This window comes from Leptodactylus fuscus, chromosome 2 (genome assembly GCF_031893055.1).
Source record: "Leptodactylus fuscus isolate aLepFus1 chromosome 2, aLepFus1.hap2, whole genome shotgun sequence".
Classification (NCBI taxonomy): Eukaryota; Metazoa; Chordata; class Amphibia; order Anura; family Leptodactylidae; genus Leptodactylus; species Leptodactylus fuscus.
In genome coordinates this window covers 87,871,644-88,015,822 of record NC_134266.1, presented here as the reverse complement: position 1 = coordinate 88,015,822, position 144,179 = coordinate 87,871,644, and the positions used below count along the sequence as shown (strand labels likewise).

Here is a 144,179-nt window from a genome sequence, read left to right as displayed (position 1 = left end):
ACACTTCGATTAGAAGATTGCACTCCTCTCCTGAGTTTAAATAACTAAAAACATGTTTATAATTATAGAAACATTTCCCATTAAAATGCTTCATTATGTATAAAAAATGGTTTCACCACACTGTGCTCAGTTAAACAACATAAAATAATATAAAAACAAACAGAAATGCTAATATTGCAGTTTTTTTGGTCACCTCATCCCCCTGAATGATTGAATGATGTGATCAAAAAGTTTCATATATCACAGAATGGTACCAATAAGTTACGGATACTCCAAAATCATGCCACTGAAAAATAAAACTTATCTTGCAAGCACCCAAACAGCTGCATCAACAGAAAATAAAGAAGTTATGGTTTTTAGATGGTAACAATGAAAAAATGGAAAACATCACAATTTCCTGAGCACCACTAGTCGTGTCCTTATGGGGTTAAATACGCAATAGTTGATGGAAATGCAATCGGTATAAAGAGTGGAGAGGTTGGATTTCAGTATGGTACAAGTAAACGTAGGTTCACACTGCCATTATTAATGTCCATTGCTCTCATCTATTAAAGGGATAATAAGTGCAACGGATATTAATTGTAGAATCCAGTTCGAGCTGCCTCCATCTGGTGTTCATCTACATTCACTCTCATGTAAACAGCTTGACGGAAGCTTTCTTTCGACCATGTTTTGCACTTTTTTAAGGAAGAAAGAAATCCTCTTTGCAGGACTTTCCTTTCAGTACAAAAATAAACAAAATGAGAGGAAAAAAAGCGTCCATCATGTTATTTACATTAAAGTCCACGAGAACAGACATAGAAGGAGGAGGCTACATATGTATCACTTTATTGCTAGAAAACTCAGCTGCTCTAATACTATGGCAGAAGATAACAATGGATGAGAGTAATGGACATTCATAATGAAGAAGATGCTATCAACATTAAAATAGAAGAGTTACACAGTTGGAAAAGATAATAGTAGAAGGAGTATTGTACATTAAGAAAGAGTACCCAGTAAGAAACAGTACACAGTAAGAAGCAGCACACAGTAAGAAACAGTACACAGTAAGAAGCAGCACACAGTAAGAAGCAGTACACAGTACAAGATAGTACACAGTAAGAAGCAGTACACAGTACGAAACAGTACACAGTAAGAAGCAGCACACAGTACGAAACAGTACATAGTAAGAAGCAGCACACAGTAAGAAGCAGTACACAGTACAAGATAGTACACAGTACGAAACAGTACACAGTAAGAAGCAGCACACAGTACGAAACAGTACACAGTAAGAAGCAGTACACATTAAGAAGCAGTACACAGTACGAAACAGTACACAGTAAGAAGCAGCACACAGTACGAAACAGTACATAGTAAGAAGCAGCACACAGTACGAAACAGTACATAGTAAGAAGCAGCACACAGTACGAAACAGTACATAGTAAGAAGCAGTACACAGTACGAAACAGTACATAGTAAGAAGCAGTACACAGTACGAAACAGTACATAGTAAGAAGCAGCACACAGTAAGAAGCAGTACACAGTACAAGATAGTACACAGTACGAAACAGTACACAGTAAGAAGCAGCACACAGTACGAAACAGTACACAGTAAGAAGCAGTACACAGTAAGAAGCAGTACACAGTACGAAACAGTACACAGTAAGAAGCAGCACACAGTACGAAACAGTACATAGTAAGAAGCAGTACACAGTACGAAACAGTACACAGTAAGAAGCAGCACACAGTACGAAACAGTACATAGTAAAAAGCAGTACACAGTACGAAACAGTACATAGTAAGAAGCAGCACACAGTACGAAACAGTACATAGTAAGAAGCAGTACACAGTACGAAACAGTACATAGTAAGAAGCAGCACAGTACGAAACAGTACATAGTAAGAAGCAGTACACAGTACGAAACAGTACACAGTAAGAAGCAGTACACATTAAGAAGCAGTACACAGTATGAAACAGTACACAGTAAGAAGCAGTACACAGTAAGAAGCAGTACACAGTACGAAACAGTACACAGTAAGAAGCAGTACACAGTAAGAAGCAGTACACAGTACAAAACAGTACACAGTAAGAAGCAATATACAGTACAAAACAGTACACAGTAAGAAACAGTACACAGTAAGAAGCAATATACAGTACAAAACAGTACACAGTAAGAAGCAGTACACAGTACAAAACAGTACACAGTAAGAAGCAATACATAGTACAACAAAGTACACAGTAAGAAGCAGTACACAGTGCAAAACAGTACACAGTAAGAAGCAGTACACAGTACGAAACAGTACACAGTAAGAAGCAGTACACATTAAGAAGCAGTACACAGTACGAAACAGTACACAGTAAGAAGCAGCACACAGTACGAAACAGTACATAGTAAGAAGCAGTACACAGTACGAAACAGTACACAGTAAGAAGCAGCACACAGTACGAAACAGTACACAGTAAGAAGCAGTACACAGTAAGAAGCAGTACACAGTATGAAACAGTACACAGTAAGAAGCAGTACACAGTAAGAAGCAGTACACAATACGAAACAGTACACAGTAAGAAGCAGTACACAGTAGGAAGCAGTACACAGTACAAAACAGTACACAGTAAGAAGCAGCACACAGTACGAAACAGTACATAGTAAGAAGCAGTACACAGTACGAAACAGTACACAGTAAGAAGCAGCACACAGTACGAAACAGTACATAGTAAGAAGCAGTACACAGTACGAAACAGTACACAGTAAGAAGCAGCACACAGTACGAAACAGTACATAGTAAGAAGCAGTACACAGTACGAAACAGTACATAGTAAGAAGCAGCACACAGTACGAAACAGTACATAGTAAGAAGCAGTACACAGTACGAAACAGTACATAGTAAGAAGCAGCACACAGTACGAAACAGTACATAGTAAGAAGCAGTACACAGTACGAAACAGTACATAGTAAGAAGCAGCACACAGTACGAAACAGTACATAGTAAGAAGCAGTACACAGTACGAAACAGTACACAGTAAGAAGCAGTACACATTAAGAAGCAGTACACAGTATGAAACAGTACACAGTAAGAAGCAGTACACAGTAAGAAGCAGTACACAGTACGAAACAGTACACAGTAAGAAGCAGTACACAGTAAGAAGCAGTACACAGTACAAAACAGTACACAGTAAGAAGCAGCACACAGTACGAAACAGTACATAGTAAGAAGCAGTACACAGTACGAAACAGTACACAGTAAGAAGCAGCACACAGTACGAAACAGTACACAGTAAGAAGCAGTACACAGTAAGAAGCAGTACACAGTATGAAACAGTACACAGTAAGAAGCAGTACACAGTAAGAAGCAGTACACAGTACGAAACAGTACACAGTAAGAAGCAGTACACAGTAAGAAGCAGTACACAGTACAAAACAGTGCACAGTAAGAAGCAATATACAGTACAAAACAATACACAGTAAGAAACAGTACACAGTAAGAAGCAATATACAGTACAAAACAGTACACAGTAAGAAGCAGTACACAGTACAAAACAGTACACAGTAAGAAGCAATACATAGTACAACAAAGTACACAGTAAGAAGCAGTACACAGTGCAAAACAGTACACAGTAAGAAGCAGTACACAGTACGAAACAGTACATAGTAAGAAGCAGTACACAGTAAGAAGCAGCACACAGTACGAAACAGTACACAGTAAGAAGCAGTACACAGTAAGAAGCAGTACACAGTATGAAACAGTACACAGTAAGAAGCAGTACACAGTAAGAAGCAGTACACAGTACGAAACAGTACACAGTAAGAAGCAGTACACAGTAAGAAGCAGTACACAGTACAAAACAGTACACAGTAAGAAGCAATATACAGTACAAAACAATACACAGTAAGAAACAGTACACAGTAAGAAGCAATATACAGTACAAAACAGTACACAGTAAGAAGCAGTACACAGTACAAAACAGTACACAGTAAGAAGCAATACATAGTACAACAAAGTACACAGTAAGAAGCAGTACACAGTGCAAAACAGTACACAGTAAGAAGCAGTACACAGTACGAAACAGTACACAGTAAGAAGCAGTACACATTAAGAAGCAGTACACAGTACGAAACAGTACACAGTAAGAAGCAGCACACAGTACGAAACAGTACATAGTAAGAAGCAGTACACAGTACGAAACAGTACACAGTAAGAAGCAGCACACAGTACGAAACAGTACACAGTAAGAAGCAGTACACAGTAAGAAGCAGTACACAGTACGAAACAGTACACAGTAAGAAGCAGCACACAGTACGAAACAGTACATAGTAAGAAGCAGTACACAGTACGAAACAGTACACAGTAAGAAGCAGCACACAGTACGAAACAGTACATAGTAAGAAGCAGTACACAGTACGAAACAGTACATAGTAAGAAGCAGCACACAGTACGAAACAGTACATAGTAAGAAGCAGTACACAGTACGAAACAGTACATAGTAAGAAGCAGCACACAGTACGAAACAGTACATAGTAAGAAGCAGTACACAGTACGAAACAGTACATAGTAAGAAGCAGCACACAGTACGAAACAGTACATAGTAAGAAGCAGTACACAGTACGAAACAGTACACAGTAAGAAGCAGTACACATTAAGAAGCAGTACACAGTATGAAACAGTACACAGTAAGAAGCAGTACACAGTAAGAAGCAGTACACAGTACGAAACAGTACACAGTAAGAAGCAGTACACAGTAAGAAGCAGTACACAGTACAAAACAGTACACAGTAAGAAGCAGTACACAGTACGAAACAGTACACAGTAAGAAGCAGCACACAGTACGAAACAGTACACAGTAAGAAGCAGTACACAGTAAGAAGCAGTACACAGTACGAAACAGTACACAGTAAGAAGCAGTACACAGTACGAAACAGTACATAGTAAGAAGCAGTACACAGTACGAAACAGTACACAGTAAGAAGCAGCACACAGTACGAAACAGTACACAGTAAGAAGCAGTACACAGTAAGAAGCAGTACACAGTACGAAACAGTACACAGTAAGAAGCAGTACACAGTACAAAACAGTACACAGTAAGAAGCAATATACAGTATAAAACAGTACACAGTAAGAAGCAATATACAGTACAAAACAGTACACAGTAAGAAACAGTACACAGTAAGAAGCAATATACAGTACAAAACAGTACACAGTAAGAAGCAGTACACAGTACAAAACAGTACACAGTAAGAAGCAATACATAGTACAACAAAGTACACAGTAAGAAGCAGTACACAGTGCAAAACAGTACACAGTAAGAAGCAGTACACAGTACGAAACAGTACACAGTAAGAAGCAGTACACAGTACGAAACAGTACACAGTAAGAAGCAGCACACAGTACGAAACAGTACATAGTAAGAAGCAGTACACAGTACGAAACAGTACACAGTAAGAAGCAGCACACAGTACGAAACAGTACACAGTAAGAAGCAGTACACAGTAAGAAGCAGTACACAGTACGAAACAGTACACAGTAAGAAGCAGCACACAGTACGAAACAGTACATAGTAAGAAGCAGTACACAGTACGAAACAGTACACAGTAAGAAGCAGCACACAGTACGAAACAGTACACAGTAAGAAGCAGTACACAGTAAGAAGCAGTACACAGTACGAAACAGTACACAGTAAGAAGCAGTACACAGTAAGAAGCAGTACACAGTACGAAACAGTACACAGTAAGAAGCAGCACACAGTACGAAACAGTACATAGTAAGAAGCAGCACACAGTACGAAACAGTACATAGTAAGAAGCAGTACACAGTACGAAACAGTACATAGTAAGAAGCAGCACACAGTACGAAACAGTACATAGTAAGAAGCAGTACACAGTACGAAACAGTACATAGTAAGAAGCAGCACACAGTACGAAACAGTACATAGTAAGAAGCAGTACACAGTACGAAACAGTACATAGTAAGAAGCAGCACACAGTAGGATACAGTACATAGTAAGAAGCAGTACACAGTACGAAACAGTACACAGTAAGAAGAAGTACACATTAAGAAGCAGTACACAGTATGAAACAGTACACAGTAAGAAGCAGTACACAGTAAGAAGCAGTACACAGTACGAAACAGTACACAGTAAGAAGCAGTACACAGTAAGAAGCAGTACACAGTACAAAACAGTACACAGTAAGAAGCAGCACACAGTACGAAACAGTACATAGTAAGAAGCAGTACACAGTACGAAACAGTACACAGTAAGAAGCAGCACACAGTACGAAACAGTACACAGTAAGAAGCAGTACACAGTAAGAAGCAGTACACAGTACGAAACAGTACACAGTAAGAAGCAGCACACAGTACGAAACAGTACATAGTAAGAAGCAGTACACAGTACGAAACAGTACACAGTAAGAAGCAGCACACAGTACGAAACAGTACATAGTAAGAAGCAGTACACAGTACGAAACAGTACATAGTAAGAAGCAGCACACAGTACGAAACAGTACATAGTAAGAAGCAGTACACAGTACGAAACAGTACATAGTAAGAAGCAGTACACAGTAAGAAGCAGTACACAGTACGAAACAGTACACAGTAAGAAGCAGTACACAGTAAGAAGCAGTACACAGTACAAAACAGTACACAGTAAGAAGCAGCACACAGTACGAAACAGTACATAGTAAGAAGCAGTACACAGTACGAAACAGTACACAGTAAGAAGCAGCACACAGTACGAAACAGTACATAGTAAGAAGCAGTACACAGTAAGAAGCAGTACACAGTACGAAACAGTACACAGTAAGAAGCAGTACACAGTAAGAAGCAGTACACAGTACAAAACAGTACACAGTAAGAAGCAGTACACAGTACGAAACAGTACACAGTAAGAAGCAGTACACAGTACGAAACAGTACACAGTAAGAAGCAGCACACAGTACGAAACAGTACATAGTAAGAAGCAGTACACAGTACGAAACAGTACACAGTAAGAAGCAGCACACAGTACGAAACAGTACATAGTAAGAAGCAGTACACAGTACGAAACAGTACATAGTAAGAAGCAGCACACAGTACGAAACAGTACATAGTAAGAAGCAGTACACAGTACGAAACAGTACATAGTAAGAAGCAGTACACAGTAAGAAGCAGTACACAGTACAAAACAGTACACAGTAAGAAGCAGCACACAGTACGAAACAGTACATAGTAAGAAGCAGTACACAGTATGAAACAGTACACAGTAAGAAGCAGCACACAGTACGAAACAGTACACAGTAAGAAGCAGTACACAGTAAGAAGCAGTACACAGTACGAAACAGTACACAGTAAGAAGCAGTACACAGTACAAAACAGTACACAGTAAGAAGCAATATACAGTACAAAACAGTACACAGTAAGAAGCAATATACAGTACAAAACAGTACACAGTACGAAACAGTACACAGTAAGAAGCAGCACACAGTACGAAACAGTACATAGTAAGAAGCAGTACACAGTACGAAACAGTACATAGTAAGAAGCAGCACACAGTACGAAACAGTACATAGTAAGAAGCAGTACACAGTACGAAACAGTACATAGTAAGAAGCAGTACACAGTAAGAAGCAGTACACAGTACGAAACAGTACACAGTAAGAAGCAGTACACAGTAAGAAGCAGTACACAGTACAAAACAGTACACAGTAAGAAGCAGCACACAGTACGAAACAGTACATAGTAAGAAGCAGTACACAGTACGAAACAGTACATAGTAAGAAGCAGCACACAGTACGAAACAGTACACAGTAAGAAGCAGTACACAGTAAGAAGCAGTACATAGTACGAAACAGTACACAGTAAGAAGCAGTACACAGTACAAAACAGTACACAGTAAGAAGCAATATACAGTACAAAACAGTACACAGTAAGAAGCAATATACAGTACAAAACAGTACACAGTAAGAAACAGTACACAGTAAGAAGCAATATACAGTACAAAACAGTACACAGTAAGAAGCAGTACACAGTACAAAACAGTACACAGTAAGAAGCAATACATAGTACAACAAAGTACACAGTAAGAAGCAGTACACAGTGCAAAACAGTACACAGTAAGAAGCAGTACACAGTACGAAACAGTACACAGTAAGAAGCAGTACACATTAAGAAGCAGTACACAGTACGAAACAGTACACAGTAAGAAGCAGCACACAGTACGAAACAGTACATAGTAAGAAGCAGTACACAGTACGAAACAGTACACAGTAAGAAGCAGCACACAGTACGAAACAGTACACAGTAAGAAGCAGTACACAGTAAGAAGCAGTACACAGTACGAAACAGTACACAGTAAGAAGCAGCACACAGTACGAAACAGTACATAGTAAGAAGCAGTACACAGTACGAAACAGTACACAGTAAGAAGCAGCACACAGTACGAAACAGTACATAGTAAGAAGCAGTACACAGTACGAAACAGTACATAGTAAGAAGCAGCACACAGTACGAAACAGTACATAGTAAGAAGCAGTACACAGTACGAAACAGTACATAGTAAGAAGCAGCACACAGTACGAAACAGTACATAGTAAGAAGCAGTACACAGTACGAAACAGTACATAGTAAGAAGCAGCACACAGTAGGATACAGTACATAGTAAGAAGCAGTACACAGTACGAAACAGTACACAGTAAGAAGCAGTACACATTAAGAAGCAGTACACAGTATGAAACAGTACACAGTAAGAAGCAGTACACAGTAAGAAGCAGTTCACAGTACGAAACAGTACACAGTAAGAAGCAGTACACAGTAAGAAGCAGTACACAGTACAAAACAGTACACAGTAAGAAGCAGCACACAGTACGAAACAGTACATAGTAAGAAGCAGTACACAGTACGAAACAGTACACAGTAAGAAGCAGCACACAGTACGAAACAGTACACAGTAAGAAGCAGTACACAGTAAGAAGCAGTACACAGTACGAAACAGTACACAGTAAGAAGCAGCACACAGTACGAAACAGTACATAGTAAGAAGCAGTACACAGTACGAAACAGTACACAGTAAGAAGCAGCACACAGTACGAAACAGTACATAGTAAGAAGCAGTACACAGTACGAAACAGTACATAGTAAGAAGCAGCACACAGTACGAAACAGTACATAGTAAGAAGCAGTACACAGTACGAAACAGTACATAGTAATAAGCAGCACACAGTACGAAACAGTACATAGTAAGAAGCAGTACACAGTACGAAACAGTACATAGTAAGAAGCAGCACACAGTACGAAACAGTACATAGTAAGAAGCAGTACACAGTACGAAACAGTACATAGTAAGAAGCAGTACACAGTAAGAAGCAGTACACAGTACGAAACAGTACACAGTAAGAAGCAGCACACAGTACGAAACAGTACACAGTAAGAAGCAGTACACAGTAAGAAGCAGTACACAGTATGAAACAGTACACAGTAAGAAGAAGTACACAGTACGAAACAGTACACAGTAAGAAGCAGCACACAGTACGAAACAGTACACAGTAAGAAGCAGTACACAGTAAGAAGCAGTACACAGTACGAAACAGTACACAGTAAGAAGCAGTACACAGTACAAAACAGTACACAGTAAGAAGCAATATACAGTACAAAACAGTACACAGTAAGAAGCAATATACAGTACAAAACAGTACACAGTAAGAAACAGTACACAGTAAGAAGCAATATACAGTACAAAACAGTACACAGTAAGAAGCAGTACACAGTACAAAACAGTACACAGTAAGAAGCAATATATAGTACAACAAAGTACACAGTAAGAAGCAGTACACAGTGCAAAACAGTACACAGTAAGAAGCAGTACACAGTACGAAACAGTACACAGTAAGAAGCAGTACACATTAAGAAGCAGTACACAGTACGAAACAGTACACAGTAAGAAGCAGCACACAGTACGAAACAGTACATAGTAAGAAGCAGTACACAGTAAGAAGCAGTAAACAGTACGAAACAGTACACAGTAAGAAGCAGCACACAGTACGAAACAGTACATAGTAAGAAGCAGTACACAGTACGAAACAGTACATAGTAAGAAGCAGCACACAGTACGAAACAGTACATAGTAAGAAGCAGTACACAGTACGAAACAGTACATAGTAAGAAGCAGCACACAGTACGAAACAGTACATAGTAAGAAGCAGTACACAGTACGAAACAGTACATAGTAAGAAGCAGCACACAGTAGGATACAGTACATAGTAAGAAGCAGTACGCAGTACGAAACAGTACACAGTAAGAAGCAGTACACATTAAGAAGCAGTACACAGTATGAAACAGTACACAGTAAGAAGCAGTACACAGTAAGAAGCAGTACACAGTACGAAACAGTACACAGTAAGAAGCAGTACACAGTAAGAAGCAGTACACAGTACAAAACAGTACACAGTAAGAAGCAGCACACAGTACGAAACAGTACATAGTAAGAAGCAGTACACAGTACGAAACAGTACACAGTAAGAAGCAGTACACATTAAGAAGCAGTACACAGTATGAAACAGTACACAGTAAGAAGCAGTACACAGTAAGAAGCAGTACACAGTACGAAACAGTACACAGTAAGAAGCAGCACACAGTACGAAACAGTACATAGTAAGAAGCAGTACACAGTACGAAACAGTACGTAGTAAGAAGCAGCACACAGTACGAAACAGTACATAGTAAGAAGCAGTACACAGTACGAAACAGTACATAGTAAGAAGCAGCACACAGTACGAAACAGTACATAGTAAGAAGCAGTACACAGTACGAAACAGTACATAGTAAGAAGCAGCACACAGTAGGATACAGTACATAGTAAGAAGCAGTACACAGTACGAAACAGTACACAGTAAGAAGCAGTACACATTAAGAAGCAGTACACAGTATGAAACAGTACACAGTAAGAAGCAGTACACAGTAAGAAGCAGTACACAGTACGAAACAGTACACAGTAAGAAGCAGTACACAGTAAGAAGCAGTACACAGTACAAAACAGTACACAGTAAGAAGCAGCACACAGTACGAAACAGTACATAGTAAGAAGCAGTACACAGTACGAAACAGTACACAGTAAGAAGCAGCACACAGTACGAAACAGTACACAGTAAGAAGCAGTACACAGTAAGAAGCAGTACACAGTACGAAACAGTACACAGTAAGAAGCAGCACACAGTACGAAACAGTACATAGTAAGAAGCAGTACACAGTACGAAACAGTACACAGTAAGAAGCAGCACACAGTACGAAACAGTACATAGTAAGAAGCAGTACACAGTACGAAACAGTACATAGTAAGAAGCAGCACACAGTACGAAACAGTACATAGTAAGAAGCAGTACACAGTATGAAACATTACATAGTAAGAAGCAGCACACAGTACGAAACAGTACATAGTAAGAAGCAGTACACAGTACGAAACAGTACATAGTAAGAAGCAGCACACAGTACGAAACAGTACATAGTAAGAAGCAGTACACAGTACGAAACAGTACACAGTAAGAAGCAGTACACATTAAGAAGCAGTACACAGTATGAAACAGTACACAGTAAGAAGCAGTACACAGTAAGAAGCAGTACACAGTACGAAACAGTACACAGTAAGAAGCAGTACACAGTAAGAAGCAGTACACAGTACAAAACAGTACACAGTAAGAAGCAATATACAGTACAAAACAGTACACAGTAAGAAGCAATGTACAGTACAAAACAGTACACAGTAAGAAGCAATATACAGTACAAAACAGTACACAGTAAGAAGCAGTACACAGTACAAAACAGTACACAGTAAGAAGCAATACATAGTACAACAAAGTACACAGTAAGAAGCAGTACACAGTGCAAAACAGTACACAGTAAGAAGCAGTACACAGTACGAAACAGTACACAGTAAGAAGCAGTACACATTAAGAAGCAGTACACAGTACGAAACAGTACACAGTAAGAAGCAGCACACAGTACGAAACAGTACATAGTAAGAAGCAGTACACAGTACGAAACAGTACATAGTAAGAAGCAGCACACAGTACGAAACAGTACATAGTAAGAAGCAGTACACAGTACAAAACAGTACATAGTAAGAAGCAGCACACAGTACGAAACAGTACATAGTAAGAAGCAGTACACAGTACAGAACAGTACATAGTAAGAAGCAGCACACAGTACGAAACAGTACATAGTAAGAAGCAGTACACAGTACGAAACAGTACACAGTAAGAAGCAGTACACATTAAGAAGCAGTACACAGTACGAAACAGTACACAGTAAGAAGCAGTACACAGTAAGAAGCAGTACACAGTACGAAACAGTACACAGTAAGAAGCAATATACAGTACAAAACAGTACACAGTAAGAAACAGTACACAGTAAGAAGCAATATACAGTACAAAACAGTACACAGTAAGAAGCAGTACACAGTACAAAACAGTACACAGTAAGAAGCAATACATAGTACAACAAAGTACACAGTAAGAAGCAGTACACAGTGCAAAACAGTACACAGTAAGAAGCAGTACACAGTACGAAACAGTACACAGTAAGAAGCCGTACACAGTAAGAAGCAGTACACAGTAAGAAGCACTCCGGCCAGTGGCTGTGTAGGCACAATGTGATGACGTCACATTGCACCTACAACTATGTTAGCGAGACTGCGGAGAGAGCGGCGGGGGAGCAAGGAAAAGGTGAGTATAACTGGTTGCTGTGTGTAGACATATAGGTGGAACATGAAACTGGGGGCAGATGAAGGAGGGGACGGCATGACACTGCGGGCAGAGATGGGGGGACATGAATCTGGGTGCAGAGATGTGGAGACATGAATCTGGGGCAGAGATTGGAGACATGAACCTGGGGGCAGAGATGGGGGACATGAATCTGGGGGCAGAGATGGGGGGACATGAATCTGGGGGCAGAGATGTGGGGACATGAATCTGGGGTCAGAGATGGGGGACATGAATCTGGGGGCAGAGATGGGGGAAATTAATCTGGGGGCAGAGATGGGGGACATGAATCTGGGGTAGAGATGATGGGACATGAATCTGGGGGAGAGATGGGGACATGAATCTGGGGGCAGAGATGGAGGGGACATGCATCTGGGGGCAGAGATGGAGGGGACATGAATCTGGGGCAGAGATGGAGGGACATGAATCTGAGGGCAGAGATGGGGGGACATGAATCTGGGGGCAGAGATGGGGGACATGAATCTGGGGGAAGAGATGGGGGAACATGAATCTGGGGGCAGAGATGGGGGACATGAATCTGGGGGCAGAGATGGGGGACATGAATCTGGGGGAAGAGATCGGGGAACATGAAACTGGGGGTAGAGATGGAGGACATGAATCTGGGGGAGAGATGGAGGGACAATGAAACTGGGGCAGAGATGGAGGGGGGACATGAAACTGGCGGAGAGATAGAGGGGGGGCATATAATTTATGGGTGACTGTAGGAGGATTATACTGTGTGGGGGCACATGAAAAATGAATGAGAATGGTCGGAGTCAACATAAAAGTGGGTGGAGCTAAATTTGCCACGGTGCGCTACGCGCACCACACATTTTATCCCTCTTTTGGTTCTTCAAAAGTTGGGAGGTATGCAAAACAGTACACAGTAAGAACCAATACACAGTACAAAACAGTACACAGTAAGAAGCAGTACACAGTATGAAACATTTCGCAGTAAGAAGCAGTACATAGAATTTCTGTCATCCCCTTCTAGGCCCTTAAATATCATGTAACTAAACTATTTTATGAAGTAGAATTATAACTTTTTCTCATTGAGGAATGCGTTGAGCTATTGATCCAGCTCTGCAGACTTTTGAGCCATGTTGTGGAAGAATCCAGACATATTTACAATGTTTCACTGAGATTCCAAATGGGATGTAAAGTAATTTGGATCCCTCTTTTTGGTACTCAATAGTAAAAAAAGTTGTTTCCTTTCATTGCTTTCCAGGTCTTATGAAAAATACATAATTCCTAAAAGTATCCTGTTTCTCTTCCAATTTGGAGTATATTGATGATTCTGTCATTTCGTTGAGTTAGTTTGATATTAAAGATGACAGATATGATGTTTTGTTCTCTGTGTGGATTATGTCTAGTTGTTTTAGCTTTCCTGACCTGATCTAACCTCAATGTTTGGCACGCATTCTGCGGTTTTATGATTCTTGCCTGTGGGTCTAATCAGTGGGCTCTTTATTGAAGGGTCATCATAATCAAGTCTAATAGGTAAATAAATTGTACGTTCCTGTGATTGAGAATGTGGTTCTGTTTTATCATCGTAAACTAGGCCAGTCCTGGATTCTGCATGTTTTCCTCAGTAGTAAAATCTTTCCAAAGCATAAGATCCAGCAGTATCCATGTAATAAGTCTTGTTGAATACAGTAATATTAAGCTACACATCCAATAAGTCAAAATGAATTTAACTAATTCTATTTAAATTATCGTCATACCCAGATAAGAGCCCAACATTTGGAAACTATTCACCCCCGGCTCGTGCTCTGTCAGTCATGATAAACTATTAGCTTTCAGTGGTTGATAGTAGAGCCAGTTGGGCAAACAGAGCTACTGCTTTACCCAATTTCACTTACCAGAATTGGCTCCCAACTCTACAGTCTCTGGACACCGCCTTATAATGGTTCTGGCCGAAAGGGCTACATTAATAGGTTTAGTTTTTCCTTAGCTAATTTATCCTTAAAGAAATGTTTTTTGTTTAAAGAACAAAATCCAAGTAGAAGCCATTGAAATTCTTTTAGAGTAAACCGCAGCACACACAAAAGATTGCTTGCAAGCACAAATTTAGTTTATGTTGCTGTCATGACCTGATTGTTTATATTGATGTGTGTTTTTGATCCGGTGGTCTGGGGTCTTGTGGTGTTTTTCTTGCGATTAGGCTATCTGCTTGGGCATTTGGTATCAGCCTTTTGAGTATACCTGAGGATCTATGGATCGAACCTCAGGTGTGGGCCATTATCATTATCCTATTGGACTATCCTGGGGCCTTTATTAGGAGGGCTGACTTTTCCAGTTGCCGGTTTTCGTGGTTGCCACCTAGAACTTGTGGCTCAGAGAGGAATATTGTTTGATAGGTTTACAACTGACTAGGAAGTGGTGTGAGTGTTGCCTTGTGTGTGTGTCTGGTTTGTCCCTGAACACTTCTACTCTACCCTGTCCTTCAGTTCTGTTTGCCTGGCACTATCTGGTTGTTTGTGAGGATTGGGTTCCAGTTTGTTTTGCCCCAGTCCTGTGTTAACCCTTTCCTCACCTCTCCACTTTCTCTCTCCTCATTCTCTTGTTGTGTATTGTGTTGTGCTGCGTGTCTGTTGTCCAGCACTTCCCATCCTGTTTTGTATGCAGCTGCACTTTGGTTTTGGTAGGGGTGACCACCTTAGAATCTCCAGTCCCTAGCTCTCTTGTAGCTCTTGCCCTATCTGTCGGCTAGGCCTTCGTGTTAGAGAGCCAGGAGTTGTCGGGGCCAAGGCTAGCTTGGGAACAGCTGACCAACACCCGCAGGCAGGACCTAGCTAGCCGCCATAGTGTCAGGGATAGTCTCCTTCCCCTGTTTCCTATAGTGTTGCAGTCTGCAGTCCAGATTCTTTGTCTGGGCGTAGACATGAACATAACAGTTACTCCACCCTGCCAGATTCATCTCCCCATACACAGATCTGCTGCGATCAAAACATTGCAAATTTGATCTGAAAACAATTATTTATGTCTAAAGTGTAATTTGTGGCCAACTTTGTATCTGCTTACTTAGCTCTGTTGAACAAATAAACTATTGTATTTTTCGGACTATAAGACACACTTTTTTCCCCCAAATTTGGGAGGAAAATGGGGGTACGCCTTACAGTTAGAATGTGGGTTTTTGGGCAGGGGGACTGGAGGAGCAGGGTTGTAGCATCGCCCTACTCCTGCTGCCGCTGGGTTCCTGCAGTGTGGGTTCCTGCATTGTGGCTTCCTGCAGCGAGAGGAGTGGGGCAATGCTGTGGGTCCTGGACTGAGAGGGTGTCCCAGTGGTGTGAGCCTCCCAGAATCCACCATGCTATTACAGAGGATGCTGGGTCTGTAAAGATAATGGCTGCTGCTCTGCTGCAGAGTGGTTCCCATAGCTACCGAATCTTCGCTGTAATGTACAGGGGAGACCTGGAGGTAATGCCCACGGTCAGTGTCCACTCTGATCTCGGGCATTGCTATGTCAAAGCTTCTCTAAAGTGCAAAAGAAGCCCCCTGGGACCAGCCCCCACAGGCTCTGTACCTTTCAAGTTGCCGGCTGGTTCCTGCGTAGCGAGATTGCATGAGCCGATGTGTTCCTGTGACAGTCGGGAGCCTAACAAAGACTCACAGGCCTGTCATAGTAATGTACACTTATATTGCAGTCTATGGGACTTGTAATCAAATGAATTCAGGTTCAAGCTCCCTAGGGGTGGCTAAGAAAATAGTAAAAAAAAAAAATATAAAAGTTGTAAATCATGCTCTTTCCCTAGAATACACATACAAGTAGAAAATTACTGTGAAACACATACACATTAGGTATCCCTGTCTCTGAAAATGTCTACAAACTGAAAAATATTTTTTCCGCAGGGTGAAAGTCGTAATGGGAAAAAAAACAAGTGCTGAACTACATTTTTTTTTTCTGTTTTGCCTCTGATTTGAGTAAAAAGTGATCAAAGCAAAAAGTACAACTGGCCCCATAAAAAAGACGCCCTATGTATCCCCATACAGCTGCAGCGTCACCTGTCAACATGGCATTGTGGCGATAGCAAAGCTACAACTCCCAGATACTAAATATTTTACCACATTTTTTTGCTTCAAATTTTTTCCCCCTATTTTCCTCCTCTAAAACCTAGGTGCGCCATATATTATGAAAAATATGGTACTTTTTAGCATGCAATCAATCACTGTGTGTGTCGTGGTTTTCTCTACATGTACAGTGAGCTGAAGAACCATACCACACAGCACTGCCAATGAATGAATGTGTGCGGCGCCATTTTCTTTTTATTGTGAATAGAGATGGGCAAATCCTTCATCATCCTTCACCCTTCAAAGAGGGCTCAACACGAATATTCCAAATAATTTGGTTTTTAACAAATCAAAACAATAGAGATGGGTGAATAAGATTGTAATGGCGTTCTAAAGGGGCTTTGAAAGACCTCGGTATGAAAAACATATCACCACATTCTCGAAACTGCACCCCTTTAAGTCAAAACAGCATACAGGAAGTTTGTTAACCCCTTAAACATTTAACAGAAATTAAAACAAATGGAAGTGAACATTGGAGGTGCATTAGTGAATTTTTTTTCACTGATATATTCATTAAGCCTTAGAATTTACTCATTCACAAGGGGTTAAAGGAAAAAAAGCATTAGACAATTTGTTATGAATTTCCTGACTACCAAAATACCCCACGTGTAGATGTAAACTGATGTATGGGCACTCAACAGTAAATGGAAGTGAATGAGCGCCATTGGGATATTGGACAGCAGATCATTTTCAGGGGCCATGTTGCACTTGCAGAGACATTGAAGTACCAGAATGGCAGAAACCACAAAAATACACCCCATTTTGTAAATTACACCTTCAAGGGGTATAGTGAGTAGCACTGTGGCCTTACAGTGCTGGAGTCCTAGGTACAAGGACAACATCTGCAAGGAGTTTGCATGTTCATCCAGTGTTTGTTTTGAAGTATGGGAGGAAACCCAAGACATACTGAAAGGGAATTTATATTGTCAGCCCTATATATGACAGTGACTGACAATGTAAAGTGTTTACATTTTTCATCATCTCAAGGGATTAAAGTAGAAAAAGCTCCCGCCAGTCACTTATAAAATATCCTCTCAACATGGCAATACAGGGCTTGGAACACGCACATAGTGGAGCTTGGAATAGAAATAGCTCCATTTGGCTTTTAAATGGCACATGCCACATTTGTAGAGCCAATGAGGTGCCAGAACAGTGGATATCCTCCCAAAGTAACCCTATTTTGAAAATAATACCATGCAATGAATTTATGTAGGGTTTTAGTGTAGATTTTGACATTAAGGGTATGTCAAAGAATTGTCTAGGAAAATAGAAAATTACATTCTTACCTACAAAATGTTTTCATTTCTAAAAGTGGTTAAAGTACAAAGTGTACTAACAATTTGTTAAGCAATTTCTCTGGACTATGTAAATGCCCTACATATGAATGTAAATTTCTGTATCACCACACAACAAGGCACAGCAGACACAAGCATTATTGAGTTTTTTGGGGGGACAAATTTTGCTTGAATTGGTTTCAGGCACCATCTCACATTTACAAAGACCCTGAGCTACCAGCACGTGAAAACCCCCAACACATGAGCAGACTCTGGAATCTACAACCTTTAAAAAGGACCTTTCGTGTCTTCAGGCACATACGGTTTTATATACCGCAGACTGTTGACTTTCCCGTTATGTGCCCCAGGGCAAGAGCTATTGGTGCCGTTACTGATCTCTGCCCACTGCCAGAAGGGTGTTCCTGACAGTCTAGTACTCATCCATAGACTTGTACTGGGGGGCATTCCTCACAGCTCAGTGTCATGGCTGGGTGGTAAGGAACGCTCTCTCTGACAGTACAGAGCTACGGACAGTACTGTCAGGAGGGGCGTTCCTCATAGCCCAGCTAGACAGTCAGGAACACTCTTCTGACAGTGTAATGGCACCGGTAGCTGTTGCACCAGGACACATAATGGGAAAGCTTTCTAGCGGTATATAAAACCGCATGTGCCCGAGGACATGAAAGGTCCTCTTTAAGGAATTTATCAATTGCTTGTGTTGTGTGATAGTTTAGTGCCTTCCTTATACAGTATGTGTTTCTCTCTTTTCAGGCGCACTCCACTGTGGACTTGGTACACCTCTCCAGAGATTGTGGAATCTAGTTGAGACCTTTGAGCAATGCAGGCCTATGCTGGGAGACCGTTGCAGCCCCTGAGGGCAGTGTTGGACACTTTTCAGAACCATTTCCCATGCAACATCCCTACAGCCCTAAGACAGAAGAATTGCTGTCAGCCTCTTGAAGGGAGAGAAGAGTGTCAATGGGAGGGGGGCTGGTGGAGTTGGCTGAATGTCCTTGACCTACTGTTAACAACAGAGCTAATATTACTCCCATCCTCTGGTTCCCTCCTGGTAGTTGGATGCAGCACCTGCACCTTGTACGAACTCTTCTTTTCAATTGTCCACCTATTTTTTATCTGTTCATAGAATGTTTTAACAAAGTAACTATGTCCAGAACTATAGGGAAACCATTGTTGAACAAATATAAGAGTTTTACTCGAATTTACTAGAATACTAGAAGTTGAAGACACTTTATTATCAACCAGGAATCCCAGTTCATTATCAAGTAGACATATACAGAATAATACTAACAAAAGCTGCGGAAACCTATATAACCATATGGGTATTTCCAGTTGTAACATATGCCGCTACTGGCTTGACAGTACTGTACGCCAGTTTGTGTTTGCTCATACTTTGACAATACAAATCAAAGCTGAAGTTATGTTATGCTTATTTTTCACAGTTTTCTGAGCTGAAGGCTTAAATTGTTCTGAACTGTCGCTCAAAAGAAGTTTAAAGTTTATGTAAAGCAGAGTCGAGTTGAACTTTTACACACAACATTTTCCATATTTAATGCTAAGAGACTAAACATTCAAGTAGATGATTTGTTTTCCTGGATGTTTTTCTTAATATTTTCTTCTCTATACATTTTAATTTCTAAAAGGGGTTAAAGTAGAAAGTGTACTAACAATTTGTTAAGAAATTTCTCTTGACTATATAAATACCCTACATATGGAAGTGAATTTCTGTATCAGTGCACAACAAGGCACATTAGGGAAGGAGCATCTTTGAATTTCTCGGGGACATATTTTGCTCAAATTGGTTTCGGGCACCATGTTTGACTTCACCAATAAGTGAACCCAACACCGAAGACCACTGCTGATCAGCAGTTTGAAGGAACTGTGGTGCTTGTGTGAGTGCCATGATCCTTTCAATATTTACATCTCACACCATCTGTTTTATAGTGACCATGGATTGTAATTGTATCCTATTCACTTCCATAGGATGTGGCTATCAATTACATCACTTGGCTTCTATAAGATTGTGAAGAGGTCATGGCCTTCAAACAGATGATCGACAAGGGTCCCAGATATTGGATCCCCACTGTTCTCTTGTTGAGCTCAGTTTTTCTCTCATCTGACTAATCTGGATGATTCTGCGAGAGATTTGGAGAAGTTGCTGTTGTCAGATGAGACAAAAATTGAGCACTTTGGCATTAACTCAATTCCCTGTGTTTGGAGAAAGATAAATGCTGCCTATGACTCAAAGAACACCATCCCCACTGTCAAGCGTGGAGGTGGAAACATTATGTTTTGGGGGCGTTTCTATGCTAAGGACACAGGACTACTTCACCGCATCAATGGGAGAATGGATGGAGCCATGTACCGTAAAATTCTGAGTGACAACCTCCTTCCCTCCACCAGGACATTAAAAATGGGTCGTGGCTGAGTCTTCCTGCAGGACAATGACCCAAAACATACAGCCAAGGCAACAAAGGAGTGGCCCCATAAAGAAGCACCTTAAGGTTATGGAGTGGCCTAGCCAGCCTCAAGACCTTAATTACATATAAAACCTATGGAGGGAGTTGAAGCTCCAAGTTGCCAAGCGAGTTGCAAACTTCATCAACTACAAAAATCACCTAACTGCTGTGCTTGCCAACAAGGGTTTTGCCACCAAGTATTAAGTCTTGTTTGGCAGAGGGATCAAATACTTATTTCACTATACAAAATGCAAATAAATTTATAAAACTTATACAATGTGATTTTCTGTATTTTATTTTTGATATTCTATCTCTCACTGTTAAAACTAACCTAGCCATAACATTATAGACTGTTCATGTCTGTGTCAGTGGGCAACTTACAAAATCAGCAAGGGATCAAATAATTATTTCCTTCACTGTATAGTGTACATATTATTGGCACTGTAGGGTATCCACCTACTGCTGTTTTTTGGCTGAGAGGCTGTCAGCTGATGTCAGGCAGTGCTAGAATGTTACAGTCTGAGTCACAGACACGTCTCTTCCATATTTTCAAACATGTGGCACTGACTATTTTATTCAAGATGAATTGGCGTTAGTTCAGTTTTGCCAAAAAGCAAGCAATTTTGAATATTTAGGTTGAACCCAGATATGCTAGGTTCACACATGTGTTTGGGTTTCCTTTCTTCAGGTCCGATTTGGGACCCACTCCACTTATATAGTGGTTACCTGAGGAAACCCGTGGACCCCATAGACTATCTGCAGGACTTTTCACTCCACGTTTTGTAAGCAGGTTTGGGGATGGAAACCCTGAATGAACATTAGGTGCAGGTGTGAACCTAGCCTTAGTGAAGTATCAGTTCACATATCTCTAGTTCTCATTTTTCTCATGTTATTTTTACTCTATAAATTGTATGGTAGGCAGGATATAAAACACTGTTATGCTTTTTGTAAAACAGTTAACATAACATGCATTATAAACACCTTGAAATTCTACAGTTGATAGCTAAATTGTATTTAATAGATGCTCATAGCAGTGCACCTTTCATGGCCAGGTGGAAAAGCATATTTGTTAAGGCAATTAAACTGACTCCACTTAACTGGCAGGGAGAGGCCATGCTGTTGTAGACATAACACTTATGTACAATTGTAAGCTTGTGCTGCCTCCAGACCAATCCGACAGGGACACCCCCTACAGCACAATACCATGTATAAGATCTGTCACAAATAGTGCAAAACATAAACACTTTTATGCTACACTGATAGGACACTATTGTATGTTGGAAACCCTACAGACTTCACTATATGTCAGTGGGGTGTGTTGATATCTATCATGGAAGGGATCCAGCATTGCAATAAATTCTCTTGCTGTTGCTATGACAGAGCAGAATAATGGAAACGACACACAGAGATGTGAACAGAATATGAATATACCAATTACATATGCATACATACCATACAAGCATATACAACATGCACACATATAAAATATGCACATACAGAAACAGTATAAATGCATTTACAGATTATGCACATGCAAGAAAATAGCTGCTTACTTACTGTGTAAGCGGCCATTTTTCTTGTGGCTGCGGGCATGCGCAGTCTGCTCTGCCTGAGGCCTAGAAGTTTGACCACCACTCTGCGCTGGAAGAAGACGCACAGAGAGGCCATTCCTGACGAAGATGGAGGTGGTGCTGGAGAGTTCTCTTGCAGCATTGGGGACCGCCCCCAGTGCTGTGAGAGAACTCATTTGCATGCCGACGAAAACTGAGATTTCTATGGAACGGCGCACGGAGAAGACATCTAAAGATAGGAGAAGAATGGCCTTTTTTAAGGCTATTCCTATGTGGTAGGCAGAAAAAATTGGCCTGGTCCACTTTCCTCATTGTCTGCCTCCGATCTATCCAGTGTCAGATTTCCTTTAATCCGTGCAAAAAAGATTAGTTCATATCAGAGAACTTTTTGTTTTGGTGCCTGTTATATATATATGCAGACATACTGAATGGTCAGATGATCCAATAGATCACACTCATTGTGAGTTCTCAAATGATTTGTGACATGAAATCGTGCTAATTAGCGTGGGACACGGAACACGTTTTTCTTCTCACATAAAAAAAAGAGTATAAGTCTCATAGTCTGGCATTAAATTCGTTCTTAAAATGCTGATTTATTGCTTGTTTTTGATGTGTAACAATTTCACTATGCTACACAAAATTAGTTCAAGACATCCAATAAGAATAAACCTCATGATCTTCAGATTTACCGACACAATCTGCAGGGGACCAGAGCTCTGTAGTCATCATTTTTAGGAATTTTAATCATTTCCTTCGTTTTGTTGAGGTGAGTAGAAAATGGTAATACGCTTTTTGAAGATGTGAAAAGGAGAGATGCTACCTCAAAGTGTACAAAACAAAAACACTGTATGATTCTATACCATTAACCCCTTCCTGATATCCATAATAAATATATAGTACCTTAGATTTTGGGACTCTAAATATGGCACCCACTAACGAGTTGGTCTTAGCTTTTTTAGGCCATGTGGCCATAAGACGCAGTTAAAAACATGGTGTTTTACAGTCACAATCCCATCCAAATATTGCAGAAAACCTGCACAGTGGAAACACTGTGATTTCCAAAACCATTGGAAATGGTTTGCATGTTAGTGGCCGGCACCGCCGTTCAGTGCTTAACTACTTGGTGTGCGGCTGCTACAATGCATTCCTATGGGAGCGGAGGTATTCGAAACTATTAGAATCTAGTATCAATCAACTCTATTCATGTCCAGATGTCTTGGTTAATATCCACCAAGGCAACAGAAGAACAACAACACATGGGTGTCAACTTATTGACTACGCAGTATGTAGGAATTAGCATTGCAGTCTATGGTATGGGTGATCAGAAGTCCTAAATCTCAAGTTCCCTTGGGGGTCTAAAAATAATATATATATATATATATATATATATATATATATATATATATATATATATATATATATAACTTTTTTACAAAATTTAACAAAGGTAAAAATACACAATTCCAAATCACCGCGTTTTCATTGGAAATTAAAATAAACAAAATAAACATACACATTAGGCATCTCCACATCCAAAAATTACATTTTAAATATTTAGCACCTACTGTGAACTTTTTCATCACTTAATCTCCCACTAAAAATAAAAAGAGACCAAAACGTTACAAATTCTCCAAAATGATGTCGATAAAAACTAAATCTTTCCCCACAAAAACAATGCCTTACACAACTCTGTACATGGAAATATAAAAAAGTTACCGATGTCAGAGTATGGTAACTCAAAGAAACTTTTTGTTTTTTCAACTTTTTGATTATTGTAAAGATAATAAATTGGATCTCGGTGATCCTATTGACCCTCAGAGGACGGTGAACACTGCAAAAAACAAAATAAGTAAGAAGATAAAAAAATTGAGCAAATACAGTTTTTTCTAATTGTACGTCATTTTTATTTTTTTCCCAGCCTCCCACTACATCGTAGATATAATAGATAATAGTTTCCATATATTTTGTATTGAACTGGTAAAAGTTCACAATTTTTTCCTCCTTTATATAAACCTTTGTGTTATTATATCGTTCAGATTCGCTCACTGTATTTGGAGACTCAGTTATTTTGAGACCTAAAAAAAAAAAGGCTCCACATCTCAGTTGTAACTGTTCTCGCAGCAGGGTGAAAACATGATATTACTGCATTTGTCGAGACTTTTTCAAGACTTCAAAGGTTGCAGAAATGTTGTGAGTGAGTGCTACAGGATACTCAACAGGTTGTGAGATTTTTTACTAGAGTAGCATGAAAATGATTTCTTGATGTTGTTATACATGGCTTTGTAACCTCAGGAGTCCATTATACACAAAGTATTATAATTTAAGCAATACAGTGGTTTGCTTTGATATTCAGGAATGACATTGAGACATATTACCTGTACAGTGATGTGTAGGTGATGATGAAGGAATTCCATAAGGACACTTAGGAATATGCAATATCGGTATTATAAGAGAAAGGTTCTGCTATAAACCTAGCACCAAAAATGTAATTATAAATTGTAATATTACATATAGGAAATCATTAGGAAGTTGAAAGATAGATATTTTTCTTTACAATATGTTCTTGCAAAGCTTATGTTGTCTTCTTTGTTTCAGATTCTTCAAATGACAAAACTTGATGGACTCCATTATCTTTATAATGACGTTTGTTAGATTTCCTTATGGTGTCCATGAAGCTTATAGCACTGCATTGTCATTTTTTCAGTCAAATGTGAAGGAATCTCAGAAAGGATCCTCCAATATAATTGTTATGCCTGAAACTACAGCCTAACCATTATACAGGAATCAGTAGTGCCATGTAGGACCACTCATCTCTTCCCGTGCAAGCTGTCTGTCACAGATCTTTCTCCTCGGCTCACCCCTGTTTAACAGACATGTAGTGTTCTGCTCACTTAAACCACTCAGATTATAATTTATTTCATTCATTCTTTATTTATTTACAAATAGATAAATAGATAGAAATATTGGATTGCTACAAAACTTGTTATGTAGATATGTAAATGGTTTGTCTCAATAGACACTGGGACAAATGTATTAAGACTGGCATGAAGTTACTTCCTGAGAAGAAGAAAGCAGCCATGTTTTCTACTGCATAACCCCTTTAAGCCTGGAAAATCCCTTTAAAGCAAAAGTGTCTGACTTCCTGTATGATGGAGTGTTCCAATCAGGCTGTCCACAGGGGGAGACTGAAACTTCAGTTACTAACCAGTGATGAGGGGTATCGTCACTCCTTAGGGAGGGACCACCATGTAGGTGTGTGGAGTCTTATTAAGCCATAGACGATCCACTGTGAGGGATCATGGGAAGAATATGCAAATCTGTCTTCCATGATGTAAATAGGGCTGCATGACTGAGGCACTGTCTTCCTATTTACATCATGGAAGACAGATTTGCATATTCTTCCCATGACCAGTGATGAACACACAATTCCCGTCACACAGCTATAATGAAGGAAATCACAGCTCAGCCTCCATAAATCTATACATTCTTATATACGCTTAAATTATTTAGAGAGGAGGGTGGTTGTAGTGACCACTCACATCTGAGCACAGTCTCTAGTCTCTACGGACTGCAGGGATCTGACACCAACATGCATGTAGGATGAAGTGTAACAGACATTCCAATGAAGTGTGCATGGATATAGAGAAGTGTCTTTGTTAGAGTGTTTCTATAATAAAATGATTTGGTACTAAAAGACAAAATTGCCTACTTTTTGTATGAGTTATAGGTTACTGATTGATATATAAATTGTCATCTCTTACCCCAAATGTGATAGATTAATTGATCGCTTACTATGGCTGGCCACCAGGTCTTCCATCAGGAATTTCGGTGCGCCCATGTAGTAAAATTTTTTTGACCCCAGGCACACACTATAATTTCCCTTTGTACATCATATTGCATACACAATTAAATATAAGTATCAATTATACAGCTTGTCAGACACCGTAAAAATGCAACCTATGAGAAGATGTAGAAATTTCTTCCCAATTCCACTCCAGATTTTTTTTTACAGCTTCCCAGTGCATGCCATGAGTATTAAATGGTGCCATCATTAAGTACATTTTTTTCCACATATAATAAACCTTCATGCGGCTCAATGAAAATGGAAAAATAAATCAAACTTATGTTTTTGTAAGGCAAAAAACAAAAAGGCAAAAACAGAAAATGGGCTGGTCCAGAAGGGATTAAAGGAATTTTACACCAGGGCTACTTGATAAGAGAGGTTCTGAGACTGTGGAGGGCAGGTGAACTACCTGACTGTGGGAAAGGGCATCACGTCCAAGCCATGGCATACAAAAGGCGACATCACTGCCAGCTTAGTTATTCCTGACATCACCAGGGTTGTCAAATTGTTCACTGAAATAAAACTAGACAAGGTGAAAATAATTTGTGATTAGAATTATCATTATTCTTTATAAAGAAAAGGCTGCTCAGGGATGACTATAGTTGTTCTGTCAAATCAGGTGAAACCTTAAAGGGGTTTAACAAGATTTTTCCAGAAAATTCACTAAAAAGCAAGGCAGATTTTTTTTTATTTTTTTTTTGTTATAAAGTGATGTGACTCTGTCTCTGCTACAGTAACTTCTGGACTGGTGGGTGATGATAATTCTGACATTATGACGCAGTATAAACTTATCACACTGGACTCTGTGAGAGGGTCCCCGAGGGCAGCCTTGCCAGTCACACATACATCACCAGTGTGAATGGACAAACCAGTACATCCTATGGCATTGATTGAAAGGGGTTTAGCTTTACAACTGCCCATTTTTCATTGAAAATGTTATAAACTAGGTCATTGTAACCCAATGGACCGTGTGTTGTACCATAATGAACAAGAAAAATAAATAAAAGTAAATATAAAATTTTTCCACAGTGAAATATGACTGGCATCCTGACATTGGACTTTTCTAGACTGTCAACATCTTCATGTTTTTGCCCTCATCTGGATTCATTTAGCAAAACTGTGAACTTGTTTGACTTTTTTTTTAACCATTTCCAACAAAACCTAGCTGTGTGACTTTGTAACCTGAACTTATGGTCTTTTTGATAGAAGTTAGAAAAGTGTTGTATGCACATTTACCGATCATGTTGATGGATGCTATTAACATCTGTTCGTCAGGTGCTTTGAATTCACAATACACATCAAAACGCGTCGGCTTCTTAAATGCATTATGCTATAATAAAGTCACACTTTTAATACTTTTCAGTACTTATATAAGATTTGCTGGCACTTAGTTTGCAATGTTTTCATCTAAGAGAAATTTTACAACTTATGGAATAAGGTACCTTAAAACTGACAGCATATGACTTTGATTGGTGCCCCATGGCTAAATATACAGAGGCTCCTTTAAAAGCTTAAATGTGAAACTGAACTTTTAATGTTTTATTTTATAATGTTCTTAAAAAGTAAAATTCCTTACTCAATGCGTTGTAGTTTTACTTTTTAAAAAAAACAAAAACAACTTTTTGAGGTTGTGTGCAGAGTATTGCACCTTTAGATCTATTCAGTAAATGTATAACCTTTGAAGGTGTCCATGCTTTAATTTGAATCCAGTTTTACAGAAATACATCTAAGGGCTCGCTCACATCTGTGCCCGGTCTCTGTTCATACAGGTTTCCGTTTCCTGCACAAAACAGGGCACAGACGGAAACCTGCAGGTCTCTTTCAAACCCATTCATCTCAACTTATGATCACATTGGGCGCTCGTGTAAGAGGCCACAGGAAAATGGGCAACGGACACACGCAATCTTTTGAATGAAGATGCGGCCGGTGACGTGGCGAAGAGGTGGCTGGCAGAAGAAGATAGAGGCGTCTCCAGAGAGTTTTTGGACAGCAAAGGGGATACCCCCCCTGTGCTGTCTGAAATCTCACTTACATATGAAAGAAAGAAGATATTTCTCAGGAACAGCGGTGTGGATCAGAAAAGGAATGGTAAGAGAAGAATAGCCTTTCTTAAGACTATTCCGTCGTGTAGCTAGTAGAGATGAGCGAACAGTAAAATGTCCGAGGTTCGATATTCATTTCAAGTAACCCCTCAATATTCGACAACTCGAATCGAATATCGATCCCTATTATAGTCTATGGGGGGAAAATGCTCATTTCAGGGGTAGGCAACGTTCGATCAAATTATACTTACCAAGTCCACGAGTGAGGGTCGGGCTGGATCCTCCGTGCAGTCTTCTCCTTGCAGCGTCCCCGCGGCATCTTCCGGCTCTTCATTCACTCTGCCAGGCATCGGGCCTGGGCAGAACCGACTGCGCATGCTCACACTACAAGCAGACATGCGCAGTCGTCTCTGCCCAGGCCCGATGCCTGGTAGAGTGAATGTAGAGCCGGAAGACGCCACAGGGAAGCTGCATGCAGAAGACTTCTAAAGCTAGGAGAAGAATCAGCATTGATCGGCCGACTGTATAGCATTCGGACAATCAATGCTGGTTCTGCATCGAACTTTTACATTCGAACAGCGAGTGGTACTCGATCGAGTGCGAGTATTTCAAATACCGTAGTATTCGATCGAATACCTACTCGATCGAGTGCTACTCGCTCATCTCTAGTAGCTAGCTAAAAAAGGGATTCTAATGATAGAATCCCTTTAACAAAGGCGTTGAAACCCACACATTTTAATTTAAAGACTGTTACAGCAGGTGTTATATGAGTGGAATCCTGACATAAGTAGTCTATGCTAGCTTTATTTACTCCACTTTACATTGGAAAGGGGATGAACTACATCTTTCAGCAATCTTAAAGCTTAAAGCTTATGGCTGGTGAGTAAAAAGAGGGGCTAAATATAGTAATGTCAGACATTCTCAGTTTTGTTAGATGTAATAGGAATTTGTAATACAGTCACTCAGTTTGTCATCCCGAAGAGGGAGGAACTCCATACACACAGTCAAGAAAGAAAAAATTCTCTGTAGCAATTGTAGCATTTTGGATATTTGGATATTTCTATTCAATGGAATATTTAGTGTATATGTATTTACAGATGACTGATGAAGGTCTCTTGTAGACCGAAACGTTTCCTGTCTGGATATAATAAATATTTGGAGTGTAATCCATAAAGATAGTTGAGAGTTTTCTTTCTTCAGTTTGTTAGGAGTAACGTGACAGGAAAGAAAGACTCAATTACAGGCAGATCAGTAGAGATGAGCGAACAGTGTTCTATCGAACACATGTTCGATCGGATATCAGGGTGTTCGCCATGTTCGAATCGAATCGAACACCGCGTGGTAAAGTGCGCCAAAATTCGATTCCCCTCCCACCTTCCCTGGCGCCTTTTTTGCACCAATAACAGCGCAGGGGAGGTGGGACAGGAACTACGACACTGGGGGCATTGAAAAAAATTGGAAAAAGTCATTGGCTGCCGAAATCAGGTGACCTCCATTTTAGACGAATAGTGGATTTCAAATCCGGGTCATATGAGAATGTGAACTTTGTGACTATGAGACAGGGATAGCTGTACAGGCAGGGATAGCTAGGGATAACCTTTATTTAGGGGGGAATGTTATTAAAAATAACTTTTTGGGGCTCTATCGGGTGTGTAATTGTGATTTTTGTGAGATAAACTTTTTCCCATAGGGATGCATTGGCCAGCGCTGATTGGCCGAATTCCGTACTCTGGCCAATCAGTGCTGGCCAATGCATTCTATTAGCTTGATGAAGCAGAGTGTGCACAAGGGTTCAAGCGCACCCTCGGCTCTGATGTAGCAGAGCCGAGTCTGCACAAGGGTTCAAGCGCACCCTCGGCTCTGCTACATCAGAGCCGAGGGTGCGCTTGAACCCTTGTGCACACTCTGCTTCATCAAGCTAATAGAATGCATTGGCCAGCGCTGATTGGCCAATGCATTCTATTAGCCCGATGAAGTAGAGCTGAATGTGTGTGCTAAGCACACACATTCAGCACTGCTTCATCACGCCAATACAATGCATTAGCCAGTGCTGATTGGCCAGAGTACGGAATTCGGCCAATCAGCGCTGGCTCTGCTGGAGGAGGCGGAGTCTAAGGTCGGACCTGAATGGAGACTGGTGTGGAGCGATCTTAGACTCCGCCTCCTCCAGCAGAGCCAGCGCTGATTGGCCGAATTCCATACTCTGGCCAATCAGCACTGGCTAATGCATTGTATTGGCGTGATGAAGCAGTGCTGAATGTGTGTGCTTAGCACACACATTCAGCTCTACTTCATCGGGCTAATAGAATGCATTGGCCAATCAGCGCTGGCCAATGCATTCTATTAGCGTGAACTGAGTTTGCACAGGGGTTCTAGTGCACCCTCGGCTCTGCTACATCAGATTGCTACATCTGATGTAGCAGTGCCGAGTGTGCATCAGATGTGTAGTTGAGCAAAACTGACTCAGCACTGCTAAGTCTCTGCATTCGCATAGGAATGCATTGGCCAGCCTTCGGCCAATCAGCGCTGGCTCTGCCGGAGGAGGCGGAGTCTAAGGTCGGACCTGAATGGAGACTGGTGTGGAGCGATCTTAGACTCCGCCTCCTCCAGCAGAGCCAGCGCTGATTGGTCGAGTTCCGTACTCTGGCCAATCAGCACTGGCCAATGCATTTCTATGGGGAAAAGTTAGCTTGCGAAAATCGCAAACTGACAGGGATTTCCATTAAATAAAGTGACTTTTATGCCCCCAGACATGCTTCCCCTGCTGTCCCAGTGTCATTCCAGGGTGTTGGCATCATTTCCTGGGGTGTCATAGTGGACTTGGTGACCCTCCAGACACGAATTTGGGTTTCCCCCTTAACGAGTTTATGTTCCCCATAGACTATAATGGGGTTCGAAACCCATTCGAACACACGAACAGTGAGCGGCTGTTCGAATCGAATTTCGAACCTCGAACATTTTAGTGTTCGCTCATCTCTACAGATCAGGCTTCATGTCACCCAAGATATCCCTGAGAACCAAAATGTATTTTATGTGAGAGAGAGACTTAAGGTATGTTGACATGGCGGAAACCTTTTCCACCATATGAATTCTCTGCGCGGCTAGACGCGTCGGAATCCCGATGAAGTGCATCAGCATCCCGTCGCGGTATCCTGGCTCCTAATTAGGCCCGAATGAATGGGCCTAATTGGGAGCGAGTCTCAAGCCGTGGAGGCCACGGCTGACTCAGCCGCAGAATGTGAGGCAAGATAGGGCATGTCACTTCTTTTTCCCGCTAGCTGAAAAAAATCGCTAGCGGGAAAAAAAGTGATCGGCTCCCACTGACATGAATGGGAGCCTCTTTGTAGGCAGATTTTGAGGCAGATTCTGCGTCAAAATCCACCTACAAAAAACTCCATGTGAGCTAGCCTTTAGAGATCCTTTCATTTTTTTTAATATACATTTAGGTACACAAAGAGTGGGCATACACCACCATTTGTGTGTGGTCTTAGCCATAGTCTGTTCCAGGTTAACCTTATTAGACACCACCCCACTTTTTAAATCTGACACGTGTCACTTTCTGTGGTAATAACTCTGTAAAATGTTAACATACCCAAATGATTTTGAGATTTTTTTTTTCATGATACATTATTATACATTATATATTATTACATATTGCATTGTACTTTGATAGGGATAAATCTTGATGAATATGCTTTGTGTTTTTTGTAAATCTACAAAAATTTGGAAATATTAGCAATTTTCAAAAAGTCTGCTTTCAGACAGTTATTTAGAATATATCTGCTTTTTGTTGAGATTGCTTTATCCACCCTTTATTTTTTTGTAGGACATTGAAAGATTTACAAGTCTAAAAGCAACTTTTCTAAATTTCAAGAATATTTTACAAAAAAAAAAAAAATTTTTTTTGGGGGGGGCAAATTCAGTTCTGAAGGAGCTTTTAACCATTTTTCAAAAACAGCCATACTATTATGGAAGATGTCAAGACATTTAATATGATGCCCATGCAGAATCAGAATCTGCATATCCGAAAAATGTCCAAATTGGACAAAATAACATGACCATAAATAAAATCTTAATTTTAATACTTTGAGGACAATCCTTATCAGACCTTTACCGCAGCCATCTTCAGTTGTTGCTTGTTTGTGGGTCTTTCTGCCTTAATTTTTGTCTTAAGCAAGTGAAAGACATGCTCAAATGGGTTGAAATTTGATGACTGACTTGTAGAATAGTCCACTTCTTTGCCTTAAAAACTCCTGAGTTGCTTTCACAGTATATTTTGTACATCTATAATGTCAAGTGTCATCCAATCAACCTTTCTGCATTTCGTTGCATCTGAGCAGAAAGTCTATCCCTGCACACTTCAGAATTCATCCAGCTACTTCTGTCTTCTATGAAATCATCATTAACCACTAGTGACCTAGTGCCAATGCCTATGACATTACACTGCCTCCACAATCTTTTATAGAGGATGTGGTGTGTTTTAGAACATGATCATTCCAAGTCTTCTCCATACGTTCCTCTTCCCATCATTCTGGTACAGGTTGTTCTTCATTTCATCTGTCCAAAACATGCTGTTCCCGGACTAAACTGGCTTCTTTAGATGTTGTTTGGCTAAAGTCTAGCCTGGCCTTTCTATTTTTGAGCCTGATGAATGGTTTCCACCTTGTGGTGAACCCTCTGTATTTACTCTCATGAAGTCTTTGCTTTAGGGTAGACTTAGATACTGGAAAAGATTCTGCAATCCTCCACCACTCCTTCATTGACTTCCAGATCTTTTTTTAGTTCACACATTCTATTTTTGAATGTGCCGATGTACCAGAATGTACCAAAAAGTTATTTTGGCCACTCCTAACGTTTCCACTATGTCTCTTATGGAATTCTTCTGTTTTCCTTCAGCCAAATGATGATCTTGTTCACTGCCAATGACAGCTTATTTCACTGCACGTTGTGGGTTCACAGCAACAGCTCCCAAATGTAAATGCAACACCTGGAATCCACTCCAGACCTTTTACCTTCCTAATTGATGATGGATTAATGAGGGAATAGCCTAATAAATAGCTAATGAGATAATTGTCCAATTACTTTGGGTCCCTTAATAAAAGGCAGCTACATATTACAGAGCTGTAATTCCTAAACCCTTCCTCCAATTGGAATGTGAATACCCTCAAATTAAAGCTGAGAGTATTCACTTTAATACTATATTGAATATATAATTGTATCTTGAACATACTTTGGTAAAATGCCAAAACTTACATCGCTGTCCAAATATTTCTGGACCTAACATTATGTAACTTATAATTTTGGCAGCCCAGTGAAGGCAATACAGTGAAAACCTATAAGAATATGGTACAAATTCATTTTTTTCTAAATTTTACCCTTTCTAAATTTTAAGAGTTATGGTTTTAGGAAGGCGAGGAGTAAAAAAACAAAACGTGAAAACAAAAATCAAAAATGAAAAATGGCTGTGGCAGGAAAGAATTGAAGGACAATATATTAGAAATCCCCATAAATCATCCCGTGTATAAAAGTGTATCTCTTAAGCCATTCAAATTTTTTTTTTTGAGAGAAGTCTTCAGTAGTTGATACCTTTATTAATGGCTAACTTAAAAAATGATGACATATTGCAAGCTTTCGGGACATTAAAGCTTCATCAGGCTGGTATTCAAAAATGTATTTAGGTAGTGTGTTTAACTCTTTCAGTGTTTCACAGAAATTAAAGCAAAATGGATGTAGATGTTTATTTTTTTTTTCAATAATTTGTTCATTTAGCTCTAAAATTTACACATTCACAAAGTATAAAAGGCGAAAATGCAAACCAAAATTTGTTGTGCAATTTCTCATGGGTATGGAAATACCTCACATCTGGTGTAAACCTCCATTTGGGCATGCAGAGGGCGCAGAAGGCAGGGAGGGGCACTACGCTTCTGAGGGGCAGATTTTGCTAACATTATTTTTGGGAACCACAACATGACAGAACCCGTAAGCAGGACAGCACCAAGTCTTTCTACTGCTTGGGGTGAAAAGTGAAATAGTGCTCCCCACATAATATTTCCCCTTCAGACTGAATAAGAGCAGTTTCTGAGAATTACACCCTGACTGCCAGGGAGGGAGAAAAGAGTGGCCCACTGACAATTGTCAAAATTGCTTTATGGCCAGTCCGGCCCTAGTGAACACGGAAAAAGAACAGGCCAAGAAAAATACTCATCACAAATGTATAGATAAAATATCAAGAAATTTTATTATGCAATAATAAAAAAATAAATATATATGCATAAAACAAAGGTACAGCAGGGCCGATGGAATAAGCCAATCAGACAACAGATAACACGAAAAACAGAAAGTCCGGAGAGCTGGGTGTGACTAATAAATAACAGGTAACATTCAATATAGTCTATATGTCTCATAATAATAACAAATAGTTGCAGATGCAAATGCAAAGTATAAACTGCAACAAATAAAATACCTATTTAAATGTCAGAGATGATTATATGGGAGCAGAACAAGGCTCCCTAGTACTACTAGCCCACACAGTATATCTGTAGTAAGTACTAAAGACCCTAGACACAATATATCCACCCACTAGTATGTATAGTACAGGGTGTACTACAAATACAAAGAGACCCAGTGTATAATATAGTATAGCAGAAGATAGATTATGGTACACACGACTGTGTTAATAAATAGGATAAAATTGTTCTAGGTAGAATATGGGCAGTATATATCCAGCCTCAGATAATGCTGCGCAGGACAAAAAGAGGTAGAGACAAGTGAGACATGTATATATGAGACATGTACATATTACCTGAAGTCATGTTTACCAAACCGGACATGCAGAATGACATGTAGGGACCACATAGTCCAGCCATAGTGGTCATTTCCTGTAGGAACCCGGGGGACCTGGGCAGCTTCAGAACAAGAGTGGTGGGGTTTGCTTGGGTTTGCTTATTATTTTTTTTTAAAATAATTCTGAGCCTTTCTAAGCAATTTGTACCTGCCACTCAGCACTTCTAATATCATTAATGGGAAATGCAAGGACTTTTGCTGTATTTAGTGGAATTTTCCTCAAATGCATAATGATAGTAAAAAAGATCATATGCATGTCAGTAAATATCAGAGTATGTTATTTGGTTGCTTCCACTCAGTTTATCATGTTGTATTGGTCTTCAGGGAATAGGTGCGGTCAGATTCAAGCAACACTTCAGCTATAGACTGCTAAGACTGCCAAATGGTGTCGGAGCTTTACACACAATTACACTTGTATCTTCAGTAATGCAGGAACCAGATACTAAATGCTAGTTATAATCCAGGATTATTCTCCTATTTTATGGACATAGCCATGCTTAGTTCCACCTCAGCTATATTGTAGTGTAAGCAGAAAATAATACACACACGCTGCATATTACTGTCTATATGTGTTTCCGAGAATCCAGTGCATATAAAGCAGGGCTTAGTTCTTTAAAGTGACTGGGAAACACCCACATTGTATCAATTTCCCAACAATTTGACTTTAATTGTTTAATCAGAATGTACGTAATAAACCTGAAAATTTTACTGCTTGGAAACACATATTTTCCAGACTGTTTACAACTACAGTGTTATGTTTCACATCTTGGTGACGTTCACATAAACTCCAATGATCGGATGAAGGCTTTAGCTGAAGTGCTGTATTTTCTGTACAGAGACATGCCCCGCCGTGTTCTCAAGACAAATAGTTTAGGGCAATTATCATTAAGGGATTATTGGGTTTCCTAAAGCAACTTTGACATCAATGAAAGGAAGGTGCACATCCACCCAGGTGTAAATATTTACGCTGAGATGGCATACGGAATGTTTCTCTATGTATGTATACAGTATATAAGCTTAAAAAGGGGTTGTCTGGTATAGAAAACTCATATTTAAATACCCTATTACTGAAACTCAGGTAAGAGTTCAGGATACTCACCCATTACTCGGAGCAGAGACCACATCACTTACCTGTAATTTAATGGGGGTTTCTGTGATGGAACTATGGATAGACCCCAATCTGATCAATAGGGGTCTAACTTCCATCAGCTGTTTGAATAATGTAGCATTTGGGTGTTGCTGTAGCCTCTTCACAGAATCCCAAACATAGCACCTTATAGTGGTGAAACTGCAATTTGACCAATTTGATATGGTGTCATTGCCACAGAAACTGGAGTTATGGTTTCTTCAGCTGATCTGTGGAAGTCCTGGATGGACCTTCACGGAGCAGATATTTTTGACTTAACTAAGGATAGGTCATCAGTCCCAGAAATCCTCTATAAGGCTGGGGGCACCATGTTGTGAAAGCTCAGCTGTTTATTACATTACCTGCAAAGTGAACAGGACTTCTGGCTAATCCCATCCACACTGCAGAAAAAAAATCAGAAATTCTTCAATTTATAATAAAACGCTTGGGTTTTTGTAACTTGCGGCATGTCAATTGTACATACAGGAACACTGATGTTTTCTGTATAGATATAATAGAGACAGTCTTTCTATGACGCAAATTGATTTTTGGTTGTGGGTCACTATGTGGGGGCTTAAGGTAATGGTTACTAAGTTTCTTCACAAATGACATCTGATCACTGGCAGGTCACATCACTGGTTGTCATCACAGGGTACAGAGGATGGAATGGACATCCCTTTTATTGTTAAAGTAACGTGTGTCTCTTAGCTGTGCTATCTGTAGAAAAACCAAATCTCATCTGTTCCATGAAAGTTGTATAAAAAGAAATTCATATCTTTTATTCATATCTAGTAAAACAAAAGCATATGTTGACTCCAGTTTCATATAGCCTTAAACTGTATATAAAAATAGTAAGATTTGCAAATTTCTGAGCATTCCTTGCTGTTTTCACAGATCTTCCTCTGGTAAGTTTCATCCTTAGATATTTGATATTTATACCAGGCGATGTGCATCAAGTTGACAAAAACAATTGTTCCATTGTATTATTGGAGCGCTCTGGCTGGCTGATGATCACTTCAAGATAATGGATATGGAAGGTATTTTAAAGGAATTGTCCGGCAGATTTTTATTTGAAGGGGCTCTATCATTGGGAAAAGTCATTTTTAACTAAACATATACTTGCATAGCCTTTAGAAAGGCTATTCCACACCTACCTTTTGTATGTAAATTGTCTCAGTAGTTTTTGAATGATACTGTATATATTCATAGGCTAATTAGTCTCCAGCGAGCACCCGGAAGTCTCAGCGAGCACGGTCTGCTGTGTGTGTGTGTGTGTGAGAGCACGGAGATAAGTCATCAGCAGCAGCAGCCTGTGCTGTACAAATAGCAAACAGTGATATGTGTACAGCACTTCCGGGTGCTCGCTGGAGGCTATTTAGCATATGAATATATACGATATCATTCAAAAACTACTGAGGCAAATTACATACAAAAGGTAGGTGTGGAATAGCCTTTTGAAAGGCTATGCAAGTATGTGCTTTGTTAAAAATGCCTTTTCCCAATGATAGATCCCCTTTAAATAATAGGGCAAAACAAATAAAAAAAAGGGATACTGACCTTCATCCACCCCTCCTATTTCAACGTGAGTGTTCCCAAAAATTTGCACATTTTTCCATGGATGACAGTCAGGACTAAGTTACTGCATGTTCCCAATAATTTCTTTAGAATATATATATATATATATATATATATATATATATATATATATATATATATATATATATATATATATATAACAAAATTACATAAAGACCAAAGCTAGAAGTTGTATAACCTGTTATATTACATGGATAAGAACTGCTAGGGGCTTAATAATATAGGCGGCATCACAGGGTCTGTTTCAGTTTTTCCTCTGAAGTAGTTAATAGGAATCTAAACTGTAACCGGATATTATTCTGTTCTCATAGGTGGTATTTCCCCCCAGAGTATTAATGTGTGTTCCTATTTGTAAGTTCTCCATATTGTGCCTTGTAAAAGGTGTTCTCGATTTTTATTTTTTTTTACTTTAAAGCCTGGAATTAAATTAGATTTTAGTTTAGATTTGATGGAATGAGTCTGACATTTCTTTAAAGCTTGAATATTATGAATGCGAAAAAATATCCTAAACTTTGAACATTCCCTAAAGAACTACAAATCTGACAAGAGAAGACCACCCACCAAAACTCACAGACCGAGCATGGAGAGCATTAATTCAAGATTTAACAAAGACACCAATGATGTCATTGAAGCAGCTCCAAAGATACAGAACAGAGATGGAAGTATGTGTTCATAGAGCTATTGTAAAGCTGAACAAGGTGTCTTTTCTCCACTTTGGTAGACAAATGGATGATTATCTGATGGATGAATGCCGCAAAAAACCAGGTATCCTGGAGATTTTCAGTCAGCTGTCTACCAAGATTACCAGCAACTAGCTGGTTAAATGGCCATCATGACAGCTGTATGTATGGCTGGCTTTAGTCACAGAGTAGGGTTTTATGAATGTGTGGCCACATAAAAAATATCTTTAGTTGTTTAACATAAAAAATTGGAATATGCCAAACAGCAAGTATTAGACTTCCCAAATATATGAAAGATTGGCTCTCTTTTGAAGGAAAGAAGGTTGGCATTAAAACATAACTCTCAATAAACAGAGCCGTTCCGAACCGCAAGCTCCCATAGAAATGAATGGAAGCACCTGGCAAGTACACTTTGCCGGCGGCCGGTCGCCGAGCCGGGTGCTTCCATTCATTTCTATGGGAGCGTGCTGTTCAGAACGGCTGATCCGAACAACCCCCATCTGATTGGTGGGGGGCCAACAGGCGCCCGCTGGCAGATCAGCTGTTCGCAGATGCATATGGTGTGTGTAATATACAGGGCACTGAGCTGGAAGCAGTTGGCTCTTTGCCCTGCATAATGGTTGCGTTCCGGCATTGCAGCTCAGTCCCCACCTATCATATATTTATGGTCTACCGTAACAAAAGAGAAAAACAATAGTTTCATAAGGCACTGCATGTAAGGGACTGGAAAAGCAGCCTTATGTGGTTTTGTTATTTCTCACTGCATCCAATAAGCTAGATTTATTATGTGGGTGAGGCTGGCCATTCCTGCTGATATGCGGTATGTGGGTGAGACTGGTCGTTCCTCCATGAATCATAACAGGAGTAGTTAGAATGGTAAAGGCTTTGCTCTAAAACCAGGCAGCTCAGTGCTTGAAACTGCCCCAGGAGTTGTCAGCAGGGCAAATAAGCTTATAGTGTGAGTGTGGATGAGTGTGAGCAACCAGAGCACCATATTATTGTATTGTTGGGATTGGAACCAAGTAAATTGTACAACTCTATGAAAAGAACCACAGTAAAGCTTAAAGTGAACTTTTGTGTAATGTAATGTTATTGAATAACTTACTGAGCACTTCATAGTGAAGTTATGTGCTCCCCTCCAGAACAATGGCCTCCTCTCTGTCTTTCTGATGTACACAGTGTTTTTTGTATAAAGAGGAAGTTAGACACAAGCAAGTTTATAAGATGATCTATCTCCTATAAATCAGCACTGATAAGCCTGGTTCACCTCTGCGTTCGGTATTGCGTTCGGGGAGTCCGCTTGGGAACTCCCTGAATGGAATACTGATTGCATTGACGAGCGGTGAGTAATGAAAGCACACAGACTCCATAGACTATAATGGGGTCTGTGTGTTTTCCGTGCAGTCTCTACATGAGTCATGTGGAGAAGAAAGTAGTTCTTGCAGCACTTTTCTCTCAGCATGACACTGCACAGAAAACACAAAGACCACATTATAGTCTAATGGGTCCGTGTGCTTTCATAAGCTCACCACTAGTCAGTACATTCGGTTTTCCGCTCGGGGGATCCTCAAGCAGACTCCCCGAATGGAATACCGAACGCAGATGTGAACCAGGCCGTAGATGACCTCCTGTCTATACTGGAGGAAATAAACTAAACTTTATCTAACAGAATTCTGTCTCTACGCCACATAAACTACTGTGTGACTCAAACTGCAAAATAGACTTCTGCTTATTAAGGCTGCACAACACAATGGTAAATCTGGTGTACTGTGTGAAATAGATGAATAGAGGAGATGAGAGCACAATACCTCATAATAAAGTGGTCAGTAATTCATTGAATAACATTAACTTTTTTTTTTTTTTACTGGAGTGCTTCCTTAACTTTGTTTCATTGCAAACTCAGACACAACAAAATTCAAATATTACATAATATATTGAAAAACAAAGAAACATGTTTGCTTTATGTATTTGCTTTGTATCCTCTCTAGAGATATTAGTTACTTGCTGGGAGTGTGATTGCTCATTTATAATGTATTATTACTTATGTTTATGGCTTGTAATATGATTTTATTAGCAAATGTATATGATTTTATCAAATGCATTTATCAACAATTGGACATGACCTTTAAGAGGATGCATTCTGTAGTATGATCTCCTCAAGTCAGGGGTGGTGTCATGGGTGTAACCATAGTCATACCAATCCTATTATCTGTTATGGGTCCTAGAGATTCAGTAGGCTCACTCACATCAATCCCATTTCAACTTTCAATGTGAGAAGATGTCCAAGGCACAGTACACATCCACCAAATAGAGATGAGCGAACAGTGTTCTATCGAACTCATGTTCGATCGGATATTAGGCTGTTCGGCATGTTCGAATCGAATCGAACACCGCGTGGTAAAGTGCGCCATTACTCGATTCCCCTCCCACCTTCCCTGGCGCCTTTTTTGCTCCAATAACAGCGCAGGGTAGGTGGGACAGGAACTACGACACCGGTGACGTTGAAAAAAGTAGGCAAAACCCATTGGCTGCCGAAAACATGTGACCTCTAATTTAAAAGAACAGCGCCGCCCAGCTTCGCGTCATTCTGAGCTTGCAATTCACCGAGGACGGAGGTTTCCGTCCAGTTAGCTAGGGGTTAGATTCTGGGTAGGCAGGGACAGGCTAGGATAGGAAGGAGAAGACAACCAACAGCTCTTATAAGAGCTAAATTCCAGGGAGAAGCTTGTCAGTGTAACGTGGCACTGACGGGCTCAATCGCCGCAACCCAGCTTTCCCAGGATCCTGAATGGAATACACTGTCAGTGTATTCCCGTATACCCGATATATACCCCCGATACCCGTTCCAACGGTGTGCCCCCCCACCTTCACCCCAGAAATACCCTGCAAGTCCCCTAGCAATAGAATTGGGGCTATATACACCCACTATTTTTGCTACTGCCATATAGTGCCATTGTCTCACTGGGAATTCAAAGAATATATTGGGCTTACATATAACTTCAATTCCAGGGAGAAGCTTGTCAGTGTAACGTGGCACTGACGGGCTCAATCGCCGCAACCCAGCTTTCCCAGGATCCTGAATGGAACACACTGACAGTGTATTCCCGTATACCCCATATATACACCCCAAATCCCCGTTCCAACGGTGTGCCCCCCCACCTTCACCTCAGAAATACCCTGCAAGTCCCCTAGCAATAGAATTGGGGCTATATACACCCACAATTTTTGCTACTGGTATACAGTGCCATTGTCTCACTGGGAATTCAAAGAATATATGGGGGTTATGTGCACCCACAATTTTTAATACTGCTATACAGTGCCATTGTCTGACTGGGAATTCAAAGAATATATGGGGGTTATGTGCACCCACAATTTTTAATACTGGTATATAGTGCCATTGTCTGACTGGGAATTCAAAGAATATATGGGGGTTACGTGCACCCACAATTTTTAATACTGGTATACAGTGCCATTGTCTGACTGGGAATTCAAAGAATATATGGGGGTTATGTGCACCCACAATTTTTAATACTGGTATACAGTGCCATTGTCTGACTGGGAATTCAAAGAATATATTGGGGTGACGTGCACCCACAATTTTTGCTACTGCTATACAGTTCCATTGTCTCACTGGGAATTCAAAGAATATATGGGGGTTATGTGCACCCACAATTTTTAATACTGGTATACAGTGCCATTGTCTGACTGGGAATTCAAAGAATATATGGGGGTTATGTGCACCCACAATTTTTAATACTGGTATATAGTGCCATTGTCTGACTGGGAATTCAAAGAATATATGGGGGTTATGTGCACCCACAATTTTTAATACTGGTATATAGTGCCATTGTCTGACTGGGAATTCAAAGAATATATGGGGGTTACGTGCACCCACAATTTTTAATACTGGTATACAGTGCCATTGTCTGACTGGGAATTCAAAGAATATATGGGGGTTACGTGCACCCACAATTTTTAATACTGGTATACAGTGCCATTGTCTGACTGGGAATTCAAAGAATATATGGGGGTTATGTGCACCCACAATTTTTAATACTGGTATACAGTGCCATTGTTTGACTGGGAATTCAAAGAATATATGGGGGTTACGTGCACCCACAATTTTTAATACTGCTATACAGTTCCTTTGTCTCACTGGGAATTCAAAGAATATATGGGGGTTATGTGCACCCACAATTTTTACTACTGGTATACAGTGCCATTGTCTAACTGGGAATTCAAAGAATATATTGGGGTGACGTGCACCCACAATTTTTGCTACTGCTATACAGTTCCATTGTCTCACTGGGAATTCAAAGAATATATGGGGGTTATGTGCACCCACAATTTTTAATACTGGTATACAGTGCCATTGTCTGACTGGGAATTCAAAGAATATATGGGGGTTATGTGCACCCACAATTTTTAATACTGGTATACAGTGCCATTGTTTGACTGGGAATTCAAAGAATATATGGGGGTTACGTGCACCCACAATTTTTAATACTGCTATACAGTTCCTTTGTCTCACTGGGAATTCAAAGAATATATGGGGGTTATGTGCACCCACAATTTTTAATACTGGTATACAGTGCCATTGTTTGACTGGGAATTCAAAGAATATATGGGGGTTACGTGCACCCACAATTTTTAATACTGCTATACAGTTCCTTTGTCTCACTGGGAATTCAAAGAATATATGGGGGTTATGTGCACCCACAATTTTTAATACTGGTATACAGTGCCATTGTCTGACTGGGAATTCAAAGAATATATGGGGGTTATGTGCACCCACAATTTTTAATACTGGTATACAGTGCCATTGTCTGACTGGGAATTCAAAGAATATATGGGGGTTACGTGCACCCACAATTTTTAATACTGCTATACAGTTCCTTTGTCTCACTGGGAATTCAAAGAATATATGGGGGTTATGTGCACCCACAATTTTTAATACTGGTATACAGTGCCATTGTCTGACTGGGAATTCAAAGAATATATGGGGGTTATGTGCACCCACAATTTTTAATACTGGTATACAGTGCCACTGTCTGACTGGGAATTCAAAGAATATATGGGGGTTATGTGCACCCACAATTTTTACTACTGGTATACAGTGCCATTGTCTAACTGGGAATTCAAAGAATATATTGGGGTGACGTGCACCCACAATTTTTGCTACTGCTATACAGTTCCATTGTCTCACTGGGAATTCAAAGAATATATGGGGGTTATGTGCACCCACAATTTTTAATACTGGTATACAGTGCCATTGTCTGACTGGGAATTCAAAGAATATATGGGGGTTATGTGCACCCACAATTTTTAATACTGGTATACAGTGCCATTGTCTGACTGGGAATTCAAAGAATATATGGGGGTTACGTGCACCCACAATTTTTAATACTGCTATACAGTTCCTTTGTCTCACTGGGAATTCAAAGAATATATGGGGGTTACGTGCACCCACAATTTTTAATACTGGTATACAGTGCCATTGTCTGACTGGGAATTCAAAGAATATATGGGGGTTATGTGCACCCACAATTTTTAATACTGGTATACAGTGCCATTGTCTGACTGGGAATTCAAAGAATATATGGGGGTTATGTGCACCCACAATTTTTACTACTGGTATACAGTGCCATTGTCTAACTGGGAATTCAAAGAATATATTGGGGTGACGTGCACCCACAATTTTTGCTACTGCTATACAGTTCCATTGTCTCACTGGGAATTCAAAGAATATATGGGGGTTATGTGCACCCACAATTTTTAATACTGGTATACAGTGCCATTGTCTGACTGGGAATTCAAAGAATATATGGGGGTTATGTGCACCCACAATTTTTACTACTGGTATATAGTGCCATTGTCTAACTGGGAATTCAAAGAATATATTGGGGTGACGTGCACCCACAATTTTTGCTACTGCTATACAGTTCCATTGTCTCACTGGGAATTCAAAGAATATATGGGGGTTATGTGCACCCACAATTTTTAATACTGGTATACAGTGCCATTGTCTGACTGGGAATTCAAAGAATATATGGGGGTTATGTGCACCCACAATTTTTAATACTGGTATACAGTGCCATTGTCTGACTGGGAATTCAAAGAATATATGGGGGTTACGTGCACCCACAATTTTTAATACTGGTATACAGTGCCATTGTTTGACTGGGAATTCAAAGAATATATGGGGGTTACGTGCACCCACAATTTTTAATACTGCTATACAGTTCCTTTGTCTCACTGGGAATTCAAAGAATATATGGGGGTTATGTGCACCCACAATTTTTAATACTGGTATACAGTGCCATTGTCTGACTGGGAATTCAAAGAATATATGGGGGTTATGTGCACCCACAATTTTTAATACTGGTATACAGTGCCATTGTCTGACTGGGAATTCAAAGAATATATGGGGGTTACGTGCACCCACAATTTTTAATACTGCTATACAGTTCCTTTGTCTCACTGGGAATTCAAAGAATATATGGGGGTTATGTGCACCCACAATTTTTAATACTGGTATACAGTGCCATTGTCTGACTGGGAATTCAAAGAATATATGGGGGTTATGTGCACCCACAATTTTTAATACTGGTATACAGTGCCATTGTCTGACTGGGAATTCAAAGAATATATGGGGGTTACGTGCACCCACAATTTTTAATACTGGTATACAGTGCCATTGTCTGACTGGGAATTCAAAGAATATATGGGGGTTATGTGCACCCACAATTTTTAATACTGGTATACAGTGCCATTGTTTGACTGGGAATTCAAAGAATATATGGGGGTTACGTGCACCCACAATTTTTAATACTGCTATACAGTGCCATTGTCTGACTGGGAATTCAAAGAATATATGGGGGTTATGTGCACCCACAATTTTTAATACTGGTATACAGTGCCATTGTTTGACTGGGAATTCAAAGAATATATGGGGGTTACGTGCACCCACAATTTTTAATACTGCTATACAGTGCCATTGTCTGACTGGGAATTCAAAGAATATATGGGGGTTATGTGCACCCACAATTTTTAATACTGGTATACAGTGCCATTGTTTGACTGGGAATTCAAAGAATATATGGGGGTTACGTGCACCCACAATTTTTAATACTGCTATACAGTTCCTTTGTCTCACTGGGAATTCAAAGAATATATGGGGGTTATGTGCACCCACAATTTTTAATACTGGTATACAGTGCCATTGTTTGACTGGGAATTCAAAGAATATATGGGGGTTACGTGCACCCACAATTTTTAATACTGCTATACAGTTCCTTTGTCTCACTGGGAATTCAAAGAATATATGGGGGTTATGTGCACCCACAATTTTTAATACTGGTATACAGTGCCATTGTTTGACTGGGAATTCAAAGAATATATGGGGGTTACGTGCACCCACAATTTTTAATACTGCTATACAGTTCCTTTGTCTCACTGGGAATTCAAAGAATATATGGGGGTTATGTGCACCCACAATTTTTAATACTGGTATACAGTGCCATTGTCTGACTGGGAATTCAAAGAATATATGGGGGTTATGTGCACCCACAATTTTTAATACTGGTATACAGTGCCATTGTCTCACTGGGAATTCCACAAATAATTTGGGGATTCATTCACCCTACATCTCAGGCTCTTGCCATATTCACCCAGGTTGTCAGTGCTGCACCAGCTCGTTCCCAGACAGCTCGGCCCGAGAAACGCGTTACCTATATAGAGGATTTGGACAATGAAGACAACATGTTCTAAATCTAATGTCTGCACCTTCTCCAGAATTAAAATAAAGGCAGCGTTTAACTTTCAAATAGCACTGCACAAAGGAAGAGCTTATCAGCTTGTCTCATGACATGCTACTGAAAAGTTTCATTTGTGTATCTTAATGTAAATATAGTTGTATAAGCTTTTTGGGTTTTAGGCACTGCCAAGTTATTTATTACCACCCACTCCCTTATAATGATGATGACGCCAAAGTCACTGTGGGTGTTCAGAGCTCACAGCTTTGGGTGACATTTGTCTTGCTCTCTGTCGGTACCAGCTGTCTTTTTGGATACCGTAAAGTTATGTTGACTTTATTAACAGCTATAGAAGCTTTAGCCAGGTTGTGACGGTGTGTAACCCTAACAACACTAAGTGGGATACACATTAATAGTCAGTCTATGTACGCTAAACGTATCACTGAAGTAATTTTTTTTCCCTCTCCCCTAATATAAGAAAGGAACAGACATTAGACCTAGACCGGGGTTCGAGGCTTGAAAAAATCCAGTATTATTTGTTCTTCATGATGTGAAATATGTGTTGAAAAGCAACCCAAGATGAAGTCAGCCATGTGTGCCAGTGTGTTACTTGGCATGCCTTTGCTGGCCCCAACTGTAAGGGTCACTCTCCATTTCCTCCATTTTCCACTCCCCTTCACACCATTTGTGGTGAAGCAATGGGATGCACTGAAGTGCACCCTCTAGCCTCGTGTGGGATAGGGACATCAGATGCCACTCCAACCCCCTCGTCTTCCTCCGCCAGCCAACGGTGCGAAGATGAGAGGAGTGTGCTCTGAATGTTTTCTGCCTAGCAGAGGCTAGTTCTCACTTACGAAAATGGCCCCACTTTGACCTGTATATCAGGCACAATGGTGTAGGTTTCAAAGAAACATGGCACCAACAAGTTGGAAAACGTGGGCCATGCGTGGACCGTGTTTGAGTCTGGCAAGCTCCAGATCTGCTACCAGCTTCCAGCCATTATCACAGGCGCAAAAATGCCAGGCCCCAGGTGTAGCAGGGAAAAAAAAATGCCATCTCAGCCAGGATGGCATCCCTGACCTCGGAGGCACTGTGCTGTCTGTCCCCCAAGCTGATCAGTTTCAGCACGGCCTACTGACATCTCCCCATGCCAGTGTTACAGTGTTTTCCGCTAGTAGCTGGGGTGGAGGTTGCAGCTTCGTAGGGTTTCAGTCTACTCCTGCCATGAATTTTGGCCTGGGAGAGGAGATAGGCCACCCCAGTTTGCACCCGGGGAACAGACTCCACCACATTCACCCTGCCTGTCATTAAAGATAAGCACTGCAGCATCCCTGACCACAGGCGCTTGTCCATGTGTCGGTGGTCAAGTGGACCTTGCAGCAAAGCGCAGAGCTCTGGGCCCGACTGATGTTATGGGACACATGCAGGCGCAAGGCAGAGACAGCACACCAAGAGAAGTAGTAACGGCTAGGCCCAGCATAGGGAGGTGCCCCAGCTGCCATCTGCTGACGGAAGGCCTGGGTCTCCAGAAGCATAAACAAACACCAACATCTCCAGGGCCAGCAGTTTATCGATGAGGCTGTTACAGGCTTGGGCATGGGGGTGGGTTGTATTGTACTTCTGCCTGCAATGAAAAGCTTGGGAAATGTGGAGTGGCTGGGAAGAGGCGCATGATGGTGCAGGCCAAAAGGGCGCATGAGGGTGAACTCCCCAATGTGTCAGAGATAGGTGTGTAGGTGTCCTTGCATCATATACTTGCACCATATTTGGCTTTGGAAGTTAATTTTGTGCCAAAAAGTGGTTAAGACAGCGATCCCTCAGCTACTCCCGTTACACTGTCTATTGAAGTTACCATCTGTGGAAGTGGACCACCATTTCTAAGATCCCAAAGGAAGCAGGCAAGAGATGTGCAGTTCAGAAAAAAAGATGAGAAAATAAGTTTAGGCTGTAGAGCACAGAGGGATCGGAGAGGACAGAGCTGGTGTCGGCCAGGTATTCCCACAACATGCGCCTATACTTGTCCCTCCTGGTGACACTAGGCCCCTGAGTGGCAGTAATTTGTCCAGGGGGGCCATTAACGTGTTCCAGACCTAGGAATAAGTCTTCCAACAGGGTAGAGTTTTGCATGCCTTTGCTTCTACCCACTGTTTTTGCTGCTTAGCTTCCCTCCACATCTACTCTGCTTTCACCCCTAAACATCACCCCAGTTTATGCCTTTGCTTCTACCCAGGTTTTTTGTTGATTTAGCTTCCCTCTACATCTACACTGCTTTAGCCCCTAGACATCACCCCTGTCCATGTGGGGTCGGTGGCCTCGTCATCCACCAACTCCTCTTCCAATTGCGCACTGCCCCCTTACTGCAAACCGCACATGACCACAGCTTGCCTTGATGGCAACTGTGTCTCATGATCCCCACTTAGGTCCAGACAAGTCGGTGGCGGGTCCAAAACCCCAAAATTGGAAGGAAATGGCAGATGCTGCAGTATTTCTAACACCTGTTCCTGGTGCTCGGGCCTGGTCTGTGTTGTACCCTGCACCCTGCTTAACGCATCTGCCATATCCGAAGTTGTGCTGAGCGCATGCTAATGTTTCGTGTCCAGTGCAATGGATGGGATGGGATTTCACATAAGTCTGCCACCCATGGCCACTCATGGTTGAGCAACTGAGGGAGTTGACTTTGACGAACCCGAGGGTTTTGGAGTTGGAACTACATCAAAGGTCTGTGCTGCTCACACACTCTGCTCAACACATGATATGTTTAGTGCCAGCAGTGTGGAGACGTCGCACAACAGCCGTTGTTCCAGCAGGTACAGGCGTTGTAGGAGTGCATAGAGGCTAGCAGCGGCAACTATACACTTTAAAAACTATCCGCACAAGCGCCACACTTTCACCAGTAGCTCAGGAACATTGGGGTACCTTTTTCAAAAGATTAGCAGCAATGAGTTAAAAACGTGGCCCAGGCATGGAATATGTTGCAGGCTGCCAAGCTACAGAGCCAATCCCAGGTTACGGCCATTATCACACATGACAACATGCCTGGGCCCAGGTGCAGTGGCAAAAACCACATTGCCGTCTCATCGAGGATGGCATGACTCACTTTGTAGGCAGTGTGCTGTCTGGCCCCCAAGCAGATGAGCTTCAGCACGGCCCGCTGACGTCTCCCCACACCAGTGTTGCAGCGTTTCCAGCTCGTAGCTGGGGTCAATTTAACAGCGGAGGAGGGTGGTGTTTCAGCCCTCCTCCCAGGAATGTTGTGTGGGGAGACAAGTCAGGCCACCACATTTTGCGACCCGGTCCACGCCTCAACTACATTCAACCACTGTGCCCAAATTGAAAGGTAGCGTCCCTGTCCGCATGCACTTGTCCATTCGTAACTGGTCACATGGAACTTTAGGGCTAAGCGCTGAATTTAGGGACCGCCTCATGTTTGGGGGAAAGTGCTGGTGTGGACGGCACAGTGCGGTGGCGCAGTAGACACTCTGCCCAAAAAGGGCAGAGTGTCCCCCAGCCGGGATTCCAACATCTCCTGGGCCAGATTTCTTGAGATGAGGCCGTTGAAGCCTTGGGCATGTGGGTGGGTTGCGCTGTACTTTAGCATGAAATGAAAGGCTTGGGAGATGGGGAGTTGCTGGGAAGAGGCGCATGATGGCGCGGGCAAAAGGAGAAATGGCAGGAAAAGGTGAGGATAAGGGTGAACTCCCCAAAGTGTCAGAGGCAGATGTGGAGGTGTCCTGGCTCCTGGTCTGGACTGCAGCGCCAGCCCTGTCAACAGTGGAAGAGGCAGTGGCCGCCAGGCCAAACGACGATTATCCTGCGCTTGCTCTCACCCACTGAGCCCAGGGCTTGCCTTCCAAATGATGGCACCCGCAAGAGGTGGTGAGATTCCTCTCCGCAGATCTCCAAACCATCTTGGACTTGCAAATTGCACTAAATTTGTCATGTAACTGACATGTATATGATGAGTCTATCCATTGTCTGTTCATTTTGGTGAAAGTCAGCCTGTCAGCTGACAGACAGCTGTGCTTGTCAGTGATGATGTCACCGGCTGCTTGTACCCCCAGTTTTTGCTGCTTAGCTTGCCTCCACATCCACACTGCTTTTGCCCCTACACATCACCCCTATCCATGCCTGTGCCTCTAGCCATAAGTCTGCCACCCATGGAAACTCATGGTGCAGAAAGTGAGGGAGCTGACTCTGAGGAACCCTTGGGTTTTGTAGCTGGTACTCCATCAAAGGTCTCTGCTGCTCACACACCCTGCTGAACATACGGTATCTAGGGTTAGAGCGTGTGGTGACCTCGCACAACAGTAGGTGCTTCAGGCAGATGTAGGCCTTGCTGGAGTGTATTGCGGCTAGCTCCAGGTACTGTAGACTTGGGAAAGTGGGTGTCCAAGTGCCGCACTTTCACCCTTAGCTCAGCTAATTTGGGGTATGTTTTTAAAAATCATTGCACCACTACATTGAACATGTGGGCCAGGCATGGAACGTGTTGGAGGCTGGCAAGCTCCAGAGCCCTCCAACAAGCTAAAAAACCTGGCCCCAGGGGCAGCGGGGATAAACAAATTGCCATCTCATCCAGGATGGCATCCCTGACCTCAGAGGCAGTGTGCTGTCCGTCTCCCAAGCTGATGAGCTTCAGCCCAGCCTGCTGACGTCTCCCCACACCAGTGTTGCAGCGTTTTCAGCTCGTAGCTGGGGTAAATCTAACAGCGGAGGAGGAGGAGGGTGGTGTTTCAGCCCTCCTCCCAGGAATGTTTTGTGGGGAAACAAGTCAGGAAAATTCTTGAAACGGGAGAGTTTTGCATCTTTGCCCTTGCTGCCTATGGACATCCCTTTGCCTCTAGCCACCATTTTCCCTGCTTTGCTTGCCTCCAAATCCACACTGCTTTTGCCCCTAGACATCACCCCAGTCCATGCCTTAGCTTGTACCCCCAGTTTTTCCTGCTTAGCTTGCCTCCACATCCACACTGCTTTTGCCCCTAGACATCACCCCAGTCCATGCCTTAGCTTGTACCCCCAGTTTTTCCTGCTTAGCTTGCCTCCACATCCACACTGCTTTTGCCCCTAGACATCACCCCAGTCCATGCCTTAGCTTGTACCCCCAGTTTTTCCTGCTTAGCTTGCCTCCACATCCACACTGCTTTTGCCCCTAGACATCACCCCAGTCCATGCCTTAGCTTGTATCCCCAGTTTTTCCTGCTTAGCTTGCCTCCACATCCACACTGCTTTTGCCCCTAGACATCACCCCAGTCCATGCCTTAGCTTGTACCCCCAGTTTTTCCTGCTTAGCTTGCTTCCACATCCACACTGCTTTTGCCCCTAGACATCATCCCTATCCATGCCTCTTCCCCTAGCCATAACTCTGCCACCCCTGGAAACTCATGGTGCAGAAACTTTGGTTGCTGACTTTGAGGAACCCTTGGGTTTTGTAGATGGAACTCCATCAAAGGTCTGTGCAGCTCACACACCCTGCTCAAGATATGGTATTGTAGGGTTTCAGCGTGTGTGAATGACGGACAACAGCCTGTGTTTGGACAGATGTAGGCCTTGCTAGAGTGTTTTTAGGCTAGCAGCGACTCCTGTGCACTTGCAAAAGTGGGCGCACAAGCGCCGCATTTTCAACAGTAGCTTCGGTACATTTGGGTATGTTTTTAAAAAACTTTGCACCACTAGGTTAGACGTGGGCCAAACATGGAACGTGTTGGAGGCTGGCAAGCTCCAGAGCCGCTACCAGGTTCCAGCCATTATCACAGGCGTAAAAATGCCAGGCCCCAGGTGTAGCAGGGAAAAAAAAATGCCATCTCAGCCAGGATGGCATCCCTGACCTCGGAGGCACTGTGCTGTCTGTCCCCCAAGCTGATGAGCTTCAGCACCGCCTGCTGACGTCTCCCCACACCAGTGTTTTAGCGTTTGCCGCTAGTAGCTGTGGTGGAGGTTGCAGCGTCGTAGGGTTTCAGTCTACTCCTGCCATGAATTTTGGCCTGGGAGAGGAGATAGGCCACCCCAGTTTGCACCCGGGGAACAGACTCCACCACATTCACCCTGCCTGTCATTAAAGATAAGCACTGCAGCATCCCTGACCACAGGCGCTTGTCCAAGTGTCGGTGGTCAAGTGGACCTTGCAGCAAAGCGCGGAACTAAGGGCCCACCTGATGTTGAGTGACACGTGCTGGTGCAAGGCGGGGACGCCACACCGGGAGAAGTTGAGACGGCTAGGGACGGCATAGTGAGGTGCCACAGTTGCCATCAGGTCCGGGAAGGCGGGAGTTTCAACAAGCCGGAACGCCAACCTCTCCTGGGCCAGCAGTTTAGCGATGTTGGCGTTCTAGGCTTGCGTGGGTGGGTGGTTAGCGGTGTATTTCTGCCGGCGCTCCAATGTCTGAGAGATGGTGGGTTGTTGTAAAGAAGCGCCTGATGGTGCCTTTGATGGTGCAGGAGAAGGAGATAAGACAGAAACAGGGGAGGATGAGGGAGAAGTCAACAAAGTGGCGGAGGCAGATGAAGTGATGTCCTGGCTCGTCCTCTGGAGTGCATCGCCAGCACTGTGAGCAGAGGCAGTGGCATGAACGGCGGGCGACGTTTGTCCTGCCGTTGCTGCCTGCCACTGATTCCATTGCTTGGATTCCAAATGACGGTGCATTGAAGTGGTGGACAGGTTGCTCTTCTCAGGGCCCCTACTCGATTTCGAGAGGCAAATTGTGTAGACGACACTATATCTGTCCTCGGCGCATTCCTTGAAAAAACTCTACACCTTCAAGAAACGTGCCCTCGATGGGGGAGTTTTTCTGGGCTGGGTACAAAAGGGAACATCTTCGGACATTCCGGGTCTGACCTGGCTTCGGCAAAGCAGCTGACCTCTGCCTCTGGACATGTCTCTGCCTCTAGCTACCCTTTTTGGTGCTGCACCTGCCTCAACATCCACACTACTTTCCCAGCTTGACATCTGCCTTGTCCAGGTGGGGTCGGTGTCCTCGTCGTCCACCACCTCCTCTTCCAACTCCTGTCTCGCCTCCTCCTCCTGCACAATGCGCATGTCAACTGGCTGCCCTGACAGCAACTGCGTCTCATCGTCGTCGATGAGGGTGGGTTGCTGGTCATCCGCCACCAAATCGACCGGAGATGGAATGGAGGAGACTCTAGTGTTTGAGCATCTGGACACAGATACTCGTCTGTTAGGTCCGTGGAATCGCGAAATGGAGGGGCAGGTTGCGGTACAGTCAAAGGAAGGGAGAACAGCTCTGGGGAGCAGGGACAGTTGGGGTTATTGTTCTGAGAAGATTGGGAATTTTGGGTGGAAGGAGGACAAGACTGTTGGGTAAGAGGAGGTAGAGGCTGACTGGCTGGTGGACAATGTGCTTTAAGCGTTATCCGACAGCCATTGCAAGACCTGTTCCTGGTTCTCGGGCCTACTAATCTTTGTACCATTCAGCCTAGTTAATGTGGAACTTTTGTGCAAAGCGCAGAACTTAGGGCCCGCCTGATGTTAAGGGACACACGCTGGTACAAGGCTCAACTCACCCTAAGTGCCAAAAACACTGCTGGTGCAAGGCTCTACTCATGCCAAGGGCCTCAATCTCTGCTGGTAGCTCAGCTTAAGGTCATGTAACTTTGTTTGGAAGGGCTCATGTTAAGGGCTAGAAAAGTGAATTTTGGAAGGTCTTACCACATCTCACACACACACACACACACACACACACACACACACACACACACACACACTCACTCACTCAAAATGACAGTTAAGGGTGAGGGCTTTTGGAATTCCCATTGCCTATTCCATTTGTGGTTGTCATGGGGAACGTGATTTAAAGGGGTGGTTGTTACTGTTTGTTGAGCTTAAATTGGGGTTTGTGTCCATCCATTTGGGGAGTAAAGAAGGTTTCCAGGTATTTTCCCACTTTGATAGAGGTTTTTTTGAATGTGGAAAGTGTGTAGTTGTTAGGCAGTGATGTTGGGGTAATAGAGGGTCTTTGGTGTGTTAGATGCCCCCAGGCATGCTTCCCCTGCTGTCCCAGTGTCATTCCAGAGGTGTTGGCATCATTTCCTGGGGTGTCATAGTGGACTTGGTGACCCTCCAGACACGGATTTGGGTTTCCCCCTTAACGAGTATCTGTTCCCCATAGACTATAATGGGGTTCGAAACCCGTTCGAACACACGAACATTGAGCGGCTGTTCGAATCGAATTTCGAACCTCGAACATTTTAGTGTTCGCTCATCTCTACCACCAAACACAAGTCCAAAGTCACCTACACCAATGCTGACAGATCTTTATCTCACGCAGACTGCACACACACTGAATGCCAATTTGTTTCCTGCTAGTATTGAATTTTCTTGGACTTTCTTAAACTTAAATATACATTAGGTTTGAATGCACAAAAGTCCTTTAGCCTTGACTCATATACTCACATATCATTAAAGATGGCAATACACATTTGGTGTCAAGCAAACCTACCAAGTCTACTTGGCCATCTGATGTCTTTTTGGGGGTCCTGACTCTTCTCTCATGGAAGATTCTGGGGCAAAAGAAGGGCCTGTGTTCACCTACTTGAACTCACAGGAACCCTTGTATGCCGTGGCTGTCAGGAACAGTTTTCTCATATATCCAAGGTCATATGCCCACTCTACATGTACGCAAATATCATTGAAATAGTTGTTATTGCTGAATAACAGTGTATGTTAACATAAAATCTTGAAAAAAAGCTTGTGTAAGCAGTGCATTTACCTAAAACTGAGAGACTGCAGGTAAGCTATGGTACACAAATGGATGGGGGTTTGGATTTTATTCTTTTTTAGCTTGATATAGCTTATTTCAATGTGATAGGGATGGAGACAAACTTTCATTTCGAGATATTGCCAAACTTATGGTTCTCTATATGTTGTATTGTAATGGTCAATAATGGTCTAATAATTGGCGGTGTTGCTTAGCTAGGGAGACGGAGGAGGGGCTAGTAATGGGCGGGATAGCTAGGCTAAGAAGACTGGGAGGGAGAATGGAACGGAGTGAGAGAGAAGGGAGAGCTGAGTGAGAGGGAATTAGAGTGGAAGGTGAACAGGAAGCTGCGCAGTAGGAAGCTACAGCTTGTAAACAAATGCAGAGGATGTAGCAACAACCAGAGACACCCTGAAATCACTCCAAACACTGCTAAAGGTATATGGGTGTACATATTAACTCATTTTCTGCCTGGAAGACCTCTTTAATTATATTGAAATTACATGTAAGGCTTTACTTTCCAGAATCATAGATTTCTATCTCCCGCAGGCTAAACTAGTTCATTATTTCGACAGTTATGTTATACACAACATAAAAGCTAAAATATATTCCATAATACCACAAACATCTAAAATTTAACATGTTAACCTAGCCTAAAAGTATTTCCTTTTACAGGAATAACATGATGGTATTTATACGTTGCTACCTACCCAATGGTGGTAAACAGCAATAGCAAAAATTATCTCTAACAACTGGATTATAAAAAAGAAATGGTTATTTTACATTTGTAATTTAGAAGGCAAACCTAGAAATGATATCAAAATGGTAAAAAAAGAACAAGCAAGACCATTTTGAAAAGTTTTTAATAAATAGTCTCTTTTTTACAGTAAAAATTTTAAATATATCATGCAGTCCATATAATTTAAAATAATTTACAGGCTGAGGTAGGGGTGGGGAGAAGATGGAACAGCAAGAAGTGTCTACTTATGATCGGCCCTTCCTGCTGAGCACACAGACGCAAGCTGTATCTATCCGTATGAACCTCCAAGCTGCTTGCTTCCCTTCCATTGTCAAAGCTTTGACGAATGTATGTGTAGTGGTGCAATAGGAGTTCCAATGCTTTGAATCAATCCCACGGCATCCACCTGAAACTGGCTTTGGATCTCTACACCTGGTCTCAAAAAAGTACTGTTTAAAAACATTATTATTTATATTGACTTCCCCCAACACAGTTACTTCCTTGCCCTTGATGTCAGTGGCTGTGGTTTTTTCGCCAACCCACATACTGACGCTGTCACATACAGAGTACTCTCCACGATGAAGCACTGGGTGCACCGTTCTTTTAGCTCTGATAGTTTTATTGAGGGATTCCTCATCATCTAAATATTCCAAGTTCCGTAGGTCCTCTGACAGTGGTGGGGGTTGGGTGCTAAACAGAACTCTTGGAGAGCGAAATTTCCTTTTCCTGAAAAGTTTAGGGTCAACTGTAATGTTGTGAAAAGATGCAGGTTCATTTGTCTCTATTCTGCCATGATGTCGATGAACAGACTTAGTTCGATGTGTGTGATGATGCTGAATGCGATGCTTTGTTGAGGAGCCGGCTGGGGCATGGTCCTTGGTCTTTGGTGCAGCCTGTATGCCGATCAGAAATGCTATAATCAGAGTGTAGTACAACATGGACATTACTCTTTCCGCCTAGAAAACAGGAAATTAAACATTAGCAGCAATAGGTTTTTTTGGCAAATTTGAGTAAATGTACAATATGCTAAATATTATCTGTAAGTAAAACTTAGGCGAACTGTTCTGTATTCAAACCATTAGTACAGAACTCCGCAAATAATGTTACTGTACAAACGTTTTAGGCAGGTGTCAAAAATGTGGTAAAAAAGTACAAAAGTGTCAACTAACAAAAAAAGTGAATGGACAAAAGAAATATCCAAATCAAATCAATATAAGGTTTGATCGCCCTTTGGAGGAGAAGTCCTGTAATTGATGATAAGGCAGCCACAGAGTCCTGATGTCAACCTCACCTACAGAAGGGATCTGTTTAGTTCTCCAAGACTTTTGGAAAAATTGAGAAGAATTTTTGGTTTTTTTGAACATAAAAAGTAGTTACATGAAAGATTGATTTGATTTTATACACTTGGACAAAATTGTTGGTACCCTCATTTAATAAAAGAAAAACCCACAATGGTCACAGAAATAACTTGAATCTGACAAAAGTAATAATAAACAAACTACATGTTGACAAGCCGCAAAAGCTTCAGGGAGAATGTCCTATGGACAGATGAGCAAAAATCAAACTTTTTGGCAAGGCACATCAGCTAGATGGAAAAATGAAGCATATCCTGAAAAGAACACTGTCCCTCCTGTGAAACATGGAGGAGGAGCTGTTATGTTCTGGGGCTGCTTAATTGCATCGGGCACAGGGTGTCTTGAATCTGTGCAGGGTACAATGAAATCTCAAAGACTATCAAGGAATTCTAGAAAGAAATGTGCTGCCCAGTGTCAAAAAGCTTGGTCCCAGTCACAGGCCAGGGGTCTTGGAACAGGATAATTAATGACCCAAAACACACAGCTAAAAACACCCAAGAATGGCTAAGAGGAAAACATTGGACTATTCTGAAGTGGCCTTCTATGAGCCCTGACCTAAATCCTTTTGAGCATCTTTGGAAGGAGCTGAAACATGCCGTCTGGAAAAGGCAGCCTTCAACGCCGAGACAACTGGAGCAGTTTGCTCATGAGAAGTGGGCCAAAATGTGTGTGTATATTTAAAAATCTAAAACTTTTGAGGAGTACTGTATATTTCCTAATATAGAATATCAAGGAAATTTTTTTAAAAAAGTATAAAATTAAGTCAATTTCTTCTGTTCCAGAGAGTTTTATAGTCTCCTTGCCCTTACTGTACTGATTATAAAAAATTTCCTATAGTGGATATACATTACTGTATACTGTATCAATTTACGTCCTGTGTCAAACCTTCATGTGTATGGCTGAAATGAGTCTTGCACCCAACAACTACGGTATATAAAGTGTAGTGTATGGCCATCTTTGCATTACTCCTGCTTAAATGAGTGGCCAAAAGCGACTGGATCCTCCAGACCGGGCATTACTTGTCTTCATTCTAGTTAAAGGGGAGGGTCTGGATAGATGTAATTCTTTCTATAGATCCATGTGCTTTAATAAGACCTATGGAAAAAGTTCCTTTTAACCCCTATAGCTCCAGATTACTATATGGCTCTGTTTTTTTTAATACACTAAAATAATAACAAGTACAAAAAGTGTAATTGTGTTCTTAAAGTCATGAGTAAAAGTAATATAAGAATATCGGAAAAATGCCATGTAATAAAGCAGACTATGGAAAGAATATGCAAATCTCATCTTCCATGATGTAATTAGGAAGTCAGGTGCCTCAGTGTTGCAAACCAATAGAGGGCACTCACTGGAATGTGCAAGCCTGTCTTCCCTGATGTAATTAAGAAGACAGAATCTCAGTGAAATAGCCCAATAAAGGCTGCTCCCTTTAACATCATGCTCTACCTTCCAAGAGGCCTTTGTTTTGCAGTGATGCTGGGATTATTACCAGGCATAGTCTCTCAACCGAGGACGGCCGTTTCGATGTTATTGCATCTCGACAGCCCGGGGTAGAGAAGACTAACTTGGTAGAGGCGAGAGGCTTAGACAGAGTAAGGGGAGTATCATCACTCCTTGGGGAGAGACCACCATATAGGTGTGTGGAGACTTATTAAGCCATTAGCACTCCACTTTGCAAGGGACTATGGGAAGAATATGCAAATCTGTCTTCCATGATGTAATTAGGAAGTCAGGTGCCTCAGTGTTGCAAACCAATAGAGGGCGCTCACTGGAATGTGCAAGCCTGTCTTCCCTGATGTAATTAAGAAGACAGAATCTCACTTTGTATTAATGACAGGAATTGGAAAAGGATGTCTTCAATAACCCGGACTCACTGGTGTAAGTGATACAAAGAACATTATCTGAAAATGTGATACAAATTCACCAAACAGTGACAATGATACTGAGAAAAAGACAAAGAATCAAAAACTTGTCAATCAATCCTTGCGTCATTTCTTTTCTCTAATTCTTTAATCCTATAAATCCCATAATCCACCTGATGAAAAACAATCAGTATGTATAGAAAGTCATTTATAGAGGCTTGTCTTGCCCCAAATCATTATGTCTACTACCACCTACATACATTGCTTAATATCCTTATGGCCGATGTAATATAGATCAGATGGCTTAATATGTGTGTTTGAATTTTATCCTTGTTAAAGTTAACAAGTGACCTATTTGTCATGAGGAAGCTATTATAGAGGCCAGCATATCAAAGCGTGGCCAGTTTTATATAACACATCAAACACTTTCTACATTTTTTCCTTCTTGGAAATACCTGGAATATTCCAGTGTGTAATCCAGAACAGCTCTCACAGCCAGAGTTATTCCAGCGAGGGGAAACTGTATATATGTACGCTGCCTCATGGGTTGAGTTAATGTAGAAACATACAGTATAGACCTATTAGCTTAAACATAGAAGCATAAAACACAAAGGAAAAAAGCAAACACTAAATATAAAAGGGAGGAAATAGAGTTCTTCGTGTCACTCTTAAAGGGTATTTCCATCCACAGGATATGCCATAAATGTTTTATAGCTGCAGATCTCACATCTGGGACCCGCGTTTATCTTGAGAACTGGGTCTGTGACTTTAGTCTTTCTGACACTGCAAGTGTGCGGTTTACCATTCAATTCTATGGGAGTTCAAAGAATAGTTGGAAAGGCAACAGGTCAGAATACCTCTTGAAAAAGGGCAACATGGTGGCTCAGTGGTTAGCACTGCAGCATTGCAGTGCTGAAGTCCTGGGCTCAAATCCTACCAGGAACAACATCTGCAAGGAGTTTGCATGCTCTCCCCGTGTTTGCATAGATTTCCTCCATTAGAAAATAAAAAAACCTTTAAAAACATAGAAAATACCAGCACTTCCTTCCTTAATGGATAACCCCTTTGCTTCCAAAATTCATTTCTAGGTTTAGTGTTCCTTCACTTATTGTATATTATTTCAGCCTAATGTATAGAATGGGCGCTTTATACCTATAAAAAAATAACTAGACGTTAGGGGTGTGTCTGTGACAACCTTGTTATCTGTTTCCCATAGAAACTAACGTAACTAAGAACAGTGATTAAATACAATATGTCATATGTCGTACCTTTGGATGTACAGTGTACAAAGCTGCTCTGTCCCAGAGGCTTTTATTCCATCCAAACACTGGGCTGAGTTGAGGCCCAGCATACCATCTGTACAAGGAGGAGGCTTGGAGGTGCTTTGCTGCTGATGGAAAACAACAAAATGACATTAAAAAAATAATAAAAAAATAAATAATAAAAAAGCATATTATATCATATTATAAACCCACTCCATCCAGGAAGCCGAAGGAAACAAAATAGGAAGAGACGCACCCAACTACTGTACCCCTACTTAGTATATTGTACACTGTCCTATGGTAGATCATCGGACCTGCTTACAGCTTGTTCATCTAATGCAAAAAGTTTTCTAATGCTTTCTGGCACGAGAAAGTGTCTATGTGGAATCACATTATTGAGTAATGAAAGATCATCAACCTCATACACTACAAATACAATTTCCAAGAATGCTTTCCTTACTGATGGAGATTTAAATTTGCGCTCCAGATAGTTCTTGCTCTGGAGCCAGAGGAAATGATCTGATATCATGCTCCTGTTTTTATTGGAGCTGTAAACTGCCAGCGTGCTCCAATGTCTCGTTCTCATGCCAGATCTCAACATTCGAAACCATAGAGAATCTTGATGAAACTTGTTAGCATTTCCACACATTGTGTAACCGACACCAACCAGTTATTCATTTCTACTGTACTGATAAATCCACCTGATAAAAGATTTATACTATAGGTGACATATTTCATCCAGTTACACCTACAATTAGCTTTTTGTTTCCCCAAAGCATCTAAAAGTAAAGTCTTGATATAAAACAATCCTGACACTATGGGTCTACAGGGCTAGGTGTTTCCTTGGGATCACGATAATCTAATGTGTATAAGGGAGGCATGGGGGACAGTGGAAAGATATAATTATCCACCTTTGTAAAACTGAAGGCCTACCCTTATGATATGCCTCAATTAATATTATTATTATTATTTCATATTTAATAATTGATCTGACAGTCGAGATCTCCACAGATCATCTGTTCCAGGACATCTGTTTACATGCCAAAAGCTGCTCAATTGTTGTACAGCTTTAGATACTGTAGTTCTGCCGCAATGAAGTCTATAGGACAGTAATAAATAATTAAAGCCACCATTTTTGTTGTTGTTGCAAGTCAGCTATGCGGCTTCTGGTATATAAAAATTTCTAGAAACCACAAGTACAAGTACATGGGACCTTAAAGGGAGTCTATCATTGGTGTCAATGGCTTTGAGATAAAGACATGCCTGAATAGCATTTAAAAAGGCTTTTCTACTACTACCTTTTCTTTTTAGATTCTCCCCGCCATTCTGTTGTAATCTTGGTTAATAACTTTATGTAAATGAACTCACGGAACACCCTGGACACTCCCCAGGACCTCCAAGCACCACCCTGTGTCATACCTTTCATTCTGCCCCCTCCAGTACTTGTGCTCCATCTGCCCTCCTCCTTCCCGCATACTGTGTCGCCCTCTTTTCTCCAATCTCACTCTGGCAGTTCCAATCTTGGGTATACCGAGCAGTATGCTCAGTTCTCCAGTAATCTACACCAAAATGGCTGTCGATGTAGTTCGCTGGAGAACTGAGCATAGTGTTCAGTGTGCCCAAGATTTCAATTGCCAGAGTGAGATTGGAGAAAAGAAGGGGACACAGTATGTGGGGAGGAGAAGGGCAGACGGAGCACACGCACTGAAGGGGACAGAATGAAAGGTATGGCGCAGGTGGATGTTCGGAGGCCCTGGGGAGCGTCCAGGGTGCTTCGTGAACTCCTTTACATAAGGATATTAACCATGATTACAATGGAATGGCGGGGAGAATCTAAAAAGAGAAGGTAGTAGTAGAATAGTCTTTTTAAAGGCTAGTCAGGCATGTCTTTACCTCAAACCCACTGACACCAACGATAGCCTCCCTTTAAGGCCCCATGTACTTGACCACAACAAACAAGCGCTGTGGGAAAACCATGGCGACAACTCATTACAGTTTTTCCTGCTGCACTTTTCACAAAAAGTCCATAGTGGTTTCCTTTGTAGACTTTCTGCTTCCATTATACTTATAGGGAAACTGCCAACATTTCCATAGGTATAATTGACATGCTGCAATTTCCAAAACCATGGCGGTTTTGGAAATCACAGCATGTCTGCTGCACACGTTTTTCTGCAATGTGTGGATGTAAAATGACTGTATAATGTTATGACACATGGGGCCCCGGCCTTAAAGGGATTGTTCCCTCTCGTATCTAACTTCTAATTTACTTCAATTAAAAAAATATAAACCTATAAGTACCCATATCCCTGGAGAGGTCAGGGAAAGTCAGGTCAGGTCAGTATTGCCAGAGCAACTGTCCACACACACATACTCAATGTAGTACATAGAGATGATGCACTTACCAAAGGAAGGATTAAAAGTACTAGCTATAAAATAATTAGAGATATCACTAGTTAAAAACACAGTCAGAGTGTGATTTTGTATACAGCATGACCTGCTGCACAGTAGCACTTCTATATTGGCATTACATGAATGTTGAGAATCTCAGCTTTCTTAGGATACCAGAACCATTTTCTAAGTGGTAAAAAACTGAAGATACAGCCATTTGAAGTGACCAATCCCCACTTTGGTAAATGCTTCAGCCATGCATATTTACAATACAACTATGTACGGACATTCCCTAGTAACAGCTAAGGAGAATGTTACAGCCTGTTTTATAATAAAAAGGAATTTAGATAGGGTAATAAAGTATATTACAAAGAGAGTCACCAAACACCCCTGACACTATAGGGAAAAAATAAAAAGAGAGTTAGGGTCCATTGACACTGAGTTGTTGGCGCTGATTTTGATGCTGAATCCGCGTCAGAATCCATGTGCAAAAAAACACTTCCCCATAGAGTTCTATGGGTTCCACTTGCTTTATTTTTTCACTCGCAGAATTTTTCCGCTAGCGGAAAAAAAGCTTACGTCAGGCGGATTCCGCCTGCAAAAACCAATGCATCCAATGGGTGGTGGAAAATCCATGTCACGGATTTGGGCGCAGAATTGGCAAAAAAAACTGCTAGCAGTTTTTTAAAGGTCCATACACTGTGCTGGAGGAAAAAAAACACAAAATCTAAAAAAAAGTCTCAAAAAACGCTCCAAAAACCGCTTCAAAAAACCATTTCCTAATTTATGAAGCAGATTTTTTCCACGACAAAAAACTCTGTGTGAATGGACCCTTAGGGTAAGTTCACAGGTGAGTTTCTTGGACCCGAATTTGACACGGAGGCTGCCTCAGTGCACTGGCATCCAGATTGCTCCAGATTAGGCCCAAATGAATGGGACTAGTCGGGAAGGAGGTGTCACGAGGCGGACGTCTGTGGCTGATTCAGCCGTGGAATCTGCCTGAAAAAAGGGCAGGTTGTTTCTTTTTTCCGTAAGCAGGAACAAACCGCTTGTGGAAGAAGGAAATGACCGGCTCCCATTGATTTTAAACCCCATCCGAACCTGGCCTTACAGTTTAAGAGCTATTAGAGCAATAACAGAGCACTGTTTTTATGTTTATACATATAAGAGAATACAATAATGATATTAAGTTTCATTTACATACATAAATTCCCTCATTATGTATTCACCAAAATTCTTGAATAGGAAGCATAAACACATCTATGCATTATGCTTGACATCGGTGCGGTAATAATAGTAATGTTTCTCAGTTAACCTAATTTCCAAAACATTAAATATAATTAGTTCCAAAAATGATTTCCAATATTTAGCATAAGTATTTTTCCATTGCTTAATACATTTTATTTAAATTTCATTACCTAAAGAAAGAAGGAAAACGTAGAAGATGTTCCAGTTTTTCATCAAAATTATGGAACATGATTGAGACCCGTCTCCAGCAGTATTAATGCCTTTATAAGGGTGAATTCACACTGAGTAAACGCTAGCTTATTCTGAACGTAAAACACGTTCAGAATAAGCGGCGTCTAAAGCAGCTCCATTCATTTCTATGGGAGCGGGGATACGAGCGCTTCCCATAGAAATGAATGGGCTGCTTCTTTCACTCCGTGCAGTCCCATTGAAGTGAATGGGGAGTGCCGGCGTATACGGCAAGCTCTGCTCATGCTGGAGCGTACACGCCAGCACATCCCATTCACTTCAATGGGACTGCACGGAGTGAAAGAAGCAGCCCATTCATTTCTATGGGGAGCGCTCGTATCCCCGCTCCCATAGAAATGAATGGAGCTGCTTTAGACGCCGCTTATTCTGAACGTGTTTTACGTTCAGAATAAGCTAGCGTTTACTCAGTGTGAATTCACCCTAATTCAGATATAACAGTAAATTTGCTCATTATTTTAGACATTTTATCCTTGCTAGACAAAATATTTTTTGGCACAGGAAAAAAAAAAAAAAAAATAAAAAAAGAGGTCCCGGACTCTGTTAAGTCTAGGAATATATGGATGTTATCTTGTGGTTTACAATAGGATTGTTCACCCGTTACTGAGTGAAGGAATGAGATTCTAATCACTGAGCTAACATTAGAAAATGCTATTGGACCAAATATAATTGGAAACATATTTGTGTTCTTCACATGCACTCAATGAGGCCGTCTGGTTTACAGTGGTTAAGAGCCTCTTAAAGTGTCTGGTGGCACAGGAACAAACAGGTGGGGAAAACGTACCGGGTTAGACATTTATCATGGTCTCAATGAAACTTCACACTTTCTTTGAAGTATCCAGGCTTTATATTGCAGAATTTAAACAAAAATGCATTTCCAGCTATTTTAGGCCTGTTCATACAAATGCAATGCAAATAATTCCTAAAAACAGATTATGACAACTGTAAATAGGGCACTAATAATGTTGTGTCTAATAGAAACCAATGATGTCAGGTTATAAACGGTGATAGGAAGTAAGAACAGGTTTCCTTTATTTCATGTAATATAAACATAAGAACGGTTAGTTAAATATCACTGAGCTATGGCGAGCACTGACAGATGTCAATGATCCAGAGAGGAAAGGAGAATAAGGGAGGTCAAATGGGTCCCTTTCTCTGATACTTTAACCTCTTATGTGGACCTTTCATGTCCTCAGGCACGTGGTTTTACCACTAGAAAGCCGACAGTGTGCTGAATTCTGTTGGCTTTCCCATTATGTGCCCTGGGAGCAGAGATATCAGTGCATTTACCAATAGCTCTTCACTGTCAGAAGGGCGTTCCTGACAATCTAACTGGGAACGCCCCTCCTGACAGTACTGTCCATAGTGCTATACTGTCAGAGGGGGTGTTCCTTAGAGCTTAGCATCATGGCTGGGCGGTAAGGAATGCCCTCTCACAGTATAGCGCTATGGACAGTACTGTCAGGAAGGGCATTCCCTGCTAGACTGTCCGGAACGCCCTTCTGACAGTGAAGAACTATTGGTAAATGCACCGATATCTCTTCCCCTGGGGCACATAACGGGAAAGCCGACAGTGAATTTAGTCAGTTTTCTTGTGGTATATAAAACCGCATTTGCCCGAGGACATGAAAGGTCCTCTTTAACAACCAGAGCATTCTGGTCACTCACTAACAGTTTTATTGATTATACACATGGCTTTACTGTGCCCCCTACCCACCAATTTTATTTGTTGGACTGCATCATTTATAATTGGATTTATTTTTTTATGACACATCTGGATGTTTTACAGATCTTTCCGTAAATTTTTCTGTTTAAATTTTATAACTGGTAAATAATATACAAAATGCAAAAAATTTACATGGCGACAGTAGGAGTTGGAGGGGTGTTAAGTTTCTTAAGTTGTAGTTTACTTTGTCTTAGCTTTCTATTTATATTTTTGGTTATATTATATGTTCCTAAAGGGTCCTAAAGAGTGTTTGAGTGACGTTTACAATGTATCTTTTATTTTACAGTTACTTTATGTAATAGGACATCCAGTTAAAGGGGTTGATTCACAAAGAATCTATTAGATCTTAGATCTGTGTGTGCAAGAATATAAAAAAATGCATTACAATGAAAAATGGTCATTCAGAATCACTTCCAATAGGGGTGTAAGGAGTAGCGCATAGTATAATACTTTACTTATATTGCAATACTTCTGGGAAATTCCTTTTAGAGATTTACACGGTGCATTTAAAGCACAACAGAAAATGTCAAACAACACATTCAGCACTGCGGAATCTCTATGAAGACTATTTAAGAAATCATTCACATAAATGAGGTTTAACATAGACTACAGGAAAAAAAATCACGAGAACTGAATGAATCCTGGATGTAGTACCTTTCCATAAACATGGCCCAGGCTTCATGCCTTCTGCTGACACAGATTTTTAATTGACAGCCTTACAAATGAATCTGCATAGTCCGGCCACGTGTCTATCACAGTTATGTTTGCTGAATTCTGGAGAGGCCTGTGAATATTTGTGGTTTTGTCTTACAATGAAGAGCCAGTTTAGCAGCTTTTACTGAAGGCTGGCGGCAAGCAATGAGTCTTATAATGCTTTCTACTTAAATCATTTTAAGACGATGAGGAATGGCCTGGACACAGAACAGCATGTGAATGATTTACTCCGAGAATGGTTATTAAATAGCCATAGCCCCAATATGAAAATAATCTAATAAATCAGATTCAGTCAGTTATGAGCCCTGCAGGAGAACAAAGAAGTGCTCAACATTTCAGCTACACAAAGTCATTGCAGAGTCATTTGTATACTTCAATTCCATAAAAGCATAAAGTATAATATATATATATATATATATGTGTGTGTGTGTGTGTGTGTGTGTGTGTGTGTGTGTGTGTGTGTGTGTGTGTGTGTGTGTATATATATATATATATATATATATATATATTTTTTTTTTAAAAAATTTACAGTTTTTGTTGTTTTCAAGGAGTTATGGGAGTTGGAAATGGCAAGTGGCCATGATCACATTACTGCCTTGTTATTGCAAATTTGTGAAATCTCACATACAGATTTACCCATTTTTTTACAGGGCCTAGGAAATGATGTAGCTAAAAGTATTCATTCACAAATTCCTCTAGTTGAGACCTTATTTTAAATGCTTTATTTAAAGAGGACCTTTCATCAGATTGGGCACATGCAGTTCTATATACTGCTGGAAAGTCAACAGTGCGCTGAATTCAACGGCTTTCCCGATCTGTGCCCTGGGTAAAGAGCTATCGGTCCCGGTACTGTAGCACTTTACAGTCAGAAGAGCGTTTCTGACAGTCAGTCAGGAACGTCCTTCTCCACAGCAGTGCCTATCGCGCTGCGCTGTGTGAGCGGGGAGGAACTCCCCCTCCCCTCCTGATAATACTCGTCTATGGACGAGCACTGTGAGCAGAGGGAGGAGGTGTTCCTCCCCGCTCACACTGTACAGCGTGATAGGCACTGCTGTGCAGAAGGACGTACCTGACTGACTGTCAGAAACGCCCTTCTGACTGTATAGTGCTACGGTAGCGGGACCGATAGCGCTTTACCCAGGGAACAGATCGGGAAGCCGAAAGCTTTCCAGCAGTATATAAAACTGCCTGTGCCCAATCTGATGAAAGGTCCTCTTTAAAGAGATTCATTCTATTTTCTACCATAACTGGGCAGGAGATTCACCATTGATGTTAGGATTAGACCCTGGAGGAAACATTCTGTGTCTCTTTGAATCTAGTTTCAGCTAAAAATGTTCCAACTTGTTAGAAGTGGGCGTGGCTTAAATGTACCAATTTGTGTCAAAATATGGGCATAAAGTCCTGGATGAAAGTAAATCCACTAATCGGGGCTATAAACTTAGCGTTAGACATTTTAGTTTAAGATGCAACAGACTTATCACTCAGCATCAGACACTGTGATGAATCTGGTGCTTTTTCAGTTTCTTAAGTTTACACTGTTTAATTATTAATACATCTGGGTCAATGATGGGCCAGATGTAGAAAATTCTATCTATCTATCTATCTATCTATCTATCTATCTATCTATCTATCTATCTATCTATAACACCCCATTTACACACATTTGAATGTCCCACAGTGGTCTCCACACTGGGCAATATTCCCCCCCACAATAAAATGTCCCATAGCAACCCCTCAACACAGTATAATATCCCATAGCAGCCCCTCCACACAATATATTGTTCTATAGCAGCCTTCATATAGTATAATGTCTCACAGTGACCCAGTGTTGGTTACAAAATTAACCCCAAACTTTTGGGGTTCACCACTGCGGGTGTAATGATCAGAAGCTCAATAACTACTATTATTATACTTAGGGATCTCTTCAGACCCAAGAACATACTGTTCTGAGGCCCAGGGGAGGTAATCAAACATAAAAACCAGTGTTACTCACCTCTCCTGCGCTCCGTTGCAACTCCCTGCTGTCTTTGGTCCTCTTCAATGACATCACAGACATAGTTTACGCTGGCAACATTATGCATCCTGACCATGTCTGACCATGTGGCATATTTGTTGTCACAAAATAAGCCAGAATACTGCAGAACCGGAACCCTGGAGAGGTTTGTAACACTGGTTTTTAAGCTTGTTTACCTCCCCCGGGCCTCCAACCATTATACTCTGAGATCTGAAGAGGCCCATGAGTATAATAATAGAAGTTCCAGTTCGGATGCAGTCCTAATGAACCAACAAATACTCTTGCTGCACGCTCATGAGCCCAACATACTGATCCCTACTTCGGCTCACGTCTGCCTTTGCTTCCCCTTCTGCCTTCCAAGGAAACCGTGGTCAGTGAGTAAATAGAGGCTACTCCAATAGGTAATGGCCTATTGAAAAATAAAGTGCAAGGGGCGCCCTAAGGTTGTAGGCCCCATAGAAACTGCTATGGTGGTAGTTACGCCACTATGTTCTAGGCTTGTCTTGTAAGAAAAATGTAATTAACTTAACAGATGTTATCAGATTCAAGTTAAAGTTTGCTACATTTGTATACAGAAAAATCTTTAAGTGCAATAATACCAGATGCGGGATCTTTCATTAGAGTAACACCATACATAATGCTTTGCCAAAATCAACAGTGGTGCATATAGGCTATGAGGGGATAGTATATCAGCAGAACAGTATGATTTCCATGATGTTCTGATAATGTGGTTTCCAAAGAGGTGCACAGTCCATGAGCATGACAAATTAACATGTAAAAGGTTATTTCCACTTAAGGACAGTTTGATAATTGCAACAACATGTCGGGTGGTTTATAGAAGAGATCTTTACTGGTGTAATTAGAGTAGAAAGCCCTTGGACCTGTGCCCTGAGCTCCCAACCAAACAAAGGGAATCAATTACCCAATTATAGCCTATGGAGATCAAAATCTGAAAAGAAAATCCCAACCAGAAGTTTTGAAAGCTTGGAGGCAAAAATACGGACCATATTGTTAAAGGGAAAGAGAATCTAAAAATTAAAACTAAAACTCCAATCACGATTTCTTTGACTGAAACTATACCGATATTAAGCAGGAGAGGTCTGGTCTCCCATAGCTGCAAATCCATTATAATTTATGAAGAACGAAAAACCCATGTCCAACCTAAACGATATCTGTACTTGCACTGAGGATCTGGCAGAAGCTGTTCTACTGGGAATGCATATCTAAGAGAGCCTCACTATATACATATACCTACAGTCATGGCTGTAAGTGCTGGCATCCCTAAAATTTTTCACAGAAAATTAATGCAATTACACGTTTTGTTATCCACATGTAAATTTCCTTTGTGTATATTGGAACAACACAAAAAAACTAAGAAAAAAATATATATATATAGAATTTCAAAATGGACCAGACAGAATTACTGGCACCATCAACTTAATATATGGTTGCACAGCCTTTAGAAAAAAAATAACTGAGACCAATAGATTCCTACAAACTTCCAACAAACTTCTTACACCTCTGAACTAGAATTTTGGACCAAACTGCTCCTGTTCTCTCAACATTTAAATTGCAATACCAAGAAGAACAAGTCGTAAGATTATGCAAATTAAGGAACTAATAGGTGTCGGAAAGATCTACATGAAACCTCAAAATCCAATGCTGTGGAATGACCTTTGTTTATCAGTCCAGCAGATAGCTACATGCCTAGGCTGAAGTGTCAGCACTGCCCAATCTTGGGGGCTTTTGTGATTAGAAGCACAACATTAACCTGGAATGGCAGCAATACATGCACAGAGGAGAAGGATGGATTGTTTCATTAGAAGAATGGTGTGTAGGGATCCATTGTGTACTGCAAGTGAAATTGGGCGTCACATCCCAAGCCTAGGGCGGCAAACACTTTAGATACAAACCATCTAAAGTCATTTGCATGACATTGGGCTGGAAGCCAGATGTCAAGTTATAGGTGTTCAATTGACATTACACCAATGCTCTCAAATATTAGCTTGGTGCACAGCAAGATGGCAATGGAGGTTTCTCATCTACAATGATGATTCCTACATTTGTCCCTGATGCAATGATGACCAGTGATTGATCTGGAGACCACATGGACAATGTCATGAAGAGGCCTTCACAAGGAAATAGAGCCCTCTAAACTTAATTTTACTCTAACAGCTCAGAATTACATTGTAGAAATGTATATATCACTGGTTCCATGAGCAAATCAAAGTATTCAAGGAGTAGTATTTCAGCAGGGCAACATCATGCCACATCTTGCTCATGTTCTAGCCCATGTGGCCTGAATGTTCTACCATGGCCTGCAGTCTTTTACTTTTCAATTTCAATGTTGAGGAGTGTATGATGGATCAATTGATGGATCTTAATCATTTCTATGGGACAAGCATCTGTCAATAGGCAGAAGTTTGAATCAAAAAGACATAATAGTGTTATCCTTTCTAGCATACCTTACCTATATACATGCATTGCATTGCGGGTTACTTATTGTAATAGCTGACATGTATAACACATTTCCACTGCATTGGTTATATACTGCTTTCCTCCATGGATAAAAGCCCTACAGTCCTAAAATTTAAGAGCTCAAAGTTATTTTTGACAATTTTTGGCCACCAGCTGGGACTTGACCAGTTCTCAGCAAGGACTATGCGGCAAAATTCAATTTATAGTTTGTTCAACTCAAAGCAGTGAGAGACCGAGCTCAATGCCACAAATGGTTCAGAAAGCAGAGCAGAGAATTGGAGATCAGGTGTTAAATTTTAAGATCTGGAATTTAACAACATCCTTTGTATGTGATAAAACAATACCACAATAGGAATATTTTATATACGTGAAATTCTCAGGAAGACTTCCTAGCCAGGCAGAGACATGTTGTAACACACAGCAACACAAAGAACTGCTAATATGTTTGACAAATACAGTAACATATACCATCTCTCCTTATAAGTACATATTTCCACAGACTTCTACTAAATGATCTGTCTGCTGGAATGAATACAAAACCAGAATAGGAGTCTTCACCATGAATTCACTGTGAATAATCACTAACTGAAAACTGATGACATGCTTCATCTACATTGTAGCTAAGGATCTGCGTTTGTGATCCGACAACAACTTTATGAATTTGGTTTCAATTCATAATGCATAAAAATGTTTAATTCTTTATCTTTTTTAACCCCAAGTTAGGCCTGGTTCACATCTGCGTTCGGTATTCCGTTCGGGGAGTCCGCATAGGGATACCCCCAAACGGAATACCGAATGCATTGACAAGTGGTGAGCAATGAAAACACATGGACCCCATAGACTATAATGGGGTCCGTGTGTATTCCTAATGGTGTCCTTCAAGAACTACTTTTCCCTCCGCATGATTTGTGCATACACTACATGGAAAACACACAGACCCCGTTATAGTCTATGGTGTCCGTGTGTTTTCATTGCTCACCACTTGTCAATGTGTTCAGTATTCCGTTTGGAGGGTCCTCAAGTGGACTCCCTGAATGGAATACCGAACACAGATGTGAACCAGGAGTTAAGGTGATCATAGACATTACACAGAAGTGCTGTAAGTTGACTGAACATTCTTTGAACAAATGGTTACCTAGTGAAAGATCATTTCTCTGTCACATCCAAATACATTTTAGTCTGTATTGGTAGTTACAGTCATTGGCTATAGCTGTTAATGAATATCAGTTCTTTCATTGACTATTGTCTGATCAGATGAAATATAAAGACCCAGTCAACAATGACTGTTCATCAATGTCAACTTTACCCAATGAACAATCATTATGGTTGATGTCAGCTGTCATGTTTGTGACCAATTGATACAGAATCAAATAGAAACAATATATACATGTCTCATGGTGGCCTTTGGACCTCTATTATAGCTCCATACAAATCGTTGCCATAATATGGCCATGTACACTCACCGGCCACTTTATTAGGTACACTGTCCAACTGCTCGTTAACACTTAATTTCTAATCAGCCAATCACATGGCGGCAACTCAGTGCATTTAGGCATGTAGACATGGTCAAGACAATCTCCTGCAGTTCAAACCGAGCATCAGTATGGGGAAGAAAGGTGATTTGAGTGCCTTTGAACGTGGCATGGTTGTTGGTGCCAGAAGGGCTGGTCTGAGTATTTCAGAAACTGCTGATCTACTGGGATTTTCACGCACAACCATCTCTAGGGTTTACAGAGAATGGTCCGAAAAAGAAAAAACATCCAGTGAGCGGCAGTTCTGTGGGCGGAAATGCGTTGTTGATGCCAGAGGTCAGAGGAGAATGGCCAGACTGGTTCGAGCTGATAGAAAGGCAACAGTGACTCAAATAGCCACCCGTTACAACCAAGGTAGCCAGAAGAGCATCTCTGAACGCACAGTACGTCGAACTTTGAGGCAGATGGGCTACAGCAGCAGAAGACCACACCGGGTGCCACTCCTTTCAGCTAAGAACAGGAAACTGAGGCTACAATTTGCACAAGCTCATCGAAATTGGACAATTGAAGATTGGAAAAACGTTGCCTGGTCTGATGAGTCTCGATTTCTGCTGCGACATTCGGATGGTAGGGTCAGAATTTGGCGTCAACAACATGAAAGCATGGATCCATCCTGCCTTGTATCAACGGTTCAGGCTGGTGGTGTCATGGTGTGGGGAATATTTTCTTGGCACTCTTTGGGCCCCTTGGTACCAATTGAGCATCGTTGCAACGCCAAAGCCTACCTGAGTATTGTTGCTGACCATGTCCATCCCTTTATGACCACAATGTACCCAACATCTGATGGCTACTTTCAGCAGGATAATGCGCCATGTCATAAAGCTGGAATCATCTCAGACTGGTTTCTTGAACATGACAATGAGTTCACTGTACTCCAATGGCCTCCACAGTCACCAGATCTCAATCCAATAGAGCATCTTTGGGATGTGGTGGAACGGGAGATTCGCATCATGGATGTGCAGCCGACAAATCTGCGGCAACTGTGTGATGCCATCATGTCAATATGGACCAAAATCTCTGAGGAATGCTTCCAGCACCTTGTTGAATCTATGCCACGAAGAATTGAGGCAGTTCTGAAGGCAAAAGGGGGTCCAACCCGTTACTAGCATGGTGTACCTAATAAAGTGGCCGGTGAGTGTATATGAGCCATTAGGCAAAAAAGTTGCATTTATGCCCAAACAGGAGTCTAAATGTCTTTATGAAATAACTTTCTTTGTCAAGGAGATTGTGAATGACCATATAGGCAGGCATGCATGAGGATTGTAACAAAGCCTACTTTATATCTCCAGAACTACTTTTAGGTTCCTAAACTATGGCCATTGCGCTATGCCATACCTCCAGACAGGTCATTGAAGAACGCAGCCGACAAACCACAGCTTGCATGTAACAATCTCTTCCTGTGCCAACCTTACAGTCCAACATATTCACTGGAGAAAGTAAACCAATAGGCACAATTTTCTATTAGGACAGATAAGTCAGCATGGCTGATAATCCTGGATGTCTGAAAAGCACTGGAAACCAAACAGCCAAATAGTTTCAAGGGTGTGGCCAATGTGGCTATACACCACCAATAACATAAAAAAAACTTTGTTAGCTTCATAATTAACCTTGCGGGTACAGATACATATAATGGATTTCAGACTTCATAAAATATTTAAGTCTTCATTAAATAATCAACATTTTTCTTCCTGACCAGGGGTCGTCATCCGCGGGCATGGATGCCAAGGGTGGCACAGAAGCCATGTTTACCTGGTATGGTAGAGTTTGGGCCAGGAGAATGGAGGAGGAGCTAACATTAGCATCTTTTAACTGATCTGAAGCCAGCACTCAGGCCAGTCAAAACATGCTAATGCTAGCTCTGCCAGCTTCCTCCTGGACATTGGCAATTCTGCCCAGCTCTGTAGCAAACACCTTCAAAGAGTACAAGGCACAGCAACACATCACTCTGTTAGGTATTGCAATGAAAGGGCACCAATAAGCAAAGCTACCTCTTGTCTTGTTGATATGTGGGGGTCCCATGTTCTTCATTTGCTTTATTATATTTAATGACAAACTTTTCCATTTTATTTAGACTTGTTGACTGCATTGAGCATGCCATGACTAGCGCTAGCATAAGGTCAAAGAACAAGTGGGCTTATTAGTTATTAAAAAATAATTAGTCTGTTTGTTCCCAGTTGTGATGCCAGTGATCAGCTCAGGATGGTCTCCATGCAGATAACACATGCTAGTGTTAGCTCTGCCTTCTTCCTCCTGGCGCATGCTCGGGGAACCAGTGGAACAGTTAAAGTCACCAGATAAATGTGGCTGCATCTGGACTTTGGAGTGTGTGGCAGCAGAACTTTTTGCAAGAAGTCTGTTCCTCCTGGAACTAGGATCTGAGATTGCTGTAGGTAGAAGGTAGGGGAACTAGGCCCTGTCACTCATGTTCTCTCTATTATCAAAACACCTGGAAAGCATTAGACTGGAACATCAGAACCCACAAAATGGAAAGATACACTGTATCTCTTCTGTGTTTGTTTTAGACCTGCTGCTGGTTTTGGTTTCCAAATACTGATGCAGATTATTGATCACAAGTGTGAAAGTGGCTTTATTAGTACTTTTTTAGTGAAAGAAAAATATTCTATACTTCCAGTAAATAATTTGTTCTCCTTAACATAATTTACATAAAATAGAAACAAGCAAAACAGGAAGAAAGAAGAATTGGAGTCAAAACAGAAAATCCATCACATAGTCTGGCAGTCTCCACTTCTCATGTTGATATATGCTATAACAGTTAATCCTCATAGCCTTGGAAATAACTCTGCGTAGCATAGTTTATCAAATCTTGTACGATACTCAGGCCATGGACTAACTTTAAGTAGTTCTATATTTAAAATTGTAATCACTTTGAATGTTTGTCAGTTTAGAGAGAACGGTTTTAAAAAGTATGTGACCCCTACAATAACTATGTAATCAAGTACGTTTCTAGCGACCATTTCCATGGGTCTTGTACTTTTTTACAAATTAAAAGGAACACCTGGATTTTATGGAAATTAACTGAGAATAGAATAAGATGTTTACAGAGCAGTCTCCCTACTGACTCAACAATTGGATTCCCTCTGAGTATCTTTTCTCTTATCTAATCTCTTCTTAATTATCCATAATCTATTAGCATATAGAAGAAATCTCTCTAAGTCAGTACACTGTGTGCTTAAAAATACCATTTTTAGATTTTGTTTGCAATCCCTTACCCTAAATACATAAAGAACTTCTCAGGAGAGACACACAAAAAAAATCATAACAGTTTATAAAGTTACTTAGCATTTTGTGATACTGGAGCACGAATGTAATACACAATACATGGTTGTAAGAGTGCACACTGTACACTTTAGATAGACACTCCTTAAAGGTTGGGGACCTGAAGAGATTTGTTAAACATGTGAGAGAGTGTGGCACACAAACTAAGATTAAAGTAGAGACTGCTAATGGGTGTACCAATTGCCAGCTCAGCTACACTTTAAGTAGTAACAAGAATTGTACCTCTAAAGCTTGGATGCAATACCACAACTAAAAATTGCAAGTTAGTCTGTTGCTGTATACCTCAACTCTCCAGAGACTTATTCCTGCATGCCCATCACTCTAATTCCCATGTAGTTCATGAGGACTAACTACAACTAGGATGTGCCCCAAAGAAAACATGACCATCACCGCCAGGTACCCTGAAGCTCCCCTCAGCATTGCAGCAGCCAGGTAGGACAGATGAAGAAATTGGTAGAGTTTTTAGCCATTGGTGATCATTGCAAGTACTACTCCTTCTAGCCTTCTGCACCCCCACCAATGGGTTGCCGCAGAGGTACAAGTTGTAAGAATGTGAAACTACAGTAGGTGTCAGTAAGATCAAATTTTCAAGCACCTAGTTCCAATCTGTGGCATGTAGGAGGGGCATAAAAGCACGGTCTTTTTTAGCCACATGAAATCTTAAAAATCAACTCAAGTGGTGTGTGACGTATGACAAGCAGGAGGCAACACACAATGTGCCAGTTATTGCTATTTGTTGCAAATTGAGAGGTACAGAATCCTTGAACTGAGACCTTTGTTTGATACTTCAGCAGATTTCTGTGTGCCTAGCCTGAGATGTGAGCACTATTCATTACTGTGTCCTGATATCTGGAGACCATGTGGGCAATACCATGAAGAGGTCTTCACAAGGGAATGTCACTCAGGTCCTAGTCCTGGGATTATAGTGAGGAGTGGCATAAAGTGCAGTAGACGAACCCGTCCAGTCTTTGTTTCAGGTACATTAAAAGCTATGGTGGTATGTTTTTCACATGAGGATCATTTCATTTGTTTTCTTTATGGCTTTATGATTTTATAGTGGTATACATGTGGGCTATTATATATGTATACCTGGCATTTATTGCTATTCACTGCCTCCATTATACCTCTTCTGTACTTGATACATTGCCACTATTACTGTTATGCTATTCCTCATTGTGCCTTTCTACCTCCTTGCCTGGGTATTTTTTGGTTTCCTGACTATAAATAGTCCCCCCATCTATTATTGTGTTACCATATGGTACTATTCCCGTGTTATATGTTTCATGTACATCTTTTAATGGGTACTAATAAATTCTATTGTCTTATGACTTAGTGTGTGGTCTGTTTCAGCATTATATCATATAGAAGAAGGTAAAGGAATGCTTATGTGAATGTGAACGCCAAAGCACCCGCAGAGAGGGTATATGAATCACAAACAACTCAAATAAGTAACAGAAAACAAAGGGAAAGTCAATAGCTAAACCCAGTAAACATTCATGTTTAGAAAAGAATGTAAAAAATGCCATAACCACAGAGTTTGTTCATTTGTTCATCACATACATTTGGCTTGAATAAAAAAGTACATCTTTTTGGAAGGTCTTGTTAGGCCATAAAAGTAATGCATAATATATATATATATATATATATATATATATATATATATATATATATATATTACCATTTTTATTTAAAGTAAAGAATTGAAGCTGTACACCTTCACTGTATGCAACCCCACAATTTTGGCAAGATCAGTAAACCATCTATAAAGCCAGCGGTCTGCAGTCATTCTGTCCATTACAATGCCCACCAGTTCCCATCCCTGATCGAGTCCCAATGCCTTGCTCCTTACAGCCCCCATTTGAGATCTTCATCCTGATAGAGTTTGTTGTAGGTAGGATGTGTACTGTTTCTTAGTCAGCGTGCACACCATTGATTATAACCCTAGGCAATCGCTGTTGACCTGAACCTATATCAGGTGTGCCTAGCCCTCTTTGGCTAGTACTTGACCTCTGATTATTGCGGCCTGCCCTGCCTGCCTTCTTGTAGGCAACCACTACTACCTGATCTCTGGTGCTACACACTGGTGTCCCAGTGCTACCAATACTTGGATCATCTCAGGAGATTGCGACCTGGCAGTCTCTCTATGATGAAGTTCACACCCAATTTACAGGGATTGAATGGTGAATAGTGGGGAGCCTAGTTATAAAATACCATTAGAGGTCGCTAGAAGTCATATCGGTGTGGTAGTAAAGTGGTAGCAGAAGGATCTCACAGTCGAGCTGCTAATACAATGGAAGAAGTGATTTCGCCCTCTTCCTTGCCATAATATAACTTTACATAGCTTGCATCAATGGGTGAACATGGCTATAGCGTGTTAGCATGTGGCAGATTTGTTATGGTTGTCTTGGAGGCCATCACAAGGATTTCTTATAGATACATGGAGCTGAATATTAACCCAGAACTACCTGCAACAATATCTGCTGCTTGTGTACGCAGTAGGCATGGACAGCTGTGGTGCGGTTTTTGAAAGAAAGCAGCCATATTTTCTAATCCTTTGCAAGCCATTTTCTGTTTGTAACAACTATTGATAACGTGCAGAAAGTTGATGTGGAAGGAACACATTTCACAGTGTAATTTGTATCCGCATTTAGATTTAGCATATTTTTGTGGATTCTCAAGATTCCACTGGTGTTTCTTCATACAAGTATGACAAACAGCTGTAACCAACACATTGAGACAAAACAAGGAGACGCTTATGTAGTAGTTAATAATTTGTCAGGATTTTCCTTACAGAAGGCTTTTGATTATCTGCCATGGTCATAGAGCCTAAACATGTTCTTTATACACGTTCCTTATACATAGCTTATAACCCAAAACACCATTATAACTTTTAGTGTTTGCCTAGTACAGGTCCCCCTCCAGAGACTGAGAGCAAGATCTGTCACATGAGGGACACCAAGGTGTTCATTGGGGGTATTCTGAAAGGGTACTTGGCTTGTAAAGTTTGAGAAATATTACAGTGGATTGAAGATCTAATTTAACAATATGATTTATTACATCACGTCATATGAATAACATAACACATGCACAATATGTTCTAAAGTATGCATAGTAACAGCTCTGTGTACAAATAGAACATATGTACAAAAACTAGGGTGCCAAGGGAAGCAAAAACAATGTGTGAAAGACATCATTAATGTGTCCGATCCTACAGATCACTGCAACAAACTTATCAACATTACAAACAATACAAATCAATATATTACTGAGATACCGGGCAATCCTAAAACTATAGGTCAGCTAGGGCTGGGTTTCCACTGAACCTTTTTACGAAGACCTAGATGCAATTTTTAACTGTAATAATGAGTAGCACATATTAGTATACAGGTTAGATGTACAGTATAGTAACAACCATTAAACTGAAAACCTGTATGGTCTTCTATCATATAGGTGAAATCCATAGTAACCTGTGCATTGCATTATTGAAATTAAAAATGCTGGGCAGTTCAGAAAAAATGCTTTGTGTAAACCCAGCCTTTCTATCCAGAGTTTGGCTTCTAGACATAGCGCAGAACCAAGAAGCTCAGTGTACAGGCTAAGGAAATCTCAGAAAATCTGCATCTGAATGGACCCTGAAGACGAGACAGCAGGTCAATGTGGGTAAGACAATAAGTGCAAGCAGTGGGACTCACATTCTCAATATGTAGTGTTCCTTTACGTGCATCTATATAGAAGTTGTAAATCAAGCCAGAAATAATCATTAAACATATCACAACTACATGTGAGATATTGAAGTAGTCTGTAAGTTTCAGTCACCATCATTCTCCCAAATGAATATATTGTAAGCACAACATTCTAAAAATGAGTGTGTTGTGTTTAAGAATTAACTGTAAGGTCCTGTTCAGACCTTGTCTTTTTTAATGTCCAGCCTGAAAAAGGTTTTTGCAGCATGTTCTGTTATATTGAATTGGCTTAATAAAAAAAAAAATGAATACTTGAATATAATATAAATGGATACTGGTATACCCTGACAAAAACAATAAGTAGCAGCATTATTTTAACAATACAGATTCTACCAAAGCTTGAAACTGGAAATTTAGCATACAGAGCCACTTCTTTTTGTAATTGGGAAATTAAAAAGCGTTTGACGTGATGCACTCAAGGACAACAAATTCATATATCCTCTCATACCATCTGTTGTCTGACGGCCAACGTGGTCATTATTGACAATGGATGGAACAAAATCCATTAATCTAGAGGCCAAAATTTTGGAGTACACTTTAGGGGGGGTTCACACGGTGTAACGTGCTGCGTGATGTGGCACATGTACGCCGCGGGACCCTTTGCGGGCCGTACACGCTCCCATTGATTTCAATGGGAGCGGGGATCGCATGCGCCGCGCTAGTTTGCGGCCGTGATATTGCGGCCGCAACATCACGGCCGCAAACTAGCGCGGCGCATACGATCCCCGCTCTCATTGAAATCAATGGGAGCGTGTACGGCCCGCAAAGGGTCCCGCAGCGTACACGTGCCACATCACGCGGCATGTTACACCATGTGAACTCTCCCTTAAGGTCCAGGATGAGTAATGAAATCGGCCTATTAGCTGCTAAATCAGGCGATTTCCAGGGCGATTAATATTGTCTCTAGCATTTCAGCAAGGGAGGACTGTTTAGTTGAGGCTTCATTAAAAACACGAGGAGCTAGTTCTTGGCCACACATTAATCATTGTTGAGTTTTAAAGAGAAAAGTGTACACTGTGCCTGGTTTTCCATGATAGATAAAACCCCTAGTTTAGAAAGAAACACTATGATATGGGGGCATCCAATTGCAGATTTTGCAGCCTAGTATAGACTGAACCCTACAACTCAGAAGCCATCAAGAGCATTCAAATACGATACTTGAGTTTTCCTCATTTGGGACTTGTTTTGTTGAGCCAGTAAATATCTAGGCCTATTGCCCTGCCAGTAGTGGTTATGTTTTAAACGGCGTAAGGCCAAGTTAAGTTGAAAAGAGTTTAGTTGATGTAGCTCATTATGTAGTTGAGTAATTTTCTTGGCCCTAGAGGCAGAAAAGAAGACTTTGTTGAGTCTATGGACGGTAGCTAATCTATTATAAGGATTAATTTAGTTGGCAAGGCTTTGCTTTTTTTTGGCTGCGGAAACCTGCTAGATAAAGAGACCATGCATGGTGACCTTAAGGGTGCACCAAAATGTGGAGCTACAAACCTTTCCATTATCGTTAAGTTCAATATAATCTCTTAAAATATCCCTTGGTCTTAAGGGCATTTTCAGGGATCAGTCTCCAAGGTAAGGTAAGAGGATGATTATAATGCTCTCTTACTAATATAGATATTGGAGCATGGTCTGACCATGGTATTGCATGAATAACAGTTCTGGTATAGATCTGGTGGGGTTCAGATTGGTATAATCATGTTCAGTGGGATGTTGAATTTGCCAAATATAATACCTGGCCTTGGTGCAGCTGCTGAATTCTTTCTCTCAAGCTATGGTGGCCACGGACAAACCTATATACACTGAAATGCTGGAAAAGTGGTTTGGCAGGTTTGGTTTATTTTGTACAGCCTCCATTATCATCTCTTTGATGTGAAAAAAGTGGATTTGGTAACATCTCTTGGGGTAGACACTAGCAAAGACTTGGGTTTGAGGAACATGTGCACCCTAACCATGAGCGGGTCTGAGGAGGCCACAATGGGTAGCCGAGTGGCAAAAAAGTCAGTTAGAAAGTCTCTTAACTCCTTATTATTAACAATATCAGCAATTTTAGTCTTAAGTGCAGAAATCTTGTCCTCAACAAAATTGGCAATGTTCACTATTTAGTTAGTTCTTCTATTTTAGATTCAATGTTGGCCATGCGGTTCCCTAGAGAAGCAACTCAGTCTGAAGACTCAAAAATGCAGTCTGAATTTGGTTGTGCATGGACAAGTTGAGGTCTGCTAGTAATAAGCGCCACAGCGCTTCAGAATCAGAGGAGTTATTCCATCCTATGGCAGGCATAGTCTCAGGGGAAGACAAGAAACTCAGCAATGGTATAGCGACAGGGCTCTTCTTATTCTTTTCCTTCTATTAGGGTTGACAAAGGACATTGGATGCCATGTCAGGGCTTGGAGAGCCCATAGAGGACTGCACGGATGGAAGACTGGCTGAGAGGGGTGCACTCACAGATGCTGGAGAAGTAGTGCCACTGTGTGTTGGTGCCACTACTGGTGCCCATGAGTGAGATTCTCCAGCGCCATCTTGAAAAGATGACCTGGGCTCTGCCGCTGGAAATAACTTTGACAGTTTGACAGATCTTTTCATTGTTTTGCGACTAGTCATCACTCCCTCAGACTCCAGGGAGTGTAAGCAATCGATTTAGGTTCTTTCCATACAGGTATTAAGCCAGTATGTACTGTTATCAGATCAGACACTCGGGAGCTGCAGGATAACATAGTTACCTCCATGCTGTGATAGCTGCGCCCTAGTACCTGGTACGTGGATTAGTACCTGCTTCAAGCTAGGCAACCAAGAGAAAAGATAAGGAAGGACAAATCTGTAGGTCCAAGCTCACAGACTCTATAGCACAGAATTAATTGTACGACAATAAAAAGTTGAGACTTGGAGACTAACTCTGTACTTCCTTTGCCACTTCTTTGAAAATGGTGTGTGATGAGGACGTGCAGGGGACAGAAACATTTACCCCACAAAATTTGTCATCATTTACATCAGAAATCTGTCATAATTGTACACCAGCTACAGGGCCCAAAGTCATTGTCTCAGATGTATTTATAACACATTAAAAAACTTCCGCATGGGTCTTCCCTTTCACATGATGTGAGTGCAGAGCTTGATGAATTGCTTCAGGATTGCTCAGCCATGTTCGTGTTAAGGCGTTTGAGGAAACCTTCTGTTGGCTAAAGCCAAGAGTTCTTAACTGGTGCGGCCAGATTGCAATCAATGTCTCTGCGGCAGCCAAGACATTTTTTGTACATTCGTCCACTACACAGCAGGTGTTGAAAAAAACAGACTTCTTCTGGCATAAAGTTAGAACTTGAATATTTGCATTGCATCAGAAAAGTGCAGGAACAATGAATAACACAATTGAGAGCTATCTTCTTGGGATATGAAGGAGTAGTAACAGGTTATTCAGTACTGGTCATAATATTTGTGTACATACACAGGACTGCGTAGGATATGGACATAGAAATACAGATAATGTACATCATATCCAGTGGATTGTGCTTATGGTTTCCATTATTACTAGTGCATATATGTTAGCTGCCTTTGTGAGTCAGTGTTATTCTTTACCAGATTCAACTACTCTGAAACCCTGTTCTCTACCCAAGGGATTTTATTTAAATGCATTAGAATAGAAACAAGTGATCAGTCTGGTCAAACAAGTGGTTGAGCAATTGGGAGGTTTCCCAAACCATGCTGTCTGACGTTTCCATAGCTTGTCACAGCATGTTACTGAATAGTGATATGGAGACATTTTTGGACAGGTGTAAAAAGCAGAGCATCACATGCCAGTGTATTGTTTCATGAGTATTGTAGTACAAATAAGTGTTCTGTACTCGGTATTCCAGCACACATAGAAACAAACAAAAACGCTGTTGCTTTATTACTTTTTTTTTTTTTTTTTTTTAATAGTAGTACAAAATTACTACTATATACACTTCAAAGATCTGAAACTTGCTTTCCTGGTTAACCCATGAATGTCTAGTTACATAAAATATGTGATTAAATTAGTAGTACTTGCCTAAGGCTAGGTTCACACCAGCGTTTGAACATATGTTCAGAGTTTCTGCCCTTGAATGCGCTTCAAAAATGCAGAGAGCAAAGTTCTGCAAGCAACACTTTTCTCTCTGCATTTTTCAGGCAGAAACCCGGCAAAATCCCGGTGGATCCCATTATAGTATATGGGGTCTGCGGGATTCTGCAGCTAAGTTTTTAAGTTGGTTAGCTTTCCGTTTTTCAAGTCCCCAATTAAACCCAAAGAATGGAAAGTCATACGTTAGTGTGAACCCAGCGTTACCTTACTTCCCCACAGTATATTGCTGGGTATAGGAATTAGCTATTAATCTGGTTGACCACAACTTGAGCACATGGAAGTAGATATAATGAAGTATTGACTCTCTATACTATTCAAGATTCTTTAAAAAAACAAACAAACAATGGACTTAGGCTCCACAGCAAAAATGTGGTTATAATGAAAATGGAACTATACTAAGTGCCAATAAGCAGATTAAACATTAAAGAGGACCTTTTATCACCTACACCAAACCCAGCTTTTTGCATCATATAACAGAACAGTCAGGGTAAGTTCATATGGGGTTTTTGGTCTAGAACCTGAGGCGGAGGCCGCCTCAGTTTCTGGACCAAAAGCTGGGTAGCCACGACTGAAAGCCGGCGCACTGCACCGGCATCCAGCCACGCACTCCACTCCGGATTAGGCCCAATGAATGGGCCTAGTCTGGAGGAGGGAGAGTCTTCAGGCTGAATCTCGAGGTGAAATGGCCTGAAGAATGAGCATTGTGCTTCTTTTTTTCAGGGAGCCGGAAGAAACAGCTCCCAGAAAAAACTCCTGAGTGGGTCCCATTGATTTCAATGGGAGACTTCTTTTTGGTCAAGATTTTGAGGCAGATACGGCCTCAAAATCCTGACCAAAAATCTCTGTGTACCTACCCGTAGAATGTTTTTCTCTAGCCCCCACCATTCCTGAGCAGTCAGTGCTGTTGCTTTTGATGCAGGTAATCAGGTAATTCAGGCATGAATAAACGGAAACTGCCCCCACCCTCTTTGACTAATTAGGAATGGATCATTTGAAAGCATAAAAAGTAATATGCAAACATTTCCTACTCGATATGTAACATGTCACAGAAAGATTACAGAGAGCAACAAGCAGATTATTGTGGAAACAAGCCTGACAGGTTCCCTGCGCATGGGTTTCCATTTGGGGAGTCCACTTGGGGACCCCACGAACAGATACCTAATCCACATAAAAAGCAATTACCTAAGGAAACCCGTGGACTCCATAGACTATAATGGGGTCTGAGTGGTTTCTGCATGAAAAATGCAGAACATAAAGAAAGCAGTCACAGGAAACTTTGTGAATACCATTTTGTTGTATTAATGAAAATATATTTCAAAGCAGTTTTGAATTTGCTTTCTGTGGCTTAACCTTCCTGACCTTAGGTCTATAGTAGTAAAAGAAAGATGCGGGTGGAGCTCAATGTCTTCAAAAGGTTGCCCGTAAATAGACTTTCATGACATGTAACATCTGTTAGCTAGAACTTTCGCTGATCCCAAGCACCATCAATAGGAAGTTGGTTACACATATAGTACTCTGTCATTCCCCATGAAAATCTTTAAATAAGAGAACTTGGAGGCTTCTGAAATGTAGAGTTAATGGACCACTGACCATATTTTACAGCAGGGGCCTCAAACACGTGGCCCCTGAAGCAGTCATCTGTGGCTAGTGGGCAGGGGTGGGATGTAGCTGGTTCTCCAAATCATGTTGCAAAAAATGCAGTCAGATTGCAGAACCAAGAAGAGGAGGACCCCTAACCTGGTTCTATAACTGTTAGAACAAGGAGCCATAATCTTCCTCCCCTACTGATTCCTGACTTATAGGCCTGTGGCCTACAAGCTGCAAGCAGCCTGAGCACAGTACTTAAGCTTCTGTTCCCTGGAGCCTCCCGCTCCTTCCTGCTTTATGCGCACATCACAGCAATGTGCCTGGCCCGGGGGGAAGACTGCGGCAAGGGAGCAATAAGGTAAGTACTAATAATCATCAATGAATGAGAGCAGTGATTGGGGTCTGGATATTGTATGGAAGACACTGTGGGGACAACTGGTGGAGGACATTTTACTGTATGGAGCCACTGGAGGAAGACCTCATTCCTTGGCTCCATACACTAAAATGACTGTCAGCTTCAAAACAGCAGAGTTTGAGACTCCTGCTTTAAAGCAAATCTTTAACACTGAAAACTAAGTCCAATTGTAAAGCTGAACAGATTGATATATAACTTCTCTGCTCTGGATGGTTCTACTGACAACCTTTCCTCTATCTGTATGCAGAAATCGCAGTTTATCACCGATTAGAAGCGCCCACATGGCTGACAGAGATCCGGGTGTTACCGTGCATACAGAGATAACAGGCAGGACTGCCCAATACAAAGTAGCAGAGATAGAAATTCTGTCAGTTGTACTGAATTCTTTTGGGCATAGGTTAGTGATCTTAAAATGCACCTTTGTTGTCTTATCATCCGCACGTTTTGGTTTTACTAGAAAATGAGATTCTCAGCAGAAAACTACTGATATCTATGACTATGATATCTAAGGTTAATAATTTCAGCCATCAATCCGACCTCTACTTCAACACTGGGAATGTAAAGGGTCTTTACTTCAGGAATAAAAGACCAATTGCCATGATTTCTTTTAAAGGCATTATCCATGCTTAATATATTGATTGACTGGGCTCCGGGTGTCATAAAAACCCCTTTAACTTCCATCTTATGACTTATGTATGCTTATGTCTTACATAGTAAATGGGAAGACCTGTCTATAAATGTGAAAGCAACAACATCCAATTTCTTATCACCCCCCCCCCCCAAAAAAAAAAAAAAAACCCTGTTATAAAAGTATTTATACACTATCACAAATTTTTTTCTATTAACAGCTCAACATAAAAGATTTGTGCCAACTGTGTTCCAACAAATCGGTATACAGTATATCCATCTATAGTACAGTATACTCATCTATCATACAGTATATCCATCATACAGTATATTCATCTATCATACAATATATCCATCTATCATACAATATATCCATCTATCATACAATATATTCATCTATCATACAATATATTCATCTATCATACAGTATATTCATCTATCTTACAGTATATCCATCTATCTTACAGTATATCCATCTATCATACAATGTATTCATCTATCATACTGTATATCCATCATACAATATATTCATCTATCATACAGTATATCCATCTATCATACAGTACATCTTTAAACTCCCTCCATCTTCACAATGCTTCCTATTTCTGCTCTAGGCTGAGGTATCAGAATTACTTTGTGTCATGCAATCAGGTAATGAAGGTAAAAGATGTTGGATATTAATTCAGCTGAACATCTATACTGGAATCTTTCAGCACGCAGAGCTTTCCAGACAATGCATATGAGGTATGTAAAAGCATTGTAGAGCTCGTTCGCACAGAGTTTATTGGCAGCGGATTTTGACGCGGAATCCGTCTCAAAATCCACAGCCAAAACCAGCTCCCATTAAGTTTAATGGGAGCTGCTCGCTTCTTTTTTCTGCTAGCTAGTAGTGGAAAAATGAAGTGAGATGACCCTTCCTGCTGTGGATACCGCGGCTGAATCAGCCATGGCATCTGTGACACGAGGCTCCCTCCTGATTAGGCCCATTCATTTAGACCTAATCTGGGGCAGAATGCACTGCACTGGCATCCTGTCGAAGCTAAATAGTAATATAGATACTGCTCTTGATGTCCCTGCAGACTAGTAAATATGCTAGAAGTATTTATGGTCTCCATTTATTGTTTAATAAGATTCAACATTTCAGGAGCTACGGTATATAACATTCGAAAACCAAAAATTGGATTAAACAGCAAATAAAAAAATTTGTGAGACATTTTTATCAAGTTTTCTTATGCAGTCAGATGTTAGATTTAAGTCTATAGCGAAATATTAAATGCATGTGAAACAAAAGGCGAAATTTACTAAGTTCTGGGTTTAAGACTGCTTTCACACCGCAGTGTTGGATCAGTGATTGTGAGCCAAAATTAGGAGTGGAGACTACACAGAGGTCAGGTATAATAGAAATATTTGTACCTGTTCTGTGTTTTTAATCCATTCCTAGTTTTGGCACACAATCACTGATGAAAATCACTGGCCAAAGACTGACCGTGTGAAGGCAGCCTTAGACATCTTTTTTGCACAACTAACAAGGAGGATGTATGACTTGAAAGAAAAGGCGTGTACCTTGCTTGAAAGTGGTACAGCATAAGATAATCCAAAATTCTTGTGCAAAGTAAGCCAACTACTAATGGCATAAACTTACACTTCGTGCATCGAATTTATCATCCAGCATCAACCACTGTGGCCGACTAAATTTTACACTACTTAAATAAAAAAACAGAATTCGTAAATCTGCCCTGATCTGCTTTTCTGTATGGTTTTTTTGGGTCAGTGACAAAACACACCATTTTTTCCACATAGGGGTATATAAAGGATTCGAAAGCACTAGAACAAGAGACAATACAAATTGAGGCTCTTGATGCTGTGGAAATACAGTGGAAAAAAATGTTGCATTTTACAGTATCTGTAAAGTGAATGAGATATCGGCTAATCCAATCCACACATTGCAGAAATCACTTGCGCTTTTCCTGTAGGTTTAATAAGGGAAAAAATTCTGAAGAGAAAATCTTAGCAAAAACGCATTAAAAAAATTGGCAGAAAAAAACATGATGCTTTTCCACTGGGTTTCTTTCCACAGTGTTTTTAGTTGCATTGCGCTATGTGGGGCCTTAGCTTAACAAACAAAAAATAACTCCTAAAACGCTTGTAAAAATACTGTTAAAATTCTCTGCTGTTCACAAAAGAAAAATGCTGAACTATGTGTTCGAAAGACACCTAAGGGAGCCTTCACACGATTTAATACATTGAAAGCATAGGGAAAAAAAGCCTCCCATTGATTTCAATAGGGAGCGCACTTATGCCGGCTCCCATTCAAGTCATTGGGAGCTGCTTTTTACGCGCTCATTCTGAACGTGTTTTTACAATCAGAATGAGCGCAGCGTAACTCTGTGTGAAGGCTCCCTAATGGTTCTACGAATTAAAGTATAACTAAACTTTCAGACAACTTTGGATTTTCTGGAAACTTGCTTTTGGTGTCATATGAAAGAGGAGATTGCAGTTCTACCTACTTCATTTCCAGAGATACCACTGGTGCAAAATGCAGTAAAGACTGCAATATCTCTAGAAATTATACAGATAGAAGTGCATCCTTACAACACCAATTCTACTTGCTTTCATCTTGTGTTGTGTAACCAAAGATCGCCGCGTTGTCCTGTGACCTCATCATTAATGTAAGTTAATGGAGTTGTGACTAGAGATGAGCGAACAGTGAAATATTCAAGATTCGTTATTCATGTCGAGTAGAGCCTCAATATTCGACTACTCGATCGAATATCGTATCCCATTATAGTCTATGGGAAAAAATGCTCGTTTCAGGGGAAACCAATATTCGACTAAAGGAGAGTCACCAAGTCCACGAGCAGCAGGAGGAGAGTGTTTAGGAGGAGCGCTGTGCAGTTAAAGCGCACAGACCCCATTATAGTCTATGGGGACTGTGCGCTTTAAATGCACAGCGCTTGCAGTTGCGCTGATAAAAAGTAAGCTCCCTCGTAACCTGCAAGCTTGCTGTTACAAGAAAGCTGACGTTTTTGTCATAGGAATGCATTGACCAGTGTTAATTGGCCAGTGTACAGCATTCGGCCAATCAATGCTGGTTCTGCCGGAGGTTCGTCTATGAGGAGGTAGATTCTAACATCGGACCACAGCAGTCTCCATTGTGGTCCGATCTTAGACTCCGCCTCCTCACAGACGAGCCTTCGGGCAGACAAGGGAGACAGTGTATATTGTCTATATGTATATTGTCTATATTGGGAGACAGTGTATATCGTTGTACTAAATAGCTATGTTTTCAAGAGCCAAGTACCTACCTCCTATGGCTGACATATACACTGTCTCCCTTGTCTGCCGGAGGCTCGTCTGTGAGGAGGCGGAGTCTAATATTGGACCACAATGGAGACTGCTTTGGTCCGATCTTAGACTCTGCCTCCTCACAGACGAGCCTCCGGCAGAACCAGCGTTGATTGGCCAAATTCTGTACACTGGCCAATCAATGCTGGTCAATGCATACCTATGATAAAAAGTAAGCTCCCTCATAACAGCAAGCTGCCAGCTCTCCTGACTAGCCTGCTGCAGAACCAGTGTTGATTTGCCGAATGCTATACACTGTATAGCATATGGCCAATCAACGCTGGTTCTGAATCGAATATTTACTGCGAATAGCTACTAGTAGTCGATCGAGTACGAATATTTTGAATACTGTAATATATGATCGAATACCTACTCAATCGAATACCTACTTGCTCATCTCTAATTGTGACCACAAGGATGTTGAGACAGCCATTTTTTTGTTTTTTAATGTAGATTGTGAACCCCATATTGGGCTCACAATGTACATTTTTTCACTATCAGTATGTCTTTGGAGTAGGGAGGAACTCCACACAAACACGAGGAGAACATACAAACTCCTTGCAGATGTTGTCCTTGGTAGGATTCGAACCCAGGACTCTAGCGCTACAAGGCTGCAGTGCTAACCACTGAACCACCGTGTTGACCCTGAGACTGTGATTTCTAGTCATGAAAAATTGATCAGTGCTATTTTTTTGTTTTATACTAGAAGTTGTAATCTAGGATTATTGTATTTTACAGCATCTTAATGCATATCCAAACCTGTATGAGTTGGTAGAAAATTACGCATATAGCAAGGAGGATATAGCATGGGTTGCCATTTTTTGAATCCGTATATTATAACATAAAGTAATGCAATCAATCTTAACACAACCAAGTCCAGAGTACAGGTCAACAATTGGCACAATATCTATACAGTATGTTACACAAGTGATATAGTATTACCATTAATCATGAAGATAGACAACAGTGATTAGAAATATTACTACGATATGGGGAATTGGAATGATACTGTCACAAATAAAATCACGATAAATCAAACTCAATAAAAACAAAGAAATTGCTTCTTGACATCGATCTGGAGTTGGATGATAAATAAATATAGACAAAAAAAATCATGTTTAGAAAGAAATTGTAACCGCACATGTTGCAAATGACAGCAGATGAGGAGTACAAACATTTCAGTTAGGTAAAGCTCCACGTAACAAAATGCAACTAACAAGAAACAAGGCATATTAAAAAAAAAAAAGTGCTTTGCTTTCCCCCCCCCACATTGTTTTTCTTACTGTGTATTTTAAATTTTTTTTTTTTTTAGGCAAAGTGCTCCCAATGCCACAACTACACTCATATGCGCAAGTTTTGGAAAAGGCTTTTCCACAGTTTTTTCTTGCAATTTGAGAATGGTATTAAACAAAATCCCATTCACTTTGCCGTTACTGTAAAACACAGCACTTTTTGCAAACATTTCGGCAATATGGGGCCTTAGCCTAATAAGACTGGAAATGTGTGAAGATTCCTGATGCAAGAGAAATTGTTACAAAATACAAGTCGCTTATCTAAGGTTTTGTCAACCTTGTCAAGATGTACGTCAGTAAAGACTGGAATTAACCATTGTAATGTTTTAAGCAAAATATGTTTAGGCTACTCCTTAGCAACAGAGGACCCAGCCCACAGCCACAGGTAATACTGCCGAGTTCCTGACAACATTGTGGTCATCTAGTGTTGGAACACTAAACAGGGAGGCTGTGGCTCATGCCTGTATACAAAAATATGCGACTGAGATAGAGAAAGGATTTGCATCTTAAATTGTTACACTTTCTCATGTGGCAGTTTCTTTGTTGAACCCTAATGTTTTCATACACTTTCCATCTGTTTAGGTCATCACAAACTGAAAACTGCAGAAAATTTGCTTAAGGCACCATGTTGTGGGAACGCAGCCTCTTTTGTCTAATGTGTTTTGCAGTACCAGCAAAGTGAGGGAGCCTTCACATGGAGTATACACTCGTATCACATTGAAAGCAATAGGTAAAAAAGCCTCCCATTGATTTCAATGGGTAGCGTGCTTATGCCGGCACCCATAGAAATCAATGGGATCTGTTTTAACGCCGCTCATTCATTCGAGTTTACGTTCAGAATGAGTGGAGCGTATACTCCGTGTGAAGGCTCCCTGAATGCGATTCTAGTTAATCTTATGCACACACTGCAGAAAAAAGCTGTAGAAAAACTGCATTTTTGAAAATTGCTGAATCGCGATTATTTTTACTTAAAGATTTAGGTTAAGGACACACGTTGCGGAAATGCAGCTTTTTTTGTTGCAGCTTTAGTTGTGTTTTTTTGTTCTGAAGCCAGAAGTGGATTGAGCAAAAGATAGAAGTATAAGAACTTCATATATATTTCCCATATTCTTTTGAAGCCACTCTTGGCTTTGGTTCAGACAAACAACATAGCAACAAAATCTACAACAAAAAAAGCTGCGTTTCCGCAAAGTGGGGCCTCGGCCTTAATAAGGAAATAATAAGGAAAGTAAAAAACTTGAGATAAAAAACACAACAAAAACTTTTTAAAAAATGAAAGGCGCTGCGGAAAGAAACACAATAGGTTGTCGCTGAGTATTTTAGCTACGTTTCACTACATGGGTCCTCAGCCTTACTGTCTCAAGATGACAAATTTATTTATTTGGTTGCAAAGTGGGTTGGTCAAGATCTAGGAAGGGATTCATAAAGACCAACAATGGATGTACTTAATTCCTGATGAGACTGCGGCGAAACTCTATGACTGGTCCTTGCTGTCATAGATTTTTGCCATCACTTACACCTCAAAACTTGTGCAAATGATGATGAACATGACCCTGTTGATGGCTCTGCTTACACCCCTGGGCCATATCCACTGGGGTGAAGGATTTCACATGGGGTTTATTGGACAAGATTTTGATCCAGAGGCCACCTCAGAATCCGGTCCAAAAAACGTCTAGCTGTGACTGAATGCCGCTGCAATGCAGTGCACTGGCATCCAGTTGTGGCATTCCGCTCCGGATTAGGCCCAAATGAATGAGCCTAGTCAGGAGGGAGGTGCCGCAGATGCTGCAACGGATTCCACCACGGTAAGAAAGGGCAGCTCGTTTCTCATTTAATCGAGTGGCAAAAAACTGCTAGCGGAAAAAAGAAGCGCATGGCTCCCATTGAAGTCAATGGGAGGCGTTTTTGGAGCTGGATTCTGAGGGAAATTCCACGTCAAAATCCGGTCCAAGAAACCCTGTGTGCACTCAGCCTTAATGAATTCTCCCCAAGTGTTTTGTGGACACTTGACCGAAAGACCACCAATCCCTGTTATGATGTTTTAACACACAGCATGTTTTTGAGAAAACGTCTCTGCAGTTTTTCATGCAAGTGTTTAAGTCAAAGCCAGGAGTGAACCAAAAAGAAACCGAAAACTAAAAGAAAACTAAAGGAAGGATGACTTTGGGCAATGGCCCACAATTTTTTACACAAATGTGAACATAGCCTAAGCTTCCAATATCAACATAAAATGTGAATCGCAATGGTTGGATCACTTAATTTACATGAAGCTAGCACCTATGATAGAAGAGATGAGAAGAAAAGCAGATAAGCAAGCAGATAATTTTGCGATTTTAATGTAACAAGGAAGTCTGTTCACAGTTAAATATTAGAATTCTTCATCTGATACAAAAAAACATAATATCTTTGCATTGACATCATTATCACCACTTTGATGAGAGGAAAACGGCATGCTGCGTGCACGAACAGGAAAGGAACATTTAATTTCCTCTTTTGCTCCATGGCCTGTGGTTATTTCCAATCACATCTATCTAAGCTCTGTTAATATGACAATACAGATGTGTTTTATAGATGAAATACGTTTTCAGAAAGACATGCATAAATTAATAAAATTCCGTCATTCTCTTCTGCTTGAGATAACACCTTCAGAAATTTTTGTAAAGGAAACTTGTCATCAAAAATAAACACACACCTCTTTCACGCTGCCTTATCTTGTTTAGAAGATTACCGTTTATATATGTCACGCATATTAAAAATAAATTTTTTAATTAGACCATAATACTTGATATGGGTCTGTAGAGAAGTACATGGAAATTAACACCTCCCTGCTCCCAGAAACGCGCTGGGCCACGCCGGGTACTTTAATTATACCCCAATTATTTACATCCCTGAAGCACATAAGGAAAGACACTTCATTTTGTGAACAGTTTTGGCCACCACTGCCAACCATTGTGTTGTTACTTGCCATGCTAATCTGTATGTAACAATAGTATAATTTTCATGTCACTCACACCATTACAAATACACTTTCAGTGTACTGAGCTATTTATGCCAGAAGACAAAAAGCAGCAATAAAAAACACCAAGTATTGTAAGCCGATGGCTGGTAAGGTAATGGAGGGGGTGTACATTTCACCCAGACTACTCAGGTGGGTGAGATGAGAAAACTTCAGGAATGTTTATTCTCAGGAGACAACTTTCGTCTGCTGAGCATTTTGGTAAATGCTCAGTATTGGGCTGGATTTTTAGGAATGACAGGTAGGATTGGTAGTGGGACCTGTCATTCCACCCCCCTCCAGTCCACACTTTGGGCATGTTCTGGCAGCGACTCAGCTGCAGAGAGTCTCCTCGTCAAGGAGGCTTAAGAAGCCAGCTCCAGCAGCAACACTTAGGCAGAGCTTAGCTGGAGTGCCAAATAGAGAGGTCGTTATTTGGAGCTGTGTCCTGAATGATTCTACTGGCTTTTGGATTTCTGTTATTCTAAGTGAGGTAACCTATTTAGAGCCTAGCTGGGCAGGGATTTATTTTTGTATTGTCTCCTTTTGTTGCTGCACTACCTTTTTTGAGTGAAAATAAAACTCTACTATTGTTTTGGACTAAAGAAACTGGAGTTGTGTGTCTATGTCACCCCACCCAGCAACCCCAGACCCTGACTGTATATACAGTACAGACCAAAAGTTTGGACACACCTTCTCATTAAAAGAGTTTTCTGTATTTTCATGACTATGAAAATTGTGGGAACTCCTTCATGACTGTTGGAAGACCATTTCAGGTGACTGTAACCTCTTGAAGCTCATCAAGGGAATTCCAATAGTGTGCAAAGCAGGAATTAAAGCAAAAAGTGGCTACTTTGAAGAACCTAGATAGTTTCAGTTGTTTCACACTTTTTTTTTAAGTATATAATTCCACATGTGTTAATTGATAGTTTTGATGCCTTCAGTGTGAATCTACAATATTCATAGTCATGAAAATACAGAAAACTCTTTGAATGAGAAGGTGTGTCCAAACTTTTGGTCTGTATGGTATTTCCATAATTTGACACAATTTAGGTTCTTTACATACTTATATTAAAGGACTTTTCTGATATTTATGTTAGTCAGGGCTCGTTCACATCTGCACCGGCACTCCGTACTTCAAGTTTCCGTTTCCTGCCTAAAACAGAGGCAGGAGACGGAAACCTGCAGGACTCTTTCTCACCCATTCATTTGAATGGGTGAGAAAGCTGTCCGGCCGTGAGCGGTGGTGAGCGTTTTCTGCTCTCCGCCGCGAAACCGGGTTTTATAATCCGGACACAGAGTCGGACATGCAGTACTCTGTGTCCAGATTTAAAAAAACGGTTTCGTGGCGGAGAGCCTAAAACGCTCACCACCGCTCACGGCCAGACCTGGAAGACGAAAAAGACGGAAACCATAGAACGGAGACCCTGAACGCAGGTGTGAACCTAGCGTAAGACCAGCAAAATTCCACATGTATCACATTGAAAGCAATAGGGAAAAAAGCGCCCGTAAGCCAACACATTGAAATGAATAGGATCTGTTTTGAGCGCTCACACTCTGACATGTGCATACGTGTCAGAATGCACGCGCGTTAACTCCGTGTGAACGGAGCCTTAGTCTAAATGGGTGTTTTAGTTGTTTTTTTTTATTGCATAGGGGACTCAAAACAAATAATATATATTTACCTCTCCGTTTAGATGGGGATCAAACAAAGACTCTCAGTTTGGGTCCCCATTCTTTGTTAATATATTTTCTGTGATCAAGCGCAGCAGCAAATCATTGGCTGAGCGTTGATGCTCCATTTGAACATTCGGTCTGTACGACAGCACCTCTGCCAAAGGTCAGTAATACTGGGGACCCATATGAAGACCTTCTGCTGGATCTCTGGCTGACAGGACAGGTAACTATATATTTAATGATTTAATCCTCCTCAAGGCAAAAAAAACAACTGGAATAATCCTTTAAATCTGTATAAATTATTGAAAATTTCCTTTAGCTATAATCTAATGGGGAGTCTGAGTTAATTGGGGACACATGTTCCGTCTCATCATTGGTTCAGACTGCAGCAGAACAGTATCCTAAACCATTGATAATGTAAGGAAGGTGTGTCCATAATGCAGATGGAGTCAAGGAGCAAGCGGAAGGTAATATATTCGGAGTTTCTGATAAGTGATTTAACAGCTTAATTTAAGATTTTAAGAGTCTAAGCTGCCATAATGCAGAGTACTCCATGGTAACAAGAATATACTTTCTATGTGGACTTACTATGAAAAGCAATGCAGGACAAACCACAATATGTTTCCGCCATGGATTTTCCCACAGTGCTTTTGGTTGTGGCCCGCTAACATGGAGCCGTAGCCTAAAACTAATCAGTTAAACGGATAATCAAAATGTGATGTTAGGCTAGATGGTAGTTGTATAAAAAAATATATATTCCAGACCATTTTAATAAAAATTCCAGAGCTTCAAAATTTTTTCTAATAGCTTATCTTTAATAAAACATCTAGTATGTGCTGGATTAAAAGTATGAAATAATGCATTGAAGTAAAATTTTAATCCAGTAATTACTCAATGGAATTACTACATAGACTTCTTTTGCCTCTTCTCTAGCCATGACCTTATCACAATGCACAGACCATTGAATGGAAGGGAATTTAGGGGTCACATCAAATACCTATTAGCTAAATCCTATTGCAGTGCTTTGCAGAGGCTATAGTATTTGATTCGCAAAGTTCATAGACACAAAGACATCTATTCATTCAGTCAGATCCTCATCTTGTCTACAGTTCTTGGCATCATATCCAATTTTTTTTTTTTTTCAATATTCAGAAGACTAAGTCACGCAATGCAGTCATAAAATATATAGCCATACATAATATACATTTGTTCATGGGCCACTACCCAAAGAGGTAGTTTGTGTCATCTGCATATGAACAGAATTGTACATTCCAGAGGAGAGAGTAAAAAAAGAAATTGTAATAAATTCACAGCAACTTTACATTCTAATGTATAGGGGTTGTCCAGTTTCAATTGTTTATAGGATGAAAAGTTATATAAATTTTCCATTATCAATTCATTACAGTTTCCTAGCTCTCTGCTTACTGTCATTAATTCTTTACAGTGAATAAAAAAAAAATAATAAAAAAATATCAGTTCATGGTTATGGACGCACAGCTCACTACAGCACAGCACAATATGGCTTCATTCACATGTGTGCTGTAATCTCTGCCGGTTTCAGGTTAACAACAATGGCCACCCACCAGGCCCTTGTGTAACTTCTATTTTAGCAGTCCTCCACTCTCGTTATTTGGATACTCCCAACAGAGACAACACTAATGTGAACCTAGAGTAATCTGCCTGGTAACATGATGTACATCTGTGTGTCCATCACATGACCATGGATTGTATATCATATGACCATGGACTGTAGATCATATGTAGAGATGAGCGAGTAGTGTTCGATCGAGTAGGTGTTCAATCGAATACTACGGTATTCAAAATACTCGTACTCAATCGAACACTACTAGCTGTTTGAAGTTTAAGGTTTGATGCAGAACCAGCGTTGATTGGCAGAATGCTATACATTCTGCCAATCAACGCTGGTTCTTCTCTTACCTTTAGAAGTCTTCTCTGTGCAGCGTCCCCGCGGCGTCTTCCGGCTGGAATTCACTCTGCCTAGGCAGAGCCGACTGCGCATGTGCGGGCATGCCCTTGCATGCACAGTCGGCTCTGCTCAGGAGTCGGGCCGGGCAGAGTTGACCGCGCATGCGCAGTCGGCTCTGCCTAGGCCCTGATGCCTAGGCAGAGTGAATTCCAGTCGGAAGACGCCGCGGGGGCACTGCGCCTGAAGAAGACTTCAAGGGGAATCCAGCCCGACCGTCACTCGTGGACTTGGTAAGTATAATTTTATCGAATTTTGCGTACCCCTGAAACGAGCATTTCCCCCCATAGACTATAATGGGGTTCAAAATCCGTTCAAACAGCCGAACAGTGTGCGGCTGTTCGAATCGGATTTCGAACCTCGGACATTTTAGTGTTCGCTCATCTCTAATCACATGACCATGTAAGTAAGCAAAATGAATGACAGCAAGCAGTGATATAGAAAATCATAAATTGATACAGAGAGTATATTGAATATATGAAGGTATTTCTCCTAGAAGTATTACTGTACAAGTGGATGTTGCCTTGCACACATAGATGTTCATGGACTGTATCCATCTTCATATCTCTAGATAGCTTCTTCACACTGTTATGAGCAGGGCTCTTCTACATGCACAACCTTTTAGAGCCATTTTACTGGACCATGAATTTCAGGAAAGTCGTGACTGATTTACTTGTTTGCTATTTTATCAATAATTTTTGTCTGCATTTTTTTGGACTTTTTTATGCATTAGTTCCTGAGAGTCTAGGCTATGTTACTAACGTCACTTATTTATTACTATACACATGTATTAGTCCTGTGAGAGAATGGCTCTGGTGTATCTATGCACGTCATCCACTTTTCTAACTTGGCAGATACATATATTTTTCGCTTTTTGGCTGTATAATACATTCTTCACATTGTAAATAGTGGGGGGAAAATACCAGTACAGACATTTATTTGCAACGGAGCCTGGAAATTATTTACCAGAAATACAGTAGCCAAATTTTGATCACTGGTCACGGGAATATCAGAATTTATGAGGAGGTTTACCATTGATTCGAGATATACTGTATATGAAATTTCTCTACAGTTCACAAACTGTTTGCATGTGAGCATTTGAGGACTACATACGCACACTGAGAATTACACAGATTTTTAATCTCTTGGCTCTGATTTACTATTGTAGACACTGGCGTAAATTTGGTGCATCTTTGGTCTGATGTGGCACATCTTGTGGATTTGGTTTTGGCTAAAAGTTTTGTACATGTGAGTGTGGATTTTCTGAAAATGGAGGAGCAGTTTATATTCAAAAGATGTCAGAAAATTTGCAAAAAAAAAGGGTAAGGAAAAAAAATGCGTGTAGTGCTAATAAATTACTTTTGACTATTATGTAACAACTCTGTGTAATTTTTTTGCCAAATAAATTAAAAATAAAATAAAATAAAAATACCACAAAAAGCCCCCCCCCCTTCAAATCCATAATAAATACTGAAAACATGCAACACCAGAAACAAAAAGAAAGTGTATGCAGACTTTTTGCTAGGAGTTAAAGTAACATCTATCCACCATATTGGTGGAAGTCACTACTGGTCCCCAAACCCTTAGGAGGCCCCATAATGCATAAAATACAACACTATTCTAAATGGTACAGGGTAAAGAAGACTCCAGTACAGATTTTGTATCAAGGCTCAGGAATTTCATGCTATGCCTTTGTCTGCTTTTTTTTTTTTTTTTTTTTTTTAACTAAGGGTATCATGAAAAATGTGTTAACCCTTATCCAACTTCTGCTGTACTATTATGGTGGGTGGACGGTATTTAAATATGGGAGCTAAGCACCCACCATAGACACCGGGTCTCCACTCTGAGCATTAGTAGCCACTACAAAACAGATGGCATGTGATGCAAAAAAAGTAAGAAAGTCATGGTTCTCGCATAGCTGATCAGCACAGGCCATGGGAGTCAGACCCCCCTCTCAATATCTTTTGGATAACACATTATTTTGGTTGTGGGACCATAAAACTGAATTTTTAAAAGGAACATGGGAAGAATATGCAAATCTGACTTCCATGATGTAATTAGGAAGCCAGTGCCTCAAGTATGCACACCAATAGAGGGCGCTGACTGAGAATGTGCAAGTCTGTCTTCCATGATGTAATTAGGAAGACAGAGTCTCAGTCAAGACATCCAATAGAGGGAGCTCCCTTTAACATCATGCCGACCTTCTCAGAGGCCTTTGTTTGCAATGATGTTGGGATTATACCAGATACAGTCTTCTCAGCCAAGGACAGCCATTTCAATGAATTTGCATCTCATCAGCTTGGCGTAGAGAGGACTGATCTGGCAGAGGTAGACTTGCACATTCTCAGTCAGTGCCCTCTGTTGGTGTGCATACTTGAGGCACTGGCTTCCTAATTACATCATGGAAGTCAGATTTGCATATTCTTCCCATGGTCCTTTGCACAGTGGAGCACTCATGGCTTAATAAAACTCCACACACCTTAATGTTGGTTCTCTCCTTATGGAGTGACAATATCCCCTCAACCCTGTTTAAAAGGAAGTCTGCCAGGTACAAGATGCCTCCCAAAATAATAATAGCATTGTGTAGAGGCCTCCAGTAGGAGCAGAAACATAACTTTACGACCACAAACCAATTAAACAAAGCCGATATAACCATCTTTTTATAGATCTGTAAATGCTCCAGCAAGTGCACCGGGGTAGAGACATTATTAGGGTGATTTGCTACTGACAACCGTGATGTAGACAGAGATGGAAAATGACATTCACTACAGGGGTGTCATTGGACTTCAAATCCAGAAGACAGCTAAAGCACTTGGATCGGTCTGTAGGTACATCTGTTTTTTCATATGTAACTCTCAGTAGATGGCAGACACATTGAAGATAAGGATTGGAGTTAGATTTAAGCTCCTCAATTCTCCTATTATTGGGGAGATAAGCCGCTTGCAATTGTGATCTAACAAATTAGAGTATTTTACTATTCCAAAAAAAAAAATTGACATGAGGAATAAACAGATGAAGGTTTGAAGAACCAACCACTGAATGGAAAACAGCGTGTCCGCATCCAGGAATGCTTTGATGCATAGTATCATGTATTCCAGAATATAATAGGATGAATGAGTATCTGAGCAAATTAACCAGTACATGTCTGAGCCTGTCAGAAAATATATACTTAAAATCGATTTCGAGGAAATTGGGTGCAACTTGTTAAAACAATTTACAGCTTATTCTTGGTGAATATCCTCTTCAGAATCTGTCAATAAAGCCTAAAGTCACAGAATGACCCGTTGCTCAGCATCTTTGAAAGACTTTCCAAACAAATTGTTTTTGGGTGGTTCCAAGTCTTTTGTTTTGGTCATCAACAACATGGGTTCTTTAGCTAGTCTTAGAGAACTGCAGCCTGTTACAATGAAATCATCTAGTATTATACCGAATCTCTATGGAAGCTTAATATGTGATTATATCAACAACATGGACTGTACAAAAGGAAGTGCGTGAATTAATCTACTGGAGATAAGGTGAACCGATTTGTCCTGAGTCTGCAAGTTGTTCAGTTGTTAACTAAACCAAACAAATGGCGATTTGTCTCGGACTAAATAAAATGACCGAACACCACATGTATTGCACAGTGAAAAATACAGAAGAGAAATGTGTCATTGTGATGCTCTGATACCTCCCTCAGCCTCTCAACCCATTGAAGTCAATGGGAGGCTTTGTTTTCAGCGCTGAAATTCCACACCAAATTCCTCACCATTTTCCTCCGTGTGAAAGGACCCTTACAGTGCGGATATCATATACAGCATATAAATAGGTCAAATGTCAGATGGAGTGGTATACAGCACCCCTCCAATGTACTCTGAAGGAGTGGAAAATGTTCCTACTTACAGATGGGCAAACCTCACAATATTTGTTTTGATGAGTATTTGTGGGTTTGCCCGTCCAGTCTGTTTTATGCCAAACTTGCTTGACACAGACCAACAGTATTACTATAATACTCTTCAGACTCAACAGTATAATAAGTGGAATCCCAGAAGAGAAACGTGCAGCGACATAATGTGAACTTTGCCTCACCACTTCTGGGCTGTCTCCCAGCATCTGGCGGTTGATCAGCATCATCTTCCAGCCTCGTCGCTGAGGTCATAGGACCCAATCACAGGTCTCAGCAGTCATATAGTGTCAGGGTGACAGCACCCCCCCCCCCATGACTGTCCAGGATCAGTGAGACTAGATGTTTATTATGTCGCCACACCTCCACTGGGAGTCCACCTATACTCTGGGGTCTGAAGAGTAGAACAATGGTTTTTAGGTGTTCAATCCCAAAAGAACATTTCCTGTTTGACTGTGTTGTGCCAGCTGTAAAGTTTAGAGGGGATGTTATAAGGTTTGGTTGCTTTCAGGGGTTGGTCTTAATTCCAGTGAAGTGAAATCTTAATGCTTCAGCACACCAAGACATTTTGGACAATTGTATACATCCAAATGTCTGGGAACAATTTAACGAAGGGCCTTTCTATTCCTGCAGGACTGTGCTCCATTGCACGTAAAGTCCATAAAGGCATGGTTGGGCAAGTTTGATGTGGAAGAACTTGGTCTGATCGCAATCTAAAACATTTTTGGGATGAACTAGAAAGGAGATTTGAGCCAGGTCCTCTCCTCCAACATCAATTTCTGATCTTATAAATGCTCTTCTGGATGGAAAGGGAAATATTTCCACTGATACACTCCGCAATTTAATAGACTCTCATCCCAGAAGAGTAGAGGCTGTTTGTTTCTTGTTGTTTTTTGCTGCATAGAGGGACCAACTCCATGTTAATTCCTGTGAGAATGGTTAAAGAAATGGGGAAAATAGACTGTGCATGTGGAAAGACAAATAGTCCCCATAACCTACGTTGTGGTTGAGTTATCTGTGACCTGCTTAAGGAGGTGAGTCAATTGAGTAAGATTTATTGAGGAAGAGAATGTGTTGGTGCCTGTGCTGAATGTCTTGGAATTACAGCCAAGTCTGAGGTATTTACAAGTCTTCTTTATTTTGAAGATTTTGTTCTTAGCTGCATGGTTTCCTAATTTAACCATTTGCTAACACCAACGTACAGGGAGACTTTGCACAATCTAAGGGGCGTTCACACTACTGTTGTTAATGTCCGTTGCTGTCTTACATGAAAGGATGACAGCAATGGACATTAAACTGTCACAGATTAATTCCGTGTCCGTTTCCATTGACACTAATGTAAACAACATGAAAGTAGCTTCTGTCATGTTTGTTGACTTTTTTAATTGAAGAGAAAGTTGTGCATGCAGGACTATTTTCCATTACAAAGGTAAAAGAGTGACTTTGTAAGAGAACTTTTTACTACCGTATCAACCATACAGAAAGTGCTTGACAGGCATGGTCCCTAATGAATATTAAGTTTTTCTTGCCTTATGGCAGGTTCACACCAGTGCCGTTCTGAGGTTTCTGTCTTCTACCAACAGGAGACGGAAACCCGGTATTCAGTGTCCACCCGCGAGCATCTTCTGCTCTCCGCAGCAAAACCTTTTTTATTTTTAACTGAACACATGCATGTCCGACTTTGTGTCCGGTTAAAAAAACAACAACAACAACAAAAAAAAAAACGGTTTTGCCTCGAAGAGCAGAAGACGCTCATGGGTGCTCACAGGCGGACACTTTGCAAACCCATTCAAATGAATGGGTTTGAAAACTGCCTGCCGGTTTCCGTCTCCTGTCCAGTTTCTTGGGCAGGAAATGGAAACCTGCAAAACAGAGATCGGGGGCTGGTGTGAACCTGCCCTAACTCGACTGAGCAATGCATGTGTATTTTCCTAAGAAAAGAGCGATCAAGTAGTTGCATTCAAGCCTGTGTCTCCCCACATCTACCATCACTACAATTACTTCATTTGTAGCCAAACTCAACAGCAGACAACATAGATATGTCATATTGAGCATTACATTGTTACTGGAAAAAACTAAATATTTCGCCGGTCATTGTAATAATATAAAATAAATGACTATAGAAGGCAATGAATCCAGGATGTAGTAAGTAGCCCAGACTGCTTACACTCAGCAGTGATGCATAGGATCCTTGTGGTTCATAGCTAATTCTGTTTAGAATGCGATCAGGAATTGAAAATTGCCCTGAGAACTTTTATCTGATATTACATTTGGAAACCTCTAAGCCCAAGGAATAAACAGAACAATATAAAAAGTATGGTCTTTCTAGATAATCATTTTATTATTGCAGTAGCTAAAATAACCCATCCAAAAAAACTTTAGACCAGAACTGCTTTACATTTACATGGGGGTTACATCAATAATATGTTTATTAAACTGCTTCATATAAGCCTAGTGATAGGATTCATGATATCAACAGACATTACTCATTATCTATAATAAAATTATTACCAGTTTATTAGATTCACTATTTAAATACATTTTTTTTCTTGCGTCAGTATACATAATACATGCTAATTAGAGATGAGCGAACACTAAAATGTTCGAGGTTCGAAATTCGATTCGAACAGCCGCTCACTGTTCGAGTGTTCGAATGGGTTTCGAACCCCATTATAGTCTATGGGGAACATAAACTCGTTAAGGGGGAAACCCAAATTCGTGTCTGGAGGGTCACCAAGTCCACTATGACACCCCAGGAAATGATACCAACACCCTGGAATGACACTGGGACAGCAGGGGAAGCATGTCTGGGGGCATAAAAGTCACTTTATTTCATGGAAATCCCTGTCAGTTTGCGATTTTCGCAAGCTAACTTTTCCCCATAGAAATGCATTGGCCAGTGCTGATTGGCCAGAGTACGGAACTCGACCAATCAGCGCTGGCTCTGCTGGAGGAGGCGGAGTCTAAGATAGCTCCACACCAGTCTCCATTCAGGTCCGACCTTAGACTCCGCCTCCTCCGGCAGAGCCAGCGCTGATTGGCCGAAGGCTGGCCAATGCATTCCTATGCGAATGCAGACTTAGCAGTGCTGAGTCAGTTTTGCTCAACTACACATCTGATGCACACTCGGCACTGCTACATCAGATGTAGCAATCTGATGTAGCAGAGCCGAGGGTGCACTAGAACCCCTGTGCAAACTCAGTTCACGCTAATAGAATGCATTGGCCAGCGCTGATTGGCCAATGCATTCTATTAGCCCGATGAAGTAGAGCTGAATGTGTGTGCTAAGCACACACATTCAGCACTGCTTCATCAAGCCAATACAATGCATTAGCCAGTGCTGATTGGCCAGAGTACGGAATTCGGCCAATCAGCGCTGGCCAATGCATTCTATTAGCCCGATGAAGTAGAGCTGAATGTGTGTGCTAAGCACACACATTCAGCACTGCTTCATCAAGCCAATACAATGCATTAGCCAGTGCTGATTGGCCAGAGTACGGAATTCGGCCAATCAGCGCTGGCCAATGCATTCTATTAGCCCGATGAAGTAGAGCTGAATGTGTGTGCTAAGCACACACATTCAGCACTGCTTCATCAAGCCAATACAATGCATTAGCCAGTGCTGATTGGCCAGAGTACGGAATTCGGCCAATCAGCGCTGGCTCTGCCGGAGGAGGCGGAGTCTAAGGTCGGACCTGAATGGAGACTGGTGTGGAGCGATCTTAGACTCCGCCTCCTCCAGCAGAGCCAGCGCTGATTGGTCGAGTTCCGTACTCTGGCCAATCAGCGCTGGCCAATGCATTCTATTAGCCCGATGAAGTAGAGCTGAATGTGTGTGCTTAGCACACACATTCAGCTCTACTTCATCAGGCTAATAGAATACATTGGCCAATCAGCGCTGGCCAATGCATTCTATTAGCTTGATGAAGCAGAGTGTGCACAAGGGTTCAAGCGCACCCTCGGCTCTGATGTAGCAGAGCTGAGGGTGCACAAGGGTTCAAGTGCACCCTCGGCTCTCCTACATCAGAGCCGAGGGTGCGCTTGAACCCTTGTGCAGCCTCGGCTCTGCTACATCAGAGCCGAGGGTGCGCTTGAACCCTTGTGCACACTCTGCTTCATCAAGCTAATAGAATGCATTGGCCAGCACTGATTGGCCAGAGTACGGAATTCGGCCAATCAGCGCTGGCCAATGCATCCCTATGGGAAAAAGTTTATCTCACAAAAATCACAATTACACACCCGATAGAGCCCCAAAAAGTTATTTTTAATAACATTCCCCCCTAAATAAAGGTTATCCCTAGCTATCCCTGCCTGTACAGCTATCCCTGTCTCATAGTCACAAAGTTCACATTCTCATATGACCCGGATTTGAAATCCACTATTCGTCTAAAATGGAGGTCACCTGATTTCGGCAGCCAATGACTTTTTCCAATTTTTTTCAATGCCCCCAGTGTCGTAGTTCCTGTCCCACCTCCCCTGCGCTGTTATTGGTGCAAAAAAGGCGCCAGGGAAGGTGGGAGGGGAATCGAATTTTGGCGCACTTTACCACGTGGTGTTCGATTCGATTCGAACATGGCGAACACCCTGATATCCGATCGAACATGTGTTCGATAGAACACTGTTCGCTCATCTCTAATGCTAATATGAAGAATGAAGCAGGTTAGCTAAAAGTATTGCATGTGTAAATACAAAATGTAAATTTCCATCCTCCACATAAATGAAAACACATTTATACTTTTTTTTTCCCTCTAGTCTTTGCAATTCATGAAACACATGGTCTGCTTACTAGTGACTTTTTTTTTTTTGTTATGTTTTTTCTATAGCCCACGATATGATGGTCAGTCATGGAGTACAAGTTACAATCTTGCACTTTACCTTGCACCAGAAGAGGTCAGTGTTGCTCTTGATGAACAAGACCAAATATTACAAAGTCAAAAAGCCAAATAATCAAAAATAAGTCTAAACTTGCCGCATGGAAATTAAATACATTTTACATTCCTGCCATAAACTAGTTACATTCTTGATAAAAAAAGACACTGTCACCTTATCAGGGAATATGAGCATTAGTAGTCTACCAATGTATCATTCCGAAAAACCAAAAACAAATAAATAAATAATAAAACGTCAAATACTGTCCCTTCAAATAATAAAATAAAAAGTACCATAAAGAAGCCAGAAATCAAATTAGATATACAAGTCCATTCTTTTCTGGATTCTATACTTGAGGCAAAACATATTAGAAAAACATTTTTAGACCTGGGCCCCACGGGCCGGAAACGCCGCGATTTGCCCACAGTGGAAACGCAGTATCTGCAAAGTGGATAGGATTCATGCAAATCCCATGCCTACTTTGTGTTTCAAACCGCAGCATGTACATGCAGCGATTTCCAAAACTAGTGCGGATTTGGAAATTGCAGCATGTCAGTTATATCTATGAAAACGTTGGCGGCTTTCCCGTAGATATAATTGTAACAGAAAGTCCGTCGAGGAAAACTCAGGAAAACCTTCTGTTCAAAGCGCTGTGGGAAGAATCGCGATGCGTTCTCACCACTTTTTTTACCGCAGTGCTTTAGCGCTGTGGATCGTTCCATGGGGCCTTAGCCTTAGGCTAAGACCCCACATAGCACTGTTTTGGAAATCGCAGCATTTCTGCAATGTGGGGCCTTAGCTTTAGGATCAAACATTACTACAACCACTGGACAAACTACAGAATCACCAATTTCAGAGAATGTTCACAAAATGATCACAGAATGTTCACACAAATCACAGATATGACATGAAACAATGTGTAACATACCTCAAATAAATACCTTCAAAATTTCTTAATAATTTGAGTTAAGGCATATGGTTTTTCCCGATTAAGTGAAGGGGAAATTATAAAAGCTCAAAATCAGCAACTAAAAAAATCCTAAACATAATAATTAGTTTTCCAAACTCTTCTTTCATGATATTCAGAATTATTCAAGGCATTGGTTAAAGATGACCAATTTTAACATCAAGTTGGTTCTAACTTCCTTAAGGTCTGATTGATAGAACAGTTTTATAGGACACGGCTCTGTCATGATCCCTTTTTATTCCCATTATACTGTACAGTTTCAGATCCAGTATGACATCAAGTTCATATGGCTTTGCCACTCTTTGAGCTATGTTGTGATGTATGTCTGCTTGATAGATATTTATATTGTTATTGTTGATTATTCCACCTAAGCATTGACTATTGGGGTAATAATTGTCAATTACTCTGGTCCTTACTGGGAATCGTATCTCCATATCATAAGTTAATGGGAAATAAACGTTCTTTCAGTCTTAGCATGTTTCACTTCACAGGCAACAAATTTTCCTATATTATCAATTTGACTGGCTAGCACATATTGGTGATTTCTGTTTCTTCTGATGGTAGATGTGTGTGTGTGTGTGTGTGTGTGTGTGTGGGGTCCGGCTTCAAGTAGTTGAAAACAACTGCTTGTTCCTTTTTTTCTTAGGTAAATATGCTTTCTTCCCTCTTCGACATAGGCCTCGTTCACATCTGTGTTGGTAATATGTTCAAGAGAGTTCTCATGGGGAGCCCCCGAACGGACTACCAAATGCATTGGCAAGCGGTGTGCAGTGAAAGCACATGAACCCCATAGACTATAATTGGCTCCATGTGCTTTCCACACGGTCTCTGCATGAGGCATGAAAGTAGATTGTGAACTACTTTTCTGTCTGCATGTTCCGTGTGGACACCGCGCGGAAAGCACATGGACCTCATTATGGTGTATGGGGTCCGTGTGCTTTCACTGCACACCACTTGCCAATGTGTTCAGTAGTCTGTTCGGGGGTCACCATGCAGACTCCCCTCTAACAGATTACAGATGTGAATGAGGCCTAAGATAGCCAATAGCTAAACAGTATGGCCAGCTTCACTTCTGATTTTTGATTTTTTTAGTTGCATTCAGTATTTACTACCAATAGATTTTCATGCACAGACTCCTATTTCTCTGCATCTTCCATTAAAGAATTGATTGCCTGAATTTGGCTCCATTCATAATGGAGGGGTCATAGTCCCCCGCTCTATTCATCGGTGGTGGTCTGAGTGGTGGGATACCATGTATAGGTGGATAACTTGCTTTTGTGGGAAAACGCCTCTAGGCTAAATCTCCACTTACCAAGCCACAGCGATGTTGTGATTTACAACCATGCAGCGCTTTTTTGAAATTGCAGCATTTTCACTGCAGATATATTTTTTTTTTCAATGTGTGGATGGAATTAGCCAGAATCACATCCACTTTGCAGACACTGTAAATGCTAGTGTTTTCGCAATGTGGGGCTTCGGTATTAAGGTCTGTTTTATATGAGCAACACTCAGACACTAGTGGTTCTCCATAGATCACTGCAGCATTTCATGGTGATTTAAGTTTGGTTTCATAGAACCCCTGGAGGTTTGGGGTGCAATTACAGAAGACTGTAAAAACATGGACATTTATTGCATGGACATTTTAAGTCACTACGGCAAAGTATAACTATATATATATATATATATATATATATATATATATATATATATATATATATATATATATATTACAATAGTACAATATAAATGCTCCAGAAACAGAACCAGACATCAAACATGTTGCCGTTTCCTTTCCAACATGCAGCAGTTTCTGGGTGTATCCTAAATACAATGCGCTCAGCTACTGACAAACATTATCTCTTCTCTGGTGTACAGCTAACCTTAGTCATTGTAAGAAAACAGAAGCCGTAAGATTCAGTTGTCAAGTCACAGAATAGGAAAATGATTGCTTTGTGTTGTTGATAACCAATTTGCAGTAACCACAATGGGACAATTTAAGTGGCTTATTGCAGTGATGGAATGCCCAAAATGACGCATGAAACCACCGACACTGCCCCAAGCTGGATGCATTGTATGGTAGCATCATTTTATACAGACATTAATCACCACAATACAGCAGTTTTACAGTAGGATGATCCCTCTCTATTCAATGGGATGGATAGGAGTTTATATCCAGACTCTCATCAAGCTATCTAGATTTTGCGGTTATTTTCTGAACTCCTTCAGAACTTCCCAGAGGAAATGTATTTATTTAGCGTACTTGTATAGCGTCAGCATATTCTGCAGCACATTACAGATATTATTGGTCACTGTCCCAAATAGGGCTTACAATCTTTGGGAGGAGATTGGAGTACCCCAGGGGCGAACCTGCTCCTTTCGCCGCCCGAGGCGAACTACAGAAAGCCGCCCCCCCCCCCCCCGCCGAGAGGAGGGGGCGGAGTGGAGGGGGCGTGGCGGAGCAGAGGGGGCGTGATGGAGAGGAGGAGGCATGGCGAAGTGCAGGGGGCGGGGCTTAGCGCCGTTCGCCGGCAGACGACCTGCTCTCTGCCTGAGCGTGAGGGGAGGCTGCTGGAGCAGCGCTGCTCCAGCGGCCTCCCCAAACCACCGCTCAGTGCTAAGCCAGTCCAGGACAGCTTGTAACCTAGGGGCCTAGGTAACCAAAAATGCTGCCCTCCCTGAGGCTCTGGCATAGTGCCGCCTGAAACGCTCACTTCAGGTCGCCTCATGGGAGGTGTGGCGCTGGAGTACCTGGAGGAAACCCATGTAAGTATGGGGAGAAGATACAAACTCCTTGCAGATGTTGTACTTAGTCTGATTAAAACCTAAGACTCCAGCAGTGTAAGGCTACAGTGCTAATATAAACCACATGCATGTAGACAATGATGAGAACAAAGTGTTTGTAAGGAGGTCATTCTTAACCTACTTAGTTAAGCAACCTTAGGCAGGGGAGTGAAGATGGCCATATGCAGAGTCCCTGTGCAGCAGCATATAGTGCTGTATAATACACAAGGCAGTCTAGCACATCTGTTACATTACGTGGTCCACATAGTCTTGGAAAGCAGCTACTGTGCCATGAGGACCTGGAAGCCTAGTCCTTGAGTACAGTAGGAAGAGTCACCTATGGGAACAGGAGTGATACATGCCAGTTCATGTATGTAAACTCTGGGTGACTGTAGGTAGGCTCTATCTAGATCACAATTTTATATCCATTTAACAGATGCAAAAAACAAATGTAAAAAACAGACCCAAACAGATCACATTGATCACCATTTGTTGACATAGACATTGAATTTTTTTTTTAAATCCTTTTTTTATATTAATATCCAGTTGGATCGCCATCTGTTTGCACCGGGTTTTGTTTGTTCCATTAAATGGATATAAATAACATGATCTGAATAGATCCTTACTTGTTGAATCTGTACATCACCCTGCAATTTGACTAATATTGACTGTAGATAAGCAAGACAAGTAAAGTTCAGTTCTGGTGTATAAGGGGATGGTATTTCTTCTTACACTCTCTAAACAAGGATTTTGTATGTTATTGATTTGCTAATAAGGTTACAGTACAATATACACATTAAATACTACATTTAGGAAATACAATATACAAATGTCACCTAAACATGTTTGTAATAGGACATGTTTTTACCACAAAATCAGTCTTATGTGATGTGACAGGGTTAATGTCTTACTGATCAGTCCGGTTACTCCATTAAAAAGTAAATTTTAATGTATCAAATCCACATTTACATAAAATTTAAAAAACGCACAAGGTCCTAAAAACCTCCATGTGATGCCAAAAGAAGGCTGACGCATTTCAGAGAACACATACAGTCTCCTTAATCATAGTCCAGGAAGGTCACCCACCCCCTTTGGAAGGGTATTATAAAACGCTATAGTCTATTGTGCTAGTCAGCTGTAGCTGCGACCATTATATTGTGGTATGATTATAGTCAATCATCCAATCATTCTTTGACCATCTTTGGAGTTAACCTGTTCTAAAAACCCATTTGCCTATGACACCATCCATGTGTATTAACATAATTATATATGGCACTCTATACATGTAAACTGTATGATATCCAGGCAATTAAATCAATATAACATTGTACTATACTCAGGGGCGTAACTACCGTAGAGGCAGCAGAGGCAGCTGCCACAGGGCCCGGGCCATTAGGGGGCCCGATGACAGCCGCTACCGCTGCGTTTAAAAAAAAAAAAATAGGCCGTTACGGGCCCTATTCACTTGCCGATCCTGGCTGGGCCGGGATCGGCAAGTGACACCGCGGGCCCCACAAACACTATCATTATACTCGGGGGTCTTTGCAGACCCCCGAGTATAATGATCGGCGGAACCGGAGAGGTAAGGTAAACATAACAAACACTGTTACTTACCTCTCCACGATCCTGCCAGGCCTCCGTCCTACTTTGTCTAACGTCTCTGACGTCACATGAACCCGGCATGCTTCCCGGGTCATGTGACGTCTGACATCATTAAAGAAGGACGTGAGCGGCGGTCGACAGTATAGGAGCCAGTGACAGGTAAGCAACAGTGTTTTTTGTTTTTTTTTTAATGTTTTTTATTCCCCGGGTCTCCGATTATTATACTCTGGGGTCTGAAAAGACCCCAGAGTATAATAATTGTTTATGGGTGTCCACAGAGGGACATAATAGTGTGTGCAGGGGACACTATAGGGGATAATACTGTGTGCAAGGGACACTATTGGGGATAATACTGTGTGCAGGGGTCACTATTGGGGATAATACTGTGTGCAGGGGCCAGTAAGGGACATAATACTGTATGCAGGGGACACTATTGGGGATAATACTGTGTGCAGGGAACACTATTGGGGATAATAATGTGTGCAGGGGCCAGTAAGGGACATAATACTGTGTGCAGGGGCCACTATGGGGGATAATACTGTGTGCAGGGGCCAGTAAGGGACATAATACTGTGTGCAGGGGCCACTAAGGGACATAATACTGTATGCAAGGGCTAGTAAGGGACATAATACTGTGTGCAGGGTTTACTAAGGGACATAATAGAGTGCGGAGGAGGGGGTCGGTCGAGGTCTTCGGCGTCAGTTGGGGGGGGCAGGTCAAAAGTTCGCCACGGGGCCCCGCCATTCCTAGTTACGCCACTGACTATACTAACTGATATAACAATGTCATACATGGCTGGCTCATTGCCATTGCTATAGTACTTGGAACTAGTCGCTGATGAGAACAGACCCACCAATGTCGAGAGCCACTGGTTGTGTACTGTGTTCAGCCCATATAAGAGCAGTATAGGTTATAGTACAAAAGTCAAAGCCCTTTGGAATCCTTGTCCAAAGCAGATAAAAAAGCTAATGTGTCATTTTAAGTGCTTATGTCACTACTTGTCTACAGTTTGACCAGTTCATGACATATGACAATGGGAAGGATGGGAAATACGACTACACAGCTTTATCTTATTTGCTTTGTATAGCCCAGTAGCATATAGTTGACATATATACATACTTATCTGCCAACATTTCTGATATCTAAAGTAGGACACTTAAGATCAGCATGGAAAGAATTACACTTTATATATGGAAATGTCCAGATTTTCTCAGGAATAATCCATCTTTTAGTGTTAGTCTACCGGTATACATTCTAGCTAAACTGCTACATAGGCATGGAAACAAACCTGCTAAAACTGCCATTTGGTGTTCTCTTATTATGGAGGTGGTTTCTGGAATAAGGACCCTTGAAAGAATTGTTACGGTTGAATTTTGATCACATTGAATATATATGGTAGATTTGTTTGCTGAAGAACTACATGTTATACAGTAACATATTACTGTACATTTCACCTGTATGATATGGGCCATTAAACTGAATATACCTGACTTACTCGCACAGTAGAAATCCGCTACTAAGCTGCAACTGAAAACTGCATGCAGTTCTTTGATAAAGTGCCGTGTACACCCAACCTCACAATATACCCACACTTTTAGAGACATTTTATTTCATATATCAATAGTGCAGGTGAGAATAGTACACTTATTTTAATATAATGCATGTTTATTCTCAGTTCCATCCTACAGCTCCATATCAAATCCATAAGCAGCAGTCTATTCAGCTTTAAGCTCTAGGCAATAGAAGTCTATAGAAAGAGGAGGGCAGCTCCTAAAGACAGGGAGACGGAAGAAAGATAAGAGACTAGTCTGCACTCTACAGTGACAGGTGTTATTTTGTCATAAGCTGGATTGTCAGGAGAATCATACAGCTCTGAGAAAAATGACTCACTAGATGCTGTAGACGTTCTTAGGTCTCGTTTGTCCTTCTCCATAGACTTCATTGTAATCTGATGTTTATGTGTATGGGCATAATTGGAGATTGCAGAGAGTGATAAGAGTGGTAACAATGGGAAAAAAGTAGCTAAAGACAGACATGCACTTATTTTTAACTATATTACAAAGTTTAATGCCTTCACCTGTTCTATTGATTTTTTTTAAAAAATTTTTTTTTAAAGTTTAGGTACGCTTTAAACCAAAGTCTGGGATCTTAACCATACTGCAACTACTACTACTGCTGGGTCTCTCAGGGGCCACAACTTGCCCACTAACAAGTTACAGGGTGTGCCAAACCCCATGAGGCAACACAACCTACAGATCCATGGACGTAGCAACTATCGTATCACTACATTTCATGGATCTGGGCCTCCCTCATGTGATTTACAATGAAGAGCATAGCTCCAGCCCAGCAGGACAATTACAGTTGATACTAAACAGGGGATACTGTGTCCTCAAGGACTACAGAAAATTTTTACAGTAGAGATGTTAAAAATAGGAATATTTCAAGGAACTGTTTGTGTGCCCGGTGGTCCTCTCACTCTAAGTATCGACAGGAGAAGGGATCTTACTGTCACTGTCCAGGACAATTGTTTTTCTAATCTATCTTCTGTCTATTGGCTCACAGAAGCCTACTAGGACCTACTGCTATTACACCATTCACAGCAGGTTCTTCTCATTGAACATGTAGCTATAAGTAAACCCTCGTCCTTCCCATTTCCTGGAAACCACTAGGTGGTACGTGGAGTCAGAAACAAATGCCCTCATGTTTTTGGTGGCAAAGCATGGTACTACATTTAGGGAGAATTTCTATTATTGCAGTAGGATACTCTTTTTCCTATGTACACCATTGCCTACATAGTATACATGTTTCAGTAGTGAGTGAAAGGGTTGAGAGTCATACGTTACTTAGAGTTTCTCTCTAAACTCACATTACTAATATTATGACTGTGACAGCATTTCTCTCGGAGGGCTAGTCAGCAGATAATGGGGGAGATTTAAGATTGGCATTTTTTAACACTAGTCTTCATATCCCCAGTATGGGTGGGGGTGGGTTCACCTCATTTATAACTAACCCTTCACTAGGCTGTTCGCCTGGAGTGAAAACTATGTCTACTTCTAGCCTAAGCCCCACCCTAGATCGTCATCGCCATTCCCCTTTTCAAGAAATTTTTGTTACGATTGGTGTATAATAAGCTTCACCTGACAATAGGCATAGAATAATAATAAATCATGTTAATGGTATAGGAGTTACCACTCTCCTAATAGAAATTCTTTGGTAACAATCAGACAGTGAGTTGGTGGTCTTGGGTTTTAAGGTTTCTCTTCTGGAAGAAGCCACACAAGAGGCGTCTAGTTCGCCCTTCTTTTTACATAGACATTAACATGCATGTTAGGTAGAGCCAAATGTGATTAGAAAAGATGAGTAACAGCTAGGTATAAGAACATCCTCTCCAGGTCCCTGACAGGGGTAGGGGGGTCTAGCGGCTGCTTTCATATTCTGCAGCACAGATGCTGCGCAGATGTAGTACATCAGACACACATGGAGAGAAGATAAATCTTTTATAGTCAGTGTGTCACATGGAACATAAATTTGATCTATAAATGTTTAGAAACTCCCAGTACTACTAATGTTAATATGCGGTCTAGTATCAATAATGATTCTAAAGCACTTTAACATTTCCTCCGATTTTTTCTTAAAAACAGCCGAAGAATGATCTTTTAGGTGCTGTTCTTCTGGTTTACAAGATATTGTTTAGGTTAATCTACAGAATGCATATTAGGATTTATCCAAGGTTCATAAAATGATCACGTGACCCAATAAAAAAAATAAAATTGTATGTTTAGATAGTAGGAAAGGTATAGAAGTATACTATCAACAGGGGCAACATGGTAGCTATATTGTAAGCACTGCAGCCTTGCAGTGCTGGAGTCCTGGGTTCAAATCCTGCCAAAGACAACATCTGTAAGGAGTTTGTAAGTTCTCCCCGTGTTTGCATGGATTTCCTCCCATACTCCAAAAACATACCGATAGGGAAAAAAAATGTACATTGTGAGCTCTACATTACTAAAAAAAAAAAAAAAAAAAAAAAAAAAAGGGTACTATTGACAAAGTCCCCAATTTACATGGTTACAGGGGGAAGGGTATATCCAAACAAGGCAGATTTTTTTTTTTTTTGTTCAGATCATTTGATAAACCTTTGATGAATCATAATAATATATTCATTCTGTATATTAATGGGACTATATCTTGTAAATGAGAATAACAGCAGCTTGAACCTGAATAATAATAATAATAATAATAATAATAATAATAATAAATCTTCTGCTCCATGCCTAGTTCTTAAAATAGTCTATCTTTAACCTTACATGTTTATTTGTAACTGAGAAAAAAAAAGTCATGGACTCATGAACAATTAATATGTGCATATTTAAATAAATACAAAAAAATAAATAAAAATTATATATATATACACACACACACACACACACACACACACACACACACACACAGGATACGTCCTAACCTTGGTTCAAGAAATCAATGTGCAACATAAAATCAATTGCAACTAAATTAAATGCGAGAGCTAGTCAATATTCAGCTTCAAAGTTCAAAGTCCATTATTGTGAAATCCAAACTATACATTTTATCATTTCTTACTGAAATATCCCCTTTAACAAAAGAACAAAAAAGTATCCCCCTCCCTCCATTAGCTTAGATGGTCTTGGAAACTGTAGAAAATTAGTCAGACTTTTGGTGTTCATTCAAAAATGGAAAGGAATTATCTGTATTACCCGATAGAAATTCTACAATAGATTCCTACTGAGAACTCAATAACTGGTATTAGTACGGTATATTTGATCGTAAGCTCTTTTGTGTCAGCCACTACAGAGTGGTCTAGTTCCATGAAAAATAAGGGCAAAACATGACATATGCAAAAGAGGTGTAAAAATAAAGGTCCCCTGACAAGGAGGGGTTGACCTGTGTGTTCTCTTTGTGTAGGGTTGCGCAAGATGCTATAAACTTATGTCCCATATACGGTTCGATTAACAGCTTCTAAGTACAAGGAAAGTTACTCATTAATGTGATGTGATCTAAAAACCTATATTTTGAGGTTCAGCACCTTAGAGAGTGTACGCACATCAGAGACATATAAAACTGGAATTCATCATATATCTGTGGTCATGTATGGAAGGGAAGCTCATGAAACACATTGTAGGATCAGTAATGTACACCTACCAGAAGTAGGCAGAAATCCATAGGTTGTAAAGATCCATTTAATGCTTGGTCTACTTAATCCACTGTCTTCAGCCTGAAACAACTCTAAAAACTTCTGATGAGTTGCATCTCCAAGTCTCCCCAGATAACAAAAAAGAAACTCTGAAAGGGTAGATGCCTCATACTGCAGACATCCATGGATCTTCTCTAGAACCTCTTATGAGCAGATGAATGTTACCAGACATGGGAGTCCTCCAGACATTGAAGACCAGACGCCATTGGTGATAATGTCATTCTCTTATGTGTTCTCCCATGTAACTGATAAAAGGGGAGGTAACATCTAAAGGGTTGGGTTTTATCAACTGAGACATCCTCTTAAGATTTAGGGTTAAGAAAAGAGGAGGGTTCTAGCATAACATAAAATGGCCTTTACACCTATATATTTTGCTTTGTGGATATCTTTTATCAAGCAGTACATTTGTGAGAAATGGAGTATGTTATATCTCTTGTATTACTAACAGTGTTAATACTCACAAGCGGGTGACCGAAAGGACAGATCCTTATATAATGGGTAGAGAATGTAAAATATAATTTTATATGGGTAATCTACAGTATAAACCATCTAAACATTGTAATATGTAACATCACTTCATGTCAATCGTTAAAAAGTACAATGTTATTAAACCAATGACCCTCTCTTAGAAAATACCACCCCCTTATTCCGACCAGATTTCCCGAGACAAATTTTCCCATCCGTCATATTCATACATACTGACCATCTTCTTGGATAACCATCCTCTACTAGCCCACTTTGCAATGCAATTTTTGGGAGGTCACGTACTATGGTAAGACCCCTCACCCACAACAAGTTTTCAATGCAACTTTAGATGTTTCACTGTACAAATGTAAATTTTAAGGTCTTTCCAACAGTTGACTTTGTATACAAGTTCTTATTTTAGTATTTTCCAAGCAGCACACATGTTCATCCCATGCTTGGTGAACCACCATGATACAGGCCTTCTTGTCATGTCCGTGGAGGTCATTTCTCAAATCGTTTCATTATGACAAAGGGGATTTCTATAGAATCTGGATTTATATAAATCATGATTTTACAAAATATTATAGAATTATGATGTCGGATATTTTACAGAAATTAAATATATGCAATATTTCAGTTTCTCCATTATCATCTATTGAATATTGTGTTGAGTTAGCGAATTGTAAAGAGATTATTATAGGAGCTGGAACAGTTGCACATATAATCCAACATTTAATCATAAATGTAAACCAGACTATTGTAGATATTAATATGTCATCCATTAACGTTTTAGAACTTGGGGATAAAGGACAATCAGATTTATACATTCGATAATCCCTTAACACATCTGTAGGCAGCTACCAGCAGATAATCCCGAGAAGAATTTCTCATTTTATAGGTACACTATTGTCCAAAACAGCTGAAACTACAGACAAAAAAGAAGTGCAAACAGTAAGAACATCGATTAAGGGCTCAGTCCAGCTGTACTCTCCTGAAGTCAGGAAGCCATCTATTTTTCCCTTTTTTAGACAGGAACTCGCGAAGTATGCTCCAGGGTATTTTTAACTGCTTCTGGATACAAGGTGATTAATCCCACAGGCAAAATTCACCCATGTCTTAAAACAGAAATACATAGAATAACTAGGAGGAATTTATCTATCCATCTACGCCAGTTTTCTGGTTTAGTGGGATGATATTGTGGCGTCCATTTGGCGCGAGGCCCTATCTTGCTCCAAACGTGCACCAAAACCCCCATTCTTGCCATCTTGTGTGAATGTGTGCAAAACAGGACTGGCCAGGGATGCCTCAGCCCTATATTAAATATAATTTGCACAATTTTTTTGGCATGGGCTATAATGGAAATCTACGCTAGTTGGGAACTCCATCCTGACAGCCTATGAGCCTTTCCATAAATCAGACATGGCCTGCGCCTGTCAGGGCCTTTATTAAAATCTTCATAAATCTACATGTTCTATAATATACTGAGCTGTGCCCAATACCAAATCAACTCTGCTACATATGCTGTGACTATAGATTTAGAATATGACAGTAATGTTTGTACTAAAGTGTACTATACAACTTCACCATTCGGTAAACCTTATATTTTATTTGTTTAGGTAACGTATAAATTATATACAAGCAACAATATCAATAAATTCTATGTAATCATATGCCAGCCATAGCACTACAAACTCCTAATGTTCACATCACTCACACTATACAATACTGAACATAATTTATGCATTCATTTGGATTGAGGGAGCTCATAGCCTTGCTGACAGATGTTGTGTTATGCCTGGCAAAGTCAGAGTTAATAACTATTGGCAAGATTTACAGGGTTAGTATGGGAACGATCCAATCCCCCAAGCTGTCTCTGTTACTCTTGTCTGCAACAGATTCATATTTAAAAAAAAAAAATGAAAAGGACGCAGTGATATGTGCCTTTGGCATCAACAGAAGAGCTATTTGCAGGCATGTGTTGTATACAATCGGCACACTTGCTGAGCAGACTACTACACCACAGATCCCTTATTATAGAAATAAGCTCCAGACTGCCAGCATATTTATTTTATACCATCCTTTTGTTTCATCTGACCCATAGCTCTCTGAAGCCCATGCTATTCCACACACATGTTATATAGTAGGCTTCATAGAAACACTCAATACCAACACTTTAAAGGGAAACTACACCCCTAGAAAACATAGAATAGCTATCAGACTCATTCACATTATCTCTTGTACAACGCATTTCCAGCATTTTAGGGGAGGAGAGCATTTTTATGATGGAACATCTAAAACGTGTGCTTTTTTCCACCATTTTCAAGTTCTATAGAGAATTCTATACTGTGACTATATTGTGTTTTAAAAAAAACAAGCAATTAAGCATCGTATGTAATGCATTCTATAGTTCCCAATAGACTTTAAAGTGACATCTGGCTACTAAAAAAAAAGCTACAACAATACACTATGGGGGAATTTATCAAACTCAACATTCCAGAATTCTGGTGCAAAAAGGTTGCAAAGTAAAGATTTGCACAAAAATTTGTATTTTTTTCACCATTCCCCCCAGTGGGTGGTAAAGTGGGACTGGTTTGCCTAAAGGCACTTCAGACTTTTTTTTTTTTTTTAATTAAAGGCACAAAATTCTTACAATCTCTCTGCAGCGAGTTGTTGTTGTAGAAAGTGGGTACCATCTTAGGACGTAAGTTTCTGACCAATGTTTTGATAAATGTACCCCTAAATGTGAACACTAACAGCAGCAGCAAAATGGTATTTTGCAGTAAACATCCTAAAACCTGAATGACAAGTTGCTATTTTCCAAATGTGTACACTTTCCATGTTTATGTGGTTATTTAGTCCAGGGAGAGCGTTACCTAGTTCTTGGTGTGTAGACTAAAGCTGGCAGACTTTACATTGACTAATACTCTGCGAGGTTTAACTTAATTCGCTTTAATGCGTGAAAACACCCAATATTTATCCTGTAAGAAGTTACTTTTCGATCCACCAGCTTTGCAGGCTGTACGCTGGCAACCAAAGAAGATTACGGAGAGTAGGAACCACTTAATAGCCTGCTCTTCTTAACTCTTGAGGGAGTTGTGATGTACAGGACTACTCTTTGATCTGTGCCCTTATGCCAGGGGAATTGACTGTAATCACTGACTTCCATACAGACTTTACAGGGTTAATAATGCACACAAATATTGTAAGAGCACCAGAGACAGCGAACCTGCACCACACCTTATTTATGGGACATGCAACAGGCAGAAACCTACCCAATATAAAACTAGGCTAAAATATAATATCAGACGGATTAAAGTTTAGGTGAAAGGGCACCTGCTGCAAAAGGGGATGTGTTCAGGGGCTTAGGTTGTTCCCAAAATTAACAGCTTTGTCATTTGTTGCTCTCAATATGTCCTACCTGTGCTAGCAGATAAACTTACTGCTTTAGTTATGGAAGGGACCTGAACAATATAGAGTTAAATGACAAATCCAGCATTACTACATCAGTATGTGCACGCAGAACCTTCAGGGAAAAGAATGCATGAAATGTTTTAATATGGGACTTCTGTCTCTAGATCTTCTTGTCATAGGTTATGCTTAAGGTTTACAATCAAAGGAGCTTTAAATAGCTTCAGCATTAGGGATTTCTGAACCTGACTTTAGATAAGAAGAGAGGAACATTGAGAATCACTGCAGAAATGTAAAGTAAGGCTAAACTTCAGGATTCCCCATAGAAAAGTTTATGTAATAAGGAAGCTGCCAGGAGATTGGAGCATGCAGCTTGATCCTCACCTGTGCTTGGGTAGATGTGACAGTCACAAGCTTGCGAAATCCTGGATGATCCAGTTGTCTCTTAGCCTCTCACAGCACAGTCCACAAAGTGCTTTGAAACCCAGCTGAGCCATTCACATGTCTGTCCTCTCATTCACTGGTTTCAGGAGTTGTGAGCTGGAGATCTAAAGCTGACTCATAAGGCAGGACTGTTCTTCAAGGTCCTAGTGCCTTTCTGACATAAACCAGGTGTGTTTCACATTCTTCCCTTCTATTCCTCTCTGTTCAGCCAGTGCAGGAATACTCCAAATTCAATTTAGAAGATATTTACGGAATGGAAATAGATAGATTTTGCGCATAAACATTCAGATCTCGAATGCATCCTCTTGTCGTCTGCAGAAGAACAGCTGATAATAACCCCCTATAGTCATTGCGGAGTTTAACTGGGATTACGTCTGAACCTATCAGCTTCATCCCAGCAGTGGCGTTTTCAAATAATCGCCACTCACAATGGCTTAACCCTTCCGCTCCTGCAGGGTCTTATCAAGAATAATCCCAGGACAGCGAAATAATTATTCCTGAATGAATTTCTGCTGATATGTCAGCGTGGGATCGTCCTTGAGGCAGCTGAGAGCAGATTTATTCTCAGAATATCCGAATATCTTCTAATAACGTAAAGGACTTTCCATCAACGAGTTGCGATAGACACATTTGACGTTCTGCCATGATGTTTTTTTGGATATGATTCATAATTCATTGGGCTGCACACGTTATTTTATTAGCATTATTAATTTAATTTCCTTTTGTAATGTATATTAAAGGAATTTATTTACATCAGCAAACAGCGATTACTAATTGTTTATCATAAAGAGATCGGATTTACCTTCAGGTGAGTTGACGTAGGGCAGATTTGTGGCAGAGATTTCTGTGAATGAAAATCAGTTCCATAGTTCTATCGAACTATCGATAACAAATCTACCTCATGTACCTTTGGTCTGTCATTACTATTTCAGTTTTGATATGTTACTGTTGCGCTAGAAATAATTAGAGCATATACTATATATAGTAACATAAGTGAGTAGTCACACTTTAAGGCGTCCTGCACAGGGGGAAATACAGTCTGATCCATGCATTTGTTGGATTTCCCAATCAATCCCATTCCAAACACCCAGACAGCATGCAACATATTCAGGGTTGGCATCAGCATGTGGCAAACCCAAGCAAATACCAAGGCTCTCTATCTCCCCCAGACCCACTTGGTCACTAGGTCAGATGTTTCACGCAAAAATGAATGGCAATTTTATACTGTCTTATACTGGACTTATACACCCATACAGGGACATGTTGTATACTCCCAGTCACCATTTAGGATTGAGTCAAGGATAGCTTACACTGGGCAGGGACATCCTGCACTATCTCCAGGCTCCCTCCCTGGTTATCTAGTGATGCAGGGCTTACTCACCAGTTAGGTTGGAATTGTAGAGGTGAGGGAAAGCACCACAAGTCTGACGTACATTGTCAGTGTCCCACAGGAATATCAGCCTAGACCTGGTAGCCATGAGGGGCATACACAGACCAGCTGCCAGATGTAGGCTCACATAGTGGTAGCCTCGAATAAACCCACAATTGTACTATATCATTGTGAGATCATTTCCTTCAGTATGCAAGCAGGATTTTGTCTACATGCGGTTACCGCTGTGTGTGATCATGAACCCTTCCACTATACTGAGTGGGGGCATAATAAAAAGGTCATTATACTGTGTTGGGATAATAAGCGGGTCATTATATTGTGTGGGGGCACTAATAGCATATTATACAGGACATTATACTGAAAAAGTAGTAGTATTTTAAATATATATTATACATTCTAAAATATGTGCAATGACTATAACACATATAAATATAAAACTCGCCGGCAGCTATCCCATAGCCATTAATAATAGCAGTGAGTGGATGAGATTTCTATAAATTTGGACTACATGTTGCAAATAAACCACATGTGAGTTACTTATGTGGATCCATGTGTTCCAACCTTTTGCAACCTACAGCAACTCCAGCAGGTGTACTGCAGCAAATCCCCCCTCAATTTTCCTTTAGAAGAATACACTACCATTGCATAAGTTGTGCTGCCATGGAGCCCACTAAGGATCTGTCACCCATAGTCCGTTATGATGATAGTAATTCCTGCCTTCCTGTGGCTGTATTGTCCTGTATGATGCTTGGAATCCAGACTGGGAAATCCAACAGATATACGAACTGGAATTTCTAGACCAGATCACCTGTAATGTCGCTTTGCAAGAAGGTATAATGAGACATTATCATATTAGTTGTATAATAATGTTCCTGGAAGATTGAACTCACTACTTAAATCAACATTGTGATGTTATGCTATCATATATGATGTGACATGTCTATATCTTTACAAGTAGTGTGGAACTATATATCCCCGCAAGCCTCGATATAGCGCAGGGTGTGTTGGTGAGCACAGTGCAAAGATTTAATATGTGGGCCTCTCCTCCATCACCACCACTTAGACATACCTCCCAACTTTCAGAAGACACAACAACAGATTATTACACCATATAGAGCCCCACAGCAAACTAATTAGTGTTAAGCTGCGCCCCTAACCTCACCCATGTTCCCTTTGATCCTGCTTTGTTCATCATGTCCCTTTGTGCCCTAGCACATTAGCATAGCATACAGTGATGATGCCCCCTCAGTTGCACCCACATAGTGCAATGCCTCCTTAATGGTCACCATACAATATAATGCCCCCCAGTGACCCATCAGATAATAAAATGCTCCTAAAGTAGCCCCATACAATAATATGTCCCTCAAGAGCCCATCATAGAGTTGAAATATCCTTGCAGTGCCCCTATATAATATAATGTTCTCTGAGTGGCCCATCAGACAATATAATATAATTAAACAAAAAGTTCTAGTCCTGTCTCTGATTCAGTGATCATTGCGCTTCCCTGCCTCAGGCAGCACTAGTCAAGGCTTGAATGGTGGAATATGGGCTGATGGACTCCACTATTATATTCATCTTTATTTCCTGAGGACATCCTTGCCAATTCTCAGCCATGTTTGTCATGGATCAGTGTGGGATATTTTTTTTCATGAACCCTTTCACACCAATAGGTAAATCATGTCTGCACAAAATAGAGCATATCCTATATTTTCATGATCATGGAACTTATACAGTCACGAAATTTGGTAGTGTGAATAAGCTCTTAGCCAGAGACAGTTTCTAAGATGTTGCTGAATCAAGTGATCGGACCTGTGGTTGAGCCAGGGCCTGCATTTATAATATAGGTCCAGAGATGCACCTGTATAACATTTGTGAAAATTGGCTTATACTCTATTTGGTAGCATGAAAATGTAGTTTAATCTGCAGGCAGCATTTTATAGGGTAAGAGAAGCTGAGGATATTGATATATACTTAAGTTTTTAGGAAAAAAATTCAATATACGGTGTCACTTACACCTCTTCTTTCTATGGACAAATCACTGAGCGGGACTTTCAGGAACAATGGAGCAGCACTGCTCTGCCCTATTCCCTAAGACAACAAAGGACATTTAACTACACTGTTTCCTTAACTATGAAACTAAGGAAACAGAATGTCCTGGGGATCGAGGCATAGAAGCAGAGATGGGAAGGCCCTTTAAGTCCCAAATTTCATCTGGACCAAAAACACTGGAAGTAAAAAAGCTAAGTTATTATATTAATATGTCTATGTTGTCATATGTCCTCATTTACTCTAATCTAATTCCTTAAATCAGAAACATTTTCATCCATTGACTAACTTTCCCCCATCCCAATTTCCCGTGATAAGGATTGGGTAGGATGCAGCTACTATGAGGTCATAACAGTGCATTATGCTAAATCAGTTCCTTAATTCATCCGCACTCTGAGATACTGCCAGGAAGGAAGAATTTTCCCAAGAGATTTGAAACATGGGAATCTGAAAACTGGGAAGCTCGGAAACTAAAGATGATTCTAGTTATATGGATAAGAACATAGACTGAGACTGTGTAGCCTTTATATTATCTTTATTATCCCTGATACAGGGGACTAGAAACTGGTTTACTTTAAGTAGAATCTTTTTACCCGTCCTTCATTTCCTTACAATATAACGTATTCATTATATTTACCGAGAGGTTCTAAATCCATGATGGAGGACACAGACTTGGAGCTGGAATAAATGGAGGGGGATTGAGTTTTCCATTAAATATGTCAAGTCAGTTTAACAACCAATGATAATACTCCCTACCGACTCCTCTCCGTGCCTGCTCTCTGCCTGCGAACGGTGCTAAGCCCCGCCCCTTCACTAAGCCCCGCCCCCTCCTCCGGGGGGGGGGGGGACACTTTCTGTCGTTCGCCTCGGGCGGCGAAAGGGGCAGGTTCACCTCTTCCTACCGTGTACATTTGATGTACTTTGTATCATCTGGGACCCTGCAATCATGTAAGAGAAGCAAAATAAGACTTTTTTCCCTCCAACAAACATCTGTTTGCAGAGAGAGGTGGGATGACCCCTTGTGAAACCCCTTGTAATTGCTACTGTACCTGGTAGGGGACGCTATAAAACATTGTCTGATCTAGACATCTCTATTAGACAAGCTGGCAATACACAGACTTTAGGAAAATGTTGGCAATTTCAATGAGATTTCTGGACAAACTAATATAAATGGGTCATGTATGGATCTGCTTTTGGCTAAGGTCCCGTGTAGTGAGCCACAGCAAAAAAAAGTGATGTGACAAAAACTGCTGTGGCAATGCATCATGGTTTTTCCACTGCACTTTTCACAGAAAGTCTGCAGAGGTTTCCTCTGGGTACTGTAAGCTTTCATTATTCCTATAGAGAAATCACCAGTGTTTCCGTAGGTATAGTTGACATGCTGCATTTTCCAAAACGGCAACAATTTTTGAAATTGCAGCATTTCCGAATGCGCATATTTTTCTGCAATGTGTGCATGGGATTTAGGCCACGTGGGGCTTGGCCTTGGTTGGATCCCCTGGCCAGTCTACTTCAGTGTGCATGGTAATGGGCATGGGGTCACATCTATCAGTGGTCATTGCTCCCCAGAGATATGTTCACACGTGAACTGCCCGCGCGGGTTTTGACACGGAGAGAGCCGCGGTGAGCCGCGTCTCTCTCTTGTCAAAACCCGCCTGCCGCGACCATCGCGGTCGCGGCTTTCCCCTCTGCTGTTGGCTCAAATGAATGAGCCGACATAGGAGGGAGTTGCCCGGGGGCGGAAGTGGAAAAAAAAAGCCCGGTGGTCTACATAGACCACCATTGTAAAGGGGCCTGATTTTGAAGCGAAATCCGCTGTCAAAATCCGCCCCTTTGTTCACGTGTGAACTAGCCCTTAAGGTGCATAAACTCTATATTGTTTTCCCTTATTTGCAAACAGTTGTATTGAAGAGAATATTATTGATGTTTTATCCAGATAAAATATATTCATATATTCCAGGAAATATGTCTACTAAATGGATTATGGATGATACTTGCATAATGTATATTAGTCTATAAATCATAAGGAATTGGGGTGTAAAAACTCAAAATGATGATTGTATTAATATATGTTTCCTACAATGATGTCACGACTCCTAGATACATACATCTTTTTAATTGTAAATACCAGCTTGATGTGTTTGTGCCCCCTAGTGGATAACATGTGAAAAAAGCATGAAAGAGTCTGGACAACCAAGGCCAAATACACCCACCATTAACTGCCAGACAGATGAACACCCACACTTCAAGGACAAAAAGACAATTAGAACAAGACTCAGTTATTTTCACAGTAGCCTGTGTTTTATTGTCTTCCCTGTGTCTTTTCCTCTTTCTGTCCTTCTGGAATACATTCATTATAGAATTACTACAGCGTGCCATGTGCCAGAGCCTTCTGCAGTCTTCATTTCTCACTGCGTATTTATAGCATTGTTGTCTGGTCTCGTGAATGGCACCCTCCGTTTAAAACCATATTCTGACATGCTCGAGATAAGAGGCCCTGTGGGAAGTAAATGGTAGCTTTAACTCGTCTGCTGCTATTGGGATAACAGCATGTGATATGACATAAAGATAACACCGAAGTCTAAACACGTACAAGCCAAATGTGCATTATATTAATGATGACAGGGCCTCTAGAGCCCTGAGAATGGGGAGACTAAGCTTTAATAAATATTATTTTTATATTATATATACATTATGGTTTCTGGAATATTTCTCATCTTAAGATTTCTGGATAAGTAAGTATACATTACATTGCTATACATCTACAGTATATGAGAACGGAAAAGGGACTATATGTTAACAATCCGTTGTGAATTTATTATCTATCTATATCTGTCTATCTATCTATCTATCTATCTATCTATCTATCTATCTATCTATCATCTATCTATCTCCTATCTATCATCTATCTATCTATCTATCTATCTATCTATCTATCTATCTATCTATCTATCTATCTATCTATCTATCTGATCCAACATGTTCAGGAGTTACAGGTTTATCAGATATTCTGAATGGACAGATATATATATATATATATATATATATATATATATATATATATATATATATATATATATGAAAATTTCTTCTAGAAAGAAAATAACAAGAGGACCTAAAGGGGTACTCTGCTCAGTCAGTACTTGTTCTTGTTCTACTGAAATTTATAACCGAATGCACATGAGTGCAAATCGGCGGTCATGAATGAACAGCTCGGGCGGCACACAGGCGATACACAGATGTCCTCTGGCCATACTTCCGCAGCCTCTTTCATTCGATGAATATGAGCCACAGAAACAAGGCTGCAAAACTGGACAGGAATAGGACCTGTTCCCTATTTTGCAACCCAGGTTGTCGGTTCATACAAGCGACCGTGTAATTCACGGTCATGTGTACGGGCCCATAGAAATGAATGGGTCAGTTTGCTATCCGGGAAAAACCTGAATAGCACACTGACTATTCCTATGGTCGTCTGCAAGGGGATTAGTCTCATCTACTTGCCTCCTACACGTCTTAATACCTGACATGTTTAATAAATTGGTGACTCTGATAAACCCTTTTTATATACACTACTGGTACATATAGACAACATAGGAGCTTATTCATTTCAATGGTAATCGTTTGACTCTACTTTTCCTCTGCAGTATCCAGCTGGAGATTCCCCCAGATATAACAGCTGTTTGCCAGGATTTTCGGCGATCAGATCATAATCCATAATCTGAAAATGGGCTGTCCTCATGAGTCATCAGTTTAGCTTGTGATCTTATGACAAACGTTTTACATTTTTAATATAAAATAAAGTAAAAAAAATGCTGAAAATACATCCGAAAATATGGCGCTCTACCGTATACCTACATTTTCACATTCACATTTTGTCACTTCTTACCGCTTTAAAACTGGTGGCATAGTTAAACAACGTCTGTACGTCCGCATGTATATGACCTTGTCTACTCTAGCTTGTTCTGCCAAAATAGAGACACAAGCACAACAGACTAGACCTGTCATAGAGGATTTCCTACAGCTCAAACTGCAACAAATTTATGAAGTGTCCTACAATATTTGCAGCTGCAATCCTGATGATCAGTACTTGGGGACTATCCTATATAGTGTATATACAATTCTGAAGGTTATTCTTGTTCAGTAACTTTGTATATATTCTAGTAGATAAGTAAAGTGCTGAAATATCAGATCCACAATACTGACAACTCTTTGCTTGTCACGTAAAACATACCGTAAGGCCCCATGGGCTGGAAAGGCAGCAATTTGCCCGCAGCGCAAATGCCATGGGAAAAATCACGGCGTTTTACAGTATCTGCAAAGTGGATGGGATTCGAGCGAATCCCATACCCACATTACTTTTAAAACCACAGTGTGGACACGCTGTGATTTCCAAGACTAGCATCGCTTTCCTGTAGATATAATGGTAACAGAAAGTCTGCGGAGGAAAACTCTGTGAACTTTCTGTTCAAAGCGCTGCGGGAAGAACCATGATGCGCTGCTGTCGCGGTTTTTCCCGCAGCACTTTAGCGCTGCGTATCATCCCGTGGGGCCTTAGCCTAACTCTCTGTTCACACTGGTATCATAGAATTTCATTTTCAAGGTTGTGTAATGGATCCTAGCATTTCATGGATGAGTTTCCCGGTAGACAGATAGATAGATAGATAGATAGATAGATAGATAGATAGATAGATAGATAGATAGATAGATAGATTATAGCAATATATTATATTCAAGCAATAGCAATATTCAACTTGAATCTGATAACATGTTGCACTGTTATAACTTACAACAAAAGCTATTGGAAGCAAAAGAAAATGCCAAGTTAGTGTAAAGCTGCACATAGTGGCTGCAGAAAAACGCAGTGAGAACAGATTGTGTTTCATCTCTGCAGAGTTTCTGTAATCTATTTCTTTTACTTGTATAGCGCCAACATATTCCGCAGCACTTTACATATGTTATCAGTCGCTGCCCCATATAGGGCTCACAATCTACATTCCCTATCAGTATGTCTTTGAAGTGTGGGAGGTAATCGAAGTACCCAGAGGAAACCAACACCAAATCCTATTAAAACATAAGGGAAAAGCTTGTGATTTAGCAGAAGACGGTTTCATATTTTTATATTGCAGGTGATATATACCTTGTTTACTATATAATGTCTATCACCATGGTGTTCTCCTTAAAGAAGCTCAGTTAATAAACTGTCTTATTAAATAGTGTGACCTACATGGATTACCCTGCTGAGTCATAGGTGAGATAAATGTCCTTACCCGTATATGTCACTCATATGTTACTCACTGGCTTTGTCTATTACTCAGCAAATGACACACGTAAAAATTGAAAGTTTGGGAAATGATGTCTGGAATGCTGGTGTAGGACGCAGTGAATCATCTGTCCGTGTGCCCCACTGACACTGACTCAAAAACTACACAGCAGCCTTCACCTTCTACTGTCAGACTGTGTGCTGTAATACATGTGTGAGAGAACTCATCTTATGGAAGGGACATGTATAGAAAGTCATTGCTCTGTACATCTATGGGCAGGCTAGTGCACTTAAAGGGGCACATAAATGATTTATCCTATATCCATAGGGTGCTGGCTGGTAGGGATTAGCTTGCTGAAACCTCACCTATCCTAATAATGACTGGTGACTACTCCCATTTAGATTGTAGTGGTGGACAGAGATATACCCCCTTCTCCATTCATATTACCGTATATACTCGAGTATAAGCCAAATTTTTCAGCTCAGTTTTTGTGCTGAAAAAGCCCCCCTCGGCTATGACCAGCCACAATATCAATGTATAGAATCTCCCATAAAACAGTGCAAAGAAAAAAAAAAAGATTAAAAAAAAAAAAAAAGTTCTAAATCACTCTCACTTTCCCTAGAATACATACAAAAGTAGAAAATTACTGCGAAACACATACACATTAGGTATCCCTGTGTTTGACAGTGCCTGGTCTACTGAATATAGGTTAGTGCTCCTGTTCTATCGGGAGGGGTTAATAGGAGCACTGCAGATCCCCTATATTCAGCCAGACTGAATTCCAAGTGGGGGAAGAAAAAACCCAGTCCTCAAGCTCAGGGAAGGGGCAGACAGACAACCAAAACACCCCCTCCCCTTCCCCAGCACCCAGCAACTACTGCACCCAAAAACTCTGACCATTTAAATTTTTGAAATTTCCCAGTAGCTGCTGCATTTCCCCCCTCGGCTTATACTCTAGTCAATAAGTTTTCCCAGTTTTTTTGTGGTAAAATTAGGGTCCTCGGTTTATATTCGAGTCGGCTTATACTCGAGTATATACGGTACTTGGCTATCTCCATCACTTCCAATGAAATGAATGGAGTAGGGAGTTTCAATAAAAGAGTGATAGAGGATAAATAATTTTCGTAGCACAACCCATTTCACTTCTTTATGACACAGCCTATTTTATCCTTTAGGATTTTTTTTTTCCCTTTTTTTATCCTCATCTTCCAAGAGCCATAACTTTATTATTTTTATATTGACATAGCTATGGAACCATTTTGGAATACATGACTTTATTCTGTGGAACAGCATAATCATAGTGATATCCAGTGGCATAACTAGGAATGGCGGGGCCCTGTGGCGAACTTTTGACATGGGTCCCCCCCCCCCGACCGACACCGCCGACCTCAACCGACCCCCTCCTACGCATTTCTGCGCATTCTATTATCCCCCATAGTGGCCCCTGCACACAGTATTATCCCCCATAGTGGCCCCTGCACACAGTATTATCCCCCATAGTTGCCCCTGCACACCGTATTATCCCCAATAGTGGCCCATGCACACCGTATTATCCCCCATAGTGGCCCCTGCACACAGTATTATGTCCCATAGTGGCCCCTGCACACAGTATTATCCCCCATAGTGGCCCCTGCACACAGTATTATCCCCCATAGGGGCCCCTGCACACAGTATTATGTCCCATAGTGGACACCCATAAACAATTATTATACTCTATAATAATCGGAGACCCAGGGGGGAGAAAAACATAAAAAAAACTACTGTTACTTACCTGTCTCCGGCTCCTACGCGGTCTTCCCCGCTGCCTTCTCCTCTGCTGTCCTTGTTTAATAACGTCTGACGTCACATGACCCGGGACGCAGGCCGGGTTCATGTGACGTCAGAGACGTCAGAAAGGACATCAGGCAGGATTGTGGAGAGGTAAGTAACATGTTTTTTATGTTTCTCACCTCTCCTGGTCCGCCAATCATTATACTCAGGGGTCCGAAAAGACCCCCGAGTATAATGATAGCAGCGGTAGCGGCTGTCACTGGGCACTAATGTCCCGGGCCCTGTGGCAGCTGCCTCCGCTGCTATGGCGGTAGTTACGCCACTGGTGATATCCAATCTATAACACTTAGGACCCCTTATAGCGAAAAAGTGCTGCAGGAGTACCCACGGAGGAAGTGCATCACAGTTTTTCCGGCAACGCTTTTCACAGAAAGTCCACAGGGTTTTCCTCTGTGGCCTTTCTGCTTCCATTAAAGCTATAGGGAAAAACCCAGGGATTCCATAAATATAATTGACATGCTGTGATTTTCAAAACTATAACGCTTTTGGAAATTGCAGCATTTCTGCTGTGCGTATTTTCCTGAAATGTGTGGACACAGTGTTTGGCCGTGGCAGAAACGCCATGACAAAAACTACTGGGTTTTACAGTACCTGCAAAGTGGATGGGATTCTTTTTGTTTGATAAGCTTGGTACTTTTTTTTGAAGTTTTTGATCACTTGTTGGCCTGCAGCCTCAAAGTCTGGCTAATCCCATTCAAACATTCCAGAAAAGAATCCAAAGCAGAATATCTGCATTTTTCAAAAACACTTGCATTTGTGAAAATCGCAGCATGTCAATTATACATTGTCTACCAATAAGTATTTGGACACCTGTGGTAGAATAGAAAAACAACATTTCTTCATATGCAATAGTTGGTAGAATTCAGCAGATGCTTCCTTACGGATGGTATTGATCGACACAATACTCCCGGATGCCTGATGAAACTTTTGGTGTATATGAGCCATTGGATGAGTGCGGTTTCTCTGGCCAGCCCTCCTCGGTCTCTATCTCCCAGTTTCGGGGATCTACTAACTCGGGGTACATTACAACAATCACCGTTCACCTTCCACTTCGTATTCACATAGGCCACTGTCGATTTTGGGTAATTCAGTTCACTTGCTATGTCCCTTAAGGAAATCGGACAACTGTGCACTAACGTCAGTGCTGTTTCCTATTTATCGGCGGAAGGTGTGACGTACATCACGACCGCTCATATCTTCATTTGGGTGTCCAAATTCTTGTTGGTAGACAGTCTAGGGAAATGCTGGTGTTTTGTGTATAGGTATAATAGAAGCAGAAGGTCTGTGAAAAATGCTGCAGAAAAAAACATGATGCGTCTCTGCCGTGGTCTTTTCCATAGCTTTTTTTTTAGCGTTTTTTTGCCTTAGCCTTTATATCATTTTTTTGAGGGCAAGATTAATAAAAACAGCAATTTCATGTTTATTTTTTTCTGACATTCACTGTTCAAGTTAAATAACATGTTCATCTTTTAGTTCAGGTGATTTCAGATTTGGCTATGGCGATTATGTTTTAGCTTATTATTTTATTTTTATATGTATTAGATTAAAGCAGCGATTTTTGTTATTATGTTTTCATTTTTTAAAATATTTTTATACATTTTGTTAAACTTTTTTTGCACTTTTTATTAGTCCTGCTAGGGGATTTGAACATGTCATCAATTCATTGCTTGTATAACACTCTGTAATATTTCTGTACACTAACATCAAGTTAAGAACACCCTCTTCCTAACAGGCCACAGTCTGTACTTCAGCTTCTTTGGCAACACCCTGACACCCTGCAATGTGGGGGACCTATGTCTGCTTTACATGCCATAGTCCGTATTATCCATGGAAGATAAGAATTATCTCTCCCTCCTTAATGTGAGGATCTCCCTGATCTCAGCTATGTGCGTCAGCCTGATCCTTTCGCAGATTGTATGGGTACATTGGCAGAGCCTAGGTGATCATTCTATACTATATACATCACTGAGCATTAATTGCCCCTTGCTCATGACATATATATTCATCATGCAATGCCAAGGGGTTAAAGGAAACCATGCTACCAGCATGTTACGGAGCAGAAGGATCTGAGCAGATTGATTCATTCTTTTTTCTTTCTCTGATTAGGAGTCATGGGGGTGGTGCTATTTGGTAACTGACAACAGCCTTCCCTAAGACTATGCAGAGATACTTGTTAAGTAAGAGAAGATAACATGACTTCCTTCTTTTTTTGTCTTCTCATCTGCAACATGCTTCCTAAAGATAAGACACGGTATTTAACATCCCTTTAATTCTTGTACCTTCTAATGTAGCGTCATTGTGGTGCCAGCGGAACCACCTTAGGATTAATGCTGGGAAGACCAAGGAGATGGTGGTGGGCTTTAGTAAATGGAGAAATGCTCCGACCCCGGTGAAGATCCAAGGAACATGCATTGAGATAGTCAGGACCTATAAGTATCTGGGTGTGCTCCTCAATAATAAACTAGACTGGGCTGATCACCTGGAGGCGCTGCACAGAAAGGGCCACAGCAGACTCTACCTGTTCATGAGGCTGAGGGCCTTCAGAGTCCAGGGGCCACTTCTTAGGGCCTTTTTCAACTTTGTGGTTGCTTCAGCCATCTTTTTTAGTGTGACCTGCTGGGGGAGCAGTATATCAACCAGGGACAGAAATAGACTTGACAGGCTGATCAGAAGGGCCAGCTCTGTCCTGGGGAGCCCCTTGGACTCAGTACAGGTGGTGGGTGACAGAAGGATACTGTCTGTGGTGACCTCCATGCGGGAGAACAAATCCCACCCCATGTATGAGACCTTGATGGCACTTAGCAGCACTGTAAGTGACTGACTGCTTCACCCCAAGTGTGAGATGGAGCGCTATATATATGTACTGGTTCAGACAGTAGGAGTTTAAGCAGTGATGTAGCCAACCCAGCAGTATATAAGTTCCTTGTTAAGTTATCTCTACTTCTTTGGAAGACATTTAATATTGTTTTATCAATTTTTATCCATTTTTATTTCTAAAAAAATTGAATAAAAAAAAAATTGAATATATACATTAGATAAGCTTTGTCCAATAGCATTTAGGCCAAATGTTACTTTGGAACTAATGCTGGGAATGGAATTTGCTGTTTCAATTGCTTTATAATAGTCATGTTATAGGTGTCATGTCATAGGTGGTTTTTTTTTTTGTTTTTTTTTTCACTTCTTTTAATATGACATGTGCTCTCCTGTAAATTTTCTATCTGTGTTTTGGGAAAGGGAAAATGGTGAATGCTTTTACTTGATAGGAAGGCACGGATAGGTGGGGAGCCACATGGTTGCTCAGTGGTTATCACTGCAGCCTTGCAGCGCTGGAGTCCTGGTGTTCAAATCCCACCAAGGGCAGAAAACCATCTGCAAGGAGCTTGTATGTTCTCCCCGTGTTTGTATGGATTTCCATCCCATATTCCAAAGACATACTGATAGGGAAAAATGTACATTGTGAGCTCTATGTGGGGCTCACAATCTACATTAAAAAAAAAAAAGGAAGGCACCGATAGATTCTCTATGGTGCAATGCTGTAGTCATGCCCACCTTGTATATGTATACAACCAAAAAATATAATAAAATATATATATATATATTCTAAAAATAAATATAATATAATAATAAAGAAAGCTTTGAAATGTTCAGAAGAATATAATTCAAACCAGTTGAATGTGTAAACTGTTTCTCACAGCAGGAACGCATTGCTATGGGAGCATCCCGCATCATCAGTCTGTTGCTTTGCTTGCATAGAACTATAATTTTTCCAGATTGAATGAAAAGCGACTGCCATAAAAGGAAAAACTCGCATATTGCCCTTTCTAAATGACTTGCCTGACTGCAAGTTTAACATACAGTATTCTTGAGTCTACAGTAAATTGGTGTGGGTCTCATTAAGAAGTAATGGAAGCCATGTGGAGACACAAGCCTGGATTAAAACATCACAAACAGACTATTTTACGAAAAATAAAGTGTGTTTTCTAGGCAGAAACTCTGAACTAGCTTTACTGATTTTTTTTGTTAGTGGGAAATGAAGTTGTATGCAACCCAGCTTCAGCTTTGGTTTCTGCCACTGAAACATCTGCCGGTGCTGGAAGTGTTTTCTCTGCTTTGTACTTCTATGGCACATGGCGACTTATCAATAAGGAATCTCTCATCCATCTAGTCTCACACAATAATCCTGGTTTCTCAATGGATTCATCAGACTTCCTTCTGTTCTTTACATCTGCTGCTATCTTCTACATACTATACCTCTGCAGGATATCAGTTACCAGAGTAAAAAACTGAGAAAGTATAGAGTATAAACTCTCATTCATCATGAAAGAGATATATACTGATTTATTAGCTATTATACCTAAAATGTAAAATAGAGATTTTATATCATCAGTTTTAAAGCCCATAAAATACTGTCACTAAGTAGGATTGCCCATATCTCTTCAAAATGTTTGGCAAAATTAAATTTGGTATTATAGTGTCCTGTATGTCTCCTGATATTCGCAGCCAGCCACCCGCACCTTTATCTGAAGTGTTAGGGTAAATGAGAACCCTGGACCGCTCTGAACTGAAGCTGCGTCGTCTTTAGGGATGAATCCAGATTCTGTTTGGGATCCTATGATGGTTGGGTTAAAGTACTGAAACCTTGTGGAGAGTGCTTGGTTTTTTGTCAATAATTGTATTTAATTATAAAAAACAAAAAACTTGAAAGTCTTCAGTAGTTGATACCTTATTTAAGGTATCGGCTTCTTCTTCAGATATAACTAAAACAATTTCTGAAGGCTGCATATTTATGTACAACAAGACACATAGGGATAGAATTTTAGGAGGGAGGGGGAAGAGGCTTATTGGTATGTACAAAAAACAAATCCCCAGTTCCCAGGTTCTTATCAGTTCAGAGTGTCTTTATGGCTGTCTCAGGTCAGTGATTTCTGTAGGATGCCATGAACCCATGTAAAAGGTTCATTCCATTCTCCAGAGTGTTAAATAGGGTCATGCACTTGTACTCATAAATCCGTCTGTTCTTCTTGGATTTAAAATTCCCTCTTAAAATCAAAATTTTCATGTCATTGCTGATATTATGATCTTCGTTGCAGAAATGTTTTGACACAAAAACATTTCTGCAACGAAGATCATAATATCACGAATGACATGAAAACTAAAATTTTGATTTTAAGAGGGAATTTTAAATCCAAGAAGAACAGACAGATTTATGAGTACAAGTGGAATAACCCAATCTCACTACTTATATTTAACTCAAAACTCCTTGAACAGCAAGTCCAATTTGAACTATCTTCCCACCTCTCTTCCATATCACTTTTTCAACCTGATATACATATCTTGAGATGAGTTTGAGGTCTGTGCAGCAGTGAAGATGGGAATGTACACTTCAGCTTCCCTTAAGATGCACCTGAGGTCTGGCGAATGTGTACTGAAGATTAGGTGTTGAGAGTACAATTGCTGGGTGAGTTAAAGATCCTGTATTTTTAATGTGGGCAGAGAAGATGTTACAACAGGACTATGTGAAACACTAAAACCCTGGTCCATAGGTTGGACTTGATGGACCTGTGTCTTCATCCAACCTCATCTACTATCAAATTATGTAAACTCCTGCCACATAACGCTCAAAGAAATTATTGAATCCACTCATTACTCAATTTCAAGTCAACAAAAATCCTTCATTATTTTTTGCCTAGACTACTACAACATCCTTCTCTGTGAACTCCCATCTAACACTCTTGTGCATCTCCAACCTACTCCAAACTTTGTTACCCAGTTATTTCACCTCTCCATTGCTACTCTTCAGCCTATCCCCTTTGTCATTCCCTTCACTGGTGGCTCATTGTACAGGCAATCTACTTTAAGATGTCAACAATTCCATAAATCTGTTCCCTTAATCTATGAACCAATCTCCCAATATTTTACCCTATGCCAAATCCCAGAAAATCAGCAGCAAGATCTATATGTAACAAATGCAGATTTTTTTACCCACCTGAACAAATAACACCAACATTTCTGGCATTGAATAGTCATAGTCCAAACTTTTGAGCATGCAGCTGCGTCTCCTTCTGCTAGGGTCATGTTCATTGTTGCATTATAATATATACGGTAGTATACTTTGTGAAAGAATTGGAGGCAAATGTGTGTCTACTGAGAGTCTACAGGCCAAGGGTACACAACTATCTGGAGGTTTCAATGAAGGATAATATCATCGAGCAGGTGTAATATGTTTGTGGATTGTATAGTGTAAACCTTCCCCAAGCAAAGAAGACTTAAAAATGTCCGAGCTGCTTCTCAATCCCGATGTTGAAACTCTTCAGTGTCATCCAATCTGGACAGTTCATATTTTCACATCCCACTCAATTTTGGATCCCACTGCTTCAGACATTTCATAAGCACATGCTGTAACATTTTATGAACAATCCAGTTTTTGTTTGAATCACCATTTATCAACAGTGGTTACATCCTGAAGGAATGCACTGAAAGTACAGTTCCCCAAGGTTCTCTACTCTTGCAAGTAGGACAAATGCACAAAAGGATATATACAGTGATACTTTTCTTTATGATTCCAAGATCCCAGATATATTATACAGTATTTCTGTTCTACATATGACTAGGTAGCCCTCTGACCTGGACAGAATAAGAAGTAAGTAACAAGCTGCAGGTCATACTGTAATTCATTAGCTATGGGTAAGCTTGTACTGGCCATCAATGTATTATTGCTCATAGACAGCTGTGACTTCTCCTTCCCTCCCCTACCTTCTCTTAGTCATCACAAAAAAAACATTCTGTAGTACACATTACAGAAAGGACAAGGGACCCAAATATGTATCATTTTTGCATTTTCTTTTACAGACAAGGGGTTTTGTTGATCACCGTGTCAAGAGGAAATTTGGATTGTAAAGACAATTTTCTTCACTAGACACAGTGCTAAAAGAGAAATCTAATCTAAAAGAGAAATCTCTGTAAGATACCATTGAATACGGCATAGTACATGTATATGGATCCCGTTACAGCAGCAACAATGTTACAAGCGCAACATTGATTTTACTGAACTGAACATAGATAGCCATAAAACCTTATGGTAATATAAGTTCAGTCCACTTGACCCATAAGTGATGAGGACCGGTGACGTATTTACAACTGCGTGAGACCACCCTACAGTTATCCATATAATGTATATGTAAGACACAAAAAGCCTGATGGGGTTGGGTTTCGTTAGGTTACCTTAATGTCAGAGTTGGCCAATGTACAAAACATGACTTACTCTCAAACTGAGTTCATTCATCCGCTTGTATTGCGGACATGCGTAGTCGGCTCTGCCCAGGCCCGATGCCTGGCAGAGTGAATTCAGAGCCGGAAGACGCCGCGGGGACGCTGCACGGAGAAGACTTCTCAGAGGATCCAGCCCGACCCTCACTCGTGGACTTGGTAAGTATAATTTGATCGAATGTTGCCTACCCCTGAAACGAGCATTTTCCCCCCATAGACTATAATAGGGTTCGATATTCGAATCGAGTAGTCGAATATTGAGGGCCTATTCGAAACGAATCTCGAATTTCGAACATTTTACTGTTCGCTCATCTCTAATAATGACCCTTCTAGATGTCTGTGACACCTCCCAATTTATCAAAGGCAGTTTGCTCCGTTATATTTTTCCTAACCTGGTTTCTCTACACATTACCGAGACTACTGAAAGCTACAACATACAAAAGATCTGCAGCCAACAGAATATCAAGACACTAAATGGAGTTGCAGGAAAAGAGGAAGCTAAAGGTGATGCTTGTGAATGGATATGGTATTTTCCTTTATGTGATTTTTTAAATCGATGCTTTCTGTAAAAAACTTAAAAAAAACTTAAAGGTAATTATAGAAACTATGATGCATTCTTCTAACAATAAACTAAGGAATCTGAGATCAGTATCCTTGGCACGAGTAAGGTTTCTAACAGGACAAATCAAATTAGGACTTTGTCTAGAGGATTTGTTCACAGCAATAGCATCAATTTCAGGTCACTACTCCTGACTCGGAGCTTTAGCATCTAGACAAAGGTTACATTTCTTTGACCAAGTGAAGAAAGGAAAGTCCACCTGCTTATTCCTATGGAAATTCCTCTAAAAAGGGATTTGAACTTAATCCACTGAAATTGGAAACCTGGTTAATGTTTCGCTTCTGGTCTATACTGTGAAGTTCTGTTTTCAGGGTTGGATAGCCTTTCACTTTGTTTTAAAATTTTAGTGTTCATATAATAAAGTACAGCTTCCAGGATAGACCTAAGGAATATGCAAATAAGAAAAGATGTACTTGCTTTAGTTCCACCTTTGGAAGGTAGCTACCTATAGAATAATGCATGGGTTTTGCATAAACTGGGAATATAGCCAAGACAGAATAATGCCACCAAAATGCATAGAGGCCCATCCACAGGCAGCTGTTTTGAGGTTATTTCCTCTTAGGAGCTCCTTCCAAAAGGTGGAGTCTGAGCATGTTCCTCTTTTCCACCAAGAAGGCCTTATGGGCATATTCAATATCTATACATATCAGGTACCCTGGTAGTTATGGTAGTGAAGAACTGCAAGCAACCAGCAAGTTTACAGGAGAGAAAGGCATTACATTGAGATTTGCATTACTCTATAGCTAAAAGGAATGGTGTTCCAGGAGTTGAGGGAGAGAAAGGTTCCCAGCATCTCTTCACTTACTGCACTAAAGGTCTGGCTATTGTGGTAGAACATAGCAGTCAGCGAGATGGCTTTTTATATAAAGTTTCAGCCTCTCAAGCAAGTGTCCACCCAGGGGCTTCCCCAATCTATTGTGCCACATCCACAAAGGTGAACCTCTGTTACTCACATGTGTTTACGGGGCCTTTACTAGGGTTATGTAATAAATTCTTGCACTGTCACCTCCTTTGTGTAGTGTACTGGTTCCTATCGCTTACCTTGCCACTGCCATTCCATAGATTTATAAGGATCTTTTTGCAGGCTATTTCTGAAGCTTGACCATACCATCTATACTGAAAAACTATTGGTCAGTGCATTAATACCATTCCATGTTTATTTCACAACGGGGTCCCTGGTGTACATTTCACTATATAAACTCTGTTGTTAATGTCACATACTTTTGTCAGGACCTGAGTTATTTATAAAATGGTTGTGTGTTTTTTGGTGGCGTTTAGAGATGAGCGAACGGCGTTTGATTGAATTGATATTCGATCAAATATCAGGCCGTTTGAGGTATTCAATTGCAATTGAATACCACGAGGCAAACACACTAAAAATTTGTGTTCCCTCCCACCTTCCCTGACGCTATTTTTGCACCAATAACTGTGCAGGGGAGGTGGGACAGGAACTACGACAACAGAGGCATCGAAAAAAAATCGGAAAAAGTAATTGGCTGGCTAAATCAGGTGACCTCCAATTTATACGAATAGTGGATTTAATATCCGGGTCATATGAGACTGTGAACTATGTGACTGTGAGACAGGGATAGATGTAATTGCAGGGTTAGCTAGGGATTACCTTTATTTAGGGGGAATGTTACTGAAACAGCTCTTTGGGGCTCTATCTCGTCGGGATCCCTGTCAGCTTGCGATATGCGGACGCTGACTTTTTCCCAAAGGAATGCATTGACCAGCGTTGATTGGCCGAATGCCATACAGATTACAGCATTCAGTCAATCAAGGCTGGTTCTGCCAGAGGAGGTGGAGTCTAAGATCGGTCCACAGCAGTCTACATTCTGGTCTGATCTCAGATGTAGCAGTGTTGAGCGCACAGCTCTGCTACACCAGAGATGTAGCAGAGCTGGCTGTGCGCTGAGCTCTCCTACATGCAGAGATGTAGCAGGGCTGAGTGTGCTCTGTGCTCTGTATCAGAGCTGACTGCTGGAGGAGGCGGAGTCTAAGATTGGTCCACAGTCCGATCTCAGATGTAGCAGAGTTGAGCGCACAGCTCTGCTACACTGGTGATGTAGCAGAGCTGGCCATGCGCTAAGCTATGCTACACCTGAGATGTAGCACAGCTGAGTGTGCGCTGAGCTCTGCTACACCGGAAATGTAACAGAGCTGAGTGTGCGCTGAGCTCTGCTACAATCGAGATATAGCAGATGCATCTCTGGTGTAGCAGAGCTCAGTGCACGGCCAGCTTTGCTACATCTCAGGTGTAGCAGAGCTGTGTGCTCAACACTGCTACATCTGAGATCGGACTGTGGACTGTGCTTTCTAGGGTGTTGGCACCATTTCCTGGGGTGTCATAGTGGACTTGGTGACTCTCCTTAGTCGAAGTGTGGCTTCTCCTGAAACGAAGCATTTTTCCCCATAGACTATAATGGGGTTCGATATTCGTTCGAATAGTCGAATATGGAGGGACTATTCGAAACGAATATCGAATCGCGAATATTTCACTGTTTGCTCATCTCTAGTGGTGTTCATCTGGGCATTTGAGCTAGTGTCCTGTGGTTCTTTGGTCAATTCTCTTTTCCACTGAGCTGTTGGGATAGTGGTTGGGTATTTGCCACAGTGTCTACTTGAGCTTGCTTTGTGTCTCAGTACATGCGAGCTTCATGTGTGTGTAATTGTCATTAACCTATCAGGTCTTTCTGGGGTCTGTATACGGCTGACTGCTGGCTTCATTCCTCTTCGGTTTTCGTGGTTACCAGCTAGGATTCTTGGACCAGTCTAGAAGGAGAGTTTAGTTGGAGTTGTACGGTTTCTGGAGCTGAATTGAAAGAGGTGTGAATTTTGTTCTGTTTTAGAGTCTGTTTTACCCTCACACATTCCTACTCAACCCCTGTCCTGCATTTCTTGCTGCCTGTCACTGTTTGGTATTAGTGGTTTCTGTTTTGGTTTTTCAGGTTTGTTTTGCCCCTGTCCCGTGATACCTATCCTCACTATTCCACTGTTCCTCTCCTCAATTCCTGTTGTTTGTTTAGTGGTTGTGCTGCACCCATTAGTTCGCCAGTACATCCCATCCTAGTTAGTACTGTTTGCAGCTGCACTTATCCTTTCGCTACGGGTGACCGCCTCTAGTTTCCCAGTCCCTAGCCTCTTTCAGCTCTCATCCTACCTGTCTGTTAGGTCTTTGTGTTTAGAGAGCCAGTAGTTGTCGGGGCCGAGCTTAGCTTGGGAACAGCTGACCAACACCCTCAGGCAGGGCCTAGTCAGCCATTATAGCACTAGGGACAGCTTTCCTACTCCGTTTCCCTAGTAGTGCTAGCAGCATTCAGTATGTTGACACAACCGTGACACTTATTTTCTTTACATAGGATTGATAGTAAATCCCAGGTTAATATTTAATGACATTCATTAAAAGCCATTGTATTACATCCCTATACCCAATGGGCTACCAGTGTAATTTCATGAGACGTCTATTATCCTACTCATGTTTTATCCTAAATAGCTAAAAAATCTGATAAAGTAAGTACCACTCAACACGGCGTCCCACTAAATGCTGCCTACAGACTCTAAGGGAAATATAGTTTGTTTCCTTTTCCTGTACAAACCTATCGCTCACAGATTACATGTCATTCAGCGAGCTCACACTAAATTGGCAGCTCCTAATACAGCATCCTTGGAGCCTCAGCATGCGGTTTATTATCTACCGCCAAAATTTTTATATAATACTCCCATAATCCCTAAACATACCTCAGTTGAGAAAAAACATACAAAGCCAGCATGCTTTGCCGCTTTCTGCAACTTTGTTCTCACAGCAGGAGAACGATATGTGTACAAAAGGCAAGAAAAATTGCTACGTTGCTAAGATTTAATACAAGTTGGATAACGAATGTGAGATATTTCCCAGAAGGAATATGATTAAGTGCCGTAACCTGCCATATTCATTACTTGAAATATTACCATAAAAATGTGGGATGTGGTGCCAAAGTTGCAGTACATTTTACTCTAAGCCTGGAGGGGTGTTAATATTTTAGAAAAAAATTATAATTTTACAATTTTTTTTTAATATTAACCTTTTGATGTGGTCAGTAGAGTGAAAGCCTACTGTGCAAATATGCTGAAGAATATCCACAGGGAAAACCTAAGAGAACTATTGTATGTTTACAAGACCTATCTAAATGTCATACTAATAGCATTTGTAGGTATTGTCAATCATCTAGCACGGCCGAAACAATATAATGTCTTACCTTTGGTTTCTTTCTAGATGATTAATTTTGATGCAAATGGCGGCCTCAGTCATGAAAGTGTCAGGTGAGTATATATATTGCTAAGGGTCTCCAGAAATGACCTATGACTGTGAGCAATGACTGTGGTGGTGAAAGCAATGTATATTTATAACATGACGAATAAACAGGAGCCCGCGCTGGGTAAATTGGACACAGCTCACTTACTTTAGGAAATTTTCAATAAATGTCACCTTACAACACTTAAAATGGAAGATGTCGATGTTTTCTGAGAGCTGCACAAGAGGTTTTCAGAGATTTAGCAATTCATCCGTCAACACTTCCAGACTGAAGATATATTTTTCCTCCCCTGATTTGCTACTAATAGATGTGCAAGGATTCTCTAAGGAGGTGTCAGCACCAAATGACAGGATAACTTCTTATATTGCAGTGTGGTCAGATTAATCTTTCAATGAAAGATGCCAAGCCCAAACACAGGAAAATTGCTGTTGTCACTCACTGAGAGTTTAGTTTTTGCGTATTCATGAGCTTAGCTTATTACATCAACTTGTGGTTGAGAAACAGAAGAAAATTAAACTTAAATT

General features: G+C 40.8%; 1 protein-coding gene across 3 annotated transcripts; it reads right to left on the bottom strand.

Annotated features, from left to right (window-relative positions):
* Positions 1-55,568: 55,568 nt before the first annotated feature.
* On the bottom strand, positions 55,569-121,260 carry NGF (nerve growth factor). 3 transcript variants are annotated; one of them, XM_075262670.1, is made up of 3 exons: positions 120,889-121,260; positions 59,914-60,035; positions 55,569-56,384 (listed from the first exon to the last, which is right to left on the bottom strand). In XM_075262670.1, the coding sequence occupies exon 3, from the start codon at positions 56,370-56,372 to the stop codon at positions 55,674-55,676; it is 699 nt and encodes a 232-aa protein (XP_075118771.1). In that variant the 5' UTR covers positions 56,373-56,384; positions 59,914-60,035; positions 120,889-121,260; the 3' UTR covers positions 55,569-55,673. The 3 variants fall into 3 exon arrangements, with proteins under 3 accessions (XP_075118771.1, XP_075118772.1, XP_075118773.1); XM_075262671.1 differs by having other exon boundaries at positions 59,914-60,032; XM_075262672.1 differs by lacking the exon at positions 120,889-121,260 and adding an exon at positions 116,580-116,767 and having other exon boundaries at positions 59,914-60,032.
* Between the last annotated feature and the right edge of the window lie 22,919 nt (positions 121,261-144,179).

Bases quoted from the DNA above. Each gene is read 5' to 3' on its own strand.
- NGF (XM_075262670.1), bottom strand. From the start codon at position 56,372: ATGTCCATGTTGTACTACACTCTGATTATAGCATTTCTGATCGGCATA.